Raw genomic sequence first — 144,179 nt, forward strand, 5'->3', positions numbered from 1 at the left:
CTCAGTAATAAAGCCTTTTGCTGCGGAGACGTCTGTCTGCTGATGTTCTGGAGAGCTTTCAACTATGGTTTTCTTTGTGCAAACTAGTGCAGAGGCCGTGCGTCTGCCTCGCGTGCCCAGTGTAACGGCGCGTCTGCCCGCCAGCTGGGCACTGAGGGAGACCGCCTGCCCGCACTCCCAGAGCTCCCTGCTCCCTGGTGTGTCCGAGTCCCACTCCGCGCCCCCTCCCCGACTTGTGCCTCTAGTTTTGTCATTTCAGGAGATTGGCTTTGTTCATTCACAGAATTTCTTTGAGATCCGTCTAAATCCAGTCAGTGCTTCCTTTCCTTTCATTGACTATTTCATTGTCTGGTTGTTCCCGTTCATGTAACCTAATCCCTTGAAGGCATCAGGCCATGGGGGTCTTTGGTGCTGTAACCTTAGGGACCCACATGGCTCTGGGGTAGAGCTCAGCTGTGCGGTTGCTGGGCCCAGCCAAGCGGGAGCCAGAGCTGTCTTCTCCCTCGGGACTAAGGGGGCGCCCTCCCCCAGGACAAGGCCCTTCCCGGCTGGGTCCTGTACACCTTCTGTCTCTTCCTTTTGACTCTGAGGAGACTGATGCCCACCCTTCCCTCAGGCCAGACCTCTACCTGCTCCCGGACCCAGATGTCCTCCCTGGCGGCCCTGCCTCGGGCTCCTTCCTCCCCTCTGGGCGCAGAGTGCGCGTTCTGTCGGTCGGGTGGTTAGCGACCTCCCTGCAGGCACATTCCCTTCTTTTGAGGCTGACAAGAATCTGAACTTGCAAAGGGCCTGCTGTTGTGTGAGAACCTGAACGTCTCAACTTCTTGTTGGCAGTTTCCCTCCCGTTGATGTGGGTGGAATTCTGTGGGAATCTGTCCGACTCCCTCTCCTCTCTCGAAAGCAAGTGCGTCATCACAGCAAGGGAAACAGGAAAGCCACCGTGGAGCCGAGGAGGGCGCTGGGCCCGGTGGGCACTGCAGCGCCAGTGTCGCCTGTCGGCCTGTGCCCCTGGCTAACATCGGGCGAGGAGCGTAGCCATGGAGGAGACGCCCGTTTGGACGGTTTTTCAGTGGCGGTTTTTGCTTTTGTGTGGTGCTCACGTTAGCCCCGTGTTGGCTGTGTGCCTGGGCCTCACTGGCCTTTGGCGAGGGCCATGGGTTCACGTGACAAATGTCCTTCGCTCGGCAGGGCTGTCTGACAAGAGGGGGCAGCGTGTCCAGAGGAGCCTGGGGCGGGGGCTCTGCGGGGTCTGGACGGGCCACCTCCCCAGGGGCCTCAGGGTTGGCTGTGAGTTGGGTGCAGTGAGAGCAGTGGGCACAGTGGGCGGCGTAAGGAGCAGCGCTTGGGGGGGGGGCGCCCTCTGTCGTGTGCACGGTCATGGTGAGGGCGGGGAAAGGAGTCTAAGCAGTCACGTGGATCACTGCCTTTATTGCATCTTTACTGTGAGTTTTGAAAAAATGCAGAACACAATCTAATATATAGAAAAATAAAATTTTGGCAACACAAACTGTTTAGGGAAATTAAATTGTATACTAATATTTTTCATATGTACTCAGCAGTGAAATATATTAACATTCTAAGGTGTCACTTCCGTGGTTATAAAAAATTTTAAGTTAATTTACAGTGCATATTGAAATAATACAAATTTAAATTTTTGTATTAATAAGGAAGCCCCCGTTTGCTAAAGTAGCATTAATGTCATTCACATCAGATTTTAATTTGTTATACTTGTTTGTAGTTCAGCAAATGCCCTTGATAATGAAAAATAATTAAAAAGTATTTACTTAGGACAAAAATAATGATCTATATAGAAAGGGGGGAAGGACAAAAGACTTTTTTATCTGCTTATGTAATTCAGATACATAGAATTTTCATCAATTTTCAAGGAATGGAGATATTAAGACACTAATAGGAAATCATTAGACTCATTAGTTTGAAGTCAGATGCTCACAAACTCTTCCATCCGTATGGTTTTAGGAACCAAAACTATGAGCACAAATAAAAGTGGGAAAGTTCACATTACCTTTCACATGTCCCTCAGGATCAAATTGCATCCATTTATTATGAATTAAACTTAAAGCCCATCATTTTTAAAAATAGTGCAGGCGTGCGGCTCCTTTAGTCCCACAGATCCTAGCACCTGGAGGAGTACGCACACACCTCCAGGCCGTCGCTGGGTCTGGTCAGGGGACTCGGGTAAGTGTGGTGTCACTCACACTGCGTTGTGGCGCGGTGAGCACTCTCCACTCGCGTTTAATTGGAACGGACGGACGGGCTCCAGCACCGTCTTCAGAACAGCCAGCAGCGCAGTTCACATCCTCAGATCTGGCCTCGGCCTTGGCACCTTCCTGAACCCCACACCATGCGGAGATGTCACGGGGGGGCAGAGCTGAGGAGGAGCGTCCAGACATGGGCAGGAGCTGGCGTGTCGCCGAGCAGCTCTATAAAACTAGAGCCGCTGCAGCCCGCTGACGTAGATACTCATTTCTATCATTTCTAGTAAAGTCTCTCACTTCCAAATTTAAGGGAGATCGTTTTCCTGGTCTGTCAGTTCAAGGGAACAATAAATAAAGTAGAAAAGGAAGAGTTCTTTTGCATATTCTGTGTGAGAACGGAACCATTATATTTGCGGAGGTGCGGACGCAGAGCCTCCGGCCACAGCTCCTCTATTCTTGTCCAAACCCCTCGGTCTCTTCTATGGCAAAAAGCAGCTTTTCCTTCAGTTGCTCATAACTCTTATACGGTGGCAGGTCCAAGCGATTGAAACTGGACAGAGAGAATCAGATTATTCAGTCAAGTGAGCTGAGAGTCTAGCAGTGTCCTTGAAGCACATTAGAAAAGGACAGGGTGGCCAAGTGTCCGACACGGACCTCATGCATTAACACAGACACCGTTCTGACAGCGGTCTGTTCCCTTCCAGTCCACACAGGCTGGCCCTGCAGTGGCCCTGCCTGCGTTTCCGCCCCCTTCCCCCTCTGCCCTGCTCCGCTCCCAAGTCACCTCATGTTTGCAGTTGCTTACGTCAGGGTTTGCAAACAGCCCTGTACAAAACATGTGCTTCCTGCGTCTCCACAGCCCACTGTCCATTAAACTCTGGCAAGGCCCCGCGAGGGTCCTGCCCGGCCACTGTCACCGCCTCCCTAGCACTGCTGCCTGGCTGTTGTCTGTGCGCCTTTCCCGGGAGCGGACAGGAGCGGGAGGAGCCCCTCGGCCTGTGTGTGCGCAGTGGCTGCGCGCCCGCGGGCTCAGGCAGGGCCATGCTTCCCAGGCGCTCAGCCAGAGGCCGCGCTGTGCTCTCTGCAGGGCGCTGCGTCCTGGTCTGTTCTCAAAACTGAACTCCGCCTACGCTAATGAGTCAGCAATGCTAATGGGTCTTACATGTAAAAAAGCAAAACACTGGCTTCCACCTTCCATTTAGGATTCAACTTACCACGTATGGCTTCTTGGTAACCAGGTGTCTTTCCCAACTTTTTCAATGCAAAACTTTTGAGGCCCGTTACTTCCTAAACCAGAAAAATAAGACAAAATTTATCTGGTCCTTCAAACCTTTCGGTGTTGCAACTAGTTACCTAACAGAACACGTCACGTGGTCACGCGGGTGATGGAGCAAGCGTCACATCTGCACAAAGACCAGGATCTAGGCCTGCTCCCTCCCCGCCCGCGCACGCCCTGTGACAGCCCGCAGGCGGCACTCACCCATGAGCTCGGCGAAGCCTCCCAGGGGCAGGCGGCAGGTCCCCGTGACGAACTGCAGCAGACGCATCCTCACCTCATTGTCCGTCTCCTTCACAAACTAACAGGTCAAAGTTAATGTTAATTCCACATTACCTTCAGTAATGAACGTAGTAGATCCTTAAAAATTATTCCCGAATTCCTTCCAGAAAATTAAGAGTGAACTTCAAGCCCAGCCCGGCACTCAGTGGCTGAGTGTGGACCTATAACTAGGAGGTCATGGTTTGGTTCCTGGTCAGGGCACATCCCTGATTGCAGGCCCAGTGTGGGGTGTGCAGGAGGCAGCCGATCAGTGATTCTCTCATGGATGTTCTCTCTCTCCCTCTCCCTCTCTGAAATCAATAAAAATATATTTCAAAGTATTTTTAAAAAATGAACTCCAAGAATAAGAAAATTTAACTCAAGTTGGTTCAAAAGGTAAGTGATAAAAGTGGTTGCAGCATTTACCGCTTATTAGGGCTGGCGCTGTGCTAGCAACACTAGAGACGTGGAAGGTTAGAAACGCCGTCATGGGACCCAGGTTTCCCCTCCGGAGGGGACCTGCCGCACAGCGCCATGTGCTTCTGGGGAGTGCAGCCCTCAATACTGGGAGGCGGGTCCTCCCATTAGCATCTCCACTGCACTCGCCAGACAAGGCCCAGAGGCAAAATGATGTGTCCTCCTCCAACACCAGGAAGGGCCAGGAGTAACACGGCCCTGCCGGTTCGGAACCACTTCCTCCCAACACCGATCCCCTTTGTCCTTCAGACTTGGAAACCCAGAGTGATCTAGTTCACCAACCACAGAGCAGCAAGGTACGGCCACCCCTCTGAGCTGGTCTCACCAGAGGTGGGAGCAGACAGGTGTCAATCCAGCCACTGTGTGGCCGTGCACAGCTGTGTGGCTGACATGCTCATCAGACAAGGAACCGCTGTGAGCAGCTCTGGCGTAAACCTCGCACTGTCCCCAACACCAGCCCCATCCAGGAAGCAGTCACGGGGCCTTAGGAAGCCTGGGCTCAGCTCCTCAGGCCTAGACACGACAGGCGCAAACCAACCGCTGGAATGAGCCTGAGGGATGACAGAGGCTCAGGGCAAAGGTCACGGGGCAAGGGCAGTCCCCCCTCAGCCTCAGCTGCCTGCTCCCATCCCCCAGGCTCCTCTGCAGGAGGGTCCTTTGAGTCAAACACTACCACCCTCTCCAGGGCAGAGCGCTGAGAACGGGCAAGTTAATTTGCTCAGCCCCCTCCCCACACCCTCAGGGTCACCTCTGCGGAGTGTGCCAATCACGCTGCAACAAATGCTCTGGGAGGTGCCATTGTGCACGTCAGAATGTATCTTTAAGATCAATTTCTACAAGTGTCCACGTCTGCAAAGTATTAAGCAGTAAACACGTGACCCAAGTCCTTAGGACAGTCTTTCTCTAGTAACACAAGCACGGGGACGGAGCAGGACACCAGCCCAGTCTGGGGCTCCGTGAAGTCTGTCCCGGTGCAGACGCTGTATATTTTGAAATACACACAAAACAAAAGTCTATTCAAGATCAGGACATGGGACGTGGATGCCCAGAGCCGAGGGCAGAGGGGAGAGCCCCCTGCCCTGTGGGCGCTCTAACTCCGAGCCTCAGTGTCCCCAGACTGTCTCATAACCACCTCCTGCACTCACAGAACCTGCAGGAGACTTTGAAGTCTGACGGGCTCCAGCACCGTCACAGAGACTTTGGGCCTGTGACTCACTCATTCTCACCCAGGACACAGCCAGCCAGCTGGACCGCATGGTCGCACTGGTCACGTCTGAAGCCAGCTGCAGTTAAACTAGCACCCCGAGTACCGTTTTAGAAAAATAAGCGGTCACCTGCCAAAACCAGACGATCTGCTTGCTGTTGCGGGTGTAGTGCCGGTACACGGTGTTCCTCTGCCAGTCGGACAGGTCCACCTCCTGCATGCCGCACAGCATCACCTGGGGGCGAGGCTCCGTCAGGCCACAGGGACACGCCCGCAGGTCTGCACTAGCTTAGCCATGCTTACTGAACCAGAGTAACTTCAAGAAAACAGTCAGCTATGCTGCAAGGGCACCTCCACTACTGTAAACACCCTAAATGAGGGGCCCAAGTTATTGATGAGTTTCAAACAAATTTCTGCTTTCTTAAAATTTATGCTCTTTTTTCCTTAAAAACACACTGTTATTCATTTATGCAGGCAAGAGCCGGCAGACAGGAAGCAGAGGGTGCCAGGGCTGGGGAGCGTGAGTATGGAGGTGTTTAATGGGCGTCGGTTTTTCAGGATGGAAGTTCTGGCCATCTGCTGTGTCATACTGTGAGCATGTGAACACTGACCAGTGGCTGAGATGGCAAGTTTGAGTTATGTGCTGGCAGGCTTCTAACAAGTCTAAGTGCAGCTGAGGCCGCTAGGAACTCATGACTTTAAAATCGGACCCTTGGGCCCTCCCGCAGACCTTTCTTCCCCAGCCCGAGGCCCGTCAGCGGACGGGAAGGAGAGCCGAGGCTCCGTCTGTCAGTCACTTCTGGCGAGGGCGGCTGAAAGGGTCCGCGGGTCGGAAGGTGAGGGCTGGGTGTGAGTCTCAGCTGTGTCCCTAACCCCTGCTGGGTCTTGGATGAGACATCACCACTTCGCTCCTGTGCCAAGCACTGGCCGAGATGAACTCGACACGTCTCCGCTGGTTGAGATTCAATAGTTCTTTTTTGGGGCAAGCGGGACTGTTTCCTCCTTGCTCTCGGTGCGGCCATTTAGGGAGGATCTAGAGGGGACCACGCTCGGAGATTGGCTTTGGGTAGGAGACCCGTGACTACAGGAATGAAATCACCCTCTTCAGGTACCAGGCTCCGCAATGCGGTGTCGTCCCCGAATGTAGGCGGCAGTCCCAGCAGGCTGTGCTGCTTGTTCTTTACGGCTGGGCTCATCTTGCTCAGAACTACTCTTTACACAGGGAGACGGTAAACAAACAGCTGGCCTCTGGGGTGTGCCGTGCAGAGAAAGCAGAAGGGGCGCCTCTTTCAAACGATGTGCCAGGACCAGCTCACAAAAAGGGCCTTTGGGACAGTGACTGAAGGAGGCCCGTGTCTGAGGGCAGCAGTCCAGCAACACAGAGAATACACACGGCCTCCGCCTCCTTAAGGAAGAGCAAAGAACCGTGGGAACGTACGTCACTGGAAAGTTCCTCTGACAGAAGGCTGGCACGCAGCTGATCGGAGAATGCCCACAGCCCTCGCCACTTTGGCTCAGTGGAGAGAGCGTGGGTCTGCGCACTGAAGGGTCTCGGGTTCGATTCCAGTCAAGGGCACAGGCCTGGGATGCAGGCTCCAGGCAGCCAATTAATGATTCTCTCTCATCACTGATGTTTCTAGGTATCCCTCTCCCTCTCCCTCTCTGAAACCAATAAAAATAAAATAAAATCTGATCACTCGCTGCTGCACCAGGCCTTCAGGAGGCCCCCCCCAGGCACGCGGCTGCACCGGGGAGGCCCCTTGCGCCTGGCCGCTGACTGCCCAGCCGTCTCCGCTCGGGGGAGACGGGTCCGGCCGTGCCGCAGCATCTAGACCTGGGGACGTGCTTCCGTGGAAGCCAAGCCCCTTCCCGCTCCCGCTCCCAGGACACGATCCCGGAGCCCACCTCCAGCTCCTTCTCGTCGAAGTACTGCAGCCACTGCAGGGGCACCACCTCGTTGAAGCCGTCCAGGAAGGCCTGCGTCTGCTCCTGCACGCCACGCGAGAAGCGCCACTCGGTCATCAGCCTGGAGAGACGGGTCAGACGGGCCGCAGTGTGGGGAGCGGCTTAGAACACCAGCACTTCTACAGCCTCCACACACATGTACGTGTGCAGTTTTTGAGTTAACACGTCCACTCCTTGAGGACATCAGGACCAGCACATGTGCAGCTGTAAAGGGTGCTTTTCAGGAGGCATGAGCATGGAGGGTGGGGGGTGGGATGGGGGGAATACAAGGTGTGGCCACCAGAGGGCACTCCTCCTGACTCAGCTCTCCACGGAGACAGCAGGGCACGGGCTGGGACAGACCGTGTGTCCCTGTTAGAGCCCCACGCTGATTTCCTGGAGAGCCTGGAGGTTTCCTAACATCCAGAGGAGAAAGATGGAGGAGGAACAGAGCGCCGGAGGAGACAGGCAGCTGTGAATGGTGGCAAGAGGAGGCACACTGGCCAGGGCGGGAAGCAGCACCGGGCCGGCTTCTCACCTCCCCTGCTGCTGGAGGAGGGCTGACTCGTTTCCAAGGCAACCATTCAGCTGCCTCCAAACTTCCCTTCCTCTGTGACCAGGCCCTCAACTCTGCCCAGCTGCACCCACGGGCTCCGACTGCTCTTCTCGGAGTGACGATGCTCCCAGGCCCAGCACAGGGACAGCAGTCGCCTCAGGGGACACCCGCTCAGAGGAAGTGAGGCTGTGAGTGACCTGGGACAGGCACTGGGATAGGAGGAGGGGGCACAGGACCTTAATGACCGCAGGGTGAGAAGAGAGCCCACGGCATGTCTGTTCCAGTCCTGGACCAGGAACTCCCTGGGGAACGCTCCCCTGGGGGACAGAGCGGCAGGACTGGGCTTGCGCCTATGCGCTGGCCTGCAGGGGCCCGAGCTAGACCTGATTGGAGTGACACCGAGGAATGCAGCGTGGACAACTGTGATTTCCCTCGCGGTCAGAAAGCGACGCAGCCTGGCCAGGGGCTCAGTTAGTTGAGCATCGTCCCATGCACCACAAGGCTGCGGGTTCGATCCTGGTCCGGGCACATGTGCAGGTCGTGGTTTTGATCCCATCGGGGCACATACAGGAGGCAGTCAGTCAATGTTTCTCTCTCCCTCCCCCTTTCTCTCTCAAATTAATAAAAACATTCCTCGGGTGAGGATTAAAAAAAAAAAGTGCGTGAATCCAGCTCTCCTGAGGTGGAAAAAGCAAGCTACAGAATAATGTATACTCTAGGATCCCATTTTGGAAACAATTATAAAAAGCAAAAATGGCCTGGCAGGCGTGGCTCAGTGGTCAACCTATGAACCAGGAGGTCAGGGTTTGATTCCCGGTCAGGGCACATGCCTGGGTTGTGGACTCCATCCCCAGTGGGGGGTGTGCAGAAGGCAGCTGATCCATGATTCTCTCTCATCACTGAAGTGTCTATCTCTCCCTTTCTCTTTGAAATCAATACAAATAATAATATATAAGAAGAAAAAGCAAACACAAGATCTCAAAGGAGGAGCAAGGAGGACACCGAGAACCCAAGTCTGGAGGAGGGCCCGGCCAGGACTAGAAACGGCACAGGAGGCGGTGGGAGGGCAAGTGAGAAAAGCGCTGGTCGTGGGCCAGGAGCGGTGCAGGGGCCGGGCCAACGGCCTGTGCGCTGCTTTTGTACAGTGTGTGAGCTCAACAGTCTTTACGTTTTTAATTTAAAAAATGGTGAAAATTTGAAAAGAATAATAGTCCATGATCTGAAACCCGACAAAAGCCAGCTGCTGAGCGCACTTGGCACCTCCTGCCTCCTGTCCGGCTGCTTGGGCTCCCGCGGGGCCCTGTGGCGGGCGGGCTGTGTGGGCTGAGCCTGAAGAGTCGGGGCCAGTTGTTCCCTGCAAGAGTCTGCGTTCACCTGGCTGCAAACGGAACCGTTTCTGGGGCTCAGCGAGGACTCGCACAGAACAAGGGGGGCGGGAGGTGACGCCTTGAGAGCAGCTGGAAGACAGATGCTGGGACAGAAGCTGTGGCAGGGGCACAGCCAGGGGCCATGGGGAGGGACACAGGAGGCGGGAGTGATTGCAGGGCGGGAACTTGAGTGCTGCTGGGCGCCTACCGGTGCCACGGAGAGAGGGAAGGGAAGGAAAACGCGGGGTGATCGGGTGCTCCCTGAGGAGCCGGGGGGAGCGGCGCAGACAGGTTAGTGCCAGTGCGGTCGGGTGCTGTGGGAGCCTCACCCAATGTACTCGTCCTTGTTGTCCTCGGTCACCAGGATGCTGGCCCCTCCCAGCTTCAGGTCGTGCGAGGTCACTTTTCCCAAGATCTCCATGTCCACGGAAAAGTACATTTCCAAGCCACATTCTTCAATGTTGTTGTCTCTGGTGGTAAAAACACATACACTCTGACTAACAAGACAGACAAACTGGTTTCCAGAAAAGGCCTTGAGAAGATAACCCTTCCAACCTTATCCAGATGAGGGAGTTGTAGAACTCAGGGTCAATGGACTCCAAATCCTTGATCGTCAGCTTTTTACTGAGCATGCGCTTGTAGAAGGGCAAGGAGAAGCCAGTGTCGATAAACTTTCCGTGGAAAAGCGCCTGCAGAGAAAACAAAGCATTGATTTGAAGGCTGACAAACGGCTTTCTCACTGAGAAGCACCCAGGAACTGGGATCCCGAGGCTGCACCTGCTCAGCTGCCTCCCGTCCTGCGAGAGTCAGAGGGGGACCAGGGCGCCCACCCCCACTAACGCACTTTCTAAGCCGGGGCGCCCGCACATCCTGCCTTCCCTGCTCGGCGCCCCTGCACCTGGCTGTGGCTCAGCTGTCTGGGCCCAGAGCTGCGTCTGTACCCGACCCAGGCCCTGCGGGTCCCAGCACCACGCGGGGAGCTTCCCCAGCCTGGCTCTCGGCCCTTCCAGGGACTTGAACTCAGTGAAGCGATCAGCACCTGCCAGGGCTGCTGTGGTCGTGGCTCCCGTGGTTCCTGAGCCATCTTGGTGCACCCTGCCTGCACAGGGCTCAGAATCTACGGCAGTCACAGCAGGACCTCTGCCCGGAGCCGTAAGCCCCAGAACTGCAGCCTTCTCTCACCGTAGTTAGACACCACACCTTCAAACCCCACGCCTGGGAAACCCAGCTCTCAGCCTCCAGCCTGTGGCCGGCGAGGAACAGGCCAGAGTGGTGCCGGGCCACGCACCTGGCTCCTGCCCACACCCTGTGGGCCACGCAGAGCGCCTGCCTGGAGCTGCCTCGCACGGGGCCAGCGGTGGCTCTGCTGCCCGGGATCAGCCTCAGAGGGTGCCAGGGTCCCCACAGCTCACGCCCAGCTCCGCAAGGCTCCTCTGCGCCCACGAGCCCCCTAGGTCTCTCCACGCTCTCTGCACCATCAGCAGCAGCAGAGGGATGCTGGCACCCTCATTCTCGACCCATCAGCTCTGTCACTGCCCGCCTCTCTGACCCTCGCAGCAAACTTCCTCGCCCCTGTCTGCTCTCACGGCCCTGCTCAGACCTGCCGCGCAGCCGGGGGACAGTTCCCCGCTCCCTGTTCCCTGGGCACCAGTCCTACTGGACTTGGCCCCTCCTCCTTGGCGCTTTCCTGGCTCCTTCTCAGCTTGTCTCCCTGACACAGGTCCTCGGGCTTCCCATTGGCCACACCCGCTCCCTGGATGTGCACGCAGCCTCCCCTCCTGCCCCTCCCTGCCATCGGCCTGCCGCTACCCGTCCACCCCTGGAGGTCCACCGGTGTCTGACACCCAGCAAACCAACCCGCATCTGATGCCCCAGCTCCCAGGCTTGCTCTTGCCAGGACCCAGTCCCCTGAGGAAGCCGACTGCAAGGGGACACATGGGCCTCACTCAACGCCCTCCCTCCCACCCATAGGCCACTTGGCCTTCCTGCCCCGCACTGCCCACTTCGCCTGGTGCCCCGCCCCCCCAACCATAGGCTCCCACCACACCCATACCGCTGGGTGCCAGCCAGGCCACCAGCCAGGCCACGGGGGTCAGAACTGCACTCCGCAGGCCTGCCCTGTGGCTCCCTCTGCCCCGAAGTTCCTGCTACGAGCTGTGCTCGGATGAGCAGACACACCAAGGACAGCACATGCCATTTGCCACCTCTGCAGCAGCGTTTCAGCGACGGGGTCGGCGCAGGCTCACCATGGCGATGAAGCGGCCGATGAAGCAGAAGTAGGACAGGTGGTCCGGGTTGATGGTGGACGCGGGGTTGATCTGCAGGCAGTAGTTGTTCTTGCCCGCGTACTCGAACAAGCAGTACATGGGGTTCAGGACTTCGTGGGAGAGCAAGAAAAACCATTCCCTAGGGGAGACAAGGTGAGTCCCTGCCAGCGTCCACACGCACGGGGGCTCGAAACACACCACACTTGCACAGCGCTGCCAGCCGCTGCGAGCACAGGGCCGTGCGCCACCTGCACGCTCCCTGTCTGCAGGCCGTCCAGCTCCGCCTCGGCAGAGCCCGCGTTCCCTTGGTCCCGCTCAGCAGCCTGCAGCTCTTTTCAGCAGGTGACCTGCCCCTACCAGACTGTAAGCTCCTCGCCAGGAAGGCCGCCTCCGTGACCCTCACTCACAGATGGCGGAGGGCGGGACATACTGCTGTGACACTGAGACAGCCTGGCTGCCGTGGGACACTTAGTTTACTGCCAATGCGTTAAAAATGGAACTAAAATTAAAAGGCAAAATCTTTAAATGTGATAAACATTCTCTAACTTATTACCTTCTGTTTTGCCTCATTTATAAAAGTCTAATAGGTGAAATGCAGCTACATAAAAGATTAATAACTTATATGACAAAGCAAGCTCAATTTCTTCTAAAGCAGCTCCAACCGCAGTGGCTGGTGAGTGGGCACAGGGGGCCACAACCCCCCCCCCCCCCACTGTATCCCTCATCGAAGTTTTATCAGTTTAAAGAACAATGATTGCTGGGCATATAATCAGTCCTATGACAGGCAGAGTGGGCACGGGAGTGAGTGCCCGCTATAATTCCCGCAGCACCTCTGATTCAGCCAATCGATACGTGATGACGTCAAATCGTGAGTCTAGTGCTTTTTAAAAAGAAGCCAGAAATCTTGATTCTTAAGCATAATCTAGTAATTTTCTTTAATGCTGTCAAGTAATTTTAAAAATTTAAAATAAAAATGGGGCTACCCCGATGCAGGCTAGACCCAGCCTGGCAGCCCGTTTACAAATGTTTTTAGGACAGAGAAGGAGCCCCAGACGAAATCAGCTCAGAAGTGATAGGAGCCCATTCCTGAAGCTAAATCCAGTCCCTCACCAACTGCGCCCAGCGACTTCCTGCTGCACCAGGAGGGGCCAAGCTGAGAAGGGCTCGGCCCCAGAACCGAGCAGCCAGGTCCTGGCTGCTGTGCGTCACTGTCAGCAAACACAGCTCAGAGAACAGGGCCTCCACCAGGAGGGCTGGCCCCTGGCAGCGGGCTGGCTGGACAGCAGGGAAGAGGGAGACGAGCGAGAGCGGGCATACAGCACCCCCCCCCCCCCCCCCAACAACTGAGGACAGAGGCTGAAAACCAGGAGCAGCAGACCAGCCAGCGGAGCCCGGAGAAGGAGATCACAGCAGAGGCAGCAGCAGGCAGCACTGCGAACGGCGCGGGGACAGGTGGGAACACCAAGGACATGGAAAAGGACAAGAGAAAGCGCCCGAGACCAGAGGAGACGCCACACGCCCAGGGCACAGGGACAGAAAGAAGGTTCAAACGCGTAATGGAGAAAACGTCCCTGACAGGAAGGAAGACCTGCCCGTGCTCCTGAGCCATCTTTCTCTATAAAACCGAGCCAGTGACATCACTGAACCCCAAGGACAAGGACTGAGGTTTCCGCGGAGGGCCCGCGCTGGCAGCCCTCACCTCCATGCCAGAGGACAGGAGGCACGTGCACACGACCTTCATGCAAGAAAGCCACCTCTGGCCAGGCTGCCATTTGTGTACCAGAGCAACAGAAGACACATTCTGAAAACTGCAGGAATCAACCACCCTGTGAATGCTGAATAAGCCAAAGCAGCACACCAGTCAAAACAAGGAATCAGGGAGTAAGAAAAGTATGTACAGAGGGACGGACTACACGCAGTAACGCTGTCCAAATGTAAAACTAAACCAACCGAGTTGCGGTAAAGGAGGCTCAGACACTGCCATGCAGTCGGGCCTGGTAAAAACCACCCCCATTTCATTTCTGAGCCGCGCCTTCCTTTTCCGCGTCTGAGCGTTTCTGACCTTGGGAAACACAATAGACGTAACACAGACACTTATTGTGATAGGTAGTGTTTCTTTTCCGAAAAACCTTAATGAGAAAATAGGCTAATTCAACCAAAGCTGATGCCCCCCTCTCTAACACCCCCCTCCCCCACCCGGGCCCATCTCCTGCTGTGACTGGTGGTCCTGGCCCCGTGAACCTGCGGTCAGAAAGAGAGCTGTTTTTATGAGAGCAAGTTTAATTCTTTGGAAAGACTTAATGGAAGTATTTGCTAAAAACTAAATCACTGTCAAATTAGGTGCACAAAGCAATCGAGGGGAAAACACTGACAGGATGGCTCAGTCCCAGCTTCCCAAGTGTCTACTGTTCATAGTATGTTGAGTGAATGTGGACAGCTGAATTCTCAGCAGGACTCAGACTGGATTAGCAACACAAACAACCGACTGCTACAACAGTGAACGCTATGGAACAGCCTTGCACGCTGACCTGTGAGTCACGGCACATGTGCAGGAGGGAGCGTGGGCAGGGCAGTGCCACGGGAGAGGATCGGCTCCACAGGGACGAGGAGAGATGTCCACTAGGTAAACACAGCAGACACAGGCACACATGCAGACACAACGTACACGTGTGCGGAGAAACCAAGAGGCAACGGGAGCAACAGTAGTGGTTACCGCTAGAACTGTGCACACATTTCATTTTGATTTCTAAAAATACTGGATTGCTATTAAAAACACATCTTTTCAAGAACACACCCCTTGCATAAGTGCAGACACACTATCTAAAAGCAGATGCCTTAGCTTACCTTGCTAAACCGCCATAATCAAGTCCTTCCTCTCCTCTAAATATTACATAGAGTCGCCTCCTCAGGTCATAGGGTTTTAATGCCATAATCTAAAAAGAAGCAGGGACATTTAAACACAAACATGTAGCACAAATTTCTCCTATAAACAATTCAATGTAAATTTCATCTGTATTTTCAAAATCACACCCTTGCTTATGTCACCCAGCAATGCCCTGCGCTCTGCAGACCAAGGGGATGGCTCAGAGTGCAGCTCAGCTCTCCCCTCGGGTTCCCCTCCCCCATGCGCTGAGGTGCTCTACCCGGGGTCAGCCTGACCCAGAGCGCCTGGAGGCTGGAGACCATTCCTCCCTCACATCCCGCCAGCCCCACCCAGGCCTGGAGGAGGGGCGGAGCCACAGAGGGAGAAGCTGAGCCCTGCTCCTGCCAGCGCCTACTCCATTCCCAGGAGCAGGAGGACGTGGAAGACGTGCATTCACCACGGTGAGTCTTAATCACCACCGCCAACAGCCTGCGTAACAATCTCTGGCTTACGATACAGTCCCCAGGGAACAGGCTTGCCTTCTGGGGAGCAGTGAGTTCCGTCCCACGTCAGAATCTGAGCTGTGGCTGCACGCGTGGTCAGGCCCAGCACAGGCGGGCACCGAGCCACGGCTGCACGTCACATAGGCCATGACTGCCTCAGGCGAGCCCAGAACAAGGCAGCCTGAGTGTGGAGGCACACTCCCCGAAATAAAGCTCAGACAGAGCTTGGACGGGGCCCTCTGCCACTCGTTTACCACCTGTGGCAGCTGCAGGGAGAGCCCTGCCCCACGCACAGCGGTCAGAGAGCCAGGACGAGGGCATCTGGCGCACAGGCCCCTGGGTCCTGGCGGGAGTGCTCTGTGGGGACAGGACAGACGTATGTGAGGAGCTCTCCACCTCATCACAGACAGAGAGCTGACAAGACTCTGACTTTGTCCTTACATATTCTGTGGGGGACTCGGGCGAGGAGACACGTTCCCCTCGCTTACCCGCCCACCACGTGCTTCTGCACACCTGCTATGCGCCGGCCGTTGCAGTGGCCGAGCAGCTGTTCTCCCACCCAGTGGCAGTCCCATCCACCGGGCAGAAGCCAGCGCCTCAGGAGCATGGCATTTACACCGGACTGGCCGCAGCGTTAGGAAAGGCGTATGCAAATAGCTGCGTAGCTTTACCTAGTCAATTTTAACTTGGTAGGATTACCAAGACTTTTGTTGAGTTAGGAGGTCTTAGCTAAGTGTCAAAATGTCCCAGAAGCCGTTGAGGCTTCCCTCCGCCACCTCGCCCGCGGCCGAATGGTTGTCAGCCCACACCTCGCCCGTCAGGTGGAGGGTGCGTGGGGCGAGTGAAATGCCAACACCCGGCTCAGGGCAATGGTCATTGCCAGCTGCCTTCTGCGTGGCGATGGTGTCTACAGCTCGCCGTCCCTCACAAGGGTCAGGCCCGCTGGGGCTTCTGATGGAGCCTTACCTGCTGGAAGGAATCTTCGAACAGCGTCTGCCGGGACACGTTGATCTTTACGTGACTGGGGAGTGCGTTGGACTAAAAACAAAAACAACACCGTGGCATCACGTAAGCTCGGAAGCAGCACTGTGTACGGATGGGACTACATGCTAGGACGGGAGCCCCAGTCAGCACCTCGTACCTGGCACAGGTATCGGAAGTGAGCAAGCTTCCACCGAAAGCTGCGCTCGTAGGCGATCTGCGGGCCACCTTTAGCTCTAGAGAGAGAACAGCAGGGGTCAGCTCGTGGGCCAGGGTGGGCTCTGTACGCTCAGCGAGGCGAGGAGGGACAGGACAGCACTGGCCGGGAGAGCAAGGGGGAGCTTGCTGGACCGGCAGGGGCTCGAGCAGAGAGGACCCCGACCCTGCACACGGACCGAAGCTGCACTAGGGACGCGGTGAGTGACACACCCACGTCCACTGCAGACTGTTCCAAAGGAGCCTCTGTAAACCTTAACCCTGAGGGACAGAGGCCTGGGCAGAGGGACACGGAGGCAATTCTGCATCTGAGCCCAGAGCCGAGATGAAAACAGACGTAAGCACAGCCAGACAGGAGCCTGGACGGGTGGCTCAGGGGCCAGGGAGGGGGGCCGAGTGGAGAGCAGGCGGGGGCGCGCGTGGCTCTCCAGTTGCTGAGTGAGCCTGAGACCAGCACAGAGAGCTTCCCCGCCTGCTGGAGGGGACACCTGGGACAGAGGTTTTCTCGCGCAGCCGGGTCCAAGGGGGTTCACTCGGCCCGCAGGATGAGAAGCAGGCATGCCGGCCCCTCTGGGCAGGGAGAGCGCCATGTGCTGAGCACACAGACGGGGCTGCTCTGGAGCTGACAGGTGTCTCCAGAGGGGGCAGGGCTCCCTGCGGTGTGGGAAGGGCAGGAGGCAGCGGAGCGTCTCCTGCTGAGAAACCTCTGACCAGAGACACGAGGCACAGCCGTGGGGACAGGGGAACGGGCGCCCGGGCAGAGGGCTTGTCGCGGGGACAGCTGCATGCGGCGGCCTGAGGCGGGGTCTGGGAGCAGCAAGGGCAGGAGCTGCAGGTGCCATGGGCTGAGGGCCGGGGAAGGACAGAGGACTCAGGACCCCGAGGTGCCAGCCCACACACCCCGACATGGCGCCGCCGGCAGCACCCCTGGAGGAGCAGGCGCTGCAGGAATGTCAGGAAGGGGCGACAGCAGAGATAACAGGCAGCCGCTGAGCAGAGGCAGCAAACGTGGAGAGGAAGGTGTGTGAGGCACAGGCACTTTTGAAAAGCAGGGCAGTGGGAGAGGCCACAGGAGGAGGAGTGCGGGCAGTGGAGGTCGGAGCGCGGGGCCTTGGCCGTTAGGAGGCCGGGGAGAGGAGGCCAGGGTGGCACAGGCACCCAGGATGTCCAGTCCCACCTGCTCCTGCCCGACACGTGCTGGGTCAAGTGCTCTGGGAGCCCTGAGACAGGACACAGCCCGCCCACACGGGCAGCAGGCTGCCCTCGGCAAGTACAGGAGCGGGGCGTCCCAGAGCTGGTCTAGACCGAAATGAGAAACAACACAAAGACAACTCCCGGTACTTTTCCTTGAAAGAGCAGCAATAAAAACAGATGTTTACTGAATGGAGTTGTAAGGTGAAGAGTGGATCTGGTTTGTTTTTCAACCAGGAGACGACCTAGCTGACGAGAACGTGGAGGAGATGGAAAGCTGGTGCTGTGGCACAGGAGGAGGGCACTGCGGGGCACCTGAGCGGGAGGAGGGGCGTGCCCCCCCCCCCCCCCCGCAAAGGAGCAGGGACAGGTCACTGGCAGGGTCGGGGTGGGGGCCGGGGTGGGGGGAGACAATTCCTGTGATGGTAGGAATTTGCTAAAGGCCTTTCATGGCAGCTTCTGTTCTGAGCCCTCGCCCTCGGGAGGAGGAAGGAGCGCCTGGCGCAGGCCTGTCAGACGCCTCATCTGCAGGACTCAGTCCCGACGAGCAAGGACACTGGGACAGACTGCCTGGTTCTGAAACCAGCCGGCCTGCCTGACAGCACGAGCCAGGGCTCCTGGGCCGTCTGCTCCGGAAGAGGGAGGCAGCAGCAAACCGAGCTGCGGCTGCCGTGCGGGGGGAAGGCTGTGCGAGCACAGCTGCACTGGGGCGCTCCTCAGTAGGTTTTCTTGATCCAAAGGTACAATCTGAGGCTAAGCTGGCGGCTAACCTACGTCCCGAGGAAACAGCATTCAGAGCCTGAGGCTGTCACTCACACAGACGACTTCCCGTTGCGTGGATCTTTGAATGTTGTGGTTCGGGTGTTATGGTCCACGAAGTACCGCACGCCTTCCCGCGTGTACCTGATCTCCCAGCCCTCCGGCAGGGGCTCCTCGTTCTGTAAGCTGAAAGACAGGGACCATCAGGCAAACCCTCCAGGCACTGAGGACATGGGTCAAGGGTCCCCCGATTCTAGCTACACAGGGTGCAGATGACGGAGGCCAGGTTGGGATACGACGTACCCTTGAGTTCTCGGGTCTTCCCATTGCGTGGTTTTTGTGTTGTGATTCACGAAGTAAACTCTGTCTGTTGAATCTACTCTTTTTTCTAAAAACAGAGTGAACACAGCATTTAATAACCATTCCTATACACACCTTGCAGATATTTTTACCGACAGCACGTTAGCTTACCCCAGCCTGGCGGCAAAGGCCCATACGGGTCGCTTTCTGCAGCTAACACTGAAGCCTGACGGGAGAGAAATAAGACAGCAGGTCTTAACACAGAAGCAGAGATGACCAGGCACGGGCAGAACCACGTTTCTAACCCCTTTCTGAAGCCACCATGATGGAGTGTGAATGCAGTCAGGCAGGATTCTGCGCGCTGAAAGGCCATGGCTTAGGGGCCGCTTGGCTAGACTTTCCTCCAGGTCTCGGCACTGTCACCCCCAACCCCCCACTGGCCAGAGGCACCAGAGGAGACGGCGCACCAGAGCCGTGATGTTAGGCGGGGCGGCAGGATTTGTTAAAAAGCAGAACGATTACCAGTTATCTTTAAAACAAGGTCCAGTAGACCCCAGTATCATCATTATGCAAATAAACTATGTGAACATTCGATCTTTCATACACTCGTACACATATAACGCACTGTGCTGACCCCTCATTACAGCCCAGAAATGTATCTAGAGCAAACGTAAGTAAACATTCCACCCTCAGTTTGAAAAGAAGGACAAACATGAAACCGTGACGGGAGAAGCTGTTTCCCAGCGACGGCATGTGCGCGTCCTGGTGAACACGTGGGCGCTCCGAGCAGGCGCCGCCACAGGGACTCGGCGCCCCCTCTCAGCAAGCCGCTGCTCTGTGGGGCAGCACTGAGTGGCTACAAGTTCTCCATCCCGACCCCGAGCAGCAGGGCTGGTGGGATGGCCCTTGGCCAAGGAGGGGTGGGCAGAGGCCTGTCAAGGGCCTCCCTTTCCAAGTAAAAGAGCGAGCACTTGCTAGAAAGAGCCATCTCCCTTCCACGTCACGTCCCTCTCAGTCCTGTCCTCCTTCCTCGACTGGGGAGTGAGGCCCAGGGCAGCAGTGGCACAGGATGAAGGTGAGGAGCAGGACTCCATGGGGGGCGGGGGTGGGTGGGTGGGAGAGGAGCCAGGGGTGAGAGCAGGGACTCCATGGGGAGGAGAAGCCAGGGGTGAGGAGGACTTGATAGGGGGGGGGGGGGAGCCAGGGGTGAGGAGCAGGACTTGATGGGGGGGAGCCAGGGGTAGGAGGACTTGATGGGGGCGGGGAGCCAGGGGTGAGGAGCAGGACTTGATATGGGGGGAGCCAGGGGTGAGGAGCAGGGACTCCATAAGTAATAAATAAATCACCGAATTTTCAGGTGCATTAGAGTTTGGGGACAAAAGTGTCTCCAACCCCAGGGAAATCTATCTCCGAGGGGCCAAAGAGATCCACGGGCTATTGCAGAACCGGGCACGGGGCCAGAGGACTCTCGTGGGCGAGGCTGGCCTTCAGTGAAACCAGGGGCTCTGGGCTTTTACTGAAAGCCAAACGATCATAGGAAAGGCCGAAGGCTGGGAACGTGTAAAGACAGTATTTTAGGAAGAAACTGCATTCATGAAGCTACCATTTAATAAGGACAAACGCTGAGCCTGTAAGTTATGTTAGTAAGCTGGAGTTTTTTTTTAAAATGGCTCAAAGTGGTTATAAATAGCAGAAACACTAGGTCAAAGGTCGAATCCTAAGTGCCCTCTAACTGGGCAGAACAGAACATGGTGGGAGGGAAGGCGGTAGAACGGAAGGAGGGCGGGCGGCCGGGGCTGCTCACCGAGTAGAGGTAGCGCTGGTTGAACTGCTGCAGGGCGCCTTGCAGCTGGCTGCGCTGGGACTGCCACTGCTCAAAGTCCCGCACGGACTCCAGGGTCGGCCGCTGCCACGTGGTGGTCCTGGTGTTGTGGTCCACGTAGTAGACCCGGCCCCGGTCGTCCACTCTTCTCTCCCAGCTACCGCCAGGACAGCAACAATAAAACAGACAGAGCCTCTCAGCAGAAGGCACTGGGAAGCAGTCATTTTACTTCAAGCAAATGACCGAAAGGTCAAGTCCAAGCCATGATAAAATAACTCTAGCACTGTGAGTTATATTCCTCAGAAAAACGGTTCACATGGAACTTGCTGTTTATTTTGGATAAATACCTCCGTGATTTCTAAGCACGGCCTCAAAAAGGGGCCACGGACGGACTGTCCCGGGATCCAGGCCCTTTTCTGGGAAGCGCTCACCTCCCGAGTGCTGACTGCGCACCAGGCAACCGCCCACAGCCACTGCCACATCAGGGCGTGGACGCCAGGCTTCTGAGGGCGCTCTGCCCGCCACCCTGCGCTGCAGGCAGTCATGCCACCCACCTGCCAAGTTCTCAGGTGCAGCTCAGCACGAACCCGTCCCGATTCCAGCCTCAGTGCCCGACACCCCGATGCTCCTTCCGGGGACCCACATGGAGCCACGTGCACTCCCTCCTGGCCCCTCAGAAGAGAATGCCCTTCCTCATCTCACACCTGGACACACCCGTTCCCAAGTCACCTGCAACCCGCTGTAGGCATTAATTACAGGACAATCTCGAATGCTCGCAGCAACCAGTCTCACACAAACAGCATGCCTGGCCGTGAGCTTTTGGGACCTGGGATGCGCTTTGTACTGGTGGCCAGAGCTCCCAGTGGCAAGGACGAGGAGAAGGGTAGGTTGCAGGCCGAGTGTGGACACTGAATAGTACCCGAGCTGGCTAGTGGACAGCGTGCTCACGAGATGAAGACACAAAACCAAGGACGGGGGCGTGAGTGTGAATGGCCTTTGGGGACGGGGCGACCGAAACATCTATGATGTCCACCCCACGTGATGCAGGCCACTGTGACCACCTCTGGGCCATCACTGGGAGCCACGCCTCTACCTGCCAGTAAACCCCATGAGTAACGGAGTTCAGATCACTATCTATGAGAACATTCCTTAAACAGTTAGACAGGGACTGACATCGGACCCTCAGTAACTCAAGACAGTGTTTGACAATCTCATAGGAAGCCCTTTAAGCCAACGAAAGGAAACCATTTGCAGAATGAGAGTCAAGTTCCGTCGCAGGAAGAAAACGTGAAGGCAGGTGTGTGAGAAGCAGCTGGAGACGGTAAGCTGCACCTTACCCTGGGGGTAAAGGCTGTGGCCTCTCCCACGTGGTCGTTCGAGTGTTATGATCCACGTAATAGGTTCTCCCGTGAGGGTCTTTCCTCTGTTCCCACCTTTAAAAAACACAAAAGTATAAGTAAAAGACAACAAATGAGACAATCTGAAACATGACTCCCCGTTATAACCAAGGAATTACAGGTTTCCCTTTAAAAGTCTAAATATATATCATATTGTTATTTCTTTTCTCAGTTACTAGTGCCTTTCTTAAGTTTTTCCTTTCTCATAAACCTGTAAGTATAGTCGGCAGAAGACAGAATATGTAATGTTTTTATTTTTATTATTTTTTAAGTGTATATTTTTGATTTCAGAGAGGAAGGGAGAGGGAGAGAGAGAGAGAAACATCAATGATGAGAGAGAATAATTGATTGGCTGCCTCCTGCACAGTCCCTACTGGGGATCGAGCCCGCAACCCAGGCATGTGCCCTCAATCAGAATCGAACCTGGGACCCTTCAGTCCGCAGGCCGATGCTCTATCCACTGAGCCAAACCAGCTAGGGCAGAATATGTAATGTTTTTAAAAAGACACTGATTGACAGAGTTCCAAATCATCAGAGGAGACATTTAATCAAGGGCAGAGGAACTTTCAGTCTAGCAAGCCCGAGGCACAAATGTCAGGGAAGTGACAGCCAGTTTTGCCTGCGATTTCAAAACCACGCATCTGAAAGCTGCCAGCAGGTGCCGCCTGCAGAAGCCAGGACCCCTGCTCCCTGCAGGCCTCCCTCCTGGGCACCAGGGTCGCCTCTGTGCACAGCTGTCCCGCTCTGGCCTGCAGACACCCCACTGTGTCTTCCCTGTTCCACTCGAGACTCTACTCCCCATCGCACGCTCTCCTCTGTGCTCCCTGCTTCTTCCTCTCGTCTTTCCGTAATGGTAGATAAGACACATTTTAAACATACAAAATAAAGACCTGGCATTCCCGAGTTTAACATGCTTGTTTTCAATCTGAAAGAACAGAAAGTAGTTTTCTTTGTCTAAAACACAAGGATCCAGTAAATTTGGTTTCTTTTTGATTAGGGAGGCCTTGCTGATTTCCCCATGCAAGGCCCACACTTACTGAGGCTGCTCCCTGATGAGTGCGCAGACACACACACACACACGTGCACACGCACACACTCTAACACTCGCCCTCCTCCTAGCTGCCGCACACACAGGCAGGCAGGGCCCTTCCTTACAAGACTCTGGAGACCCTCCTGGCAGCTGAGCCAGGAGTAGGCCTGCCTCCCGCCTCTCCTCCTTGTCCTCAGTAACTGTGGGGACTCGTCCACCTGGTTGTGGAGAACATGATCCTGGGGTTGCCAAGGAAGGACATGGCAGAAACTCGGTGAGCCCAGGGCTGCCTCCGTGGGGTGCTGGACAGAACTCGGGGGCCGCCTCAGCAGGGCACTGGACAGAACTCGGGGGCCGCCTCAGCGGGGCGCTGGACAGAACTCGGGGGCCGCCTCCGCGGGGCGCTGGACAGAACTCGGGGGCCGCCTCCGCGGGGCACTGGACAGAACTCGGGGGCCGCCTCCGCGGGGCGCTGGACAGAACTCGGGGGCCGCCTCCGCGGGGCACTGGACAGAACTCGGGGGCCGCCTCCGCGGGGTGCTGGACAGAACTCGGGGGCCGCCTCAGCGGGGTGCTGGACAGAACTCGGGGGCCGCCTCAGCAGGGCACTGGACAGAACTCGGGGGCCGCCTCAGCGGGGTGCTGGACAGAACTCGGGGGCCGCCTCAGCGGGGTGCTGGACAGAACTCGGGGGCCGCCTCCGCGGGGTGCTGGACAGAACTCGGGGGCCGCCTCCGCGGGGCGCTGGACAGAACTCGGGGGCCGCCTCCGCGGGGTGCTGGACAGAACTCGGGGGCCGCCTCCGCGGGGCGCTGGACAGAACTCGGGGGCCGCCTCCGCGGGGCGCTGGACAGAACTCGAGGTGCAACCCAGGCCCCGCAGCAGTGGGGGCACTGGCTGCTGCCTCCAGCTTTGTGTGTGGCCTCTGAGCGGCCGATGCCACTCGGAGCCGATGACACCTGCTTGCCCCTTTCTAATCTAACCCCTGGAAATGCTTGGGGTTTTTTCTTCAGCCCCAAATGCCCTTAAATTCTCACAAAAGCAAAGGCAGGACCTGTTCGTGTTAGTGTCTCAGAGCCAGCAGCCCTGTGAGCAGCTGTAGGACCGGGGAGGGAGACACAGGTGGAGGCAGACTCTTCCCTGCACAGTTGTGACTGTGGGAAAAGCAGGTATCAAAAACCACGGAGCAGCTGCGAGAACCGGGTCTGGAGCTGACCACCGTCAGTGCTGGGAGATCCCCCAACTCAGGATTCAGAGGAAAGGCTGCTTGTTCTCAAGCTGGGGTGCAGGGGCGGACCTCAGAGGGTGCGGAGATGAGGCCACGCTCGGTAGCCACGGTCAAGCTCAGGAAAAGGGAACTCCATGCAGAGGGGTCAGGAGGGCCTGCCAGGCGATGCAGCTGCCTCTCTGCCCTCTGTCCGTGCTTCAGGGAGGGGCTGTGTGCTCTGACCCGCCAGGCACTGGCTTTGCACAAATGAACAGCCTGAATCACACCTGCAGAGCCATCACTGGGAAGTCTGACACTCGGTCAGCATCAGGGGCCATCACATGGGGGAAGAGGAGGGGAGGGCGGGGGAGGGGAGGGGACGGGACGTACCCCGAGGGCAGGCTTTCTGGGCTGGCGTTCCTCCCAGGCTCCACACTCCCACCTGGCTGCCGCAACTTGGCTGCTTCCAAGGCCGAGCTGCTTCCAGAGGCAGAGGCTGCAGCGTCCAGGTCGCAGGTCCCGGCCCCGAGTGCGGTGCCATCAGGGGGGACGCAGCCATTGCGCTCTGAGGGCGCCGGTGCTTCTGGGCCCGGGGCCTGCTCCCCAGTGGATCCAGGGCAAGTTGAGGCCCAGGCACCATCCTCAGGGACACCCGCCTGCTCTGGGGCCGGAGCATCTTCCTGTGGTGCCCTTGCCGGTGAGGACGACTCTCCATTAGCTGCAAAGGCAACGAACAGGCCATGTGACTCGGATGACAAGGCAGAGCCCAGCGCACACAGTGGGGCCTCAGGGATGGACAAAAATAAAACAGGACAGACTCCATCTTCTGTTGCTCACATTTTAGAGATAAACATGTGAACAATAAAAATTTAAGAAAAAAAGTACTTACATACAAAAAACCTTAAGGAAAGAGAAACCAATGTTAGGATAATAAATATTTTTCCTCCAAATGATCAATTCTGAAAGTCTGCCTGGGCATCAACTTTAGGGTGACCCTCTGCTGCAGGTGCCGGGGAGGGCACACAGGGCCCGGACTCAGCCAGCGCTGCAGGGACTGCCCAGTGCCCGGGCACCCCCCCACCAGTTCCGGAGACCCAGCCCAGCACTGGGTCCATTTCAACCATAGGCACTGGAAAAGGGAGTCTAAGAAAAACTGCAGAGGACAGACTGCTGAACAAAACGATGAGAAGATCACACACCACAGCTCTGACGGGTGCCAGGCCGGCCTGCAGACAGGAGGAGTGGGGCGAGCGGGCTCCCCAGCGGTCAGACCTAAGTGCACATCGCAGGTCAGTGCGTCCTGCGCCAGGTGTGGGAGAGAATGGCTTTGGGGAAGATACAGGCAGCATAAGACAAGGAACAACCCTCACAGTCAGTGTTTCCGAGAGGATGGAGACAGGACATGCCCAGAGACACCCCTGCTCCCCCCCCGCCCCCCCTCGTGCTCTCAGGAGCCTCCTCCTCAATGTGTGCTCCTCAGCAGTGAGCCCTCATTCACACGAGAAAACGCGGCAGCATCTTCCCAGCAGAACAAGATGAAATGGGAACCAGAACAAGAACCGCCCGGGCCTGGGACCTGTGGAGCAGACAGCAGCCCTGCAAGAGCCACAGCGAGTGTGCTCAGCGTGCCACCTCCCCCGGCCGCCACTCCTGCTTAGGTTACAGCAACAGCTCCTGCCTTATCCCACCACGGCCCACTCTCCAGACGCAGACTAACCCACCTTCACTCCCTCCAGCCAGGGTCCCTTCCACACCTGTCCCATGGCCACACCTGACCGCACAGTGGTCTTTCTGCCCTCCCACCCAGGGCTGTGCCTGCACTGTGGGTCTCCCAGTCTCAGAGGACCCTGCTTCCCCGCAAGGAGAGGCCTGCTCAGTGGCGCCGTCAGGACGGCGTCTGGAGCATCTAAGTCAGCGCTGTCCCTGCTGCCCCCCCCCCCCCCGCCCCCCGGCTCCCTGTTACATGTGGGTTTCTTGGTTGTGAATATTCTATTTCTTAGTGTTTATTTATTTTTCATTAAAGTGCAAAAAATTGGTCAGATTTTCTCACTTACGTATTCCCAACAGCTACAAAGTGCATGGCACATGAAAACAAAAAGTACTTGTTGAACCAATAAATTGAAGACAAATCAAAAAAGAACTAACCATACCTCTTTCAAAACTATGCAGATAACAAAGCATTAGTAGAAATATAATTAATATTTAAAATGTAATTAGAAATAATAATTTTGAAATACTAATATAATTCATATATGAAGGATTTAATAACACAATCAATACCCCTGACCTAAATTACAGAGGTAGAGAGGTAGTTTTGAGTTTCTATTATATATATATTCCATCCAAAAACACTAAGAATTTTTGGAAAATCTGACATTTGTAAAGGCCAAAACAAAGTCCCAAATTCTACAATCAGGAGGCGACATTCTGACCATGATTCAATAAGAATAGAACGGCCGAAACTGGTTTGGCTCAGTGGATAGAGCGTCGGCCTGCGGACTGAAAGGTCCCGGGTTCGATTCCGGTCAAGGGCATGTACCTGGGTTGCGGGCACATCCCCAGTAGGAGATGTGCAGGAGGCAGCTGATCGATGTTTCTCTCTCATCGATGTTTCCAACTCTCTATCTCTCTCCCTTCCTCTCTGTAAAAAATCAATAAAATATATTAAAAAAAAAAAAAAAGAATAGAACGAAAAGAACAAAAGGCACCGCCGTGTTTCCTGGAAGCCTGGCATCGGACTTTTCATCATGCCCTCGTGCCCAGCGCTGCGCTAGTCCTGCGAGAAGCTCCATGGAGAGGTGGGGGAAGGAGTGGGAGACCTTCCTGGGCATCACTGAGACTTCCTGTGAATCGATAATTATTGCAAAACAAAACAAAATGCTAAAAACAGAAGTCCAATAAACTTGTGAAACCAGTTAGTCATGCCTAAAACTTACCATGCTGAACTATGGTCTGTTTTAGTAATAAAACAATCTCTCTATATAAAAGCCCAATATGCAAAGTGTCCTCTCAGGAATTTAACCGACCGGGAGTTTGATCACTCACTATGACATGCGCTAACCACCAGGGGGCAGTGTGGAACAAAGGAAGGCCCCAGCCAGCAGTCGGCAACCGCGAGGGACCCTACCCATGCACGAATTTTGTGCAGTGGGCCTCTAGTCCTATCTAATAAAAGAGAAACATGGTAATTAGCGTACATCCGCTACCCTTCCCATTGGCTAATCAGGGAGATATGCAAATTAACTGCTAGCCAATATGGCGGCCGGCAGCCAGGCAGCTTGAAGCTAACATGAGACTTGCTTGCTTCAGTGACGGAGGAAACCAACGTTCCCTGCCGGCCTCTGAGCCTGCAGTTTGAAACATTGTTACAAATATAGAAGCTAAACAAAACCCCAGAAACCTGCTTTCAGCCAGCCGGAATCTCAGAGCTGGAGTTGATACAGTGTTTCGATTATAGAACCCAAACAAACCAGATACCTGCTTTCAGCAGGTATAAAAGCCTCAGAGCTGGAGCCAGAGCTAGAGCTGGCCCAGAATAAAAAAGAAAAAAGAAAAAAAGGAGCAGTTGGGAGCTTCAGTCACCCGACAGCCTGAAAACAGTCCTCAGCCCCTCACCCAGACTGGCCAGGCACCCCAGTGGGGACCCCCACCCTGAAGGGTGTGTGACCAACTGCAAACAGCCATCATCCCCTCACCCAGGCTGGCCAGGCACCCCAGTGGGGACCCCCACCCTGATCCAGGACACCCTTCAGGGCAAACCAGCCGGCCCCCACCTGTGCACCAGGCCTCTATCCTATATAGTAAATAAAAGGGTAATATGCCTCCCAGCACCCGGATCAGCGGAGCCGCAAGGCCTCCCGGCACTGGGATCAGCGTGACAGGGGGCAGCGCCCAAACCCCCTGATTGCCCTGCGGCTTTGTGTGTGATAGGGGGCGGGGCCACAACCTCCCTATCCGCCCTGCTCTGTTTGTGACAGGGGAAGGCGCCCCAACACCCTGATCGCCCTGCGGCTCTGTGTGTGACAGGGTGCGGCGCCCCACCGCCCTCCCCCCACCCCCACCACGGGCCCTGCTCTGTGTGTGACGGGGTAGAGCCATAACCTCCCCATCGGCCCTGCCCTGAGTGTGACAGTGGTGGCGCCCCAACCCTCTGATCAGCCCTGCTCTGTGGGTGATAGAGGGCGGCACCCCAACTCCCCTATCTGCCCTACTCTGTGTGTGACAGGGGGGAGCTCCCCAACCCCCTGATTGGCCCTGCTCTGTGCATGACAGGGTACGGAGCCCCAATCCCCCTGATGGGCCCTGCTCTGTGCGTGACGGGGTGGCGCCGCAACTTCCCCATCGACCCTGCCTTGAGTGTGACAGGGGGCGGTGCCCCAACGCCCCAATTGGCCCTCCTCTGAGCCCGACCAGGGGCTGCACCTAGGGATTGGGCCTGCCCTCTGCCACCCGGGAGCAGGCCTAAGTCAGCAGGTCATTATCTCCTGAAGGGTCCCAGACTGCGAGAGGGCACAGGCCGGGCTGAGGTCCCTCCCCTCCCCCCCGAGTGCACAAATTTTTGTGCACCGGGCCTCTAGTCTATATAATAAAAGCCTAAGCGACAGGCTGACTGGCTAACTGTCCGGTAACTATAATGCAACTGACCACCAGGGGGCAGATGCTCAATGCAGGAGCTGGTGAGTGACAGCAACTTTGCAGAGCGCCCTCTCGAACTCCAGGACCCCTCAGGGGATGTCGGACTGCCGGTTTCGGCCTGATCCCCGCAGGCCAGGCCGAGGGATTCCACTGGGTCTCTAGTAATTCTATATTAGAAAAAGTGATCTGCCACTACAGGCTAGGGACAGAGGGAAGAAGTAGAAAACAGTATTTTTCTTAAAGTCTCCCACTGTCCAAGGACTATGGGAGAGGTTTTAGACTGCGTTTGAAGAAATCCTGTAAGCAGTGACTTGAGTGTACCCTCTTTCAGAAACGGAGGCGCTAAATTTTGGGAAGTTAATTTGTCCACAGTCACACACACACTGGTCACTGTGTTAAGCGGCAGAGCTGGGATCTGACCCTCGTCCTGTGAGAAGCCAGGTCTAATCTTCACCACATCATGACTCCTACCATTTAGCTTAAAACAATGACCAATGTTCACAGCAGCTAAACGTATTGCACGATCGCTCACTCAAGGTGCAGAGCCAAAGCGGGAGCCGGCATGCACCTTCTGTCTGGGAAACCCTTTGTCTCGAGCTCCTTCTTAGCACAGGCCAGTCCCTTGGTGTCCACGCCTCACACCTCTGTGGACTCCGGATGGTGACATGACCCACGCACACCACACTCACACCAAGCACACCTGGGGCCCACACTGCCACAAAACACAGGGTACTCATCCTAAGCACGGCAAACTCAGAACATGCTCCAACCAGTGCTAGCCATTCTGCCAGCAAATGAGCTTGTGAAAACACACACCTTTTGGCTTTAAAGGTTTAAGGACTGTGGTTGTTGCAGGTAAGGGATTAAAACCTGTCATGTGATGGACACAGAACATGCACACTCCTGCGCCCACTCCAGTAGTGAAACTGATTTTCCAAGTCCTTCCTTCAAGAGGAATACAAGTTTTGCACTAATACCTTAAAAGAGATGATCATTCCCTGAAAAAATACCTGAATCCATCCTCCCACGAAGCATAACAGACAGTAGGAAAGACATGGGCAGTGGAGGTCACCACAGAGCAGGTTCCGGAAGCTTTGCAGACTGGCCAATGGAACGACGCAGTGCACTGTTCCGTCAGATGTCACCAACAATAATCAGAGGTGAGACCGTCACTGCGACGGTTGGAGGAAAGTTGTTTGAGGCCATCAAGGCATAGAAAACAAACCGCACAACTCTGCGGTGAGGGACCTGAGGACAGGTGGAGGCAGAGCTGGGGGCTACCCTGCACCCCTCCCTAGCCGTGCCCTCTTCCAGCACTGGTATCCCCTGCAGCGACAGTGCCGGTTCTGTGGGGAAACGGGGCACACGTCCAGAACAGGCACCTCGGATGGCCTTGGGCTCCTCTTTATTGAATGTCCCGGGAATGGGTCACTGAAGTTAGAGCCTTCATTCCAGTTCTCACATGTGTGTCTGAGTTTCACCTTGGGGTTTCCCACAAGGACAATCAAGGGGAATTATTCCCAATGGGAAGATCTCTAAAGTAGACGACGAGCTGTGGGTGTAAAGAAGAGACTCCCCCTTTGGCACCCACACCTGAATGCACCCACACAACACGTGCCAGTGCCGAGGCCAGTGGTCCCTGCAGCGCTGTGCTCAGGCCAAGTGCAGCAGCAGGAAGCACGGTGCTGCCACACTCAGCACCAGGTGAGGGCAAGGCAGGCCTTCCCAGCGAGCGCTCACATCCTCCTCCCTTCAGGACGCAGGCGTGGTCCTGCCATCCAATTACTCCCGGAAACAATGGGTGGACCTACACAGGCATTACTGTCATTTTTTACAGCCTCTTTGGAGAGTTTGCAAGGGAGTTACATTGTTTAAGATAGAATTTTTAATGGGTGGGTAGCTAGGTGTTTTTCATCATGGTTTTTAGTATGGATACCTAACTCAAAAACCCCTCTAGCCACAAAGCCCTGGATTCATGCTTTACTGTGAAGGACTCTGGTACTCAGATAAACCATTTTTCCATGTGCTGATAATTTTCAAAAACAAAATTTTGGTCCTTCCTATAGCTATGTCCTCAGGCAATTTTAAAAACAGTAATATTTGCCCTAGCTGGTGTGTGTCGGCCTGCACACCAGGGTTGCAGGTTTGATTCTGGGTCAAGGGCTTGTAGTTGAGTTGTAGGTCCGATCTCCATGTTTCTATCTCTCTCTCTCTCTCTCTCTCTCTCTCTCTCTCTCTCTCTCCCTCCCTCCCTCCCTCCCTCCCTCCCTATCTCCTTCCCACTCTCTCTAAAAAATAATGGAAAAAATATCCTCGGGTTAGAATTAACAAAATAAAACAAAACAGAACCTGCACTATTTGAATCAGGGTAGATAACACAGGGTGGAGTCTAGGAGGCTTTCTGCTGCACTTACTCTTGGAATTAGCGAGGGTGCTGCTCACCCTGGTGTCTTCACTCAGGTCTACAGCTGGAATCACAGGAACAGCTGTTTAACTGAACTGTTCTTCACTTACAGACAATTCTGGATAATCTAAGATGACGTTTCCTTTCCTCCTCTGCTAGCAGAAACCCGAGACAAATGTTTTTACTATGTAGTTTGCCAGAATCAGAAAATGAATGCGTCTGCTCACTGCCTTTACCCTGGGTATATATATTGTCTCTTCATTTTCCAGCCGCCTGAAATTAATGACTAAAAAGTTCTACCTATTTTGGTACCTAGGATCTTTAAGTCCATTCATTCATACAGATATTTTAAATGCTCACCTGAGGATGTTTTTATTGATTTTAGAGAGAGAGGAAGGGGAGAGGGGGGAGAGAGAGAGAAACATCGGTGTGGGAGAGAAACATCGATCCGTTGCCTCCTGTACTGGGCCCGACCAGATTGAACCTGAAACCTTTTGGTGCACGGGAGGACGCTCCAACAGACTGAGCCACTGACAGGACAAGTTTATATATTTTTAAGGGAGAAGCATTCATAGGCCAATTAAGTTTTTAAAAATTCATGTTTACAAAAACTTTCAGGATAACACATGGTGAGTACCCCCGAACCTTGAGTGTAAATGCAGACTGTCTCATCTATCAAGCTACCTGTTTTCATTTAATCATTGAGTGGCTTCTCTACGTGCTTCTACTTTTGAATAACTTGCCATAAACAGAAATCACAGGGGAGAACATAGGCTCTGGGACCAAGAGACCCGACTCCAGCCCAGCACACAATAGCCACCTAAGCAAGTCCTAAAATGTTCGCGTTTTAAGAGATTTGTCTGAAAGAGTTAATGTATAAAGATAATAATAAAAAAAAGAATTCATGGAATTTACAGCTGATTCCACTGAAAAACAGGATCAGAGAAATCTTCCTTCTAAAACATAACACTTACTCTTGAAAAATATAAAACTCTCTGACAGCACATTTTCCTACTAGTTTACATGCCAAGAAATAAATATTTGTAGACTATAGTTACAGGAACCATTCATTACTGACAGGTCCATAAAGTCACTTAGGTTCTTTTGAAATATATTTCGTATTATGAATTACATTGTATTTTTATAAAGTCTAAAAATCTAGCTATCACATAGAACCTGCTTAGTGAAATGTGCTGTGATTGCTAAATTAATATACTTTTGGCGTATTTCCCTAAGTAATCTAGAAAATTCAAAATTATTATCAAAAAGCTCAGGCCTTGTAATCTGAATTGCTACCGTGGAGCTGAGGACAGGAAAGACTGCAACAAGGGAGAGCGGGCACAGGCAGTGTCCCAGAGTCTCCACACACACGCGCCCATTCACAAGCTTACCAGTGTCACTGGTGGGCTCAGCTGTGCGCGGTCTGGGAGCTGGTGTGTTTCCTGGTCTGGCAGCAGCCGGAGATGGAGCTGGAGCTGGAGCTGGAGAGGAAGGTGCGCTGCCTCCATTCACCACACGGGAATAGCAGTTCTGCACCACAGCGTGGGTGGGTGCTCGGCTGTCTGCTCCACCTGCACCTTCAGCAGCCAACCTTTAGAAGTAAGATGCCTGACTTCAATGAGCTCAGTACAATTCAACAACTTCTCCTCAAAATGTTCATAAGAAACAGCTACCAAGTTCTTCACATTCAAAGAAAATGACAGAGAGAGCAATGAACAAATACAGGCATGCTTTCTTACGTAAAGATTTAAATTACTTTTGGTTCTAAGCATATCCCATACTACCAGACAAATCTATACTGAAAAATACAACTATACTAAATCAAAATAAGTTCTGTCCCTCAAAATAATGTTCAAATTGTACATTTTAAATACTTAAGCCTAAGAATACAAATCTTTATTTTAAACTAGTGGCCCAGTGCACAAATTTGTGCACACTGAAAGGAAATTAATTAGAAGAAATATTTTAATATCACTATTTGCCCTTTCTCTATAATAGAAGTGTCAACCAAATTCATGATCGACAATGACAGATGGAAACACATGTGTGCTATTGGCGCCAGCGAGAGGTTTACATATATAGATAAACTCGCTTAATTAGACCTGCTTTCTGATGTAGCAAAACTTTTTGCAGCCCAGGGAAGCACCCCAACTTCTCTTTCAGGTAATTGTCAGCAACACAGCAGTAAATATCAACATGAAGCAGATTATTATTGTAGATCACACAGGGAGAACAAAGGATGAAATATTTAACAGCAGCAGTGTTTGATTGTATTCTGTGCAGTAAGAAAACCTGAAGTCATTTTCAAGGTCCACCATTTCTTACTTCTTTTCAGTTGGGTCAAGTTTCTAAGCTTTCTAAATCTCTGTTTTCCAGCTAATGAAAAGAAAATAGGATTCCACTGAGTCTCCTATCTACCCACTCCAGGACTTCTGTGAGGATCAAATGAGGTATGGGAAAATGCTTCACAGATACTTGGTTACAGTGTGAAATGTTTCCACTTGGCTATAAAGCAAGTCATGTTCCTGGGCTGAAGAAACTGCAAGGAGGCTAGTTGCTAGGGAGAGGAAGCTGGGTGTTGCTACATGACATCATTACCCAGATGGACACTTAGCATATTAGCCATATATATATATATATATATATATATATATATATATATATATATATATAGAGAGAGAGAGAGAGAGAGAGAGAGAGAGAGACAGACAGAGAAATGCTCTGAAATATCTTCAAAATGCTTGTGGAAAAAAGTCAATTTCAAACTATTGTTAATTCTATTGATCAGAAGAAGCTCATAATTGTAGTGCTTAGTAATAATAATTTACAATCCACATTTGAAAACTGCAAATAAACAGAAACTAGAAACAAACATAAACCACACCCACGAAAGCAGATACTGAGACCCTCCCTGGTAGTGGCCAGTGGCCGGCCTGGGTGACACTGTGAGTCCTGGAGGGAGAGCAGTCCCACCACACCTCCCCTCTGTCTGCTCCCACAGAGCAGCCTGGCTGCTATCCCAGGGCAGGAGGACAGGGACACTGAGGCAGGAAAGTTAAAACAGGGCCAGACAGGGGAGGCAATGGGCAGCCAGCCTATAACTAACAAGCCATTATCCCCCCAGCCAAGGACACAGCAAGTGGTTAAAAACCTCCCTGAGGGGAGGATGCAGAGGGAGGGGAGGGGAAAGGAAAAGGGGCCATTTTACCCCTAGGCAGAGAAGCCTGCAGCCTCAGGCTTGACAAGATAAGGCTGCCAGGGGCTTCTCATGAATTCTGGGAAGGCCACATAAAGTAAAAGTAAAAGGGACCTTGAGAATTCATCTGCACCCAAAGAGTCAGCAGGAGTTTTATAGACAGGAGGGTGTATAACGCCTCGAACCCGCACCCCACCTGCTCTTCAGATGAGCTGAGAGCCCATCTGTGCTTCCTAAGCCAGACACATAGGTTTTGCTTTTTCAATAAAGGCACATGTCTAACTGCTTTAACAATAGGCTTTCACAGTGCAGTCAAGGTCTCTGTATAAATCCATTTACATGAGAAGACAAAGATGAGGTTGGGGCAGCTCTCCCGCTGGCTCAGGGGGCGCTCCTGTCTGGTATCACCTCTCTGGTGTCCCTGAGAGGTGCCTCTAACAGCCTCGGCTAGGTTTTCTTTTTAAATGTAAGTCAGATCCCACCCCTCCCCTTAAAAGCCATTGTACCAGGAGTGAGATCTAGACTTCTCACCATAACCACACAAATACATTTTAATGAACCTAACTGTGGTGCTCTTTCAGTCCTTAATTTTGTCCAAGTAAATTATAACATGGACACTAAATACATTTACTTAAGCCAGCTCTCTCTGCTCAGGGCCCTGCAGGAGCAGGGAGAGCTGTGACAGCGACTAGTGAGGTGACCCCGTGCTGGAACGTGCCTCTCACCTAGCAGGCCCATTCACAGCAATCAGTCTACCTTCAGGTGTGCTGGTTGTTCCATTATATTTCACTTATTACATGCTTTTATTCCTATTTGATGACTGCACACCGAAAGCCTCTCTTAATTCCCATCTAACGTAAAGGCAGGCGAGGATGAGAAATGGCAGGCTGGTTTCTGGGGAAAGACCACGTGTTTTCTTCCATGGTCCACAGGGAGCTGCGGTTCCCATAGCAGGAAGGTCCCCAGTCACCGCCCAGCCAGCCTGCTTCCTGATGACTCGGTCTACAGGCAGGCGGTAAAAGCCCACTTGCAGTAAGAAAGAATGAAGCTCCGACACGCTACAACACGGGTGAGCCAGACACCGAGGGTCCCATGCTGTACGTCCACACAGGACAACCCTGGGGACGCGAAGCAGACCAGAGGCTGCCAGGCCGGGTGGAGACGCGCGCTCCCTGTGGGTGATGTGCGCTGTGAAATCAGACTGACGGACGGACGGACGGACGGACGGACGGCCCCAGCTCTGCGGCCCACTGCTGGTGTCCCCTGAGGGCTATTGGGGGATGTGCATTATACCTCAATACAGCGGGTTTTCAAACTGCTTTCTCAGGAAGTCAATCAACATGACGTTCTAAGTTCTAAGGCAAATGCTCAGCTGAGGCTCCAGGAAGCCTGCAGGCAGGGGGACGGCCCAGTACTTTACCGCGAGCGTGAAGACGCTTTCTACCTGCTCGTCCTGGCGGAAGGCTCTCCGTTCTCACGTACGGCATCACCATTCTGCTGTATTTCTACTGAACAATGAGAAAGAGAGAAATTGGATTTGATACCTCCTGCTGATGGTTCCCTGAATTTTGCAGACACACAGGAGCTTACTGGTTGGGGCCGAGCTGCAGCTCGTCAGGTTTTCTGGCTCAATCGCCAATCCGTCCAGCACCACCGTTAATTCGCCAGTTTGCACTACGCCGTTCTTGTTCTCCAAGGAAAGTTTTAATTGTTCTTTCACTCTTTCCACTAGAAAAAGAAAACCCTAATTTGAAAGCTTTTGCTGTATACAAAAACGTTTCAGAAACCAGAGCTGCACGTGCAGCATGACTGACGGCCCCTGGCTGCGCGGGGAGGGTCCTTTGCGTCCGGCCCTCCACCCAGGCCGCTCCCTCCCGCCTGCTCGCCCCACCACAGGCTTCCACAGCACGTCAGCGCCCTTTGCTCAGCATGAACCTCAGAGACATGTGGACGACAGGCCCAGCCTCGCCCGGACAGGCTCCTGGCCCAGGCCGCTCAGACCTGTGCCCGCAGCACATCCCTGCCAAGTCGGACAGTGTGCCTGATTCAGCTGTGTACCCAGCTGGGTGGTGAGTGAGCAATTAGGCCGCTTCGAGTCTCAGTCTCCTCCAGGCAAAATGGAGATAGTAAGAGCATCACACCAAAGGGACTGTCACAGGTCCAAATGCAAGGGCACACAACACACGTGGCCCACGCCTGACACAGACGCGCTCAGTGAGTGGTCCCTCTGTGACAACACTTCTCCTCTAAACAAGGCCGACTGTGTCCTTCCTGCATGAGGGTACCTAGTTCTTCCTGAACCCAAGGTCATTTCGCTGCACCTTCTTCTATCCCACAGAATATGTAAACCTCAGGATCAAAGAAAATCTTGCAGAAAACCCACCCCAAACATCTGTACCAACATAGATCTCATTTCCACTCCACATCACAAACAACAACAAACATGACTCAAGAAACCTGAGAAAACACAAAAGCTAAAACACACACCTAAGAAGCCTACAAAGCAGGCATCCGGCTCTACCTAGGCTAACGGTACAGACCTGAAGAACCCAGGCTGGCTCCATTCTACTTCACTCACCCTCTCTCCACTCAAAGTACCTGCAGTTTGGTGATTTAGCTTCTTGTCCTAACACACTTAGCCGTTTGCACCGCCGCGCGAGGCATAGCCTCGGAGTCCCTGCAGGCAGCGCTCAGTGCAGGCCTCTGTGCGGGTCTGCGCGTGTGTTTGCCGGCCCATCCCCAGACTCGCCGGCCTGCAGTTCACACTGCCACCGCACCTCCCAGCATGAAGGTGTTCCCCACCGTCTGCTCCTGGCACAGCCAGTTCCGAATTCTAGCCAATACGCCTCTGCAGATGCCTTTTCCTCTGGAGCCGCCTCTGCCTTTGGTGTCATGCTCGTCCCTGCACGTGGCCAGGCACCTCTCTCGGCCACACGGCCTGGGACAGTCAGGGCCCGCAGAGTCACGTTTCCACCAGCGCTCACTCCCTGGCCGCCATCTCCTCAGCTGTCTCCTCGGCTCCACCCTCCACTCCATGGCTCACCACTGCCTGTGAGCGGCCAGCCACACTCACTCCTCTCCACCCGCCCGGGCAGAGCCGCATGGGAGCAGCAGGCTCTTGGCTTCCCAGGAAGGCTGCCACCCTGCTGGCCCGGCTGGTGCCTGGACCACCATCCCCGGTGGCGAGTGCATGCTGGCCATCACCTAGGCGTGCTCGTCTGGCTGTGAGGGCAGCCCGGACCCAGCTCAGTGCCCTGAAGCTGCTACCAGCATCGTTCGCGGCTCTCCCTCGGTGTGTAAGCTTTGCGTTGCCCTTTGCTTTTTAACATGTGTATTTTATTGTTGACAGTATTACAGATGTCCTCCCCCAATCTTCTCCCCTTTACCCTCCCCCTCCAAGCCTTCACCGCACTACTGTCTGTGTCCATGGTCTATGCATATAAGCAGGTAAGTCCTTTGGTTAATCTCTTCTCACCCCCCTCCGAGATCTGTCCATCTGTTCCATGCCTGGGGTCTTATGTTGTTGGTTGATTCATTTTGTTCATTAGTTTCCACATACATGTGATACTTGTCCCTATCTGACTGGCTTATTTCACTTAGCATGATGCTCTCCAGGTCCCTCCGTGCTGTCTCATAGGGTAAGAGGTCCTTCTTTTTCACAGCTGCTTAGCATTCCATTGTCTTTGGCCCCCTTTTTAAAGAAAGGGGGCCTTGGAAATCACCTGGCCTCCGCAAATATCACCACTGCTACACACACCTGTCGGTCCAGGACCTGACTGCTCTGCCGGGTTGATGTGGTGTGGTGTGTGTGTGTAAGTGTGTATGCATGTGTGTTACATGATCTGCTCTCTCACACTCTGAACATGGAACACTGGGCTCTACCATTTTTGAATCATACAATTGGGGCAATCACATGACAATTCTCATCTACACTGTATGTGTGGGGGGAATCTACTACAGTGCAATCCGCCAGCTCAGATCTCTCCATCCATGGACAGCAAGCTCCTGTATGTGCAGGGGCTGTGGGAGCAGATGCGCTGGCCGCCTGGCATGGTCTCCGCCTTTCACTCCCACTCATCCCTCCCTCCCTGCATTGACACAAGCCCTGGGGGGGATGTGGGCTCCCCCTTTCACTCCCACTCATCCCTCCCGCCCTGCACTGAACACCAGCCCTGGGGGGGATGTGGGCTCCCCCTTTCACTCCCACTCATCCCTCCCGCCCTGCACTGACACAAGCCCTGGGGGGATGTGGGCTCCCCCTTTCACTCCCACTCATCCCTCCCGCCCTGCACTGACACCAGCCCTGGGGGGGATGTGGGCTCCCCCTTTCACTCCCACTCATCCCTCCCGCCCTGCACTGAACACCAGCCCTAGGGGCCACGGGCAGGGGCTCTGCCTGGGGGTGCAGGTCCTACCCTCTCAACTACATAGCAGCCCCCAGGACAGCACAGAGACCCTGTCTTCGCCATCAATGGCGCATCGCAGACTCTGACACAGATAGGTGCTTGATGAAGAAGGCAGTGCTGTCCTCAGGGAACGGGGAGCTACTCTCCGACCTCCCAGAAACCCCTCCTCAGTGTTCACAGAACAGAACAGTCGAGGTCTCTGAGAGCCGGGCACAGACCAGGGCAGTATCCCGGAATCCTGGAGTTGTTGAAAACACACACTCTGTCCCCACAGAAGACAAAAGGTCTTCAAAAATCGTTTTTAAGGCATTTCACCCTTCAAATTTAGCTCAGAGTCACATCTGAACCTATTTTTAAAAATGCTTGCACACTGTATTACTTAGTGCTAAGTATTACATTATCCTAAAATACAGTCACTGAAAATAACACTGCCGCCTCTTATTGCTCAGTTTCTGTGCTCAGGGGCTGGGGAGGGCGGTGGGTGCTGCAGGGACAGCCTCTCCGGCTTCACAGCGCCTGTGAGGAGCCGGAGACCCAGGCAGAAGCTGCACTGTCGTCCAGGCCAGCCCCAGGGGGCTCCGTGCCTCGCGGCGGCCACATTCCACTCATCACCCAGACCACACACAGGAGGGACACCGAAGCAGGAGGCTGGCCGACACACGTAAATGTGAGGGCAACGGATGCACACCCAGAATGAGCGAGGCGGTGGGCAGGGCCCAAGAACAAAGCGGGCTGTGACTCCAGGCCCTGCCAGCACAGACCTAGCCAGTGCGCCCCAACTCACAGCCCGTCGGGCTCCCTGCCCATCAGGTACCAAGATAAATCTCAGAATCTATAAAAGACCTTACAGAAAAAACAAAGTAATGAGTGTGCAAGAGGAAAACAGAGAACTATCAAATACAGGATTAGAAGGGTTCTCTGAGCATAAACATAATGGAAGATGAATTAACTTTTATGATCAAAATATTAAACTTCTATAAATTAAAACAGGATAAAAAAAGAGGCAAATGATTAACTGGGAAGTAAAAAGTAAGAGTTCTTCTAAGTTAGTGAATGAAAAGCAGCAAACCAACAGAAAAATGTGCAAAGAGTAAGACAGTCATGCACGATGAAAGAGAAATGACCAACAAGGACCTGGATTCAGTGACGCTGAGCAGGGCTGAGGAGAAAGCTCTTCCGTGTGTCGGTCAGGGTGCACACACTCGTGGGGGCCTCCCGCCCATGCAAGGTGAGGACGGCCTGGCAGGAAGGACAAGCCACAGCCTGAGCCTGACAACCGCCCGTCCCCCTGACCTAATCATTTCAATCCTATGAATCTAACACAGAAATGCACTCATATCACCAGATATAAAACACTGTCTGTTCTATACCTCAGCTTTAAAGTATCTTCGTTTGTGTTGACACTAAGTAAATTTCTAAAAAGAGAACTTAAGACTTAGTAACCTAAACAAATAACTAGTATCAGCTGGTAAAGAAGGCTAAAAGCAAAATCTTTTAAAAATATATTTTTATTGATTTCAGAGAGGAAGGTAGAGAGAGAGAGTAGAGAGAGAGAGAGGAACATCAATGATGAGAGAGAATCATTGACCAGCTGCTTCCTGCACCCCGCCCCCCCCCCCCCCGACCTCACTGAACCACACTCCTCCCTCGCTCCCTCGTTCCCTCTGAAGGCAGCACATCTGTGTGCACGGCAGGCAGGTAGGCTGGCCCTGCCTGTGCAGTGCAGTGCTGATGGGAACCTCCCTCTGGCTCTGGTCATCGCTGACAACAGAGGCATTTTCCTTCACAATTTAAGAACCGGTGGGGCTGAGAGGGAGAAATCGCCTCAGACATAGGTGTCTAATCCTGATGACACAGAGAAAAGAAAGCTACACCACGTGTATCCGCAGAGCCAGTGAAAAACGTCCATCATTCAGCCTGGTGTTCACGTGATCTGCACACGCAACTGAAGGTTAATTGGGGCAAAAACGAGGCTTAGACCATAAGCGTTCCGTGTCTGAGAGGGCAGTTTGGGCCACGGCCTTGGACACGCCGCCCAGGCTCCTCCTGGAGCCGGGAGGCCTGGGCCCGGAGCCCCTGGGGTTCAGGTGAAGCTGCAGGGACCCTCGTGGGACACACAGATCCTGACGCTGGCTTGGCTGTGCGCTTCAGGAAGGCTGTGGGTGGCTGTGTTCACACTACACCATGAAGGCTGAAGAGGTGAACGTCCTCAAAAGCAGGAGATGACCTGCTCAAATCAATCCATCCTCCTCCCCTCCCCCAAATACACCAGGAGAAAGGATATGTGGAAATAGAAATGTTTGAGAACAAAATGTCAGGGCCTCGAGGACAGGAAGGAACTCGCCTCATAAACCTAAAGTGGGCGATGACCTTGACAAGGACAAACACATCCTGATGTGGAGACTGCTGGCTCACATCACAGCGGGGGGGGGGGGTGTCAGAAACAGTGTACTCCGTTTGTTCTATGTTTCTCCCTTACATTCAATAAATGCTTATTTAACAAAGGAAAGTCCTAGATCTAAGAAAGTAAGAATATAATTAATTTATGGGTTTCTAACTTTCCTCAAGTTATCAGAGCCCACAGGTAGAATATGCCACTTCTGGGAAGATGGAAAGCTTTGCACCAAGCATATCAAGAACATCAAAACAACACAAGCAGTTTTATTTTTAAAAATCACAAATAACTAGGAATAGGAGGATAAGCAGCTAGTGAATGGAAAAATAAAGAGCAACTAAGGTCTGATTTAAAAGATTGCAGAGGTCAAAAGAATAAATCCTTAAGTTGTATGGAATATTTCTAAGATCTAAAGTAAAGGCAATAAGACGCATTGATTCACATATGCTATGAGGAAAGCTAGAAACATAATGGTAAACATCAAACGTAAAAAACAACATTGGAGGCAGCAAAGCAGGAGTTACCAACAGAAGGGAGGCCACGCGAGCAGAATCGAGATGACGCCCACAGGAATACGGGGCAGCGAATGGCAGGGATCCCAATGTGAGAGGAACTTAGAAGCAGCTACATTTGGGAATTTTCCTAAAGCAAAACACAGATTTCAGACGAGCACTTAAGAAGATGAATTAAGAAGCTTCCAGAATCGACCCTTACAAGAAAGCCAATCTGATGCCGACTCTGAAAAATTAAAACTACAAAAGAAACACGCAAACAAACAAAAATAAAGGAAAGCTATTTTTAAAAAACAAACAGGAATGGACTCTGGTTTTGAAACACAACATAATAAAAACAGTGCGGGCCGCGGCCCACAGGGCAGGCAGGAGCGGCCCATGGGCTGCAGACACTGACGTGAAGTAAATGAGGTGGAATGCAGAGCCGGCTCCTCAGCTGCACCAGCCTCGCTCCGTGCTCACTGCGGCCCGTGCCTCGGGCCGCCCCCTGCGCAGCACAGACCCGGCAGGGCATGACCACAGGCCACAACAGCTTCCGGAGAGCCGTGTGAGCAAGCGAGGCGGACTCTGCACTCTGAAGCCAGGAGGGAATGACATACTCCCCCCAGCAGACCAGCGTGGCCACAACCCGGCCCTGGGAGCGGAGACGAGAAGCGTGGGCTCTGCTCAGGACAGGGGCAACGGGAAGTGCAACCTGTTATCACCCGCTCCCTCTGCTCCTCCTCTGCCTTCTCTGAGAGAGTCTTTGTAGTTCATCCTTTTTTAGGGGATTCTACTATAAATATCTGTCCAAGGAAAGACAAAGAGCTAACAGACAGCATCATTACTAATGAAAGAATGAGATAAGGAGAGTCATTTCAGCTCCATACAACACACATAAAAATAGTTCAGGATGAGAGAGGTGGACCATGATCTACAGAGAACGGGTCATCCCTACACCAGAATGACAGTCGAGTCTCTTCAGTTACAGGGGTTACTACACTTTATGTTTTTATTTGGGAATTGTGTGTTACGCCCTGTACCAAAAAGGCTTTAGGGCATGTTTAAATAAATTTATGTTGAAAGATAAGGGTAGTTTAGAAAAAGTTACATTCCAATAGCATTTAGACAAAAATACTGAGTCCACCCCACAGCCTGCTTCATTGTCAAGACTAGGGGGCACTGCTGAGTAAGTGGAACAGCCACACTCATCCATGATCAGAAATTCAGTGCCATGAAACACCGGGGAGCACAGGGGATATGAACTCAGATGTGTAAGAAACAGGTTCCCCAGCGGTTAAGTCGGGAGCTGCCGGGGACAAGGGCATGAGTGAGCCTGTGTGCTCACGTGTCCAGTGCTGCTCCAGCTTCACGTGTAGCCAGGCTGCATGTGAGGCTCTACTGAACTCTGACCTTTGGCTGTGGACAGTGGAAAGCAGTGAAAACCCAGATGAACAGAGAGGCCTTTCAAGCTGCTTACAAATCCTATTAAGTTTGTGATTTACAGTTTTATAAATGTCATCTCCAATCGCTCTCACAATACTCCTCACGAGGACATACCGTGTCCCTCTGTCCCTAAAATGACTCTAGAACAGCGGTTCTCAACCTTCCTAATGCCGCGGCCCTTTAATACCGTTCCTCATGTGGTGGTGACCCCAACCATAAAATTATTTTCGTTGCTACTTCCTAACTGTAATTTTGCTACTGTTATGAATCGTAATGTAAATATCTGATATGCAGGGTGTATTTTCATTGTTACACATTGAACGTAATTAAAGCATAGTGATTAATCACAAAAACAATATGTAATTATGTGTTTTCCGATGGTCTTAGGCGACCCTGTGAAAGGGTCGTTCGACCAAAGGGGTCGCGACCCACAGGTTGAGAGCCGCTGCTCTAGACCATCTGGGCCCACAGTGCTCCCTCTGGTTCCAGTGACCACCTCCGCACGGCAGCCTGCCTCCAGGACCGTGTCCCGGCTACCCCTCGCTCACACCGGTTTCCAGGGTCCTGCCGGAAGCCCCGGGGCTCTGCAGACACGTGGGCCCAGGGCTCCTCCGTGGGTGGCCGGGGCCAGTCTGTTCTCTGCTCCTTCTCTCAGCTCCCTCCCCTCCGACCGCGCCCTGAACACCTGTTCTCTGTGGCAAGTGAGAGCAGTGCCGCACAGCCCTGCACCTGAGCCTTGGGACATGCAGACTCCACTCACACAGGTGCCAATCATCAAACACTTTCTGGATGTAACACACCTCCAAAACATAATACCCTTTGATTAATAACCTGTTCCCCTAGGCCAGTGAGTGAATTCTCGTTTGACTGTGGTGACAGGAGTATATTTGTTGGATTATTTGATTCATAAGCAGTTTTTGTTAGTTTTCTTTTTAAAAATAAGTCTGTCCGGCCAGCATGGCTCAGTGGTTGAGCATCAACCTACAAACCAGGAAGTCATGGTTCAATTCCCTGTCAGGGCACATGCCCAGGCTCTGGGCTCGATACCCAGTATGGGGCGTGTAGGAGGCAGCCAAACAATGATTCTTTCTCATTGTTTCTCTCTCTCCCTTTCCCTTCCTCTCTGAAATCAATAAAAATATGTCTAAAGATGATAATAAAAATTAATCCCACAATACCCCCCAAATTGAACCAGAGCTCACTCAACTGATGCCTATCAAAACCCAAGCCACGTGCTAAGCCAAGAGGCTGAATACAAGGCAGCCAAGAATGTACTCGACCATAAGTGCATTTTTAAAATTCGTCAGGTTGTCTAGGGTCCTATTAATTTCCTATGACTTCTAATCAAAATCAAGCCCCTTGGACTCAGAGGCTGTGCTGCAGTCACAGCTCCGCAGGCCCCCGTGCCCGAGCAGGCCAGCACCCACACACCTGTGACCTGGGGGCAGCATTTCCCGGGTCAGCGACACCACTCCCAGGCATGACGACTTCTCCCTCAGAAACACAAGCTACCTGTTAGCCTTTGGGTTCCAAGATATGTTCAAAGTGTCTAAGAGAGACTTTACGGAAGCAAATGTTAGAACAAACTTACACTTTCGGTTGTGTGTTAACAGAGCCTGCCTCAGGTCCACAGATGCTCTTCCTAACAGAGCATCCGTCCGCAGGGTGTGATGGCTCCACACCCGGAACTCCACCGTGCTCTGTGCGCTCACACTCCTGCGGGATGAGCAAAGCAAGGACATGCATCACTCAAGTGTCCATGGCTATTACATCACTTACCTCAATTACTTTTTAAAGCCAGGATTCAGTTTGAGGAAAAAATACTGTATGAAACAGTAAACTACTTGAATTACAAAAACAATACTTACTTTCAAGTACATCAGCACTTTAAAAGCTAAATAAGAATTTTTGTACTTAGCGAACCAAAATACCACCTGTACATCAAGAGTCTGAGGCTTGCCCTAGCTGGTTTGGCTCAGTGGACAGAGCATCGGCCTGCAGATTGAGGATTCCCAGGTTCAATTCTAGTCAAGGGCACATGCCTGGGTTGCGGGCTCGATCCCCAATAGGGGACGTGCAGAAGGCAGCCAATCAATAATTCTCTCTCATCATTGATGTTTCTGTCTCTCTTTCTGTCTCCCTTCCTCTCTGAAATCAATACAAATATATTTTTTTTAAAAAGAGTCTGAGGCTTCACAATAACTATTTCTATTTGAACAAATTTCTCAACATTTAAGACAATTGATGGCACTGGTTCTAATACACAAATTTATAACATTGTACTTCAGAAATGCCAAAATTAAGAATAATTGATTTCTGCTCTATTTCTTTTTGCAAGACAGGAAGAGAAAATATGGCTACATGAAAATACTTTACTTTATGAAGCTAAAGCAAGGATTATTTCGCCTCTTCTGTAAAGGAAAGGAAATTAACCCACAATTTTTTCACTTTGAATTGACTATTCATACTGGAACACAGCAGTCATTACCATGAAGCTTTCCTACGAGATCCTAATTTTTAAGATTCCAAGCAGCACACTTCCCTCTGAAGGCCACGTCCCCTCTGCGGTACTCACATGGTCAGCTGCTCGTCCCACTTGGGATTAGAAGAACTGTTGGATTTTGCTGTTTTCTTAATTTCTCCATCTACAACTACTTCTGTATAGATTGCTGTTCCAAACCAGTTCTTTTTTCTTTTTAGTTTGGCACTAGAAACTAACAGAAACATGACAATCACTGTGAATATATGTAGCCAGAAAGCAGTATTTATACTAATAAATCAATAAAAATGAAACGGTGCTACTTGTGCAACTCAAACTCTTTTCATTGACAGAATGAAAAATCCCACTACAACAAGAATATGATGGCCCTAGCCGGTTTGGCTCAGTGGATAGAGCGTCGGCCTGAGGACTGAAGGGTCCTGGGTTTGATTCCGGTCAAGGACAACATGCCTGGGTGGTGGGCTCAATCCCCAGTAGGTGGTACGCAGGAGGCAGCCAATCAATGATTCACTCTCATCATTGATGTTTCTCTCTCTCTCTCCCTCTCCCTTCCTCTCTGAGATCAATAAAAATATATTAAAAAAAGAATCAACCAATTATACAAAAATAAGTAAAACAATAAAAACTGATGTCTCTGTCTCTCTCTATCTCTTAAAAACAAACAAACAACAACCCAGTTATACTTGGATTTTTAGCTACTTAGATTGGCGCCCCTAACCCTCAAATTGTTCAAGAGTCAACTGTAGTAACCTACTTTCTTTTTAAAAAATAATTTATTTTCAGTTACAGTTTACACACAATATATTAGTTTCAGGTGTACAACATAGTGATTACACTATGTGATCACCCGATCTGACACCAGACATAGTTATTACAATATTATTGACATATTTCCTATATTTTACATCCCCATGACTTTTTATAACTGGCAATTTGCACATCTTAATTCCTTCCCCCTTTTCATCCAGCCCCCAATGAGCCTGAATTCCGGCAACCATCAAAATACTACCTGTGTCTGAGTTTGTTTGTTCATTTTGTTTTTTAGATTCCATACATAAGTGAAATTACATGGCTTTTACCTTTCTGTGTCTGACCCATTTCACTCAGCATAATATCCTCTAGATCAGTGGTTCTCAACCTTCCTAATGCCGCGACCCTTTAATACAGTTCCTCATGTTGTGGTGACCCCCAATTTCATTGTTACAAATTAAACATAATTAAAGCATAGTGATTAATCACAAAAACAATATGTAATTATATATGTGTTTTCCGATGGTCTTAGGCGACCCCTGTGAAAGGGTCTTTCGACCCCGAAAGGGGTCGCGACTCACAGGTTGAGAACCGCTGCTCTAGATCCATCCATGTTGTTACAGATGCAAAATTTCATTCTTTATAGCTGAGTCACATTCCATTGTATACATGTGGCACCTGTTCCTTATCCATTCATCTATTGATGGGCACTTACGTGGCTGCCATATCTTGGCTACTGTCAATGCTGCAATGAACACAGGGGTGCATAGGTCTTTTGAGTTTGTGTTTTGGGTTTCCTCGGATAAATACCCAGAAGTGGAAGTGCTGGGTCCTTCTTGCCCCATAGCCTTTGTTTTCCAGTCTCTTTTGTCTGACAGAAGTACTGCTACCTCAAGTTTGTTTTTTTTCTCATTCCATTTACATGAAATACCTTTTTCCATCTCTTTACTTTCAGTCTGTGTGTGTCTGGATCTGGAGTGGGTCTCTTGCAGGCAGCATAGATAAGGGTCTTGTTCTCTTATCCCTTCAGCCACGGTATGTTTTTTTGACTGGGGCATTCATTCTATTTACATTTAAGTAATTGTTGATAGGTGTGTAGCTTCACCATTTTACTATTCACATTTTTTATCTTTCTTCTTCTTCCCCTTCCTCCCTTCACCCCTCCTTCTTTTTTTTTTTTTAAATATATTTTATTGATTTTTTACAGAGAGGAAGGGAGAGAGATAGTTAGAAACATCGATGAGAGAGAAACATCGATCAGCTGCCTCCTGCACACTCCCCACTGGGGATGTGCCCGCAACCCAGGTACATGCCCTTGACCGGAATCGAACCTGGGACCTTTCAGTCCGCAGGCCGACGCTCTATCCACTGAGCCAAACCGGCTTCGGCAACCCCCTCCTTCTTTTTCAAGACTTTAACACTTCTTATACTTGTTTGGTGGTGGTGAACTCCTTTAGCTTTTCTTGTCTGGGAAGCTATGTATCTGTCCTTTGATTGTAAATGACAGCCTTGCTGAGTAGAGTAGTCTTGGTTGTAAGCCCTGGCTAGCTATTCATCAGTTTGAATATGTCTTGCCACTCGCTTCTGGCCTGCAAGGTTCTGCTGAGAAATCAGCTGAGTCTTATGGGAGCTCCTTTGTAGGTAATTAACTGCTTTTTTTCTTGCTGCTTTTAAGATTCTTTCTTTGTTTTTAATCTTTGGAATTTTATCATTATGTATCTAGGTCTCTTTGGGTTCACCCTGTTTAGGAGTCTCTGCACTTCCTTTTTCCTTTACCAGGTGGTAGAATTTTTCAGTCATTATTTCTTCAAATAAGTTCTCAAGTCCTTGCTCTCTCTCTTCTCCTTCTGTTGCAGATGTAGTTATGCCTGAGGTTGTCCCAGAGGCTCCTTGAACTGTCCTCATTTTCTTAGATTCTTATTTTTTCCCCTGTTCTGATTGGGTGTTTTCTGCTACCTTGATATCAGCACAAACTCAGGATTTGTGCTTTGCTTTCTAAGACAAGAAGCATTCCTTACCTGTTCATTTTAAACTAGAAACGACTGTCCTCACAGTAATGAGTGCCATGGGAACCACAGGGCATCTCCTTCTTACCCTGCCTGACTCCCACCCTCCTGAGGCAAATCTTCTAGTGGTCGAGGCATAGAGCTGCATACACACCCACTCCTGTTTTACATCCATGTGGTAGCTCATTACACACTATTCCATGCCCTGCTCTTTCAATTAACAATATTCTCTTAGAACATGGCTCCTACTGGTACACATACTCATTTCTTTCATTTCATTGTCTACATAGAATTCCACTGAGTGTGTACGTGTGTATATATATACACACACACATTTATAATAATTTATATATATATATATAATTATATAACACATACTAAAAATTCTACACATATTTATATATAACACGTATATTACAAACCATATATACATTACTCATAGGAAATTACCTTGCAGAACTTTATATTATTTATATAAACAAATATAAATATACTTAATTACATAAATTATACATTATTTATACTTATGAAAATTATATAATACTTTCTAAATCATAAACTAATGTTTATAATTATGTAAGCAATATCAATTCTCCAAAATAAATTTCTAGAAGTAAAACTGTTGGCTTAAGGACCATTCTTCCTTGGATCATGTATTCCAACTAACAAGAATGAATTATCTGAAGTCCCCTAACCAAGGCTCTTCCATGCTCTTGCAAATGCTGTTCCCTCTAATGCTCTCTCCTGCCAACCTAATTGGAGATGAACTCTGATTACTCCTGCACAAATTCAAGTGTTACCCTCTGTGAGTCCTTCTCTTATACATTCTGTATGTCCATAGGCCCCTGCAATCCCAAGCGGACCTAAGACACCTTCTTCTAGGTCCTCACTGCATGCAGTTAACGACCACTCTGCATGGTAACTGTCCCACCACAAATCCCTGGAGAACTAGGGCTTATGTTTCCACATGTGTAACTCTACTTAACAAATATTTGCCCAATGACTGAATGGATGGCTAAATGGATCAAAAAGGCATTCAGCTTCCTTCTCTATCCAAATAATCATTTAAGGGCCAACTTGATGATGCTAGTTGCAGTACCCAAATTCTCCTACCAAAGAGGACCTATCTTCTCCACACCCAGCACAGGTCCCATAAATACTTACTGGACAAATAAAACACCTTTAGAGGGTGTCTACCATGGAGGCCTGTTGCAACAAATACACTATAGCATGAATCTAAAGGAAGAGATCCTTATGGAATAAATCTGCTGAATTCAGATGGAAAGAAAGATTTACCTGGGAACCACTATTTTACACTATTACGGCAGTAACTTACCAGTTACCTGTAACTGCAACCTTCCACTGTGGTTATTACTAGTGTCAGACCTTGGGGAAGCAGTGGCCATGTCCCAAAATTCAGCTTAAACCTATAAAAAATTCAATTCATTCATGTGTTAAACAAGAGATTGTCATTTTCCATATGATTAAAACTAGTCAATCGATTAAGAAAACACACTGATACAATACTGTCAACCCATCACATGCTGATACAGTCAGCTGTCCACCATTTAGAACTGAGACTTAGTACTATAAGGATTATAGGTGAGTATGGCCATGAGCCATGTCTGAATCACTGTGAGAGAGGATCCAGGGTCACGTGTTCATTTGCCCATTTATGACATATTCTACTATTTATGCATGTATGTATTCCTGAACCACCTCAGTAGTTTGCTCGATACCCTTTAATATTTAGTGTGCATTTCCTAAGAATAAAAATATTCTCTCAAATAACGATAGGGCAATGATCAAATTCAGGAATGTAACTAGTATGTTATTATTACCTAATATATATTGTATTGCATCAACCGTCCCAACAATGCCATGTTGTTTGTTTGTTTTAATATATTTTATTGATTTTTTACAGAGAGGAAGGGAAAGGGATAGAGAGTTAGAAACATAGATGAGAGAGAAACATCGATCAGCTGCCTCCTGCACACCCACCACCGGGAATGTGCCCGCAACCAAGGTACATGCCCTTGACCGGAATCGAACCTGGGACCCTTCAGTCCGCAGGCCAACTCTCTATCCACTGAGCCAAACTGGTTAGGGCAATGCCATTTATTGTAATTTTCAAACACAGGGTTGAGTTCAAGTCTATATGCTGCATTAATTGTCATGTCCCCAGTCAATCTTGCATCTTTCTTTTTTAAAAAAAAAATATGTTTTTATTGATTTTAGAGAGGAAGGGAGAGGGAGAGAGAGAGACATCATTTGCCTCCTACATGCACCCTGCCCGGGGATGGAACCTGAAACCTAAGCATGCGCTCTGACTAGAACTGAACTGGTGACCTTGGGTGTACAGGACTACGCTCAGCCACTGAGCCACACCAGCCAGGGCTTGCATGTTTCTTTTTGTAGATACTCTTCTGCAAGTTCTACTTCACTCCTCCATCCCAATTTTTATTTTTTAAATAAATACAAAGCAGAGCTACCTCATCTTTCTTCCGCGTGACAAATGTTTTTAACACATTTATTTTATTTTTTTTTGGTCATTAGTATATTTTCTTATAGTTGATAGTATTACAGATGTCTCCCATTTTCCCCCCTTTACCCCTCTCCTCCCAGCCCCTTGGTGCCCCCACCCCCACATCTTCACTAACATGGATGGACCTGGAAAAATATGCTAAGTGAAATAAGACAATCTGAGAAAGACAAATATCACAGCTCTCACTTATTTGTGGAATCTAATGAACAAAATGAAGTGACAAGCAAAATAAGACTTGAAGCATGGAGCAGACTGACATACCTTGATATGGGGTTGGCAGGACAAGAAGAGATAAACCAAAGAACTTATATACTTACTAGTGACCCAGCGTGCGAAATCATGTGGTCCCGCCCACCCGCCTTGACACCCTAACATCTCCATCCAGAGCTCAAGCGCATCTGGCCCTGCCCCCAATCCCTCTGGCCTTCTCTGGGTGCTTCAAACCCCACCCTCAGTCCCGTGAGTCGCCTTGGGCTGGTCCCGCCTCCTTCGGGCGCCTCCCCGCTTCCACCCCGTCTCCAGAGCAACGTGGCGGCTCCGCCCAGCTGCGCACACAGCCTCCTGCTGAACGGTTGTTACAGTGTGAGGGTGTCACGACCATTAGCATATTAGCTCTTTATTATGTACGATATGCATAGTGCATGACAAATATTTTAAGGCTAACCTTTTATCTACTCTTAACTACTAAAGATAAAGTGGAAGGTACTGGGCAAGATTGAGAAATATTAATGTCTATCTTGTTTTTCCGTTTGTAGCTTTTTCCATGCTCCATTTATAGCCTTCTCCAAATTCAAGGAGACAACACTCTAAAATCATTATACTCTCTTCACTCATTCAAAGTACCACATGTTATGTGATCTGCGTATGTGCACATGCATGCTTGTGTGTGTAAAAGGATAAGAGAAACAGCTGCTCACTATTTGAGAAACTGATTTAAATAAGAGTTGCAGTTCTGGAGCCCCATCAGGCCCACTCCTCCTGCAGCTGAGCCAATGGGCTCCAGGATGACACCTCCTGCAGGTGCACCAGCTGCACGTTCACGGGAGAACGGAACCCCAAGGGGAGGCCATGAACATGAGGAAAGAATGGACAGTGAAGGTTTCCATTTCCAGCAGTCTGGTAGATAGATATTTTGAAAGGTCTTTCTGCTTTAATGCAATCAATCCTGGATAAATTAAAACCAATGCACTTTTCTAACACTGTTATGTTCTCAAGAAATTATCAAGCCTGCTCTCACCCATATTATAGTAGCCAATAAAAAAAAACAAAAAACCCCCAAACTTCTTAAAAGTGAGTTGAAGTAACAGAGGAAATGGTGAGCACTGAGCAAAAAATGTTTAAATCAGAGCGTTGGCCTGCATGTGTACGCTGACAGGAGCACTGGGATGGGAGACAGAGCCCGGGGCATGCCATGGGGTGAGGGCTGAGCCCCAAGAAGCCAGCCAGGTCCACTGGAACTCCACATACAGCAGCGGCTCAGGCACATGCTTGCAGGAAGGCACCCCAGTAAGCCACTGGTATCGCCCACAATGAAGAAAACCAATTATGATCCTACTAGAGGCCCGGTGCAAGGGTTTGTGCACCGGTGGGGTCCCTCAGCCTGGCCTGTGCCTTCTTGCAATATGGGACCCCCCCAGGGGATGTTGGACTGCCAATTTTGGCCCAATCCCCACAGGCCTGTGGGGATTGGGTTGAATCCGGCTGTCCGACATCTCCTGAGGGATGTAGTAGTGCGCGAAGCAGCAGGCAGCCGGGGAGGAGCCCGAGCCTGGGCTGAGTGTCAGGCCGCTCCCACACATCATGGCCCCACTGTGCCTGCTGCTGTTGCAGCTCAGTGGCATGCTGCCACGGAGGTGGGAGAGGCTCGTGCCTCCGCAGCTGCGCTCACTAGCCATGAGCCCGGTGTCTGGCACCCGTCAGTCAGCTGAGCAGCGCTTCCACTGTGGGAGCACACTGACCACCAGGGGGCAGCTCCTGGGTTGAGCATCTGCCCCCCGGTGGTCACTGCATGTCATAGCAACCAAACAGTTCGGTTGCTTAGGCTTTTATATATATATATATATATATATATATATATATATATATATATATATATATATATATATACTACAGGCCTGGAGCACAAAATTCGTGTGCGGGGGGGGGGGGGTGTCCCTCAGCCTGGCCTGCACCCTCTCCAATCCGGGACCCCTCTCGTAATCCAGGACCACTGGCTCCTAACCACTCACCTGCCTGCCTGTCTATTGCCCCCAACTGTCCTCCCCTGCCAGTCTGGTCGCCCCCAACTGCCCTCCCCTGCTGGCCTCGTTGCCCCCAACTGTCCTCCCCTGCCAGCCTGGTCGCCCCCAACTGCCCTCCCCTGCCAGCCTGATTGCCCCTAACTGCCATGGCTTTGTCCAGAAGGAAGTTGGACGTCCAGAAGATGGCCAGTCAACCCAGTCTAATTAGCATGTTACCCTTTTATTAGTATAGATAGATTATATAGGATAGGATTGCTTAAATGGGGGGGGGGGGCTTTTTCAGCAGGAGGAGATGCTCTTGGCAGACAAAACTACATAATCCCTATATCTAGACCAGCCTTGAGCAAACTACGGCCCGCGGCGTTTGAAATGAATAAAACTAAAAAAAAAAAGAGACCGTACCCTTTTATGTAATGATGTTTACTTTGAATTTATATTAGTTCACACAAACACTCCATCCATGCTTTTGTTCCGGCCCTCCGGTCCAGTTTAAGAACCCATTGTGGCCCTCTAGTCAAAAAGTTTGCCCACCCCTGATCTAGACTGATAGCCAGCCATATACACTATACTGCCAAACTGGTTATTAAAAAATTGAACTGCTTTCTTACACCTTACACCAAACAGCTGTTGCCCTTAAAACCCCTCCTCAGCCCACCCCCCACCTTAGGTTCTGCCTTTGCAGTTCATCCAGATTTGGTTCTGACTGGTTGGTTTCTATGCCAGTCAGCATCAAAAGCTCCACCTCTTAGGCAGCCATTGGCTCCTCGCAGTTCACCCAGATTTGGTTCTGATTGGTTGGTTTCTATGCCAGTCAGCATCAAAGGCTCCACCTCCTAGGCTGCCAATGGCTCCTCTGGGAAATCCAGAATGGCCTGCCTTCACATCAGCACCAGCCCTTCAGTCATGCCCCCAGTCCACTACTGGGTGTATCTCTGGCCGCTCTTAGAAGCAGCACCTTAGGTCTGTGCTGGTGGCAATTTTGAATTCTCATCCCTGATTTAACCTTCTTACAGTGCAAGCTCCATGAAGACAAGCATTTGTCTTGTTCATTCTTAGTTCACTCATAGACTTTACGTGTGTCTATGCATCTATGCTAGCACCACATGGTGACCATCGAACAGCCGTCACAGTCGTCATGGTCACTGCCTTTTTATATATATAGACTAGTAGCCTGGTGCACGAAATTCGTGCACTGGGGTTGGGGGGGGGGAGGAAGGGCCCCTCAGTCTGGCCTTCACCCTCTCCAATCTGAGACCCCTCAGGGAATGTCCAACTACCTGTTTGTGTCCACACTTTTAACAGATAACTGCTCCATTGTTGTTTCTTTCTTATGCTTAAAACCATTGGAATTAGTAGGTATTCAAAGTGTGTATACATTTTGGGGGGACACCCTATATATCTCTAGTCAGTGGTAAAAGAAACCAACAGCAGATTTGGAACCCCCAGAAAGGGAACCTCGCTCACTCCCCACATGTCTCCTCACTTCACTTTCCACCTTCGTGGGCAGCAGGAGAATCAACGTTTTCTCTCATTAATTTGGAAAAGCATGTCCTGTCACCCGCTGCCCGGCAGGAGTGCGCTAGGCCCCAAACAAGTGAGGCTCAGTAAGGGCAGCCTTCGCTCATGGGTGCTGGCACCCAAAGTGCACATTCCTCCTCTACAGTTGCCCCGACTATCCCACTGTTTCACTGAGAGGACGGAATTCCTCTCCGCCTCTGGGTTCTTGATCTTGAAGGCTAACCGAAGGCACTTCAGCGAGGGCCGCCCGCACCCACCAGGTGTGTCTGTCTGCATTTGCTCCCGTCTCAGCACCTGAATTAACCCCGTAGAGGTGATCTCATAGCTGCACTGGCATCCGTGGGAACAGGGCATCACCACTCCTCTCACTGTCATCTCTCAGGCGCCCACCCTCAGCACCCAGAACACCCAGACACTCTCCAAAGGACGTGAGCACATCAGAGGGGATGTGTGCACATCCTGTGGGGGTGTTAGGCATGCTGGGTTGATGGAAGTGTGGTGGAGAGGCGGGGGGAACTTGTGCACGCCTTGGTTTGCAACTGTTGCAGGCGCGGGAGGGTGACAGTGTGCTGGGGGATGTTCGCACGCCAGGGGGGATGTGCACACTGGAGGCCTCTGGCTTTGCAGATCCGCAAACCCTCATGGTGCAGCCAGGAGGACGTCAGTCTGGCCCGCCACGGTGGCTGTCCCTGCGATCCTGCACCTTCTGGGCCAGGAGGCGGATCTTGTGCAGCCACTCCTGGGCGCTGATGGCCTGCAGGCGCTACTGCAGCTCAGCCTGCAGGCTCCGCTTGGCTTGCTCACAGCTGTCACCACCGCCATGTGGGGAGTACAGGCCGCCCTCCGCCGGCCTGCCTCCCCTGTCCAGAGGCTCCCTGCTTTGCTCACCTGCCCAGAGTGACTGGGGCTGGGTGGAAGCCAGGCGTCCTACCCTGCCCAACCCCGGCCAATCCGCCCCTGTGTGAGCTGCCACCCCGCCAGGAAGGGTCACGGATCCGGGTCCGGGGACCGCAGACAGCCTCAAGCACTGCCCCCCGCCCGGCAGGGTCACAGATCCAGGTTCCGGGACCGTGGACAGCCTCAAGCACTGCCCCCCGCCCACCAGGGTCATGGATCCGGGTCCTGGGACCACGGACAGCCTCAAGCACTGCCCCCTGCCCAGCAGGGTCACAGATCCGTGTCTTGGTCCTGCGGACAGCCTCAAGCACTGCCCCCCGCCTACCAGGTCACGGATCCGGGTCCCGGGACCGCGGACAGCCTCAAGCGCTGCCCCTGCCCGCCAGATCATGGATCCGGGTCCCAGACCGCGGACAGCCTTGCCCGCTGCTGCCCACCTTCAGTATGCAAATTAACCGCCATCTTGTTGCTTCAGGGTGGGTGTCCCCACTGGGGTGCCTGGCCAGCCTGGATGAGGGGATGATGGCTGTTTGCATCAGGTTACACCCCCTTCAGGGTGGGTCCCCACTGGGGTGCCTGGCCAGTCTGGGTGAGGGGCTGAGGGCCGTTTTCAGGCTGGCGGGCGACTGAAGCTCCCAACCTCTCCTTTTTTCTTTTTTTTTTTTATTCTGGGATTTATTTACCTTCTATGGCTGTCACTGGAGCTGAGAGCCGGCTTTAGCTCCGAGGCCTGGCTGCAGCTCTGAGACCTCGGCTGCTGAAAGCAGGGATCTGGGTTTGTTTAGGTTCTATAATTGTAACACTGTTGCAGTCCTGCTGGCTGAAAGCAGGTTTCTGGGGATGGTTTAGCTTCTATAATTGCAACATAGTTGCTTAGAGTGCAAGCTGAGAGGCCAGCAGCAGCAAGCGGGGAACCTTGGCTTCCTCCTTCACTGGAGCAAGCAAGCCTCCTGTTCGCTTGTGCTGCCTGGCTGCCGGCCGCCATCTTGGTTGGCAGTTAATTTGCAAATTGCCCTGATTAGCCAATGAGAAGCGTGTTGGAGCTACGGTTAATTACCATGTTTGTCTATTATTAGATAGGATGATTTAGAAAATCAAGCTTGAAGGAAAGAAGCCACCATGAGTGAGTCAACAGAAACAAAAAAAATAAGTTTCCAACCCTGCAAGGACTTTAAGTATTATGATTACCAAACATAAATTTTTAAAATTAGTTTTAGCAATAAAAGAGCAACTAAAACATGGTTAAGCATAAAGAGATTATGAATAATGGCACTGCATTATTTGAAAAAGAACCAGATAGAATTTACTTGTTATTTATTTATTATTATTATTTTTCTTAATCCTCACCAGAGAATATTTTTTTCCATTGATTTTTAGAGAGAGTGGTAGGGAGGGGGAGAGAAACATGGGTGTGAGAGAGACACATCGATTGGTTGCCTTCTGCAGGTGCCCCAACTGGGGTCGAGGATCAAACCTGTAACCAGGTACGTGAACCTTGGCCAGGAATTGAACTTTGGTGTGAGGGCTAACGCTCTAACCCAGGGGTGGGCAAACTTTTTGACTCGAGGGCCACAATGGGTTCTTAAACTGGACCAGAGGGCCGGAACAATAGCATGGATGGAGTGTTTGTGTGAACTAATATAAATTCAAAGTAAACATCATTACATAAAAGGGTACGGTCTTTTTTTTTTTTTTTTTTTAGTTTTATTCATTTCAAATGGGTCGGATCCGGCCTGTGGGCCGTAGTTTGCCCACGGCTGCTCTAACCATTGAGCACACCATCCAGAGCTATTAGATTTTAGAATAGTTCCAGATTTACAGAAAAATTGTGAAGATAGCAGACTCCTCATAGGGCCAATTCCTACTTCCCCATATTATCACATCTTTCAGTAGTATGCAACATTTGTTTTCATTAATGAGTCAATATCAACATATCATTAATAACTAAAATCCATAGTTTATTCAGATTATAAAAACATAAGATAATCAATTAACTTGAATATAAATCTGAAAAAAATCATTTAGAAGGAGTGCTAAAATAAACAAATGGCAAGTACCAAAGATTGTAAAAGATAGGTAGAAAAAAATGAGATCTGACATATATTGTCTACTCATAGTCCCAAAAAATGAAGAAAAAGGAGGTCATACTAAGAGAGAAAAATAACTTAGTTTTCCAGAACTAATGATGGACATTTATGCACAATTCTAAGAAGCACAACATATAAAAGAGGCTGGAGCCCAGCTAGTGTGACTCAGTGTCAATCCATGAACCAAGAGGTTTCTGGTTCGATTCCTGGATGCTCAGGTTGTGGGCTTGATCCACCAGTAGGGGGCATTCAGGAGGCAGCCGATTAATGTTTCCATCTCTTTCCCTTTCCCTTCCTCTCTCTTTAAAAAAATCAATAATAACGTATTTTTTTTTAAAAAAAGAAGAGGCTAGAGAAACAAATCCACACCTGGGACACAGTGCTGAAACTGCAGGACAGCAGAACAGAGACCGTGCAAAAGCAGTGAGGAGGAGTGATGTGACAGCAGTCTCGCAGGGACAGCAGGAGGAGCACGGGCGGCAGGACATGCACTTACAGGGGCAAAGCTGCATCACCAAACTCCTTGGACTTTGCAAGGGGAGCCAAAAGCCAAGACCTTTACTCAAGACGATCTAAGACGGACCATCCCAGAGTAAAACTTCCACAGGAGATGATCTGAGATACAGGGGGGACAGACAGTGAAGAAACTCGTAGCACAAAAGAAAATCTAAATAAACATTGTGGGAATCAAGCAACTGCAACATCTTATCACAATGTTTAAACAAAGAGTTTACACCATCAAAACGTGGAACAGGAACAGAAGCACACAGAGGAAGCCAGGCGAGGGCGGAAGCTGGGTGTGGACCCGGCACTGCTCAGCGGGTGGACAGGGTCTAACTTGACACTGTGCAAGCACAAAAGATGGCAATAAGAGGGGAACACCTTCAAACAAGCAGCAAAGGAGAGAGTACAAGAAACCAACTCGATCCATCAAAATAGGGTGGGGAAAAACAGGAATAAATACATAGCCAGGACCATCAGAAAGCACAAGGTAAGGGTCCAAATATAGAACCACCAGAACCAGGCACAGGGACTAATTCAGGAGATAGGAGACGCCTACAAAATAAAGATACTGATAGAATGAAAGCAAAAATATGAAAAGGGACAAACCAGGCAGATATAAACAGAAAAAGAACTGGGATTAGTTACAACAGCAAATAGCATTACTAAGGAGAACAAGGGAAATGATACAAGGTTCAATTCAGGAAGCAGACAACACTCCCCATTTGCAGGCTTAAAGACAGCCTCCTTTTGCGCTCCACCCGCCCCCCTGCTCCAACAGACTACAGACGCCGGTCTTCCCCACAGACTGGCTGATGGTCGCACTTGTGAGGAAAAGAAGCGTCTATGTCCCGACCAGTCACAGGAAGGTGTTTCAACTGCCTGGCACAGAACGATGACACCCAGCATAAGGCAGCTCCCTGCCCACTGCCCGCTGCTCCCCAGGCTGCTTGGGAACCCAGTATCCACCAGGGCCATCTTCCCAAACGGCCACCCTGCATGACTCTTCTAGGAACCCTGCCTGCAGCATGACAGTCTGCCCAGGGGGCTCTTCGGAGGACGAGCTATCAGTATGGCGTGATCACCAGTGAAGAGTAGTGGTCGCCAACCTTTTGGACCTCGCGGACCACCAGTTGGCAACTGCTGCTTCAGAGAACCTGAAAGGTTCCAATGACGCTGAGTTTGAGAACCTGGACCCCCGCTCAGCACCGTGAGCAGCGCCCTGAGCCTCATGCGGAGTCTCCAGGTAACAGAACCGTGTGGATATGGCTGAGTAAAGACAGCAAGAAAGAAACCAGGATTCCGATCAAACACAGGCGGAGGCAGCGCCCTGCCGCAGACAGCTCTAACGAGTATGCAACTGGGAGAGGGGACGGCACCTTTGACGCAAGCAGGGAGGTGGTTATGGAGGCCAAGACTATTTTTTTAAAAATATCTTTTTATTGGTTTTTAGAAAGAGAGGAAGGGAGAGGGATAGAGAGAGAGAAATATCAATGATGAGAGAGGAACATCATCGATCGGCTGCTTCTTGCACGCCCCTAGGGATGGAGCCCGCAACCCAGGCATGTGCCCTGACCAGGAAATGAACCGGCAACCTCCTGGCTCCAGGGTCCTTGCTCAACCACTAAGCCACACAACAGGGTGCCAAGACTACTCTGAGCAGTGAGGCTGCAGAGGCTGTGGCAGACGCGATGACTTAGGACACACGGTGGCAGACAGGCTGTGCAGGGGACCACAGGGGTGATGACGACCGAGAAAGCCGATGGTAGAGAGACCAACACGACAGGTGGGACGTTTAGTCGAGTAGCTCCAAAGATGACTACTCTCAGATGCTCGCAGGCTGATGACAGAGGCCCCCCACACCCTGAGTTTAAGCAGAGCCTCAGAGCTCTCCTGGAAGAGGACTGTTCCTCCGGTGCCTCTGGTCTGGCTGCTCATCTGTGGAGGACGGAGTCTGCAGACCCGCTCGGGGAGGATGGGAAGTATATGAGCAGCGGCAGAGGCCCAGGAAGAATCGCAGCCTCGGCTGGATGAACAAAACCAGCACGCCAGCCTCGGCACCACAGCCTGCAGAGTGAAGACACTCGGGCTCAGGAGCGGCCTGGACACCAGTGAGTCATCTCAGACCGGGACCTCAGCCCCATCTGTCAGAGGTCAGACCAGAGGGCTCGAAGGACAGAGTGAGCTGTCCACAGAAGGTGAATCCTCAGGAAAGCAGAAGACGGGCCTCTCCACCCCTGAGCCTTCCAGACCTGACTGGCTGCTCACAGTAAGGCTGGCCCTCCAGCAAGGGGGGTGGATGGGGGTGGGTGGGTCATGTGTGCATCCTGCCTGAGGCCAGAGGAGAGATCCACCGAGTGGTGGGGAGTGGTGGGGAAGTGGCTCCGGCTCAACCATCTCAGGAAGGACCAACCTGGGAAGATGAAAATCAAGTAGGTGGGGGCGTATCCCCAAAGTGGGAACTCCTGCAGGTCCCAGAGGGGGGATAAGGACTATGGAGGAGTCTGAAAGGAAATGTGGCAGAGGATCAGGACTCCAAACCTGCACCTGAGCCAATGACACCTGAAAAATGCAGCCCTCAAGGTCAGGGCTGTAAGTGTGCTGCCCGCCAAGCTGACCAGGAAGACCAACACGAGGGGAAGAGATTTTCCTATGTATTCTTTTATGATGTTTGAATGTGTTTTTTTAAATTTTATAAACATTTGTAAATTATACTGTCCTCCATAATAAAATACTATTTGTGCAAGTTTTAAAAAGCCTATAAACAAAAATTATAAAACTCGAAACAAAGAAACATATTTGTGGGGACACTATTATAAAAAGAGGAGATTTAAGGAAACAGTTCAGAACAGCAGTCACTTCGGGGCTGGGGGAGACAGGCTCGCGGGGTCACAGCAGCACTCACGGCAACTCTAACTGTGCGGGACTCACCTCACTCTTAAGGGGAGTGGTTAGTTCCCAAATGTTCGCTTTCATTACTAACTTCCATATATTACATATAAACCAGAATGCTCAAATTACGAACTTTAAAAATCTGAAGAATGACAGAAGGCGAGGATGGTGCAGGCGAGGGCGGGTCAGTACCCTTGGGGGGTGGGAGGTCAGCAAGGAGAGAAAGGCACAGCTTTCGTGGAGGCGTGCACTCAGTCTGCCAAGGAAAAGACACGCCTTCCTGCGCAGGACTGAGGACCCACGGCCAGGTGAAGACATTCATCTGCGTGGAAGGAGATCAGAAGAAAACCGAGGGACATGATTAGTGAATTAGACAGAAGGGTACTTGTAGAGAATAGAGACAAACATGCACAGGGTCAGTTCTTCAAGAAGAACTGTGATGTCTAAAACACTGCAGGCCCTAGCCTGTTTGGCTCAGTGGAGAGAGCATCGGCCTACGGACTGAAGGGTCTGGGTTTGATTCCAGTTAGGAGCAAACCTTGGTTGCAGGTTTGATCCCCGGCAACCAATCGTTGTGTCTCTCACATCACTGCTTCTCTCTCTGTCTTTCCCCCTCCCTTCCACTCTCTCTAAAAACCAATGGAAAAATATCCTCGGGTGAGGATTAACAAAAAATAAGAAAACACTGTGCAGACTGGGAATCTGGGCCAGCGAGTGAAGGACCGTTCCCTCTACTGCTGGGTCCCCAGCTCCCGCCCAGGCTGCTGCTGCCTTCACTTGGCCCCCAAGACCCCCCACTCCGAGTGCATGCCTCGATGACCAGGAGCTGTCGTCTTAAACTGCGAGACACGACAGACATGGTTCAGAAACGGCACTGTCTTCCTTGAAAGGGGATAGACACCACAACTAAAATGGTTAATGTCAACACAGTTCCCACACCTCATTCACAACACGAAGGAGTGTGGCCCTTCGACAGCGGCTGCTGTAGACATTCTGGGATCTGAACGCGATGACAGCGCCCTGTGAGAGGGGTGCGGCTCTGTCTCACCCAGGGCGACCCCAAGCACAGAAGCAGTGCAAGTCTACAGCCCCGTTTTCCACGATGACGTCATTGCTGGGCCCACACAGGCATAGTCAGTCATCAATACGTATGGAGTCTGACGGTTAAACATGGTATCAGTTTAAAGAGCTGCTACTCACTCACTCTGCACCGGGAACTGCACGGGATGCTGGGGACCTAGAGATGAGTACGACCCGACTCCTCCTGCCAAGGGGCTCATAGTCTAGTGCAGAGATGAACCTGCAAACAAAGAAAGAGCTTTCAGGTGACCGTTACTGAAACAGAGAGAACAGGAAGGAGCACATGGGGGTGCCTGGGGAAGTGGGTAATCCAACCTTCAGGAATGAGAAGAGAGAACGCAGTCCAGGGACACGGACATGCAGGGAGCTTGGGAGCCTGAAAGCTCTAGGGAACTTGAAAAGCCTGAAATCAAGCCCATACCAGTATGTCTATTGAAAATAAGTATAGCCCAGCTGGTGTGGCTCAGTGGTTGAGCATCGACCTATGAACTAGTCAGGGCACATGCCCAGGTTGTGGGCTCGATCCCCAGTGTGGGGCGTGCAGGAAGCAGCCGATTAATGATTCTCTTTAATCACTGATGTTTCTCTCTCCCTTCCTCTCTGAAATCAATAAAAAGATATTTAATATCCTATCTAAGAGGGAATATGCTAATTGACCCTCACGCTGTCCCAAAGGTGGCAGAACCCACAGCCAATAAGGAGGGAATATGCTAATTGACTGCCCCGCCCTCAAAGATGGCGGCGCCCAGTCCCCTCAGCCCGGCCCCGGTGCCTGCCTCCAGAGTCCCCCAGTCCCCTCAGCCCCCCAGCCGCCCGAAGCTCAGGTAACCAGGGCCGGCGAGGCTTGCGCTGCCAGCAGTGGCAGCAGCAGAGGTGTGATGGAGCGTCGCCTTCCCCTGATCACCGGGTCGCCTCCTGCCCCTCAGGGCTCCCAGACTGTGAGAGGGGGCAGGCTGGGCTGAGGGACCCCCCTCCAGTGCATGAATTTCCATGCACTGGGCCTCTAGTGTATGTATAAAATAAGCCCCCCAAAATGAGCTCTTTAATTATAGGTGACCCATCTATTATTTATACCAAATAATTTACATCTTCTGTTGGACTTCACGGCTGGTGTGCTTGTAGTAAAACATTCATACGTGTGCAAGCCCTCCTATCTCCCCAGCCTGAAAGGACAGCATGTGGGCTGAGGTCCTGTTCGCAGAGAAAGGCGCTGCAGGCAGCTGCCACGTGTGGGCGCACTCCCGCCGCTCACCTGAAGCTCCAGAATCAGCTGTCCCCCTCCACATCCCAGGTCCCCAAACCCACTGCCTGATGGACCCTTGGGCACTCATCAGCACCCCCTCCTCAAATTCTTCTTCAGTGATTTTGCCTTTTTTACACTTCTTCAGTAGCCGTGTGTTATTCAGAAGTTCCTCCATGTCCTCATCCTCAGATTCAGAACCCACCTCCTTTTTCCTTTTTTTAGTAATTTTCTTTTCCCTTTTGGCCTTCTGCTTCGACCAAGCTTTATTTTTTACGAATTTTCTCCTCCCTTCATTGTCTGTTTTCTTTTCTCTGCTGCCAGCTGTTTCAGCCTCTGCTTTTCTCTGGTTTTATCTTTAAATGGAATGGCGTCTGTGTTGACATCCACAGGCATGAAGTCTGGAAACTGCTTTCCTCTCAGTTCCAGCATCTTTGGCATCTTCAGCAGGGCACCAGCAGCAACTCCCAGAACCCCTCTGCCACATGCTCCATAGTGCGCCCCACTGCTGCTGCCCTTAAAATTCTAATACTCCTGTTCTTTTAACAGTTCTAAATCTTGGTCCATTTCTAGATTCCTTTTTTACTGCCAATTTTCAACCATTTCCAAACTATGTGAATTCCTTGCTCTCAAGATTACTCTATAGCCCAAGATTACTCTACTCTATCAGTGATATAATGAATACAAATTCCTTGCCCTCATGAGATCAACAAACATCTGCATTATTATCGTGTGCTCTTCACTGCAGTAATTAAAAGACTTGCTGAATTCAACTTTATGCCACCTTAAATAACCCATGGCTTGTACCACCTTCGTCACTGCTGCCCACTAACTTCCTAAAGCTAACTTCCTCACTGCTCCTCAACACAACTTCTCATTAGCCTTTGACATTCAGCTCAAGTGTCATCTCTCCCTGTCCAGTTTTTCACTCCTTAGTGGCTCTGTTTCACAGCACTGAAACCCTGCTTATTTCTCTATCTCCCTATTACACTGTACATTTTTTATTGTGACTCATCTTTTAATAATTTTCCAACTTTTAGATTACAGTTGACATACAATATTATATTAGTTGCAGGTGTATGACATCATGATTATACATTTATATAACTTATAAAGTGATCACCGATAAGTTTAGTACTCATCTGACACCATACATAGTTATTACAATATTGTTGACTAAATTCCCTATGCTATATTTTACATACCCATGACTGTTTTGTAAGCACCAATTTGTACCCCTTAATCCCTTCACCTTTTCCACCCAGTTCCCCTAACCCTCTCCCATCTGGCAATCATCCAAACGCTCTCTGTATCTGTAAGTTTGTTGTTTTGTTTGTTCGTTTGTTTTGTTCTTTAGATTCCATATATAAGGAAAATCACATGGCTTTTCTTTCTCTGACCCACTTCACCCAGCATAATACTCTCTAGGTCCATCCATGTTATTGCAGATGGCAAGATTTCACTCCTTTTTATGGCTGAGTCATATTCCATATCTTCTTTATCGATGAATGCCTGGATTGCTTCCATATCTTGGCTACTGTAAATGTTGCAATGAACATAGGGGTACACAGGACTTTATGAATTGGTGTTTTGGGTTTCTTTTTTTAAAAAATATATTTTATTGATTTTTTTACAGAGAGGAAGGGAAAGGGATAGAGAGTGAGAAACATCGATGAGAGAGAAACATCGATCAGCTGCCTCCTGCACATCTCCTACTGGGGATGTGCCCGCAACCAAGGTACATACCCTTGACCGGAATCGAACCTGGGACCCTTAAGTCTGCAGTCCAATGCTCTATCCACTGAGCCAAACCAGTTAGGGCTTTTTGGGTTTCTTTAAATGCCCCAAAGTGAACTTGCTGGGTCCTTCTTTGTCTCATGTCATAGCCTTTGTTTTAAAGTCTATTTTGTCTGATATAAGTATTGCTACTCCTCCTTTTTTTTTCCATTTCCATTTGCATAAAATGTCTTTTTCCATCTACTTACTTTCAGTCTGTACATGTCTTTTGATATGAAGTGGGTCTTATAGGCAGCATACGTAAGGGTTTTCTTATTCATTCAGCCATGTCTTTTGATTGCAACATTTAATACATTTACATTTAAAATAATTGTTTCTATGTAGTTGCCATTTTATTATTCACTAGGGGCCCGGTGCACGAAATTCGTGCACTGGGTGTGTGTGTGTGGCGGGGGGGGGGGGAGTGTCCCTCAGCCCAGCCTGCCCCCTCTCACATACTGGGAGCCCTCAGACGTTGACCCCCATTACCCTCCAATCGCAGGATCGGCCCCTTGCCCAGGCCTGACGCCTCTGGCCTAGGCGTCCGGCCTGGGCAGCGGGGACCTGCAGTGGCAGCGGGGGGGTGCCGCGATCGCGCGGGCTCTGCCCCTGCCCCTGCAGGACGCCTCTGGCCTAGGCGTCCGGCCCGGGCAGCGGGGACCCGCAGCTGAAGCGGCCCCATGATCGTGGGCTTCGCTTTAGGCCCAGGCAAGGGACCCCTAGCTCCTGGGACTGCCAGCTTCGACCGTGCCCAGTTCCCATCGCTGGCTCCACCCCTACTTCCTGCTATCACTGGCCAGGGCGGAAAAGGCGCCTGATTCTCCGATCATGGCTGGGGGGCAGGGCAAAGGCGGCCCCAGGGCCACCTTTGCCCTGCCCCTCCAGCTCTTAGCTCCCCCCTGGGTTTCCGATCACTGTCAGTGGCAGGGGGCTTCTTCCTGCTTTCCCTTTTGCCTCCCTGCATTGTGCCTACATATGCAAATTAACCGCCATCTTGTTGGCAGTTAACTGCCAATCTTAGTTGGCAGTTAACTGCCAATCTTAGTTGGCAGTTAATTTGCATATAGCCCTAATTAGCCAATGAAAAGGGTAGCTCGTACGCCAATTACCATTTTTCTCTTTTATTAGTGTTGATATTTTTGATCTTTTTTTCTTCTTAAAAGAACACCTTTTAACATTTCTTGTAATACTAGTTTGGTGGTGATGAACTCCTTAACCTTTTCTTGTCTGGGAAGCTCTTTATCTCACCTTCAATTCTAAATGATAACCATGCTGGATAGAGTAATCTTGGTAGTAAGTTTCTGTTTTTCATCGCTTTGAATATTTCTTGCCACTCTCTTCTGCCTGCAAAGTTTCTGTTGAGAAATCAACGGACAGTCTCAGGTAACTAACTGGTTTTCTCTTGTTTTTAAGGTTCTTTGTTTATAACCTTTGCTGTTTTCATTATGTACCCTGGTGTGGGCTCTTTAGGTTCACCTTGTTTGGGGCTCTCTGCACTTCCTATTCTTGTATATCTTTTCCCTTCGTCAGTTTAGGGAAGTTTTCTGCCATTATTTCTTCAAATCGGTTCTCAATCCCTTGTGCTCTCTCTTCTCCTTCTGACACCCCCATGATGTAAATGTTGTTAGGCTTCATGTTGTCTTAGAGGCCCCTTAAACTATCTTTTTTTTTTTTTAAATATATTTTATTGATTTTTTACAGAGAGGAAGGGAGGGGGATAGAGAGTTAGAAACATTGATGAGAGAGAAACATCGATCAGCTGCTTTCTACACACTCCCCACTGGGTATGTGCCTGCAACTAAGGTACATGCCCTTGACTGGAATCGAACCTGGGACCTTTCAGTAGTCCGCAGGCCGACGCTCTATCCACTGAGCCAAACCAGCCAGGGCCTCTTTTTTTTTTTTTTTAAATTCTTTTTTCTTTTTGCTGTTCTGACTGGGTGTTTTCTCTACCTCGTCTTCCAAATTGCAGATATGATCCTCTCCTTTATGTAATATACTGTTGATTTCCTCTTAATGTATTCTTCACTTCAATAATTATTGTCTTCATTTCTGACTGGTTCATTTTTTTTTTTTTTAATATATTTTATTGACTTTTCACAGAGAGGAAGGGAGAGAGATAGAGAGCTAGAAACATCGATGAGAGAGAAACATCGATCAGCTGCCCCCTGCACATCCCCCACTGGGGATGTGCCCGCAACCCAGGTACATGCCCTTGACCGGAATCGAACCTGGGACCCCCCAGTCCGCAGTCCGACGCTCCATCCACTGAGCCAAACCGGTTCCGGCGTGACTGGTTCATTTTTATGTTTTCTATCTCCATTTGTATATTTCCTATCTCTTTGTTGAAGTTTTCACTGAGATCATTGAGCATCCTTATAGCCAGTGTTTTGAACTCTGCATCTGGTAGATTGCTTGTCTCCATTTTGTTTAGTTCTTTTTCTGGAATTTTGTTTTGTTCTTTCATTTGGGACATGTTTGTCTCCTCATTTTGGGGGACTCTTGGGTTTGTTTCTATGTATTAGGAAGATGCGCTACATCTCCCAGTCTTGGCAGTGTGCCCTTATGTAGTAAGTGTCCTGGGGGGGGGTCAGTGGTAGTCTGCCTGTCAACTGAGTTAGTGCTCCAAGTGTGTGCCCTGTGTGGGTTGTGTGTGCCCTCCTGTTGTAGCTGAGCCATGATTACTGCTGGCACCTCAATGAAAGGGACGGCCCCTCAGGCTGACTGGCTGTGAGGGATGGCTGTGACTATAGCAGAGGAGCTGCTGTGCAGAGGCTGATGCCAGGGAGCAGGATTCTCTGTGTTGGGGCTCTGGTGCCTGCTGAATCCACCTTTGGGTATAGAAGTCATCTTTATCATTCCAGCCCCTAGCTTAGTTTTCAGTTTTTACTAACTATTCAATAAAGGTATTAAAAGAAGATTCACAATTAATAAAACAATTAACCCAGTAAAATTAGGGTGATTTAAAAAAATGTATATATAAAGCATAGAACTAAAACTTTAATAAAATTAAAATAGTATAAACAAAATCCTGCACAAGTGAGACTATAAACCACCTATACCCTTTCCCATCTTTGCCCTGCTGATTCTGAGCTCCAAGTCCATAGTCACCTCACGAATGCGATCTCATATCCACAACCCAAAATAAATGCTCAATAAAAATATGTCCAGTAGATGGATTGATGGATTCTAGGAAGAGAACCAAGATGGTAGCATAGGTAAACACTGGTACTCGCCACCTCCAAAACCACAGCAAAATTACAACTAAAATACAGAGCAGCCATCATGCAGAACCACCTGAAAGCTGGCTGAATGGATGTTCTACCACTAGAGAAGTAAAGAAGAAAACACACTGAGACTCGTAGGAGGGGCAGAAGCATGGAATGGGCTGGGCTGGCACCCACGTATGGGAGATAGTCTCTGTAGAGGCTGCCCGTGAGGAGCAAGGGGTATAGCCCCTCACCAGACACTCCCCAGGGTTCCAGAGCTGGGAAGAGAAGTTCCCGCAACTATAGGCTGTAAAACCAGTGTGGATTGTGGAGGCTGCTGGAATCTCAAGTGTTCCTCTTAAAGGGCCCGCGCACAAACTTACACGGTCCTGCTTCTTTCAAGCTCCAGCTTCGGAGGGGGGGGGGGGGCCCAGAAACATTCAGGGAGGAACTGGATTGTCTGGCATCAGGGCAGGAACACGGGGGCGGCTTTCTCCCAAACTGGGGTGCTCCCAGGGATCATTGATCCTGTGCTTTGACCTCCCCTGTTGCAGGGCTGATAGCCATATCTGAGACTTCATCAGCCTGGAATATACTGTTTGCTCAACCCTGGGGACTCCCTGAGACCCCACCCTATCCAATCTGCAGCCCCACCCAAGCTGTTTCCAGATGCTTTTCCATATGAATGGCCTGTCCTGGCTCAGGTTTCAGACTTTGCTAAAATCTCTCAAACAAGCTGCAGCTGGTGACAGCATGACCCAAACCTATCAATAAAAGTCCCACGACCCAGCACTAGCAGCAGCCTGCCTTGCTTCATAGCTGGGCCTCTCCTGGGCACTTCCAAGCCCAAAACAAATAGCAAATAGCAGCCGTCTACAGATCCCTCTGTAGCTCCTGCTGGGTGGCCCCAGGCAGTGGCTGACGTTGCACTTCCCTGGAGGACCTAGACAGTGATGGTGAACCTTTTGAGCTCGGCATGTCAGCATTTTGAAAAACCCTAACTTAACTCTGGTGCTGTGTCACATATAGAATTTTTTTGATATTTGCAACCATAGTAAAACAAAGACTTATATTTTTGATATTTATTTTATATATTTAAATGCCATTTAACAAAGAAAAATCAACCAAAAAAATGAGTTCGCGTGTTACCTCTGACACATGTGTCATACGTTCGCCATCACTGCCCTAGAGCCAGTGGACCCAGTGGATAGCTTCAGACCACAGCAGATTACAACTCTACACATCCATAAATGACACACTCAGTGAGCACCAAAGCCCCACTAAAGCAAGTCCTGCTCTACAGGGGTGTTTCCTGCACAGCAGCTGTAGTCACAGCTGGTCCTCACAGCAATTGGCTTGGAGGTCAATCAACTCCTCCCAGTGATGCCAACAGCAATCAAGACTGTGCATATAGCCCACACAGGGGCGCACCTAGAGTGCCCAGCTCAGGTGACTTACAAAAATATGAAGATAGTGTAAGGAGCCTCTGGGACAACTCCAAGTGTATCAACATTCCCATTATGGAGGTACCAGACACCTATAGGACACCTACTACACAAGGCCACTCTACCAATTCCAGGAGATATAGCAGTTCTGCCTAATACATAGAAACAAACACAGAAAAGCAGCCAACCTGTGGAGATAAAGAAACATGTCACAAATGAAAGAAATGGAAGCAAGCAAACTCTGGATACAGAGTTCAAAACCACAGTTATAAGGTTACCAAGGATCTTCATGAGACTTTCAAGGATCTTAGTAAGAATACCAAAGACATGAAAAAGGCCAGTCAGAAATTAAGCATACACTAAATAAAGAATAGTTTACAGGGATCCAACAGTAGAGTAGATGATTCCGAGAATCAAATCAATGGTTTGTAATATGAGGAAGCAAAAAACACCCATTCAGAAGAGCAAAAAGAAAAAAGAATACAAAAATATGAAGATGTGTAAGGAGCCTCTGGGAAAACGTCAAGTATACCAACATTCACATTATGGAGGTACCAGAAGGAGAAGAGAGAGAGCAAGATATTGAAAATCTATATGAAGAAATAATGACAGAAAACCTCTTCTATCTGGTGAAAGAAATAGACTTACAAGTCCAGGAGATACAGAGAGTCCCAAACAAGAGGAACCTAAAGAGACCCACACCACAATATATCATAATTAAAAGGCCAAGGGCTAAAGACAAAGAAAGAATCTTAAAAGCAGCAAGAAGAAAGCAGTTAGTTACTTACAAGGAAGTGCCATATGACTGTCAGCTGATTTGTCAACAGAAACTTTGCAGATCAGAAGGGAGTGGCAAGAAATATTCAAAGTGATGAATAGCAAAGACCTACAACCAAGATTACTCTACCCAGCAAAGCTATCATCATTTAGAATTGAGGGTCAGATAAAGAGCTTCACAGACAAGAAAAAGCTAAAGGACTTCATTACCACTAAACCAGTACTACATGAAATGTTGAAGGATATTCTTTAAAAAGAGGAAGACAAGGAAGAGGAAGAAAAAGAGGTAAAAGAAGAGATAAAAAATATGAACAATAAAATGGCAACAAATACATATCTATCAACAATTGAATCTAAATATCAAAATAAATGAACAAGAAATCTAATGAACAAAATAAAATGGTGAATAAAGGCATGGAAGCATGGAAAAGACTGACAAATCTAAGAGGGAAGGGGGTGGGGGGAGGTGGGAAGAGATTAACCAAAGATCTCACCTATGGACACAGAGAGTAGGGTGGTGAAGGAATTGGGTGGAGGGTGCAGTGGTGGGAAAAACAGGGGACATCTGTAATACTCTAAACAAGTAAGATTTAAAAATTTAAAACAAATAAACAAACAAAAATGTCCAGTAAAAAAGTAAAAGATAAATGTTATATAAAATGCTTGTTTGACTTATTAAATACTCAAATGGCCAAAAGTACATAAACAAGAGAAAAGTTCATTAGACATGAGACATTCTCTAGCGCTAATTATTCAAAATAATTCAGAAGTCATATACTAATCCCCAAATTTTATATCAACTGGACTTTTCTAAAAGTCTTGGGGAACTATGGCTGCTTAGAACACAGTACAAATGATCCCATAGAAACATTGTAAACGCTGGTGAGTTAGCAAAGCCTGCCAGACCCATACCAGCTGAACCACTTGTATGGTACAAAGAAACCTACTGTTCCACAGCGATGTTTCAGGGCTGCCACAAATACTATTTATGTGCATATGCACTGTTCCCGCAAAAATCAAGCAAAATTCCAAAAGAAATTTATGATAAAGAAAAAGCACTTGGCACGGTGCCTGACACATACCTATTTTTACCCAGAATCCCCGATCCCACTTTCGTGTTCATCACTGCATACTACTTGTAAATTCCGAAAGTATAGCACAAATCCTCACCACTGCATCCACATACCTGGTGCCCACCCACTGCATCCACATGCCTGGTGCCCACGAGGGTCTGCTAATGAAGGACCCCTAGTGCCAATCGAAACGCAAAACAACAAGCAGGCTTTAAGCCAAAGAGCCTCATTTAGTTTTAGGTGGTTTGTTCAATGAACTACCATACTTCTCAAATTGACTTTTTTTAAAAAAATTGTCATTAAGATGGGAAAAAGGTACAGATACCCACATAGAAAATACTCCTCCAAAAGCCACCAGCTTAGATAACACTGCCAGGCAAAAGCAGCCTTGTTAACTGGCTGGTGAGATAAGGCATCTGAATTCTCGGGCCTGGATAACCTTATTAAGGAATGAATGGAGCCCTAGCCGGCTTGGCTCAGTGGATAGAGCATCAGCCTGAGGACTGAAGGGTCCCAGGTTCAATTCTGGTCAAGGGCACATACCCAGGTTGCAAACTCGATCCCCAGTAGGGGGCATGCAGGAGGTAGCTGATCAATGATTCTCATCATTGATGTTTCTATCTCTCTCTCCCTCTCCCTTCCTCTCTGAAATCAATAAAGAAATATATATTTTTTAAAATGAATAAATGGAGCACAAAGTACATGGTACTTTCTACTTTAGGATTAGCTGACTAAAATCACTGCATGTTTCATGAAAACATGAAATAGTGGCAATCATCCATAATCACACAACCTAACTCACAACTGTTTTCATTTTATACTATGATTTTCCTCAATACACATTTTTTCTTACAAAGTTGCAACCCTAGTGTACAATAATTTTATTTTCTACTCCCTACTCTCCATTTACAGTAAGAACTGCCCATTATGAACTTGATTGATCCCTTGGCCAACATCAGAGCAATTTAGGCTTACAGTTGTAAAACACAGGTTTGGCAACAATATTCTAGAAAGCCACAAGATGGTGATGTTGCTCAAAAAATGCAGCTCTAAAAAAATATAATTAAATACATCGTACCAACTTTCCAAAAAAACAAGTTTTCCTTCACTCTAAGTAAGGGTTGTCAAAAATGTCTGTACTTTACTAGAAAGCATTAGTGAGGAGGGAAATACGTTAATCAAATTTAGCAGCAACTACTCTAATTTTAAAGGTAAAGAGTAATGGTCCCTAAATACAAAACAAAAACACAGGACTTGACACTATTATTGTCTTTTATCATACTAATTTCTCCTTCATTCCCTGTTCCATCACCTTCCTCCTCAGATCATAATAAAAAAAATGAAATATGTTTTTACTTGTCATGCATTGGACTATTATTCATAATTATTGTTAATTTAGGGAGATGATTTCTATTTGTTTCAAAAGGATACTATAATTTTTTTACATCAACAAAGGAGAATGCCAAAATGATATCAGCAATGAGAATCAGATCATTTCATTCTAATTTGCTATTATTTCCTCAATTTCTTATAATATGCAGCATTATGTTTACAATGGCAAAATACCAAAACTTTCCAAGCAAATACTGTAATTTTCGCCAAGCCTTAGTGATGATCAGTAGACAACAGGTTTCCCACTCTTGTGCTGCATGACAATTAAGAAGTTTCAAGTAACACTGAGCATCTTAAAACTTGGGTTTCAAACATACGGAATCCACTGGAGTTAATATGTAGGAGAGCTGTGTGATTCCTCCCAGACGCCGGAGCCCACCTATTTGAGACCACCTGCACTCACAGGGTGTCTAAGTGACGCAGAAACACAGCCAGTCTTAAACCTGGAATCCGAGTCAGGTCTCTGACTCCAAAAACAGCAAGAACAACAGAGAGCACTTACTGGGTGCCTACTGTACAAAAGAAACAACCTCTAATGTCAACCGCTACCCTCAGAGTCGTTAGTGTTCTACTGACAGAGGAAAACTGGGCTTCAGGAACTGGATGAGCCCAGGGCCACAAAACTAGTGACACAGGATTCTGAACCCAGAATTCTTGGGCTCTAAGCCAACACCCTTTTCACTGCATGGCACTGCAAAACAGACTATAAAACAAGAAATGCTGAGCTAAACCCATGCCTTAAACTGAACTGTTGGCCACATCAGTCACATGTGACTATTCTCTTATTTTTTCCACTTAAGGATTCACAGTAGGGTGGTTTTGTGGGGCTTTTTGACCTAGCTATTGGAAACGCTTTTTCTTATGGCTGAGGGAGAAAGAACAAGTAGTCTTAAAAAGATAATGTGCCCAAGTGTGGAGCATGAGCAGGCAGAGGTCAGCGGCAGGGACTGTTTAAGACCATGTCCATGTGTTCTGGGAAAAACATGGGGGCAACATAACATTCTTACTTTGCAAAGATCAAACTTCACATAATTACATCAGTACTATCTCATATTTCAAAATGACACAAACATTTCCATAAGTAATTGGCCATTTGTTTCAAAGTTTGGTATTTTAAGAACATAATACTTGCTTACCAGACTTTTTCCCTTCAAACTCCAAGTTTTTAGTGTTTTGATATTCTTCAGACACCGCCCCGATGGCAGCCGGCAGCCGCACAGCCGGGCTGACGCTGCGAGGGGGCCACCTGCGCAGGGACAGGAGCGCTCGCGTCAGGCCTGCGGGCCAGTCGCTGTCCTCCGCACGGCACTGGCCACCCCAACACTTCCTGGCGTTTGCAAATACATTAAGAATTCTAATCTGCCAGCATTAAGTAGCCATGGAGACCTGCTACCCCTCCAATTCCTCGCCCTGGAAGAGCAGAGCGCGCTGCGTGAGGTGCCGGAGACAGCTGTCAGAGGCCTCGGCCCTGGGTCCAGGCCCCGCCTCCAGCAGCTGAGTGCACACCACACTGTGTGCAGCACGAGGATGCTGACACGCGGGGAAACCAGCACTGCTTCCAGCACCGGGACCAGCGAATCCCCTGGCTCAGGCACCGCTCTGGCCCGAGCTCCACCACGGCCCTGCCACGCTCACACAGGCCACCCGCACAGGGCGGCAGTCCCGCCACGCTGCCGGCCCCACCTCTGCAGCAGAGTCAGGTCCAAGCTACACTAGCACCTGAGAGGAATACCCTACTGCTGAAGTTTTTGTTATAAATACATAATTTCAAGGTATTTTAAAGCTTTTCAAGTAGCAGACATACAGTGTTAATTTATTATTTACAAATACTCTTCCTAAGAACTTTAAAGCATGCTACTAAGTATAAACTTTCATCTTAGAGGCAAATTTATAATTCAAAAAACAAACTTTCCAAAATGAGAAAATCAATTAAATGGCTAAAATTTTACTCCTAGAATACAACATTTCTTCTCAAGTTTAAAATACAGTAGAGCCCAGCCAGCATGGCTCAATGGTTGAGCGTCGACCTATGAACCAGGAGGTCACCGTTTGATTCCCGGTCAGGGTACATGCCAGTCTTGCAGGCTCCATCCCCAGTGCGGGGCGTGCAGGAGGCAGCCGATCAAAGATTTTCTCTCATCACTGATGTTTCTCTCTCTCTCTCTCCCTCTCCCTTCCTCTCTGAAATCAATAAAAATATATATTAAAAAAATAAAGTCGAAATACAAGAACACAAGCCTTTATCCATAAATCCAACAAAATCCCCAAAGCTATAAAAACTCAAGTTCCTTCATAACTTATTTGGCGGCAAACTCTGAGCAGACAGGTGGTTATTCTGTGTCCTATTTACACTTGAACATTTGCCAAGGAAAGCGCAGGATGCTGCCGCGACTTCCCTGGGTGCTGAGTCACATAGCACATGGAGTGTGTTACCTTTCTGACACTGGGAAATAATGATCCTGAAACATGCCTGCCATCAACGACAAGCTATTATGAACCCATCCGAGTGGATATTTACTGACTACTGAGCGCCAGGTTTAAGGCACACAGCAGATGACTATTACTACCACTGTACATGTGAATACTATCTACAAAAGCTAAAACGAGGGCTTTTCCTAAAGTGCACTTGACTGAGCTCGCTAAGCTGAGGGCCAGAATTCACAGCTGGGTTTGTCTACTTTAAAGCCTAAGTGCTTTTATTTATTTTTTAATATGTTTTTGTTGACTTTTTTAGAGGCAGGAAGAGAGAAACCTAGGTATGTGCCCTGATCAGGAATGGAACTGGCAACCTTTCGGTGCATGGGATGATGTAAAACCTAAGCTCTTTTGATAGCCAACACTTTAAAGGAAAATTGATCACAAAGAAAGTTTTTAAAAAGTTATAATTACCAAAACTTTTACCCTAGGAAAATGAAATTCCTGAGCACCACGTACACTTTCCATTCTGGGTATTCACATTTAAATATCAAACGTTTCACCGCTCATAGGGCAAAGAGAGAGGAGTTTATTATATAGTTTTCCCCTCAAAGTACTGGCCACAAAGTCAGCGTACACACACAAAACAATAGGCTCCTCAAACAAATGCCAACTAATCCTTTCCACTCACGTTGAGACAGAGTCAGGGGTTGGCATGTTTTTGGTTGCTGTTTTTTACCACAAAATGTACTAACACCATAAAAATATGGTTGCTATAAACGGAGGTTAAGTTTTTCCACCAACAGCCCCAGCTGAAAGATCTGCCATAACAATGACAGCTGTGATCACGGGACTGAAAAGGGTTTAAGTGACACCAACACAGACTGTCCTAAGCAAGACTTAGAGAAAACAGTTTCAAGTTGTGGGGTTCCTTCATTAATGGGTATAGAATTGAGACTTTCTCATGACTTTTTTCCCAGGCCGAGGCCCTCCGCTATGCAGTGGTGTTTCCCCCAGCAGACGGAGCATGGCATCCCACCTCTACCACCTGAAGACCACATTCTAATCAGGCACACTTCACTCAGAGTCTCCATTTTTGAGGAGCTTATCTTAGCAAAGATAAAAGCAGATGATCTGATATCTAATCCCAATATCTAACTTAGCTGTTTCCATAGGCATTTTTAAAAGTGAATGTCAGCATTCCAAGGAGTGTCTTCTCCTGCAGGGGCACCGTCGGGAGCAGGGCCGCCTGCCAGCTTCTTACTGAAACCGCCCTGCATCGGTCTGGAGTCTCTTCGGATAGGTCCTGGCACTTACCTTAAGCCCCTTTAAACATCTGGAAGGTTTAGGTGTTAAGATCTCTTTCTATCTACATGTCACACGTGTGCTTCATGGGCTATAGCTTAGAAAGTGTCTCAGGGAGCACCAGAATCCCCGCTAACACTCAGTTTCTAACAGCACTTCTCAAACGAACGTGCACCTGAGCTACTTGTTAAACGTGAAATTCTTGAGCCCTGCTGTCAAGGACCAGCCCGCAGACCTCGCAGGGAAATCAGCCATCCCCACGCTTGCACACACCCAGAAGACTGTGATGATGGGGTCCACAGTGCCTCCTTCCCAGACTGCACAGCCCCCCACCCCACCCCTCTTCTGCCACGTGGGGTTTCTTTCTCAGATTCACTTCAGCAACTTCCTTCTTAGGAGGTGAGATTTAATATGCAGCTCTGCTCATGCCAAAACAACGGCATGAGAAATGAGTGAATCCCAGAAAAGTGGACTTATTTTAATTTCACCTTATCCTATCTAATAATAGACAAACATGGTAATTTACCATAATTTTGCTACACCTCCCATAGGCTAATCAGTAAGATATGCAAATTAACCACCAACAAAGATGGCGGTTAATTTGCATACGTAGGCACGAAGAGGCAGAGAGTAGACTAAAGGTGGCTCCAGCCAGAGCGAAGGCTTGGGTCCGGGGTGCTGGAGGAAAACCGGTGCCGGCAGCCAGGGGAAGGGAAGGCCTGTTGCACGAATCTTTTCGTGCAACAGGCCTCTAGTTTATAATAAGGAGTTATAAGTAACAGAAATGGTCTATGGGCTGCTTACTTTCTGCTTTCCAACATTATTTCAATTAACCCTTAGAAAGACCCAGCAGGAAAGATGTTCTTGACATTTTCCAGAAGATGAAAGTGAGGCCACCGGCCAGGAGGCCGCGCTGAGGGCTCAGCACACCTTACGATCAAGCCACCACTCTCAGCCCACAAGACAGCCGGCTCTCATTCTTCAACTGTAAGAGTAGGGTCAATTAGTTTATCTACTTTTAGGGAAAGTATGTTCTAATGTATAAAGTAAGTTCACTGAACTACCCCTTCCTCCCCACACTAACCAAATGCAGAGAGAGAGAGCAGGGCTTGCTGGCACGTGGGGCTGCTACATAGCCAGCACACGTCTCCAGCCAGGACTCACCAGTGTGCCCCCGCCAGCCTCTTTACTCATGACCATGGGAGACCAAACAGCTCTCAGAAGACTTGTATTCCTTAGAGAAGTAAAAGCTTCCCGCCCGGGACTGTCAGTGCGAGGACGTTTTTAAACTGCGGAGTAACTTAAAGCAGAGGAGAGCCCTCCAGAACTGCGTCCGGTAACTCTATCTGCCCCTCCTCTGCACCCAGCCCTTCCTATTTACAAGGTCATGTTTCTCAGTCCTTCAGGCAGCAGACTCCTCCCACAGCAGCCCGGGTGCTCGTTTCAGAATGTGCAGATCTGCAGAGTGGGCATGACGCGCTTCCAAAGGGCCCTGAAGCTGCACCTGTGTTCTGTACATGACACCTGTGTTCTGTACATGACACCTGTGTTCTGTACATGACACCTGTGTTCTGTACATGAGGTATGTAGCTTCATTACTGCACTCAGGAGTGATGATGTGACAACAACAAAACACTCATTCCCTTCATGCCAGTTAGCCCTAACATTACTTAAAAAACCTGAACTAAAAAAAAGCTGCTGAGACTAAAATAAAGGGATAGTCACATAAAGACAAGTGATGGAGATGAGGGAGAAAACCCAGCAGGCAGAACGGGACGGGCATCACCTATTCGTCGGGTTCCCTAAGGAGGGCCAGGTGCAAAGCACTAGAAGTACCAGGCAGCTCAGGTCTTGCTCCCCGGAATTTCCCAGCAGCCCCATTACGTAATACAGAATACAGCTGTCTGGTGCAATCCTGGATGCACACTCTTATCTGGTCCTGTCCCCTGGACCTGTGCTGACCTGTGACTTGCTGTAGCCAACAGAACGTGGCAGAAATGATGCTGTGCTGGTCCCAGCCTATGGCGTAAGGAGTTCTGGTTACTTTTGCTTCTGCACTCTTGTGAGCCCTAAGCAACCAAGGAAGGCCAGCAATCCTTCTGCAAAGGCAGGGGCCCTGAGACAACAAGACCATATGGGACAAGCCTCGTCCCGTGCACTGAAAGGTCACTGTTTATGTCCCGGTCAGGGCACATGCCTGGGCTGCAGGCTCAATCCCTCATAGGGACGTGCAGGAGGTAGCTGGTGGATGTTCCACTCTCACATCCATATAGAGAGTGTCTCTCTCTCTCTCCCCCTTCCAATCTCTAAAAATCAATAAAAAATCTTTTTTAAAAAGACTATATGGTACAAGAGGAAGAGAAACAGACAGACAGAGAGACTGGCACCCGGCTGAGCTGCCAGCTGAATGTGTCCATCAGAGCGACCACAGCAGAACTGTTTAAATGAGCCCAGCCTGGCAGCCCGGATAGCAGAGCTGTGAGCAAAATGCAAAACAAACAAAACAAACAAACGCCGTCTAAAGTCATTGAGTTTTTGCTAGACAGCAATAAAGAGCCAAAACAGTGCTCGCTGGGTTTCCTGTGTTTTTGCATAATTTTCTCAAAACCCAGAGAAAAGGAGTGTAGTTACAGACACACTTCGCTTCATTGCGCTTCACAGGTGTTGTTTCTGCTGAAAACAAGACCCTCGACCAGCAAAAAGATTATAACTCACTTTACTGTGGTGTCTGGGACCAAACCCACAGCATCTCCGAGCTGTACTGTCTCTGTAATTCCAAACAGTCACACAATCCCAGAAGATCAAGTCTGTCCCTCTGTCCTTCCTGACAGTGGCTCCACTAGCCCGAGCCCCAGGACAGGCCCCGCGTGCCTGCCGCTGGGCCCGCACCGGGCAGTGCTGGGAACTAATAGGTCTTAGGAGTGTTGAGACAAAGGCTCGTCTTCCTTACACACGAGGAACTATTTAACATATGGTTTTACATAATTTATTCCCCCAAAAGTTGTTTAAACACGAATTTGGAGTGTATACTAACAGGGTTTTTTTTTTTAATTTTATTTTTAATATATTTTTTATTGTTGATAATATTACAGATGTAGCCTATCCCCCCCCCCTTAACCCCTGCTAACAGTGTTTTAATGGCAAATCATTTTTTTTAATGATTAAGCTTTTTATGTAATGGCAAAAATCATGAAATACCATGATATAGACTTCTGGAAATCAGATCCTGATTTATTTGCTCCAAAACTACAATTTTTCAGGCCTTTATAAAAGAACAAACTTCACCTGTAGCAACTGCATTAAAATCCATAAGTTTTCAAAAGGAAACTAAAACCTACTTTTCACCAGTATATATTTTCAGATGAGAGGTCAACTTTTGCTTTTTCCTTGACAGGATGATAACTATTTTGTGATAAATTCTTACAAATTTCAAAATTACCTACCAAAAGCCACTGCAATGAGATTACCATTTTAACACGAAGGAGGAAACAGACAAGTTCAGATCCACACAGTACAAAAGTGTAACAGATTCCAAACAGGCAACTTTACACTCCTGGCCCACAGCCTTCAGTTACCGCTGCACTGAGTCAGTGGGAAAAGAATACTGACCTGGGAACAAAAGCATAGGTTATAATGCCAGTTCTAGTTTAGCACCGACTAGCCAATACCCTGGAATTTAACCTTTTTAACTTATTTGAGCCTCAGTGTCTTCTAAAAAGCAATGACTACCTCCTGCCACACCTACTGCTCCGTGGTCATGAGAACCAAACAATAGTGTGTGTATCGCTCTGATGCCAGCAGAGCAGAGAATCATGTAGGTAGTGCTTTCTCAGATACTCTTCCTCCTTTAAGTTTTATACCAGTTACTTCAGAATACATACCACTATCAACACCAATTTATTGTTTTTTCTAATGCTTGTTATAATTACATATTTTTACAGAAAGAGTAAAAAAGACCCCTGTCTTTCTAATAATAATGGAATCAAAATTTCTAGAGCTAAAAAAGATACTAATAACATTTTCTGATTCTACCAAGAAGACATTCCTATAGATGCAGAAAAGTCAACTGTTTACTAATCAAATTATGCTGTAACCATACTGGGGAGTGTTAATGACATCATCCGGTGAGAAAACGCACTATGTCCCAGCCCTCCGTTTATTTTGTCAAGTTTACATTTTTAGTTGGTAAAGGCTTTCTCCTGAATGGAGGAAGGAGTGATGTAGGACATACCTTAATAGAGAAAATAAAGGTTCTAAAAGTTTCTAATTTCACTTATGTCCCTCCCCACCCCGACTCCCGAGTCCAGACAGGGATACAAAGGAAATAAGGAAATGACTGGCCTGATACCTGCTCTCCACGCACCCAATTCATCCCTCAGCCTCACCAGCGCTGCGGCACCTGGAACCGAGACGGGTCCGCAGACAGTCCAAGGAAAACCTAAGAGCCAAGAGTCACAAACTGTTAGCAACTGGAAGGAACTCCCAGGCCTGCCTAGTTCTCACTGAGGAGGTCACTAAAGGCAGTAACTACACCCAGTGATGGTGACTCAGTTGCAAACATCTTTATACGAGAAGGAAATCAACCCCTCATTCCATTTTACCCACTTGCTAACTGAAATACTTAGAACAATCATTTAACCTCTTGGGCTAGTTTGTTCTATAATATAGTAGCAACTAACATAAGTTAGTCAAAATTCACTGTAAACCACAACAGACGTGTCCCTGAGTGGATACAGAGCCTGTGTCGACAGCAGGGCTTCCTAGCAGTGAATGGAAGAATCTGAAGGTTCTATTGTAAAGCCCCCAGTGATTCTGAGAGCTGCTTCCAGGCCAACCCCCTGGCCCATGGGTTCCATGGATAAGCGTCAGGTAGCCCACAGATTCTCCAAAATTACAACCAGAAAACACAGGTGCATATGGAAATTTTCCAGGCAGACTTCTTTAAATTCACCAAGGTTTACTCAGCTCTAAAAGATTGAGAACTTCACTGCAAAGTAACACGCATGCCGAAGATAAAGCTTCTATGGACGTGCTCCAACCGGTACCACTAGTCTCCCAAACAGCCTGGATCGGAACCTCAGTTATTTTTACTCTCTTCATTTTCTCTCATCATCAATTCTGTCTAATCCACTTCCTTCCTCCTTTCCTTTCCTATAATTATGGCCACAGCTCAGCCCCTCACTACCTATTACCACAGCAACCAGAAGGTCTTTCTGCCTCCAAGTTCTCTCTACTTCAATCCACACTGCACAGCTGCCAGATTAACCCCTGAAAACAGCTTTAATCATTACATTCCCAACTCAAAGTCACCATCTACCGAAGCCAAAGGCACTGGCCTGCATTCAAAACAATCACAAACTGGTCCGTTTTTACTTAGAGCTTTATCATCCTCGCTACGGGTACAAATACTTGATGTTCCATCCAATTACTTGTGTCTCCCCCAATGTATGAACTCTGTGCTCCTCGTCCCCTCTCTCTGCTTGGATGGCCTTTCCCAGCCTGTCAAGATTCTTAGTCATCCTCAAAACAAAGATTCCAGAAGCCAGGAAACCCACCTCCCAAGTGAGATGTGAGCTCTACCGCCTGTGAATTCGAATTCTGCAGTCCCGTAACTGTCTGTTAGAACCAATGAGGCATGGGTGTACAGTCTTACCCACCCACCTAGTCCATGAAGGCCGGGCCCACCCTCATCCTTATCTTTACCCAAACACCCCACACAGTCATGCAGTAGGTGCTCAATAACTGCACAGCAGTAAAAGAAATGTCAGACTTCCGGGGAGTGAACAGCAGAGACTGTGCCTGGGACTTTATCCTCTATCGCGCCAGGCTTACGACACAGAGCCCTTACTCTCTGCTAAACCCGGGAAGAACTCCCTGAAAATGTCAGTGAGCTCCACCTGAAAGAACGGCCGCAACCACTCTGGCAGCTCCAACACTCGGGCACTGCGGTGTCAATTGGAAGAAACATTACCTACTCATGAAAAGTGGTCATTTCCAGTGACAGCTAATTTACTGCTCGATGGCTAAAAACAAGTCACACACAACAGAATGCCTTTTTTTTTTTTTTTTTTTAAAGTGCATTTTGCTTGTGTAACACACACAGAGACTCAGTGCCACAGACAAGGTGGATTTACACACGAGTGTGAACTCTTGCGAAAACCTGCATGCAAACTGCTCCCTGGGTGTTTCAGGCAAAAACACCAAGGGGGAGAGACAACTTTAGACCTCTCTCCCCCACCACTCCCACCAAGAGCAGGTTACAGCACGCACTCAAGTCCGCTGCACATCAGGCTGCACGAGGACACAGCACTCACCCAACAGAGCAAGCCAGCCCGTCAAGCCCCGAAGAGTAAAATGTCCACAGGACAGACCGCGGGCTCGTCTGGTCCCCACGGGACGAAGGCAGGTCCACTCCCGGCCCACGGGGTAAAGGCTGGACCGAACGGACCGGCACACGCGGTTCCCTCCACGGTGGCAAAACGATGTGCCAACCACGAAATTAACGTCTAGGAAAGGGCGGCAGACGGTCCGGGGCGGAGATGAGGATCAGCGAAAACTGCAAGGTCACTGGGACCTGGCGGGTCACGGGTGGAGTGGGGTGCGCGGGGGCTGCAGAGCCAGTGGGACGGGTGACACCCGCGGCGCCCGGCACCCCCTCCCCCGGGACGCGCTGTGGGGGGGTGGGGGCGGGCGCGGGCAGGAAGTGCACCCGGCTTCTCCGGGGGCAGGGGGCAAGGTGAGCAGCCGGATGGCCGCGCTGCGGAGTCACCGGGACACTCCGCTCGGCCTGTGCCAAGGCCACCCAGCGGCCCCGCGCCCCGCCCGCAGAGGTCCGCCCGGGCCGAGCGCGCGGCCTCGGAGTCCCGCCCGCGCCCCGCCGTCCTCACCGGCTCCCGGCCTCGCAGCGGCGCGTCCCCGCGGCGCTCAGCCCTCCGCGCCCAGGACCGCCATCTCGCCGCAGGCGCCGTCCCGCAGCCAGGCCGCCCGCAGCCGCTCGGAAGCGCTGCGGCCGCCGGTTCCTCCCCGTCCCGCCCCGCCGGCCGCACCCCCTCCGGGAGCGCGCCGCCCACCCGCCGCTCGCTAGCGGACCCGATGCCCGAGCATGCGCACCAGGGCTCGCGACGCCGCCGGGGAGTCCGCTCCTCGGGTCTTCGGGGCGCTCGGTGGACGCGGACCGCCAGCCAATGGGACGTGGGGGCGTGGCCCGGCCCGTGGAGGGGCGTGGCCTGGGCGTGGTGGGTGTGGTCTTGGTCGTGGGCGGGGCCAGAGCCGCGGAGGGCGGAAACTGGGAGAGGCTCCGCAGGCCGGAGGTGCGCGCCGCTGACGTGACTTTCCGGCAGGGGCGGGACAGTGCGTCACCTCCAGGGAGGACCTGGCCTGGCGCTCCCCTGGACGCTCCACAGCACAGGTAGAGGCTCCCAGTAAACACCCCGTGACCCGCGGGGCTTGAGGACACATCGCCAGAGTAAGTGACGGCATCAGCGGAGCACCACCCGCCAGCTGTCGCTAGGCACCAAGCCTTGCACCGCCCGCATGAGTAGGATGACAAACCCTGAGCAAGGGCGCGGGTCAGCCCTGGGGGCAGGGCCTGGCATCCCCACCTGCACACAACACAGGTGCTGTAGGTTCCGTGTTGCTTTTAGACATAGGCCACCCTGCAGTGAAGTCTGTGGAGACCACGTTACTCACCAGTTGACCTTGTCAACAGAAGGTCTCTCCACCCAGCAAGTGCCAACAAAAGTCCCCAGTCTGGGGTGCAGTACAAGGAGAGACTTTATTCAGGTGAACAGTTTGCCAACTGAGGAGACACAGCCGCTGAAGGAAACCAAAGGTGTGCTCCTCCAGACCAAGGCGACACCCCTTATCTAAAGTTCCTGCCCGGCCTCTGAATGGTCCACTTTTATGCAAATGAAGAATCCAAATTTGCTCAATTTGATTGGTTCAAATATCAGAATCATGTGTTCTCATTGGTTGTTATGGATATACTCTGATTGGTTGGTAAAAATGCAAACGAGGATGTAGCTGTGCAGCTCCCATTGGACAGGAATACAATACCAGGAGTTCTTTATTAGGGTGGGCTCAGATGGCAGGAGTCCAGTGCAGGAGTCTGGTGGGCCCAGCTTGGCGGGTACCCTGATATGGAGCATGTGTGAGAGGTCTCTGTTAGCAATGGTTGCAAGACTCTGGAATATCTACAAGGAGTCCTTCTGCAGGGCCACACCCTGGTCTTCTACTTTAGAGACCTAATAAAGGCCATCAGCATGGATTTCTACAATTTTTGCCCAATCATGTCACCCAAACCCCACAAATTACCTACATCCACACCCAAGCTCACTAGTTCCTTCTTTCTCCAGCCTGCGCAGCCCTGCTCTTCCCCAAAGTGACACTCTTCACTGTCTGCTCTCTCCTGTGGCCCCTCCTTGGCATATCGTTAACCCCACCTTTTCTATTGGCTACAATTCCTTGGCACAATGGCTGTTTCAATATTTTCTATCTTAAATTTTCCCTTGACTTTAAAATCTCTTTCTAGTTCTCTCTCTTCTTCCATCATAACTAAACTTGTGAAAGAATCATGAACCAAGAATGGCATTGACACTCCCTGAGTTTCTGTAGGATTCAGTAGACATCTCTTGATTGAATGAACACACATTCTCTCCCTAATCATTGCAGCCTTGTCATTGCTGAATGTGAGGCACACTGAACCTAAGATGATTATTCTGAAATATTCATCTGAACGTGTCACTCCACTGCTTAAAATCTTTCATTGGCTCTTCAGAGCTTTCAAGACAAAGAGTAACATGATATTCAGGCCTCTATGCTTGAATGTCCAGTCACACCATTATAAAAATGCTTTAGGGCCCCCTGATGGTGCTCACTGATCTCTGCTTTTCCAGTACTGTTTCCTTTAATCTTTCCCTCACCTGTCCAGTCCCTTTAAAAATAAGTTGAAGGACATGCTTACAGGTGCCCTCCCAGCCATTGCATGCACATGCCCAATAGAGGGCTGCAGTCCATCTCCTGGGTGCATACAGGTTTCCTGCCACTCCCTGCTCTACTCACCCTCGCTCAGCTCTCCCAAGGCCACAGTTTCCCCCTTTACTCAGCTCCATTAAGAAGCTCCTAGTACTCACGTAGGCCCCTAAGTCAGCAATTAAAATTGAACCAGCCTTTTGTTATTACATATTTCTTTGGTTTCAAAAGAACATTACTATAAATAAATGTATTTTCATAAATCACTGTCCATAGTTATTGTCATAGTTTAAATCCTTAAAAAATAATCAAAGATGTGAACAATTTTTGTCAAGTTGCCTTCCAGAAAGGACATAGGCTTAGATATCCCATTGCCTGGGATCCAAACGCAAATATGCCACAAAGGGCCACATTCAGGTTTTCATGGACCCTGGATGCTATTACCTTTGTGGGCCTCTTCCTCATAAAATAATGTTAAAAATTATATTTATAACTGCATTGAGATGAAGATGAACATTTTAGTATTACATATGAAACAAGGTTTTCTTCAACCTAAACTTTAACTTCCCATTTTAAAAGAAACAAAAACAGCTTCTATGGGCTCCTAAAAGTACGGTAACAATGATTTGAGGTAACTCCTGATGAAAGCGAAAGAAGGAAGTACCAAAGCAGAACTGCATTTGAACATCAAAAAGACAAAACATCATGACTACAGAAGAAATACCCAACTTTTATATAAACAGTGAAGACACCAAATTGTTAAGATTTTGCTGACCTTGGCTGACTCATCAATTCCAGTGGAGACTCAGCCAAGAAATCCAGAGAAGGCTGAGACTCAAGAGGGCAGCAACGGAAGAATCAGGAAAGATCACTGAGAGCATGGATGTGTCATTAGAGACCAAGCTAAGATCATCCACATCCTCGTCTTCCCAACTACTAAGTACGAATATGAAAGTTGAATAGTGAAGAAGGGTGAAAGGGGAAAATGGATTCCTTGTCATGTGGTGTTGGAGAGAGCTTTATGAAAACCTTGGATCACCAGGAAGATGAACAAACTGGTCCTAGAACAAATCAAGTCTGAAATATCACTGGAGGCAAAAATGATAAAACTGAAGCTGTCCTTCTTTGGAGACATCTTGAGAAGGTAGGGTTGTCTGGAAAAGACAACAGTGCTGGGAAAAATAGAAGGCAGCAAGATAAGAGGAAGAGCAAATATGAGATGGATTGACTCCATGGAAGAAACCATAGGCATGAGTCCACAGGAGCTGAGTAGGGCTGTTGAGAACAGGACATTGTGGGCATTATTCATAGGGTTGCCAGGAGTCGGAGACAACTCAACAGCACAGAACACACAAAAGTATATGCGTCCAAGGCACTGTGCCTACTGTGACAGTTGGATAAGTCAACCCTGCTGCTTCCTACAAGCTATGAGATTTGGCCAAATTCTTTACCTTGACTGTGCCTTCCCAGAAAACTAGTATGATGACACCATATGATGTGGTAGTAAAAAGTAAATACTTAGAATCATATGGCACATAATAAATTAGTGTTGCTCTATTATTGTTATGAATTCCCCTAGCACTCTATGAGAGTATATGATTGTCCTTCACTGTGCCAAGGTTGTCGAACAAACTCAGAAGGAATCTGGAGGCTGTGCTAGAAATAAGTGATGGAGATTTATTCAAGGGTCTTGGAGTTTGCAACCTGGAAACAAAGCGAGGCAAAAACCCAGAAGTGTTCCAAAGATGAAAAAGTAGTGAAAATTTCTTACAGCAAAAAGCACTTTGTTGAGAACTGTCAGTCCTGCGTGTGTAGCCCTAGGGTTGGTCCAGGACAGTGATCAGTCAGATGGCAGGAGGCAGGGTGATGGGTGCCAGGAGCTCTGGTCAGTCTCCGTGGTCTGAATAATGGATGTGGGGTGGATGTGAATGTGAGTCTTTCAGGGGATCAGGTGGCCTGTAAAGGTGAGCCCTTCAGGGGGTAGTTAGTGGGCTACCTGGAGGTCCAGGTATGTCCAGGCATTGACATAGGACTGGAAAGTTCAAAAAAGTTTGTTTCCAGGTCAGTTAGAACAAGAATGGTCTCTCCTCATGCCTCAACCTTCCTCCTGTTAGTTGTAGCAGCTTGGTTAAAGTGACTCCATTGTATATACTCCCTGTCTTCATTCCTAACTCAAAGTCATCATTGTATATTTCTTATGGGCAAGTATGCAATCCTGTTGTTGGTTCATTGTCCATTTTCTTACTGGGATATTCACACAAGGCAATTTATATATAATGTAGATATTGATCCTAGATATAACTATTGGTCTTTTCCATTCTGTTTTCTTCTATTTTACTTTGTGCTGGGGTCCAACCCCAGCAGGTCCATGGGTCCCCAAAGGTGTGGATGGAGTCGGCGAAGAAGGAATGACACAGAGGCAGCGTTCAGTTGATCAGCAGCCTAGCCAGTATCTCTAGCCAAGTTCTGGTCAGGATCTCCCGCAAAGTTCTGGTTAAGATCTCCAGCCAGGTTCTGTGTCCATGTTCTCTTGCTAGGTTCTGTCTCTAGGTTCTGTCCAGGTTCTCCAGCCAGGTTCAGTCACCAGGTTCTAGTCAGGTTCTCTTGCCATGTTCTATCCAGGTTCTGTAGCCAGGTTCTGTCTCTAGGTTCTTTTGCCATGTTCTCTCTCTAGGTTCTGTCTCTAGGTTCTGTCTCCAGTTTCTGTCCAGGATCTTTTGCCATGTTCTCTCCAGCAAAGTTCTGTCTCTAGGTTCTGTGTAGGTTCTGTCTCTAGGTTCTGTTTCCTGTTGTCTTGTTACATCTGTATTTATACCAGTTGATTCCAATCCTATCAATCTCTATTCCAAAGGTTAGGGCGTTTCTTATCTCCATTCCAGGGAGTAAAGATTATGTAGCGTAAGCATGATTGTTCGTAGTTAAAGTGATTAATTACCCGCCTGGCACTTAGTTAAGGGGTTTTATTCCCTCCCTAACTTCAGGGGAAAATCCCTACCTGGGGAAACAACCTTTCTCAGAGAGGTGACCTTGGTTAAAACACATAGTGCCAAGAAGGTGAGCAAACATATTAAGAACAGTATGCCATATATGCCAGGTCCCTTGAAACAGCAAGGATGGACCGGCTCCCGGCAACTTTGCAAGTCCTTTCCTATCTGAGATCAAATCCTTTATCTGCCTTATTTTTTCCTACTGTTTGACAACTTTACTTTTTTTATTAAATAATTTAATCCTTTTGGGGCAGTCTCCATTTTGTGGGTCCCAAAATATGAATTAATTGTATCATGACCAACATTTATAGCAAGGGTTGACAGTGGTGTTAGGACTTAACATGATGTCACAAGGAAGGAAGCCAGGGCGTTGAGATTACAAGAGGATACCTCCTCCCATTCCTTCCTTGTGAGGCTTTGCAGGTTACCGGGGCTGCCTTGAGTTTTAACTAAGCTAACCTTCATGAAATGGACGACTTAAAAAAATCCCCACAAAGAAATAGCAGATGAAATTAATAACACAAGCACGATTGGACAAAAAAGATTAAGTCTGAGCTGTGACACTTGTCTTTGTGAGCAAGCTTTTCAGCAGCCACATTGTTAAACAAGGTCTAATCAGAGCTAATAAAAAGTCCCATCCTCCCAGATTTAAAGCTATATGAGCACTGGCCACGTGGCTCAGTTGGTGGGAGCATTGCCTAGTACCTTAAGGTTGCGGGTTCGATACAGGTACCGGAGGCAACCAATGGATGTTTGTCTCTTTCGCTCCTCCTTCCTCTCTCTCTAAAATCAATAAGCATGTCCTTAGTGAGGAATAAAAAAATTATGATGAAACTATTTGAAATGTGAGTTTTGTGTTATTGTTAATGGAGAACCTCAGCTGCACCTACTAGTAATTATGACCAGGAAGACATTAACAGCTACCCATCCAAACAGAAGGACAGTCGTTTACAGTTTTTTCAGAAGTTTTTGAAGTCAAAAATTACTCAACCTGGCATCTAATGAAATTTCGCTAAAGTTAATAACATGTTTAGAAGTTTAGTTACTAATAAAAGTCCCCTTAAAGGAAAAGTGCTTTTCCTTCCAGCATGACTAAGACTGAATGAATACGGGAGGCTGTTGGGGGCAGCGGGAACAGCACCAGGTGTCTGACCGGTGGGGTCAGACCGGACTGGGTTCAGCAACCTCGGTACTTGGGTTCTGGCTAGGAAAGAATTCAGAGCCAAGACTCAAACTGTAAGAGAACATTTATTGGGTAAACCACTGAGGTAGAAGAAGTAATTCATAAAAGAAATGGGCTTAGTAAGCAAGTTATAGAGGCAAAGAAAGGGCCCTTGCAGCTTAGAAATGAGGAAGGTAAAGGTGACCCACATGGGGAGTGAGAGCCAAGGGAATTGGGAGGAAAGGCTGAGCATGCTCCCAGGAGGGAGCTCACTGGGCCCTCCATCCTATGGGCTTTAAGGGTGGAGACTTTAGGGGACGTCCCAGGGAAGATCTCAGTAGAATATTCAGCAGCTTTCCCGGTGTGTTCTTTCCTGGGTCTTGGTCTCCATGGATTGATTGGTCGGGGGTCGTTATCCAGTGCTGCCGGTCCTGAGGTCAGCTGTAGGGTCACTGGCCTGGTACCCTGTACCCTCACTGGTCTGGTTTTGCTGCTTTTCTGAGCTTGGAGCTGAAACACAACTGAGGCCTAGCTGTTATCCCTAGAGAGGAAAGGTGTGTGTGTGTGTGTGGGGGGGGGTGTCCAAACCAAGTCACCAGCCATATGCTAAGGGAGGTGAGGTCCCACCCTACAATTGTCCTTTGGAATGTACCTGGGGCTTTTCACCGAGTGACCTTCTGTATCTGGCCCATTTGTATCCCTTTGTCACCAGTGTGGGAAGGTGCATAGAAAACATTGCTGAAGACTGAGAAACAAGGATTGGAGCATTAGGTCATGTTAAAAGTTATGTAGGGTCAGAAGTGGGTGGCTAAGCCAGCACTTCTGTCATAGGTGGCAAGAATGGCCCCAGGTGTCTGACCGGTGGGGTCAGACCAGACTGGTTTCAGCAACCTTGGTACTGGGTTCTGGCTGGGAAAGAATTCAGATCAAGACCCAAACTGTACGAAAACATTTATTGGGTAAATCACAGAGGTAGAAAAAGTAATTTATGGAAGACATGGGCTTAGGAAGCAAGTTATGAAGGTAAAAGGAGACCCTTGGAGCTTGGGAGTGAGGAAGCTGATGGTAATGTGCCTGGAGGCAGGGGGAGGGGGAGAGGGAGGGAGAGGGGGAAGGGAGGGGGCGGGAAAGGCGTGGGCGTTCTCCTGGGTGGGAGAGCTCACTGGGCCCTCCATCCTATGGGCTTTAAGGGTGGAGACCTTAGGGGACGTCCCAGGGAAGATCTCAGTAGAATATTCAGCAGCTTTCCCAGGGTGTCCTTTCAGGGCTCTGGTCTCCATGATGGATTGGCCGGCACCTGGGCAGGGGGTCACTGTCCAATGCAGCTGGTCCTGATGTTAGCTGTGGCTGGTTTTGCTGCTTCTCTGGGTCTGGAGCTGAGATACAACTGAGGCCTAGATGTTGTCTCTACGGAGGGAAGGTCAGGGGTCCAAACCGCATGACCTGCCATATGCTAGGGGAGGAAAGGTCACCCTGGGGGTGAGATCCCCCTATAATTGATTGTCCATTGGTAGTAACCGGGGGCTTACAACCCTGGTGACCTTCTTACCTGGCCCATCGTCCTTGCTCTGCTCACGTCTGTCTAATTACCTACAACACTTCTACCATCTCAGATTATTTTTGCTAGATTGTGTTTCTTTTTTTTTTCAATAGCATGTTGTTTATTGAATCTTTACTGTGTAAAACAAATAACAGTGGTAAAAATCAGTATTTTCCATGGACTTTGAAGAACGGTAGAAAAGAAGTCGAGCACTTGTAAATAGCATGCCGTACTTGGATGATTATGACTGATATCCCTTTAATTTTCACATGAACTTCAGGTGGTTATGACACAAACATTCAGGCCATTCATTATTTTTCTCATTCGTGGCACGCGCTCTCACTGGTCTGGGCATAGATTGTGTTTCAAAACGTAAATTCTTAGCAGTAAGAAAATCCTACCTGAATTTCCTTTTAAAACTGTTTTATGGGAAATATATGTGGTGATGGCTCTATCGATTTGCCTGGAATTAAAAATCAGAGGTACTAGGTAATGTTTTTTTATGTGAACTTTCTTACCTGCATCATTGATGGGCAGGTTTTGCTTCGAGAAATTGAAGACAAGACTTGCATCAAAATTGATATTTTTCATTTCCTAAAAACAACCCTTTCAAATATTGTCAAATATTCACTTGACTTTGTAATGAGATAGGAAATAACAATGATGATAACCACCACAGAGTTCACAGGTTACTTCATTGAAAAGTACTTAAAAGAGTTATTGGGTTTAAAGACAAAGTAAAAATTTCATTTACAAAAAGTTAAGCACTTAAAATTTGCTGACCTTGTCACTGATAACAAAAGGCTCTTAAGAGTGTTACTTAGCCCTGCCAGCCTGGCTCAGTGATTGAGTGGTGACCATGAACCAGGAGGTCACAGTTTGATTCCTGATCAGGCACATGCCCGGGTTGTGGTCTCAATCCCCAGTGTGGGGCATGCAGGAGGCAGCTGATCAGTGAGTCTCTCTCTTCATTGATGTTTCTATCTCTCCCTCTCCCTTCCTCTCTGAAATCAATAATATATATATATATATTTAAAGGAGTGGTACTTAGCAGATATTTTAAAACAAGTACACTTATCCTTTAGTTATTATTAAATTAAAGGGAATTTTAAACAGTGAATATGAAAGTAAATGATTTGGGAGAAATTAGTATTATGGAGAACGTATTTGGCAAACAGATATTTGGAAATATTTCCATTAATATGTGATACTGTGGCTGAAAAATTATACAAGTGTGTCAACATAAGAATGCTTATACATGCAAACTTTAAAACGTTTGAAATAGAATTTTCTATCCCATATAAACACCTTCCAAATGAAGAGTTTTGAATCCTTTTTTTTTTTTTTGCTACATCAAAGTGAATTGAATTTCAACAAAAAGTTTGGCATTGCCCTAACCTGTTTGACTCAGTGGATAGAGCATCGGACTGTGGACTCAAGGGTCCCAGGTTCGATTCCGGTCAAGGGCATGTACCTTAGTTGCGGGCATATCCCCAGTAGGGGGTGTGCAGGAGGCAGCTGATCGATGTTTCTCTCTCATCGATGTTTCTGACTCTCTGTCCCTCTCCTTTCCTCTCTGTAAAAAATCAATAAAATATATTTTTAAAAAAAGTTTGGCATAATTGGTGTCTAGGAAAGAAAATGAGGATTATATTTTAATAACAAAAGACAAAGATAGAAAAGAAAACCAAGATGGCGGCATAGGTAAACACCAGAGTTAGCTGCCTCGAACAACCACTTCACAAATACAACTAAAAGACGGAACGGACATCGCCCAGAACCACAGGAAGACTGGCTGAGGGGAAATTCTTCAACTAGAAGGAAAGAGAACAGCATACGAGACTCAGAGGAGGCGCAGTGCGGAAAATACAAAGGCGTGGAGGTATGCGCGGAGCGGGCTGGTAGCTGAGGGCGAGGTTGTTGTTTTCAATTGGGAGGGAGTCTCAGATTCTGAGCTCCAGTTCTGGGCAAGTCTCTAGGGACCCAGACTCAAATGGGAGAAGCGGGACTGTCTGGCATTGGTTGGAATTCGAGGGCAGCTTTCTCTCCGAGGTTTGCAGCAGTTGCTGGGACTCTGAGAGGCAGAGCCTCTGGGGACGGGACTGAGAGCAGCCATAACTGTTCCCTCCACCCGCTCTGTTGATCCCATGCGACCCGCCCTGCCCAAGCCCTGCGCAGAGCCATTTGCCAGATAGCCTCAGGCAAAGGCTAGATTAGCACCTCCCCAGAGGACACAAGTTTTCCCACTGCAGACACAGCTGATTCTCACAGCCAGTTGGCCTGGAGGTCAAATCCCCCTAGTATTAACTACAACAATCAAGGCTTAACTACAACAAGACTGCGCACAAAGACCACTAGGGGGTGCACCAAGAAAGCATAAAAAATGCGGAGACAAAGAAACAGGACAAAACTGTCAATGGAGGATATTGAGTTCAGAACCACACTTTTAAGGTGTCTCAAGAACTGTCTAGAAGCCGCCGATAAAGTTATTGAGATCCTCAAGAAATCTAATGAGACCCTCGATGTTATGATAAAGAACCAACTAGAAATTAAGCATACACAGACTGAAATAATGAATATTATACAGACTCCCAACAGCAGACCAGAGGAGCGCAAGAATCAAGGCAAAGATTTGAAATGCGAAGAAGCAAAAACACCCAACCAGAAAAGCAAAATGAAAAAAGAATCCGAAAATACGAAGATAGTGTAAGGAGCCTCTGGGACAGCTTCAAGTGTACCAACATCAGAATTATAGGGGTGCCAGAAGAAGAGAGAGACCAAGATATTGAAAACCTATTTGAAGAAATAATGACAGAAAACTTCCCCTACCTGGTGAAAGAAATAGACTTACAGGTGCAGGAAGCGCAGAGAACCCCAAACAAAAGGAATCCAAAGAGGACCACACCAAGACACATCATAATTAAAATGCCAAGAGCAAAAGACAAAGAGAGAATCTTAAAAGCAGCAAGAGAAAGAAACTCAGTTACCTACAAGGGAATACCCATACGACTGTCAGCTGATTTCTCAACAGAAACTTTGCAGGCCAGAAGGGAGTGGCAAGAAATATTCAAAATGATGAATAGCAAGAACCTACAACCAAGATTACTTTACCCAGCAAAGCTATCATTCAGAATTGAAGGTCAGATAAAGAGCTTCACAGATAAGGAAAAGCTAAAGGAGTTCATTACCACCAAACCAGTATTATATGAAATGCTGAAAGGTATCCTTTAAGAAGAGGAAGAAGAAGAAAAAGGTAAAGATACTAATTATGAACAACAAATATGCATCTATCAACAAGTGAATCTAAGAATCAAGTGAATAAATAATCTGATGAACAAAATGAACTGGTGATTATAATAGAATCAGGGACATAGAAAGGGAATGGACTGACTATTCTTGGGGGGGAAAGGGGTGTGGGAGATGCGGGAAGAGACTGGACAAAAATTGTGCACCTATGGATGAGGACAGTGGGTGGGGGGTAAGGGCAGAGGATGGGCTGGGAACTGGGTGGAGGGGAGCTATGGGGGGAAAAAAAGAGGAACAAATGTAATAATCTGAACAATAAAGATTTACTAAAATAAAAAAAAAGAAACATAAAAAAAGACAAAGATATACCTTGTCCACTTGTATAGACATATTTTTGACGTGTCTTTTTCATCTATGATAGCCATTAAAATTAAGTACTGAATCAATTCAACTTAGAACTCAAGCACTCAAAATATTATGCTGCTATTATACCAAGATTAAAATAAGATGACTTCACAAAGAGGAAAATAATTTATATTATTAATAAGCATAATAAAATAGCGCTTTAGTTTAAAATATTTATTTGTGTATAAAATATCAGTACAGTAATACATCTATGTAATCTATATAATAAAAGCCTAAGTGACCATTATGGGGGAATGACCAGAATGACCAGTCACTATGATGAGCACTGACCACCAGGAGCCAGATGCTCAACACAAGAGCTGCTCCCCAGTGGTCAGTGTGCTCCCACAGGGGGAGTGCTGCTCAGCTAGGAGCCAGGCTCACGATTGGCGAGTGCAGCAGCAGTGGCGGGAGCCTCTCCCGCCTCCACGGCAGTGCTAGGGAGCAGCGAGCAGGCGGGTGGTAAGGAGAGAGGGCTCCTGGACTGCAAGAGGGCATAGGCTGGGCTGAGGGACATCCCTCCCAGTGCATGAATTTTGTACACCGGGCCTCTAGTTTATAAATAATTGTGTATAAATGTGTACACAAATTTATTCTCCCTCATGCAGTGGAGTTGTGGGTTCAAGTATTTTCTACTGATCAAGATATGGGACCAAAACATTTGAAAATATTTGGGTTGTAAAGGGGATGGAGAGGGCTTTCTAGAGATAGTAACAGGATACAATTGGAGGAGGACAAAAAGAAGCAATATAAACAATGTTAATATTATAAAATAGAAAAAATGCAAATAACTTAGTGTAGAGACCAACAGTTCTACATATTTCAAAACCTTCTCACAGTATTATATGTGCATTTCGTTCAATCGTTGTTGGACACCTGCTGTGCTCTGCTTGGCCCTGCCAGTGAAAAGCTGATTAAGACGTGGCCTCCTGTCCTGAGGCCCCACTGGGGGAACCAGAGCATGTGTGACCAGGTGAATGAACAGATAATTTCTGTAACATATTTTAAGCTCTATACAAGGGGGTTCTGTGAATAATATAAGAGGGTGTCTGATGGGATAGGCTTAGGTAGGGAAGGCTTCCTGGTGGAGGTGGTCCCCAAACTAAGCTTTCTTGAGAACAGTGTCATTGATACAAAATGCGAATTTGAATACATTAGGAAGTACTCATTACAGTCGTTTCATTTTGTTCAATGAGGCAGAAAAATCCGTAAGATGATTTGTAAAGGTTTCTGTCTTCATAATCTTCATAAAGCACCTTAAAAAGTTTTGATTGCTGAAGGGGTAAACTTCAATTGCCTGGAACATTCCTCAGTCTACACTAGTGCCAAATCAACAATATACTTTCTTTTCCTCTCCCTCATTCTGTCAGCACTTCTTGAGCGCCAACTCCTCAGAGGGACTTTCTAGAAGTTCATGCAGGTCTTGACGAACAAATAAGACTTTGCTAAGAAGAGGGTCAATGGGAAACAAACAAACAAACGGGACATTTGTAATACTTTTCACAATCTATAATAATCTATAATAATAAAAGCATGATATGCTAATTAGACCGGATGTCCTTCCAGACGAAGCTGGGGCTGTGAAGGAAGCCTGGGTCCCAGGTGCCAGAGGGAAGCCGGTGCTGGCAGCTGGGGGAAGGAAGGCCTACTCTTGCATGAATTTTGTGCATCAGGCCTCTAGTAAAGAAATAATATAATAAAAAAGACTTCCAAGAAGGTGATGGAGAGAGAAGGAATAGCAAATGCAAGTACAGGAAGCCTGTGCACCATTTTTAGCCTCTTGTAAACCATTTTTTCTTCACATTCCTGTTTTATCACTCCACACATTTTACTAATTCTGTTAAATCAAGGTTTACCAAGCGTCTGTTTGAAGCATGTGCACTGTCTGACTTGCCTTTGGAGAGAGGACAGATTTAGAACTTGACCCCTGGTGGTCAGGCCCAGCTCTCACACAGGTCCCAGGCTTTAGAACCTTCTTGGTGATTGACTTGGACCGAGTTATTGGTATATGGGTGGTCGTGGGTGGTGACTGGACTTCATGGCTTCCCTGGACCAGATGCCAATCATCACCTCCCTCCCGCTGTCCTCACCTAAGGAATCTCCCCCCTGACCACACCCAGGGCCACTGTGTCTATAGCACAGGATCCTGAGATCCTCACACCCCAGGCGCTTGCCACTGCTGACTACAGAGATAACCCAGAGAACAACCAAAGCCCAGTTGGGCCCATCGGATTCTTTCTGAGGATCTGAGGTGAAGATGTTCTGAACCCTTGGTGGTAAAGTGCCCGCTAGTTGGCAGAGAGGAAGTCCACCCATCAGTGCCCAAAGTGGCAGTTGTCTGAGAGGCATACCTATGGGCTTAGGTGGAGGACATACAGGCACCACGGGATCACCTGCCAGAGACCTAACAGGCCAGGGGGCTGGTCTCTCCAGCAGAGTTTGAGGAACCCCGGAATAGCTATGTAGCTTTCGCACCAAAGTCACTTACTTGTGGAGCAGAGAAGGGCTTTCCAATAGACCATGTGTAAAGGGGTAAAGGGAGTCTCACAGGGTCCCCTGCAGACGCAACCGGGGGCCCCAGAAACACTGACTCATCTGCAGATAAGAAGCTTGCCCTTCTTTTCCTCCGGCAGCAGCATCTCCCTTCCCTGCGCCTCTCCATCTCACCTCCATTCCCTCCTCCTCCTCCTCCTTCTCCTTCAGCACCTCCCTTCCCTGCGCCTCTCCATCTCACCTCCATTCCCTCCTCCTCCTCCTCCTTCTCCTTCAGCACCTCCCTTCCCTGTGCCTCTCCATCTCACCTCCACCCCTCTTCCTCCTCCTCCTCCTGCAGCACCTCCCTTCCCTGCACCTCTCCATCAGCCCTCATCCCTCCTCCTCCTCCTTCAGCACCTCCCTTCCCTGCACCTCTCCATCTCACCTCCATTCCCTCCTCCTCCTCCTCCTGCAGCACCTCCCTTCCCTGCACCTCTTCATCTCACCTCCATTCCCTCCTCCTCCTGCAGCACCTCCCTTCCCTGCGCCTCTCCATCTCACCTCCATTCCCTCCTCCTCCTCCTCCTCCTCCTGCAGCATCTCACTTCCCTGTGCCTCTCCATCTCACCTCCATTCCCTCCCCTTTGCAGCCAGTCTTCTTTCATAAGAGCCTCTGCAGGCTCAGATTAGTTCTAGCTCAGTGACCATCCTGCTGTAAGTCGGCTCTTCTGTCCTGAGTTCCAATCTTGTTCCCCCAGGGGTGCCTATTAAAAGGCAACATTCTGGGTTCCGAGGGACAGAGCTCCTCTCTGCCCCCAGCATGCCAGGAGCTGAGGTGTCTAATTTAGAATCCAACAAGAGTCCAAAGCATGACGTCTTAACCTCGGTAAAATGTCCCAGACAGTACAGTTGCTGGAGCGTCTGCAAGAGCAGGCACATGCTGGTGCGGGCGAGGGAAGAGGGACTCTGCCAGGACATGGTCACTGAGGGGCATGGCCACAGCGCGTGGCAGCCTCGTTACAACTGGCCAGAGGCAGGCAATGTGGGACCGAGCAGCTCACCTTGGTGCAGCAGTGAGTGGCATCGCGCAGGTGGGATGGCAGAGAAAGGAGGTGAGTGAGGCTCAGGTTCAATGGTATTGAATCAGCACGTTAAGGCAACCAAGCAAATAAGCCGGCCATAAATCAGGGCATCGGGCCGGGCAGTTATTTTAGTCCAGGAGCATCTGCTAGAAGTGTCTCGAACTTCAGAGCAGCTGAAGTGCCTGGGCACCAGCCCTGCTCTGGGTCAGGAAGAGCCTCCTGGAGCCAGCGCGGTCTGGGACAGCAGGGTGCCTTCAGGGCTGCTGCCAGGTGGAGATAATGGTGCCTCCATCTCCTGCAGCACCGCAGACTGGGATTTGAATGGCCCATGATTCATTGGGGCTCTGATGGGTCAGACCCCACTGGAGCCAGTCTGGGACCTTGGAGGGGATTTCATGCTCACGCTCTATCGCCCAAGTTTAGTTTCACCGCCTGAAGATCTTATTTATTTGCTTACTGTCTGTCTCCCCAGTGAAAGGTAAATTCCCTCAGAGCAGAGACTTTAATCTGATTTCCCCCCATTGCTGTGTTTTATTAACACCTTGAATAATGCTTGGTACTTAGTATGTTTTCAGTAAATATTTGTTGAATATATAAGCAGAGTCCATGAACTCGGGAACATGGTCATGGGCCACGGCCTGGACAAGTCCAAGTCCTGGAGACCCGGCACCCCTTGATTCACAGGCACAAGCTTTGCCGGAGACAGTGGCAGCCATGGCACCACTGTGAGGGCCTGCACCCCTGGCCAAAGTCCCGGGACTTGGAGGAGGGCAGCCCCGCAGCAGGGTCACCCACACCCAGCTGGCTACACCTTTCCTTTCTTCCTTTTAAAAAAAAGTATATATATATATATATATATATATATATATATATATATATATATATATATATATATAATTGATTTCAGAGAGGAAGGGGGAGGAAGAGAGAGGTAGAAACATCGATGAGAATCCTCAATTGGCTGCTCCTGCACGCCCTCTACTGGGGATCGAACCTGCCACTCGGCATGTTCCCTGACCCGGAATTGAACCATGACCTCTTGATTCATAGGTGGAGGCTCAACCACAAGGGTGGGGCAAGGCTACAGCTTTTCGTCACTTGCTGGCTGCATGATGAAGAGCAATGAGAAGGTCGGTGAGGGAAACGGTCCCATTTACCATCAGATGCCAGAGCTGCTGTAACCCGTGAGGTCTCAGCATCAATCCACGCTCTGCCACAGTATGCATCCCGCGTGTGGGGCCTGAATCCCGCGTGTGGGATCTGTTTCACTTAAGAACTCACCCAGGAGCTATCCAGAAGGAAGATGTGCCAACTACTGAAAAAGACAAGTTCAAATGTATCCAGGTGTCACTGTCTTGGCCACAGTGGTCTCCCTGGGTATGTGCAGTCCACCTACTGCCTGACCACTGCCAAAATGAAGTAGGAGTGGTGGTGGCCCACAGCAAGTCAGGTGTCCCTAAGACCCACACTGAAGAATTTGGAGAGTGGCCGAGGACAGCACGAATTCTTGCCCACCTAGGAAGGCACCTGCTACCCTGTGGAGGGGTGAGCTGTTCCCAAGAGCATAGGATGAAAGTAACAGTGAGAGGCAGTGGTCACATGCACATCCCGGGCCAGCTAGCAGCTGCACTGGAAAGCCTGCTAGGACCAGCTCTGTGGCGGAGCGTGTTTCTTGTGAACCTTCAGGGATTTCCTTCTCTTGAGTGATACGAGGCTCCACAAATTGTATCCTGTTGGAAAGAGCCTATTCCTTCTGGAGTCTTATAAATTTACTAAAGGCCTGGTGCACAAAATTTGTGCACTGGGGTGGGGGGGTGTCCCTTAGCCCAGCCTGCACCCTACCCTCTCCAACCTGGGACCCCTCTCCAATCTGGGACCCCTCGGGGGATGTCCCACAGGGATCCGGCCTAAACTGCAGTTAGACATCCCTCTCACAATCCAGGACTGCTGGCTCCCAACTACTCGCCTGCCTGATTGCCCCTAACCGCTTCTGCCTGTAGCCTGATCACCCCCCTAACCACTCCCCTGCCAGCCTAATGACACCTAACTTTCCCTGCTGGCCTGATCGCCCCCAATTGCCCTCCCCTTCCGGCTCAATTGCCCCCAACTGCCTTCCCCTGCTGGCCTGGTCACCCACAACTGCCATCCCCTGCTGGCCATCTTGTGGTTGTGGGCACCGCCATCTTTGAGGGCATGGCAGTCAATTAGCATATTCCCTCCTTATTGGCTGTGGGCACCACCATCTTTGCAACAGCATGAGGGTCAGTTAGCATATTCCCTCTTTATTAGATAGGATTTTTACTGTGACAAAACATATTTATTGAAAAGAACATTAAAATAAAATAAAATAATATGTTTGTTTAAACATTCCTTGAAAACTTACCTGGGTGTCATCAGCTGTCACTGGCCTTCCCCCATCCAAACCGAAATTCTGTCAGCTCTGATTCTGCAAATGCAGATTTAAAGTGGGACTGTGCCCCCTGGACAGAGGACGATGTATCTACTTGCTTCTGTGGAACAAGTCCTCAGCCATGACTGTTTCCTCTTTGCCAGCCTGCCTCTGTGATGCCGCCCAGTGCCTGCCCGCCGCCCAGTGCTCACGGGAACTAACATCCCTCAGGGAAGGGGAAGTGAGCACAGTTCAGGAAATGGCTGAATTTTCTCCAGCAGGGGAGCAGTTAGGCATCGATCAGACTGGCAGGCAGAAGAGCGGTTAGGGGCAATCAGGCAGGCGAGCGGTTGAGAGCCAGCAGTCCCGGATTGTGAGAGGGATGTCTAACTGCTGGTTTAGGCCCGATCCCTGTGGGAATGTGCTTTGCTGTTTTGAAAAGCAGCCATGTGGCTCAGTATGTGGAGAGCACAAGTTTACTAATTAACACACAGCCCGCACTGAGTCAGCCTCTGGCTCCCTTTCTCTTCTATCCTTAGAAACCAGTTTGAATGAGTGCAGACTTGGCACAACACTCCTGGGCATGCTGTGTGGTGCCATTTCTTAGCGTGAGCACCATCATGCTCACCACGCGTGTTTCTTGGACGGGTCGTCAGAGTGGAAACAGCATCCTCTGAACAACAGTGAGCTGGGGAGACACTAGGGGGATGCGTCCACTTTTGTGATGACTTTGCACACAGTGTCCTTCAAAAGCAAGAAGTCGGAGTGAATTTTATTAAGATGCAGATGACACCATCAGCTTTACAATCCAGCAGTGATCTTTGCTTAAGGCAGTGGTTCCCAACCTTGGCTGCACATTAGAATCACCTGGGAATCTTTTTAAAATCCTGATTTCTGCGCCTCATCCTCTGGAAATTCTGTTTCTTTGTTATGGGGTGGGGCCACAACATTAGTAACAAAGAAACAGAATTTCTAGAGGATGAGGCCCAGAAATCAGGATTTTAAAAAGGTTCCCAGGTGATTCTAATGTGCAGCCAAGGTTGAGAGCCACTGGCTTAAGGTTAAGTCCATCACCAGGCACTTACTGAGCACCTGTGATAGAAAATGATCTGAGAGGCAATCGATGTGCTACAAGGCAACGTAAGTTCTAGGTGTGCAAGATCTCTTTGGTAAGATCGGCTGTTTGTTCGTTTTTTAAAAAGCAGGCAAACTATTAAACAGGGCTCAGAGGAAGGAAAGATGACTTTTCATAAGTGCTCGCTCAGGGGTTGGGAGGGCAGACAGGGTTTAGGGACAGGCTTTGGAGGTGAGGTAACAGGAAATTGTAGTGGGGCTTTTAGGTGATTCTGGGAAACGTGTTATCAATGACTGAAACTCAGAAGATTGTAGTGTGAGTTGGGAAGGTTATTTTGTGATTGAAGATCCTTTAAAAATTGTCATGTCATGAACGTTTCTCATCTTTTCTCTCTGGATATGTAATTCCTTGCTGTGACGTTTCAGTGCTGTTTACTCACTGCACTCGGCAGCTCGGAACTACCGCTTCATTCGGCCTCAGCCTCTGACGCTGTGGGCCAGACACTGGAGCAGCACTGAGCAGTCACGCGGGTCGGGCACACCTGGAGCTTCAGATGCAGGGACGCCCAGGCCCAGACTGCCCTGGAGGCTGGGAGCAGAATCAACAGAGACTCGCTCATACTGTGGCCGGCTGGCTGGCGGCTGAGGCTGGCTTGGCTGGAACTTGAGCTGGAATTGTTGGTCAGGACACTTGTCAAGGCTTCTCCCTATGGCAAGCATGGCAAACTCACGGCTTGTGGGCCGCATGTGGCCCACAACAAATATTTTTGTGGCCCAGTTAATATAATGGTATGTAAGAAACATTTTAATAAAAAGTTCATAACTTAATTTTTACGATATCCTGTTATACATAATCTTTATATATAAAAGCCTAATATGCAAAGTGTCCCCTCGGGAGTTCGACCAACCGGCAGTTCGACTGCTCACTATGATGTGTGCTGATCACCAGGGGGTGGCGAGGAACAAAGGGAGGCCCCAGCCAGCAGCCAGCAGCCGCTAGGGACCCTACCCATGCACGAATTTTGTGCACCAGGCCTCTAGTTATTAATAATGAACTACAACGTTCGTTGATGACTGATTACTATAATTGTGTTGCATTCATTTCCCTTATGTGCCTTACGTTCAGGCGCACCATTTCTCTCCACTAACACTAGCAGCGAATATTTTAGCGGCCGATGGCCACGTCATTAGTCTTGGGCTGACTTGTTTGGTGTGCGCAACAGGAAATATTTTGCTTTCAGAGAACAAGAAAAATAGGCTTAATAATTTGTGCAGTTATTCAGTTTTTGGTAAGTTAATGTTCAAGAAAAAATATTTTTATTAAAATGTTCTATTATTTTATGTGAACGATGACTCATTTATTTCAGCCCTTTGTATTCAGCATGTCTCTATTGAAATAAACCTACGTTTCTATGAAAATCGAAGTTTTTGTCTTTTTGTGGCCACATACACTTACATCTTGTTCATACGGCCCATGTTAGCCTTGAGTTTGACATGCTTGCCCCGTGGCCTGGGTTTCCTCACATCCCAACAGCCCTGCTTCCAGGCTCTTCTCACAACACCCTGACATCGCCCTGATGCCCTTGAACTCTGACCATCACTCTGACGAATCTTTCCGCACTAATTAGTGTGTACACTCCGTGAGCCTGTCCTGCACGCGTGGCCAGCCCTCCTGGCCTCGTCCTTGTCCCTGGTTTTTCTTCATGGCATGCACTATTTTCTCCTTCCATCTCCTTTACCTGAGCCCCTCTTTTTCAGCCACTTGGGTGTTGATGGCCTCAGGGCTTTCCTTCTTTTTTCCCTGTAAGCCTTTTAAAACTTCAACTCTCTTCTTCCTAGACCAGGGGTGGGCAAACTTTTTGACTCGAGGGCCACAATGAGTTCTTAAACTGGACCGGAGGGCCGGAACAAAAGCATGGATGGAGTGTTTGTGTGAACTAATATAAATTCAAAGTAAAAATCATTACATAAAAGGGTACGGTCTTTTATTTTTTTAGTTTTATTCATTTCAAACGGGCCAGATCCGGCCCGCGGGCCGTAGTTTGCCCACGGCTGTCCTAGACCCCTTTCCTGACACGTTGGTTTCCTGTATTTACCACCATTACAGATTAGTCTTAACTTAAAACTGTATGTGAAACCCAGGTTCGTATTCCCAACTGCCAAGATACGTTCGCCGAGTCCTGCAGGCACCTCTAACTCCACGTGTCAAAACCGGAACCCACCAGCCTCTGCCTGCGCCCCAAACCTGTGCATTGTCTCCAATTCTGTCTCAGGGACCCATCCCGACACCCTGTGAAACCCAGAGTTCACTGCCAGCCCCTCTCCTGTCTGCATGCTCCCGCAGAGCAATAAACCCGTGTTTCCTCTTCTCCTGCGTAGCTCTGGAATCTGTTGGTTTCTTCCTATGCCGACTGTCGAAGGCCAGGCTTGTGGTATTTACCAACAGCTTCCTAACTGCTCTCCTCACTTTAACTTCTCCAACTATCCTGGCTGCAGAGTGAGCTTTCTGTACACAACTCTGACCGCAGCCCTCGCCCTCCGCAGGGTCAAACACTTAAATGCCTCCTCTTCGTGGAGTGGGATCAATGCTGTCGTCAAGTCTAGCTAGCAAGGGTCTCCATGCTCAGGAGTGCTCTTGGATGTGATGTGCTTATGAGTGGATTCATTGAGGCCGGAAGAGGACGTGGTAAGCTATGCAAGAAGGCGATTACATCCTGATCTTATTGCCATAGACTGATTGCACAGTGGCCTCAGTTTCCCCACTCTTCCCCGTATCCACACCCTTTACAGTTTGAGGCATGAGAGTCGATATCTCTACTTCTTGAGTCGGGGCTGGCCTGTGGTGGGCTTTGGCCAGTAGGATGGCAGAAGTGACCATATGTAAATTCTGAGTCTGGGTCCCAAGAGGACATACAGGGGTCTCTGAGACTGTCTCTTGGATCTTTGTCGCTGCCTGAGAACAAATGTAGGCTAGCTCGCTGGGGGACCAAAGATGTCTTTTCAGCTGGGGTCATCCTGAGCCCGCCAGCCCCACACCTGCCTGCAGGTGACTGCAGACAGTGTGAGCAAGCCCAGCCCTGATCAGCCAGGCCCGCCCAGGGCAGCAGAGCCGTGGGACTCACCCATGGTTCTGAGACATAAACACTAGGGTTGTTTTGGCCACTAAGGTGTGGGCTGGTTTGTTAGGCATAATTATGTGGTAATAGCAACTTTTCGTTCCTGCAATGCTTGGCATCACCATGCACTTGACCTTTACCAACATTTGATCTCAAACACGTGACTTTTCAACCTCCCACTTGCCTTAGGTTAATAAAGCCCCACTATATGGGTCTCTGATCCAAGGCCTCTAAACCACAGTTACACTACTTCGTTCTTACCCATCCGTCCCCTCCCATATCCTCTCAGGGACATGCTTAGATTTTATGACCCACCATTAAAACATCCCCTGAGTCCAAACTTATCCATCCCCTTCTCTCCCTATGGTAACTGCCTGGCAAAACCACAGCCCAAGCCCAACCCGGCTATTCCTGTTCTCTTTGTCTGTGACTGAATGGCAGAAGATGGCAGAAGAAAGTCACACAACTGCCTGACTTCACCTCAGTTCAGAACACACGTGGCCCGAGGGACCCGGAGTCAGCATCCCCCTGCACTGCTGTGGGTGGCTGCTCCCTCTCCTCTCGGGTAACTATCATATGCCTACTCTGCTGCCCCTCAACTAGTGACCTTCCTCAGGCTTCACTGAGGAAACACATCCTCACTTCTGCTCTATGGATTCTAAGTCCCTTCTGCATTTTCTTCTTTCCTGGGTCACGATGGAGAAACGGCGCTCTCCCACCGAAGGCCACCGGTGAGCAGAGCCTCACATGTCCTTTCTGACTCAAAGGCTTTGCCCTTCAGTATGCCCTCTCTCTCCTGCGTTATCATTCTCTCTGTCTACGCTGCTGGCCTCAGCAGGGTACTAATACAGGCACGCCTCCAGTAACAACATCTCAGTCAAGGACAGACCGCATGGACAACGGAGGTCCCTTAGGTTACAATGCTGCTAATGACATCATAGGTTTGTATGGTGCACCATGACCTTTGCTGGCTCCTTTTTCTCTGTCTTATCTCTAAAGGCTGGAATTTTCTACAATCTAATCTGGAAATGTAACCTCTTAGCTACCTACATGCTCTCCCCTAGGTGACCTCAACTCCTTACACTGACCATGATTCATTTCTCTATATTTCCCCTCTAATATCCAGTTTTATGCATCCCAGTCCCTTTTTAACATCTTTACTTGAGTACCTCATGTTCATCCCAAACACAAGTGCAGGACTGAACTGCTCTCATCCTTATTAGGGTCTTTCTTAGTGTTCCTTATTTCAATACCTGCTTCAAAGTCTAGTAGGAAAAGTAGAGGAAAACTACTTTTATGCAACACTCTTAGTGTGTTAATAGAGTTAGGCACATGCTATTCTATATATTTAAAGAGATGTTATTTATGGAACTAAATGCAATGGGACCTAGAATTCAATAAATGTGAGCAGCAGTGAGTTATGTCAGTTCTGAACAGAACCACGAAGAGTCATTCTATGAGTCCACTCTTACACTTTTCCCTCTACCGCCGCTGCCCTGTCCCAGACAAGGGCAGCGTGTGAGTGCGTGTCCTGGAGTGAAGATGACCTGGTGCAGAGTCAATGCTGAACTGCAGAGAGCATGTGTTGTGAGCAAGAAGTGAGCCTGTTGTGTAAAGCCAGTGCTGGCTGTGTGAAATGATTGTACTTCTCCCAATTCTGCATGAGGCGATACCACCTTAGTAGCTTAGAACTGGCCGAGGCGGGGTGTTTACAGCCGGTGGTAGATATGAATGGGCCCAAACAGAAAGACATTGCAGTAAGCCCTCCATTACGGTAAGAGCAGGACTTTATGCGGGTTAAGAACTGTGAAGGGTCTGAGATTTTGAGCAGAGTCAGCAGAGACAACTGACTTTATTACACACAGACAAAAGGCAGCACAGGCTTCATGCTCGCCCCCAAGGCCACAGAGGGAGTGGAGTGGCCCAGGTAACGGCTGCACATCCATGAATTTGTGCTGCTGCTAGAACTTCAAGCTTAGAGCCCCCGAGTCTTTCTTAATGCGCCGTGAGCAGAATTCCACAATGTCTGCCCTGGAGAAAGTCGTTATCTTCATTATACAGTGAGCAAACCTGCCTTCTCAGAGGCCCCCTCTCTACCTTCCAAAGCTGTTTCCATACAAACACCCTTGGAGAGCAGTGCAGAGCATCAGTGCTCTGCTCACAGTGAAGAAATTCGAGCGACCCCTATAGGGTCGTCTCCCCAAATGGACATAGCCCTGGAGCAGCCCCAACCGCGACAGGAAAGCTCCCTGGCTCCCGCTTCACCATCTCCCCAGAGTCTCTCCTGAACACCGGTAGAGGGCTTTCCTCCCCCTCTTTTCTTAGGTTTCTGTGTCCTGGATCTTGGCACTTAGCCCACTATGGAACTTGATGAAATAAGAACGGAGGAGTGAACAGTGACGGTGTAAATGGAGTGGGAGCTGAGGGTCTGCAGTCCGTCCTCCTCGAGAGCCGTCCCAGGCCTTGACCCTAGCCCTTAGCCTTGGACGAGTCACAGAAGATGACGCGTGTGCAGGGGAAGCAGACACATTCTTCATTCCTGGGATTTCGGTGCTTGTCCTGGGCTTCCACCCTCAGAATCGATGTGGAGGTGGAGGACTCCGCCTAGAATGAGAGATATCGCTTATCTTTAAGTTCCCAAAGGAAAGTTAACGTCTCTAAGAGATTCCCTGACCGCATGCCTGACGACCAGCTAGAACCGTGCTGAGCAGTGGGGCAGGTATTGGGGGACCATCCTTCTCTCACCTCCACCCCACATCCCCCCACACCCCCTCTCACCTGAAGACAAGATGAGATCAAGGGGGGAGGTTGAAAGTTTGTACCAACTGAGATTCAATTCTGAATTGACTTCTCTTAAAGTGCCAGAAACCCCTTTGGGTAAGTTTATATGTCCCCTCAGTTAGTGGACAGAAGTATGAACTTATTTGTGTTCAGCTCCAGAGAAACGAGGGCGGCTTTGGAGCCGGCGCAGAGCCTTCTGCGAGTTTAGCACACCGACCCAGGATGCTTTCAACTGGCGTTACCGTGGTTACCAACAGTGTCATGTGCAAACCTTTACGAAGGCACCTGTAAGGCTTGAAACCTGCCAGGGGGGTACCTGCTTAGTTCTTTCCTCCTTTTATGTTCTTTCAGATCTCTCACTCCCGTATTTAGTAACCAATTCTTTCTAAAGTGTTAATTGATAGGTTTGCTGTTCCCAGGAATATTTTCAGTTGCAGAAGACAGCCAAGCACAAAAGCCCTTCAAGACCCAGATGAGGAGCTCTCCCTGTGGTGCTGCCGCCGCCGCTGGAGTTGGCTCTTCTGCTCGCACTGCTGCTGCAGCACAAACGTGACTTCCAACATTTATTTATCTTTGCCTTTTCTTCTCCAAGATGTAACTACAGATCAGACACTAAGGACCTTCACGTTTCGCTGATGTAGTTTTTGGAGGAAAAGGGGGGGCAGTGAAGGGCGTCGGTTTCTTTGTGTGTGTGTGTGTGTGTGTGTGTGTGTGTTCCGGGGGAAATTTTCCATTATGGGTGTTTTACTAAAGTGAATTTTGTTTTGTTTTGTTTGTTTGCTTCGTTCGTCTTTGGCTCTTTTTTTTTTCCTTCCCAATTTCGGATTTATTTAAAGACGAATCGGGCTTTGGGGGAAGAGGAAGAAAAGTCGGATTACAAGAACAACCACCACCAACAACAATAAAAACCACCAGGATATTTTTTTGGAAATTTCTGACGGCTTTAAATTCATGAAGCAATTGTCCCCCTTTGCAATCAGCATTTGGATCTCAGAATGAGCAAGGAAAGACCCAAGAGGAATATCATTCAGAAGAAATACGACGACAGTGATGGGATTCCATGGTCAGAAGAAAGGGTGGTACGTAAAGTCCTTTACTTGTCTCTGAAGGAGTTCAAGAATGCTCAGAAGAGACAGCATTGTGAAGGCATTGCTGGGAGCCTGAAAACAGTAAATGTTTGGCTGTGAAATTGCTGTGAATATGCCTTTTTCTAGTTCCTGTTGGTGTTTGTGCAGGGCTCCTTGGTAATGGCCAGTCTAAGGGATTAGGACCAGCATCAGAACAGTCAGAGAATGAGAAGGATGATGCATCCCAAGTGTCCTCTACTAGCAACGATGTTAGTGCTTCAGATTTTGAAGAAGCGCCGTCGAGGAAAAGGCCCAGGCTGCAAGCACAAAGGAAGTTTGCTCAATCTCAGCCGAATAGTCCCAGCACAACTCCAGTAAAGATAGTGGAGCCATTGCTACCCCCTCCAGCTACTCAAATTCCTGACCTCTCTAAAAGGAAGCCTAAGACAGAAGATTTTCTTACCTTTCTCTGCCTTCGAGGTTCTTCTGCGATGCCCAACAGCATGGTTTATTTCGGAAGCTCTCAGGATGAGGAGGACGTCGAGGAGGAAGATGATGAGACAGAAGACGTCAAGACAGCCACCAACAATGCTTCATCTTCATGCCAGTCAACCCCCAGGAAAGGAAAAACCCACAAGCACGTCCACAATGGGCACGTTTTCAACGGTTCCAGCAGGTCATCACGAGAGAAAGAACCTGTTCAAAAACACAAGAGCAAGGAGGCCACTCCCGGCAAGGAGAAGCACAGTGATCACCGGGCCGACAGCCGGAGGGAGCAGGCTCCAGCCAACCAACCCCCCACGGCCCCCGCCTCAGGCTCCTCGGCCAAGGGGCCCACTGCTAACCACCACCACCCCCCTCTGCATCGGTCGGCTCAGGCCTTACGGAATCAGGTTTCGAAGGTAAATGGAGTCACTCGAATGTCATCTCTGGGTACAAGTGCAACCAGTGCCAAAAAGATGCGCGAAGTCAGACCTTCACCGTCCAAAACTGTGAAGTACACTGCAACCGTGACTAAGGGGACTGTCACTTACACCAAAGCCGAGAGAGAACTGGTCAAGGAAGCCAAACCCAATCGCCACACGCCCAGTTCAGCTGTCAGCCACGCAATCTCAGGGAAAACTGAAAGCAGCAATGCAAAAACCCGCCAACAGGTGCTGTCCCCCGGGGGTGTCCAAGTCCGCCGGGCCTGCCGTCAACGGCCTCAAGGTCAGTGGCCGGTTGAACCCAAAGTCATGCACTAAGGAGGTGGGGGGCGGCAGCTGCGGGAGGGGCTGCGGAATTCCAAGAGGAGACTGGAAGAGGCACACCAGGCCGAGAAGCTGCAGTCGCCCCCTAAGAAGATGAAAGGGGCTGCCGGCTCTGCCGAAGCCCCTGGCAGGAAGGCAGCGGCGGCTCAGCCCCGGCTCAGGCCCCAGCGGAGAAAGCTCTGCTGAATGGACACGTGAAGAAGGAGGTGCCCGAGCGGAGCTTGGAGAGGAACCGGCCGAAGCGGGCTGCAGCCGGGAGGAGCACGCTGGGCAGACAAGCGCATGGCAAGGCGGACGGCGCCTCCTGTGAAAATCGTTCTACCTCGCAATCGGAGCCCTTGCACAAGCCGCAGGAGGCGGCGGCCAAGCCCGAGAAGGGGTCCGGCCGGGTTGGGTGGGCGGCCATGGACAAGATCCCCGTGCTCAGGCCGTCAGCCAAGGAGTTCCACGACCCACTCGTCTACATCGAGTCGGTGCGCGCTCAGGTGGAGAAGTATGGCATGTGCAGGGTCATCCCCCCTCCGGACTGGCGGCCCGAGTGCAAGCTCAACGACGAGATGCGGTTCGTCACGCAGATTCAGCACATCCACAAGCTGGGCCGGCGCTGGGGCCCCAACGTGCAGCGGCTGGCCTGCATCAAGAAGCACCTCAGATCTCAGGGCATCACCATGGACGAGCTCCCGCTCACAGGAGGCTGCGAGCTTGACCTGGCCTGCTTTTTCCGGCTTATTAACGAGATGGGTGGCATGTAGCAAGTGACTGATCTCAAAAAATGGAACAAACTCGCAGACATGCTGCGCATCCCCAAGACTGCCCAGGACCGGCTGGCCAAGCTCCAGGCCTACTGCCAGTACTTGCTGTCCTACGACTCCCTGTCCCCCGAGGAGCACCGCCGGCTGGAGAAGGAGGCGCTGATGGAGAAGGAGATCCTGGAGAAGCGGAAGGGGCCCTGGAGGGCCACACGGAGCAGGACTACAACAAGTTCCACCCCCTGCCCCGCTTTGAGCCCAAGAACGGGCTCATTCATCAATGGCGTGGCCCACAGGAACGGCTTTCGGAGCAAGCTCAAGGAGGTGGGCCAGGCCCAGCTCAAGACAGGCCGGCGGCGACTCTTTGCTCAGGAAAAGGAAGTGGTGAAAGAAGAGGGAGAGGACAAAAGCGTCCTCAGTGACTTCCACAAGTGTATATATAAGGGAAGGTCTGTTTCTTTAACAACCTTTTATCGAACAGCAAGAAACATCATGAACATGTGCGTCAGCAAGGAGCCTGCGCCAGCTGAAATTGAGCGAGAGTACTGGAGGCTCTGGAGGAGAAGGACTGCCATGTGGCGGTGCACTGCGGCAAGGTGGACACCAACACGCACGGCAGCGGGTTCCCGGTGGGGAAGTCAGAACCGTTTTCAAGGCATGGATGGAACCTCACCGTCCTCCCCAATAACACAGGGTCCATCCTGCGCCACCTCGGTACTGTGCCCGGAGTGACAATTCCCTGGCTAAATATTGGCATGGTCTTTTCTACCTCATGCTGGTCTCAAGACCAAAACCACCTTCCCTACATCGACTACTTACACACTGGTGCTGACTGCATTTGGTATTGCATTCCTGCTGAGGAGGAGAGCAAGCTCGAGGACGTGGTGCACACCCTGCTGCAAGCCAACGGCACCCCAGGGCTGCAGATGCTGGAGAGCAATGTCATGATCTCCCCGGAGGTGCTGTGCAAAGAGGGCATCAAGGTGCACAGGACCGTGCAGCAGAGCGGCCAGTTCGTCGTCTGCTTCCCAGGATCCTTTGTGTCTAAAGTGTGCTGCGGCTACAGCGTCTCCCAGACCGTGCACTTTGCCACCACCCAGTGGACAAGCATGGGCTTCGAGACGGCCAAGGAAATGAAGCGCCGCCATATAGCGAAGCCATTTTCCATGGAGAAGTTACTCTACCAGATTGCACAGGCGGAAGCAAAAAAGGAGAACGGCCCCACTCTCAGTACCATCTCGGCCCTTCTGGACGAGCTCAGGGATACGGAGCGGTGGCAGCGCAGGCACCTGTTCGAGGCCGGCCTGCACTCCTCCGCCCGCTACGGCAGCCACGACAGCACAGCAGCAGCGCTGTGGTGGATGGGAAGAAAAAGCCTCGAAAGTGGCTGCAGTTGGAGACCTCAGAGAGGAGGTGTCAGATCTGCCAACATCTGTGCTGCCTGTCCATGGTGGTTCAGGAGAACGAGAACGTGGTCTTCTGCCTGGAGTGTGCCCTGCGCCACGTGGAGAAGCAGAAGTCCCGCCGAGGGCTGAAGCTGATGTACCGCTACGACGAGGAACCGATCATCAGCCTGGTCAAGCAGATCGGAGGCGAGGTCTCTGGTGAGAACGGCAGCATGGAGAACTGTCTCAGTAAACCGACACCAAAAAGGGGGCCCCGCCAGAGAGCAACGGTGGACGCGCCACCCTCCCGGCGGGCGTCCTCCAGCTCCTCCCGGAGCGCAGCGCGCTCGTCCTGAAGCTGCCCACACCGCGGCTGATTGAGATCTATTTTTGTAATTATTATATTCTAGTTTGGAGTACTTGCTGTAGGATACAAGCTGTCTTTGCACTAGCTCTAAAGAAGATTTTCTTCTGGTTTTAGAGAACTAATTTTGTTTTAGCATTAAACTCTTGAACTTTTTTTTTGTACTTAGAATACCTAGATACTGCAGTCAGATTTTTGAAACTGCCGTATACTCACTGTTTTAAACCCTTGAGGGGCTGTATTAACTTGTATCACCCCTGTGGCTGACAAAAGCCTTTTTGTTTGATTTTTTTTTTTTGTAACTGTTGGGGAAAAAAGGACTTTTTAAACCCATTTTTGAAGAGGGTGAAGTTTGGAGAACAAATTTTAAAACTTTCAGTCATGTGAGATTTTTCTAGAGAGAAAGGGGGTAGGACACACACACACACACACACACACACACACACACACGAAACTTGAAAAGAAATGGCTTTACTTTGGCTGTCTTTTCTTCAGTCATGTGCAAGATGAGCTTGTAACTTTTAAAATCGGAGAACCCCATTTTGTTTCTCTGGGCGGTTGTGGCAGCTGAAGGCGGACATTGTTTCCTAACCATAGACAAAATGAGGAGATTTGAGTGACGAGGTTCTCCTTACCAGCACATCACTATGCATCTAAGGAAAAAAGAAGAGAGAGGAGAAAAAGACTGCCTGTCTCGGAGGGGTCCCGTGCGGAAACCTGTGCCTGATTTCATTAGGAAATCCATTCTGTTATTTTTTGGTGCTGTTGGCTACTTTATCAAAAAACCCTTCAATGGCACCCTTAAGGGAAGAAAAAGAGAAAAAAGGGATTGAAGCCGTAAGTGCTTCTTTGTCATAGGCGTGCAATCTTTCTGACATTCCATCTCATCTCACTGCTTGTTTCACACCTCACAAGTTGGCATTAATCTTCTTGTTAAATTTGTTTCGTTTAGGATCATACTTAGAGCCACTAGGAGGTCTGCAGTTCTTTTTGAATGTGAAAATGCATTTGTGCTCATCTTGTCTATTTTTCTCTTCATGTTGTAACAAAAAGAAAAGAAAAAGAATCCCATCCTGCCGGGAGCCGGTCCATCCTTGCTGTTTCAAGGGACCTGGCATATATGGCATACTGTTCTTAATATGTTTGCTCACCTTCTTGGCGCTGTGTTTTAACCAAGGTCACCTCTCCGAGAAAGGTTGAATCCCCAGGTAGGGATTTTCCCCTGAAGTTAGGGAGGGAATAAAACCCCTCAACTAAGTGCCAGGCGGGTAATTAATCACTTTAACTATGAACAATCATGCTTAAGCTACATAATCTTTACTCCCTGGAATGGAGATAAGAAACGCCCTAACCTTTGTAATAGAGATTGATAGGATTGAATCAACTGGTATAAATACAGATGTAACAAGACAGCAAGAGACAGAACTCAGAAGAGAACCAAGAGAGACAGAACTCAGAACACAGAACCTACAAAGAACGTTCTCTAGAGACAGAAGAACTTCGCTGGAGAGAACATGGCAAAAGATCCTGGACAGAAACTGGCCTCAGAACCTAGAGACAGAACCTAGTGAGAGAACATGGCAAAAGATCCTGGACTGAACCTGACTACAGAAATTGACAAGAGAACCTGACTAGAATCTGACTACTGAACCTGGCTAGAGGAACCTGGCTATGATGATCACCCGAAGGCTGCCTCCGTGTCATTCCTTCTTCGCCGACTCCGTCCACACCTTTGGGGACCCCTGGACCTGCTGGGGTTGGACCCCGGCACCATCCTTGTGTACATATGCCTGTAAATTGTTTTAAATACTTGAGCCTTTTTCTCAGTGGGCGTGGGGAGGGGGGTGAGAAGACAAGATGAAGAAAAGCCTTACATTTCAGTTTCTTCATCAGTTGGATTGGATGCTTACAGGGTTTTTCTTGTAACATTTATAAGTGCTGCTTACATCACTGAACAACAACACAAAAATAATAATGGAGTAGCTGTTGCCCTTCTCCAGTTGTGTGTACAGTATGTGTGGAATAAAGAAGGGAAACTGTTTTCACAAGCTGTTCTTTGTTTCATAATTGGATTCATTGATCCCGTAGCTACCCATACTGCACTGAGCTTGCCAGTGGGACTGTCAGGAACGTCCTGTGATCCACTTTGTTGGTTGTTGTTGCAGAGATTGAACTGTTTTGGAATATTTAACAGTTACATAAACGGAGTCAAGTGTTTTCCAATGTGGTTGTCCGGTTTTTATGGCCTTGCTGTGTACTTTCCCTCTTTTTGACAGTAAACTTCTGCCTATGGCTTACAGTTTGACATTTAATTTATTAGCGCTGCTCTGCACTCCTCCCTTGGGAAGGAAGACTTCATGTTGTTTATTGACAGTTTTTTGTTTACTTTTCAGGTTTGTACTACAAGGTTTAATAATAAAAACAAAGTTTTTTTGACAAAAAAAAAAAAAAAGACCCAGATGAAATACACTCTAATTACGGGGTGCAAAATCCGAGACCAGCTGTGAAGATATTTGGGGTGGAGGTGAGGGCTTGCCTCTCTCAAATTATAAGTCCGAAGCATCTGCCGACTTAATTTTTTCCCAAGCTGCACAGTTTAGTGCCAGATTCTCAGAGCGCGAAATCAAAAGAGAGTGTAATAGCGGATATGCATGCATCTCCTGGCAGACTTTAAGGAGGATTATTTTGGCCAAGTTTTCAAATTCTCTCTCTTTTTTGGTGTTGATCTTTTCCCATTGTGACTAACAATAGACACAAAGATCTCACTTGTATGTTTTACTAGTATGATTGGTGTGTTTCTGTCCTGAGATTCATTTGATAAGACACACGCCAATGCTAATGTTGGCTGCACAGGGAACCCTATACACGATTCATTCTACTATGCTGGTCAGCAGAATGCTCAGCCTACGCCACCACCCCTAGGCACACTACTCAGTCCATCTGGTTAAATGTCAACTTTTAGACCATAACTCTAAAAATATAACCTGCAATATCTCTGAAAATCATTCTTAGCTAAGAATTAATATTAGCTCAGTTTTCCCCATTAACTCATCTGTTGTTTCTTATATCTTTTTTTAAAATATATTTTATTGATTTTTACAGAGAGGAAGGGAGAGGGATAGAGAGTTAGAAACATCGATGAGAGAGAAACATCAATCAGCTGCCTCCTGCACACCCCTTACTGGGGATGTGCCCGCAACCAAGGTACATGCCCTTAACCGGAATCGAACCTGGGACCTTTCAGTCTGCAAGCCGATGCTCTATCTACTGAGCCAAACCAGTTAGGGCATGGTTCCTGTATCTTTACAGGAAGATATATAAACACATAGCTGAATATTTAGGGGTAGCATTTAAAAATGTTTTTATTGTATTGGCCAGAAAGATTTAATTTCTGCTAAACTTTGATCTCAATGATCAAGCCTCCACAGATACATTTAATAAATGTTTTTCTCCTTTCTCTAGAGCAGTGGTTCTCAACCTTCCTAATGCCACTACCCTTTAATACAGTTCCTCATGTTGTGGTGACCCACAACCATGAAATTATTTTCGTTGCTACTTCATAACTGTAATTTTGCTACTGTTATGAATCATAATGTAAGTATCTGATATGCAGGATGTATTTTCATTGTTACAAATTGAACATAATTAAAGCATAGTGATTAATCACAAAAACAATATGTAATTATATATGTGTTTTCCGATGGTCTTAGGCGACCCCTGTGAAAGGGTCGTTCAACCCTCAAAGCGGTCGCGACCCACAGGTTGAAAACCGCTGCTCTAGAGGAATTTTTATGATAATGAACTTGAATGTGCTTTAATTTTATTCCATTTAGTTTGAAATAATCACTGAATATTTAAAATTACCATTGTACACTTTCCTCTCTGAAGTGCCTATAAATAGATTTTCTAAATTCTACATAAAACAAACCTTGGTAAACCATCGGTGTAAAAGTTGTATACACCTTTTTTGTTTTGTAAAGAGTGAGATCATATATCTACATTTACAGTGTCTAGATAGGATATGGTAGGCAACAGGTTCATTTTAAAAGCTGCACATAATTTATACTTAAAAGCACTTTCTTTTTGCTCTGATTTATCAGTGTGGCCAGTTTTCTTTACTCTGTACACTACTAAGGCTGTCATGCCCGCGAAGGAATGCCGTCCGACAGAGGCGGGAGTGTGCAGAACTGCATCTTTCCAAGTCTAGATAATAATTGTTTTGACTCAACGTATGCATTTGTCCATGGATTTCACAAATCTTTTATAACAACTAGAGCATGATCATTACACAGATTGTAAATAAGGACTCCCAGGGAACATATTCTTCCAGAAAAGTAAAAAATAATTAGAGCCCAGCTGGAGTGGCTCAGTGGTTGAACATTGACCCATGAACCAAGAGGTCATTGGTTCAGTTCCCAGTCAGGGCACATGCCAGGGTTGCAGGTGCAATCCCCAGTAGGGGGCATGCAGGAGGCAGCCAATCCGTGATGTTTCTCTCTCATCGATGTTTCTATCTCTCTATCCCTCTTCCTTTTCCCTCTCTCTCTATCAAAATCAATAAAAACCTTAAAAAAAAGGAAATGGTGTCAGCAGAAATAGAAAATCTGTCTTGGAGGGAAGTAAAATGTCTTTGAACCATGAATTGTGTTTTAAAATATGACCTGATAGAAAATGTGTTCAGTGACTTTGAGTCTTCAGCTTCCGTGTGTACAGACCCCGAGCGCTCCTGCTTGTCCTGGGGGCCATGGTGATGTTGAGTGGCGTGAGGTTTGGAGCCAGCGTTTTGAAATGTGTATGCCCTGGAGGACCAACGGGAAGAGATTTAATTGCTGTACTGTCCGAAATGGGGCTAGCCGCATTTCCAGCGAGGCCCATATTTGTTGTGTACATTATTGCGCTCATGTGTGCACCCCACTTAGGAGATAAAATGTAACAGACACCCTGACTCTGGGGTGAAGCCCTGAGCGGCACTTTAATGATGGGCTTGTCGACATGTGATCAACAGCAGAGGTGTGTCTCCCCGTTCCAAACAGCCCCAGGAGCAGATCTGGGTTCTCCACGTTTTTCTTTTTTTAAATAGTCTTCAGTCATTTATTTCCAGTATATATTGTACTTAAACTTTTTTTCACATCATATTGGAACACATAGCATAAATCCAAAGACTGTACCTAGAAGGACAATAGACCTTTTTTTTATCATAAACTGAATAATTCCAGTCTTTGTGTCATCTGTATCTAATTGATGCCCGTGCCATATGACTAATATTCGCATTTTTATGTACGCTCATTTCCATTGGTGTCTATGAAATAATGAAACAAAGACAAGAAAACAGCTGTATTCAAACTTAAAAAACACAACTTTTTCTTTAACACAATCTTATCTGGACTCTCCAAATGGAACTGCTACGAGAAGCCCTGGGGTGAGGCCAAGAGAGCTGACAGGTCTGCGGAGCAGCCACATCTTTATCTCCGTGGGGGTGGCACCACTCGTCAGCCAGCAGTTTGGTCTTTCCTGACTGAACTGTGGTGTTGGTGCGCTTATTTGAGCGTTTTATTACAGTCGTTTCTAATCTGTGTTCCCAGATACCCTGGCCTAGAGCGATGGTTCTCAAAGCCCAGCAGGGCCAGCCCATTTGGAAGGCTTATGTAAACAGATTGCTGGCTCCACTCCCCTCCAGCCCCCATATTTCTGATTCAGTGAGGACAGAGAATTTTCATTTCCACATTTTTCAATTAAATTTGTGGCCCTAGCTGGTTTTGCTCAGTGGATAGAGCATCGGCCTGCGGACTGAGGGTCCCAGGCTCGATTCCGGCCAAGGTCACATGCCCGGGTTGTGGGCTCCATCCCCAGTAGGGTGTGTGTGGGAGGTGTCCAATTAATGATTCACATCATTGATGTTTCTATCTCTCCCTCTCCCTTCCAATCTGAAATCAATAAAAGTATATTTTTAAAAAATGGTGGTGAGGGGTCCCTGGTGTGGCTGACGCTGGCGCCCGCAGGCAGGAACTCACAGGCAAAGACTCAGACAGTAAAGGAGTGTGATTAGACACTGAACTTGTTAGTTAGCATGCTCTGCTCGCACTCAGCAGGAGTTCACCCAGCTAACACAGCAGTCAGCCTACTGGGAAGGGGAGGGACATTATTCTAAGGGCCTGGGCTGGAGGATGGGTGAGAACTGAAGGGGCTGGGACACACCACAGCGGGCTCATGGCAGGCCCTGTCTGGCCAGGGTGCGAGGGGCCCAGCGGGATGCAGGCTACTCATCTTCAGGGTCTCTGATCCTCTGGTCAAGGTGGTTTGGTTCAGCTTGTTCATGGGAAGGTGGGGCCCTGGCTACCGTCCTCTGCATCACTGGTTCTTGGGCTTTTGATCTCAAGGACTCTACACTCTGAGTGATTTCTGAGGACTCCCAAGGGCTTGCACTAATGTCCCTTTACCCTTACGCATTATGTGCTAAAAGTGAGACATTAAACATCCATTTATTTTAAAATATCAATAAAAGACTTATCATATGTTAACATAGATGGTATACTGTTATGAAAAGTAACTATTTTTCAAAAACAAAAAATAGTGCGAGGAGAACAAGAGGCGTTGTTGCACATCCACGCCGGCTTGGCAGCAGAGAGATGAACTCGCATGTGCGTCTGCGCTTGGTCCTTTGCAGACTGTTTCAGGGGAAGTCCCGGAAGGACATTTGGTTTCCGACATCGACAGAGAACAGAGGAGTAGCTGAGAGCCTCTGTCACAGTTGTGCTAGGCTGTGTCTTAGAGGCAACAATCTGAAAGTGTGAAGAAAGTGTGAGTGACGGGCGCCCAGTGGAGGCCTCCGGGGCCAGGGCGGTGGTGGCAGGGACCTTCTCCTCACCCAGGAAGCTGTGGGAAGGCCCTTCCCCAACGGCAACTTCTCCCCCATTGCTGGGGATGGCGGGACAGCCAGGGGAACGGAGAGTCTTGCACGGGCTGAGGTGAAATTCTGGATTTACTTTCTTTAAAGGCAGAAGGGTCTGGATAGAACGCAGTCAGGTTCGGGTCCTCCCTGAGCAGGGCCAGCGCCCCTCTGGTCTGGTTATGATCTAATCTGACCCTAACTCTGTGTCTGCAGCCAGGGAGGCGGGCGGGCCCCAGGGAGACAGGGGTCCTCTGGACCTCCCCTTGGGCTTCCCGTAGGAGGAAGTGGGTGAATTCCCTGCCCAGAGGGTGGGGGGCCTGGGGTTCCAGCATCCACCCCACTGCCCCATCCCAATCCGAGTCCTGCTCCTTCCCCATCAGAACCCACTTCCCTCAAGGGCTTGTCAGCCAGGATGTAGCTTTTTCCGCAGGTTCCAAGCCAACGGAGTGTCTACAGGCAGCGAGGGTCCTCATGGGTCACAGAGTCCTCGGCCACGCTTTGCTTTACGCTGTTTGGGGAAAACCTGAAAAGGTGTTTTCTCGGCAACCCATCGGGGCGCTCAGCAGCCCCTTCCACTCTGCGTTTCTCAAACGCCCAGCGCTGGTGGCAGCTTCCGTGGGACCTTACAGGTCTTCACAGTGGCCCGGGCAACTGCACAGGCACAGCCACAGTCACAGCCACAGCCACAACCACAGGCACAGGCACAGGCACAGGCAGAGCCACAGCCACAGGCACAGCCACAGCCACAGCCACAGGCACAGCCACAGGCACAGGCACAGGCACAGCCACAGCCACAGGCACAGCCACAGGCACAGCCACAGCCACAGGCACAGCCACAGGCACAGCCACAGCCACAGGCACAGCCACAGCCACAGCCACAGGCACAGCCACAGCCACAGCCACAGCCACAGCCACAGGCACAGGCACAGGCACAGGCACAGCCACAGGCACAGCCACAGCCACAGCCACAACCACAGGCACAGGCACAGCCACAGGCACAGGCACAGGCACAACAGGCACAGCCACAGGCACAGGCACAGGCACAGCCACAGGCACAGCCACAGCCACGGGCACAGGCACAGGCACAGGCACAGGCACAGGCACAGCCACAGCCACAGGCACGGGCACAGGCACAGGCACAGCCACAGGCACAGGCACAGGCACAACAGGCACAGCCACAGGCACAGGCACAGGCACAGCCACAGGCACAGCCACAGCCACAGCCACAGCCACAGGCACAGGCACAGCCACAGCCACAGGCACAGCCACAGCCACAGCCACAGCCACAGGCACAGGCACAGCCACAGGCACAGCCACAGCCACAGGCACGGGCACAGGCACAGGCACAGCCACAGGCACAGGCACAGGCACAACAGGTACAGCCACAGGCACAGGCACAGGCACAGCCACAGGCACAGCCACAGCCACAGGCACAGGCACAGGCACAGCCACAGCCACAGGCACAGGCACAGCCACAGCCACAGCCACAGGCACAGGCACAGGCACAGCCACAGGCACAGCCACAGCCACAGCCACAGCCATAGCCACAGTGATGGCCCCGCGTGTCCCAGGAGCGTCCTGCTCAGCCAGCCGAGTTGTCTCCCAGCCTAGAGGCCTCCCACACTCTAAGCAGAGCCTGGGAACCGGGTGATCCCGCAGGGACGTGGGGCGGGGGGGGGGGGGGGGGAAGGCCGGGAGGAAGTGGAGCCAGCGAGGCTGCAGGGTGACTGCAGGCAGCCTGGCTCCCCAACGGACATGGACATCGGAGGAGCAGCTGTCTGGGCTGGGCTGGTGTCTGGCGGGGCGGCCGTGTGCTCCATCTGCGGGAGGAGGAGAACCGCTGTTGGTGAGGCGTGGAGGGCGCTTGGAGGCAGCAGGCCGGAGCTGAGGAGAGGAGCCGCCTCTCTTCTGCGGACCGTCATTGGGAAAGGCCCTGACCGGAGAGCTCCCTCCTGCTGCCTGTCCCTTCCCCTGCACAAGGGATCACAGGCCCGCAGGGAGGCTCGAGGGCTGAGCGTGGACCTGTGAGCCAGGAGGGCAGGTTGGATTCCAGCCACCAGCAAAGGCCCGGGTTGTGGGCTCCATCCCCAGTACGGGGCGTCCAGGCGGCAGCCGATCAAGGATCCTCTCTCATCATTGATGTTTCTCCCTTCCTCTCTGAAGTCAATAAAAATATATATAAAAACACACAAAACCTGACCACACTGAGCGCCACTTTCCAAACATTCACAGCACTCAAAACACATCGGCAGGTTTCTGAACACATGGCTATCAGCCCTTGTGAACCTCCCACTTGGGAAGTCTCGTGGGCTTTTATCAGGACATCACAGGAGGAAGAAGCCTGACTGAGCAGTCTTGCTGGCTCTCCCTCCCTAGCCTGCTGCCTTCCTCCTCCTCCTCCCACAGGCATAGGCACAGCCACAGCCACAGCCACAGCCACAGCCATGGGCTTCCTTCCCTGCTCTCTCTTCTTCCTTCTCTTCCTCCCTTCCTCCCTCTTTCCTTTCCCTCCACACCCCTCCCCTCCCCTCCGCTCCCCTCCCCTCCCCTTCCTTCATCCCTCCCTCTCTCCCTCCCTCCCTTCTTCTGTCCCTATGTGTAACTTTCAGTCTCCCTTTGGCTTGGTGCATTGTATGTTTCCTTGGGGGCTGTTTTCCATATCTATGGGTTTTGGGCGGTTCCTGCACCTTCTGTCCCTGTCCCTGCACCAGATGGGATTTCTCTCCTGAACCACAGATTTCCGTAACACTCGCGGGAGCATACTCCATAGCGCGGCCTGCCCCACGGCCAGCTTTCTCTGACTCTCTCCTGGACAAGAAGAATTCTTTTTGGAGCAGGTGTTGGCTGCTACAATTGTAAATTTTTAGTCTGAATCAAAAGGAAGGGAAAAGAAAAAGTAAGACAGCTCACTTTGATCATGTAGAAATTTTTTTCTGTCATTGAATAACACCTGTACCTTGTATTTTAATGCTATGGTACTATACCAGTTTGCTAGGGCTGCCAAAACAAAGTTCCATGGACTGGGGGTTTAAGCAACACAAATTTATTTTCTCTCAGCCTGGAGGCCGGAGTCCAAGATCGAGGTGTTGGCAGACTGGTTCCTCCGGAGGCCCCTCTCCTCAGCTTGTAGGCAGCGGTCTTCCCCCTCCCTGTGCTCTCATCTGATGGAGCCTGATCAGCTCCGGGTGGCAAGAGACCTCCTGTGGTCCTTGCCTGGTCTCCGAGCCCTTACTCTGATCCACTCTGGGAAGAGAGACATTGCTCTGCTTCCATCAGTTTTAAATGCAGGGCATTCTCAGGTGTCTGTGGTTGCACAGACAAGGAGCATGGTGTGAAGCTCTTGTCCATGGGTTGTGCACACCTGTTAATACAGTACATAGAGTGTCTCTGTTGATTGCTGTTTTGTGTCTTTGCTGTTTGGTTTAATTTGTTTAAAAGATGGGGCACATCCCACTTTGCTAGGGGCCCCAACTGCTTGCGGCAGGCTGAACCCATGGCAGGGATTGCAGGAACTTCCCAGTAGCTGCCGAGAATTCTTAATCTTGGGGACCCTTCCTGCTCTCCCTCTCAAGGCATCAGCCGCTGGAAACTCTTAGCTAGTGAAAGTTCTTGTCTGTCTGTGATATAACTTGGTTACTGATGTTCTTTGCTTGCTTTCTTATCTTTGGGAGACTTAGTTTGCTCTTCGCCGTTTTATGAACATAAGGAATCCTTTCTCGGCTGTCTGGGCTTTGTGCCCCTCAGAACCCATTTGCTGTGCTGGGTTAGAGTGAGATAAGATTCTAAGGCTAATGTCCCAGTCCACCCTTTTGAGAGTACTCATTCATTTACTGTAGGGGTTTTTCTGTTTCTGTTTTTGAGATGTTCTTATATGCAAGATTTCATATTGTTAGTCTACTCAGAAAGAAAAAACATGGGAAATAAAACCTTCTAAACCCTCAAGTCTTTTTCCTAGGAGGACCTACAGAAGTTCCCTTCAACAGGCTGCAGAAATAGCAGTGAGGGGCCACTCCCATTTTTGTAAGGAAAAATAAAATAAGATAAAATAAAATAGTACTTTCACATTAAAACCATTGGAGGCCAGTGAGTTATCCCTGTTACAAAATTTGCCAAGAAAATGCCTTGGGTAATAATAATTGGCTTTAAAATCTCAAAGTTGTAAAGGCAAAATAAATATAACTAAAATGAAAGCTTTTTCAGTGATAATTATATATGCCTAAACATAGTTTTCCAAAGTCATTGGTAACTTAAAACTTTGGAGGAGTTTGCTAGATTAAATAGTAAAAATTATTAAATATCTAGATATTTTAAAATAGCAGGATACTGAAATATTAACCCGAGTTTGCTTCATATGGAGAATCTATAGGATAGATTTGAATCTGTTAATGAATAATAACATATATTTCAAATATATTTGTATTTGAAGTATATCTTAAAATGTGAATGTATTGCTAACCTGAAGCATGTTAATTACTTACATGTTACCTAAAAAATTAAGGTTTCTAAGGGTTAATAATTCTAACTAATTAGAAAGAAATTATGGTTTTGGTATAATAGAAGGCATGAGGCATGGAGATGCATTTTGAAGGGAAAAGAAAGTGGGTTCTAAAGCTGGTTATTTCAGAAAGTTGTAAGGTTTCTGAAGAAAGATTTGTGAAAGTTGTAGAATGCTTGTAAAGAGAAATGTTGAAAGAAGGTTGTATAAATGGCACAGGACAGTAAGCCAGGAGTAGTATAATAGGGAAATTGAAATGGTTAAACAGCAATTTGGAACCATCTAGTAAATCCTATATTCCCTAAACCAAGGACACTTAAGAGTAAATAATTTGCCTTTTGCCTCCCTAACCAGAGGATAAATAGCTTATAGCAACATAATCAGGGTGACAGACAGCAGAAATCCAATTAGTATCATTTGCTGACCACACCCAAGGACAAATGAAGTTAGAGATTAAACCTTATTTTGGTTAGTCCTTTTCTAGTCTGGTAAAAGATTTTCCTGTTTTTCTACCCAGAAAGCAAAAGTTCTATAAATTATTAACATGGTCATACGTTATATTAATCAGGAATGTTTTTTTAAAAAGCCATCTTTTAATCGTGGGAACTGAAGTTTGCTAGCCTATGTTTGTGTCTAATACACTTTGATATAGGATCTTTTGGTAAAATAAGTTTGCTAATCCTTCCAGGGTTTGAATTTTAAGAAAGTTTTTCTTGACCTGAACTGGCGTTAGCTCATTCCAATAGGCTCTGGAACGCCTCAAGTGTTTGCTTTCTCTCTCATAAGGAAACTTTCTGCTTAAGGTACAGGGGAAGCTTCGTCAAATAATAGTAACCGCATTATGCTTTTATTTATAGCCCTAATTGCTATTCTGTAACATGTGTTTTGCAGAAAGGACAAGATTCCATGTCATTTGAATTACTCTATAAAGTATCTGGATTTATAGAAGTACTGTCAGGAAAAATCAGGAGAAAAAAATTTTATTATGGGGCTGAATGAATGGAAAATAATGATATAGTTTTTGTAACTTTTGTTGAAAGTATTGATGGTTTTTAAATTTTTTGTTTTTCAGATATAAGGAAGCATTTTTAAAGCAATTTGGTAAATTATATATTTTTCTCTCTACCTGTCCCTCCAGAATTTGACAATTCTTAATAAGTGGCAATATCTTTCTTTGCATGAATTCAATAAGACCTGTTTACAATTGTGGCTATATTAACCAAGATTTTGACTGGAATGTTATGTCTGAGAGAGCATGCCCAGACTCTGGATGTCACCGGAAAGCTTTAAGGAATGAAAGTTGACTTTAGAGCCAATATGAGCACCTTGGAGAAATAGCCTGGCACCGTGCTCGGTCACATGGTTCATGGCAGTCTTTCCAGGTAAGGAACGAAGGTTGCTTTCCTAAGAGATGGCAAGGAAGGAACCTCAGTACATCATTGGGATCTCAACTTGAGGAATTCACCCGTCTAGAGGTATTGCAGGCAAACCTGATGGCAGCTAGGTGGCTCAGCTTATTTGCCCTGCAGGGCTAATTAAAGCATGATCATGAGATTCCAGCAAAGCGTATTTTAAAAAAATAGCCTATGTGATCAACTGTTATTCTTATTGTGTTCATGCAAACAATCAGGCCAAATTGTCCTTAATAAAAGTGGGGGTGATTTTAGGGAGAAAAATTATATTTCAATAGGAAATTACTATAACTGAAATGTCTTTTCCCTTCCACCAGACCATTTGTCATAATTCTTGCTGTTCTAACTTTTACCCCAATCATACTAAAATGTATAACACAGTTTGTCTCCACCAAGTTACAAGCCCTACTAAGAATCAGAGAATACCACCTCTAGGCACCATTGCCACCTCCTTCTGTGCCCAGGCCTCATCGTCCTTCTGACAGAGAGCAAGGATCTCTTGGCTCTGAAAGAAAATTTCATCCCTCCTCAGCATGAAGCAGTTACAGAAGAGACCCTGTGCCCTTTTTCTCTGAGAGAATTCAGAGCCAAGGTCCTTAAGGGGGGATGTGGTAGGCAGTTAGACAGACCTGAGCAGAGCAAGGACGATGAGCCAACCAGAGGAGAAATGGACGAAACCCTGAGACATGCTTCTCACCACTCCCACTGCTCTGAAGCCTGCAGTGGAGGAATCTGTGTAGAACTGACCTTTACATTTTGCTGAGTAGGAGTTGGGGCACCTATTGCTAACATAGAGAATTATTCCATTCATTTTGGAAAGCAAGTCATAGATGGGGACCTTTTATATGTTTCCCACTGTCTGGGAAAAGGATGCAGGGATGTCTTCTCTAAAGGTTGCTGAAGTAGTTCCCTGTGGCAAATGTCTGACTGTTACTGAGTGTTCTAGTTGTTGTTTTTCAGTGTCTAATAACTACAACATGAATTGTTCTGATAATTTCACCTCCCCCCCCCCCCTTATAGTAATGGACATACTGAGCTGCTGGCTGGTTGGTTTCTGGTATGTGGGGTAACTATCCCTGCTAACAGCACCAGGGGTGGGGTAAGGGTGGGGGAGAGGCTGTTCCTTAAGATGACTGACTGTTTTTATGCCTGAGAACATCACAGGGTCTGAACTAAAAGAGACTTTCTCAAGGTCATGGCACCGGACTGCAATGATGATCTTCACCTGTGGATCCCTGCTGATTTGTAGCATGAAAGGGCATTCTGACCTGGCTGGGAGTTGTATGCCCCCGGGACCTGGGAGTCAACCTTGGACCTGGGAATCAACCTTGGAACTGGGAGTCAACCTTGGAATGTGGTCCATTCTCATGGAAAGATTAACAAACAATGTTGCCCAAACAATGGAGTCCCACCCAGCCTCCTACTTCCCCATGCCTGTAATCCCTACTTCCCCACACCTATAATCCATATTTCCCCGTGTCATCTTTGTCTTACCCCATATGAGCAGCTGGCTTATGGGGGGCTGCAGAGCAGATTTTTGTGGATCACCTGCTGCTCTTCCATACTGCTGGCAGTATTGGAATAAATGCTCACACACGATAAAACAACAACAACGTGGTATAGACGTTCAATGTGATATATTTTAGTCTTAACAAAGAAGGAAATCCCTCCCTTTATGGCAACACAGGAAAAACTGGAGGGCATTATGCTATGTGAAATAAGTCAGTCAGAGAAAGACAAATACCACGTGGTATCACTCCTGTGGAATCTTAAACAAAACAAACAAACAAAAAAACCACAACCCTTGTAGGAACAAAGAGTAGAATGGGGGTTGCAGGGCTGGAGGTGGGAGAAGTGGGGAGGGGTTGGTAAAGGTACACAGGTTTAGTTGTAAGTGGAAGAAGGTCTGAGGGTCTGATGTATGACGTGGTGAGCATAGCTGATAAGACTGTGTGTGTAGTGGAATGTACTCAAATAGTGGAACCTGTGTTCTCTACCAATGGAAATGTGGAAAAGATTGCTATGGGCTTGCATGGAAAAGAATGTTCACTCCCGTTTGGAGGCTTCATGGAGAAGGTGGCAATTTGAGCTGAATCTTGAAAAACAGTCTTTAAAGAGCCCATTTTAGCCACAGCAAGAGCAGAAGTAGGGCTCCAGAGAGAGCAAAGGACTGGGGTCTGAATGGGCACTAGCCCCACGGCGTCCATAATGCCATGGAAACGGCTGGAATCACTGGAAAGTGTGTGATGGAGATAAAAGGAGAGATGAAGGGGTGAGGGGACAAGTGACAGAGGAGGATCTGCTCAGGGCACCAGGAGGTCATATTTAGAGAGCACCCATCTAGTTCCACAGAGGAAGGGCTGGCCAGCGACTCGCGTGCCACGCAGAAATTACAGGTTCACAAGGGAGGAGGACATTTGTGGGCTGTTTTGAGGTTACTGGTGATGAATGAGAAGGAAGCCACATGGCATGGATGAGGTGATGGGAAGAGGGAGTTATTTTTGTGACCTTTGTGATGAAAGAGGCATGGTCCAATGGTAATATGAGAGAGAGAAGAATGAAGAGAACTGGGCAATGACAGTGCATCTCCCTGGCCCTAATCAGAGCCAGCGTCCTCTGTTCCTCTGGGGATGGGGTGGGGTAACCTCCCGTCTTCCCCCCATTGCTGGGACCTCAGAAGGAGTGACTCTGACCCAGCACAGCAGTTGGAAAACGTCGGTGTTCGCTGGGACCTGCGTGGCATTTTTAGCTTGAACTAAAATGTTCCCGGTACAAGGATCATTTTCCAGGCAGTTTGAATTGAGATCCATAAAGAGCATTCATTCTGTTGTCCCTTATGTTGAAGGGTAGATGATAAGGGTATTTTATAATCTTTACTGACACCCATGCTAAGCCTTATTTTTTCTTGCAAGTTTAAGTGCGTGAATTCAACAAAGTTATTAGGAAGGAGCAGATAGTCCAAACAGGTGTCCTTCTTGCTACCAGGTCCTCATACTATTATCCTATCTAATAATAGACAAAGATGGTAATTGACCATACCTTTGCTATGCCTCCCATTGGCTAATCAGTGCGATATGCAAACTAGCTGTCAACAAAGATGGTGGCTTATTTGCATACTGCAGGCAGGGTGGGACAGCGTGAGCCGCCATCTGGGCCCCTTGTGAAGCCCCACCCCCAGCCGGGACCCCTGTGTGCCGCCTAAGCCCCGCCACCAGCCGGGACCCCATGGCAATCTGAGAGCAGGAAAGTGCTGTCCCCAGTCGCCATGGCAATCCAGCGATCGGTGAGCAGGAAAGTGTGGCCTGTAGGCAGCACCCAGCAAGGCCTGCTCCTGGGTCACTGTGGGGATCCCAGAGCAGGAAAGTGCAGAGGGCAGACAGCACCCAAGTGGGCCTGCTCCTGGGTTGGATGGTGATCCCAGAGCAGGAAAGTGCGGCCGACAGGCAGCCCCCAGGTGGGTCTGCTCCTGGGGCCATGGCGATCACAGAGCACGAAAGTGCGGCTGCAGGCAGCACCCAGGAGGGCTTGCCCCCAGGTCTCTGTGGCGATCTGGCGATCCGTGAGCAGGAAAGCGCAGCCTGCAGGCAGCACCCTACCCTGGCCACAGCTCAAGGGAGAATACGACACGCAGTGGAGGCCAGGAGCCTGATAGATTAACACAGAGGGGCACCTGATCCAAGCCTCCACGGTGTGGCTGGGCAGGCCCCAGCAGACACACACACACACACACACACACACACACACACACACACACACACACGGGACGCCTGCTCTGAGTCTCTGCTGCCAGACTGTGGCCGTCAGTAGGACATCCACTGAGGGCTCCTGGACTGTGAGAGGGGCAGGCTGGGCTGAGGGACCCCCCCCTCTAGTTAATAGTAATAATAATTTATTAATACCTATTCTTCTCCAGGGACTCAGTTATACCCTATCTAATCCTCATAACAACTGTCAGGTATCACACCCATTTCATGTTAAGGACACTGAGGCTTGGAGAGTTAGATTACATCGCTGAGTTCACTTTGCTGGTAAAATAGAGACCAGAATCTCCAGTTCCCATTGTCTCTATTGACCATATATATCCTCAGGCAAGGATATGTTTTATTTATTTATTTTTAGGGAGAGGGGGAGAGAGAGAGAGAGAAACATCGAATAGTTGCCTCCCTCACAAGCCCTGACTGGAGATGGAACCCACAGCCAAGGTATGTGCCCTGGCTGGGAACTGAACACAGTCTTTCTGTGTATGGGACAATGCTCCAACCCATTGAGCCACCCGGTCAGGCTCTATTGACTGTTTTTAAAACCAAGAATTGGGACCCAGAGGGTGACTACAGGATGTAATATTTGAAAACTGGATTTCAGTTTTCATAAAATTTGCAATATTATAAAAAAAATCTGTGCTATGTCTGTCACATTATTATTTCCTTTACACTGCAAAGTATATTTTTTCCAGAAATCATAAATAATAAACAATACTTATTTTTTCATGATGTTATTCTTTTGTTATTTAGGGAAACTAGAATTCCAGATCATTCCAGAATATGTAATGAATGCAGGTCCCCCAGTGACTATGCTTCCTTCTCTGGCTTGTTTCCCACCCTCCAGCGAGTCCTCTCTTTATATTTGATAGCAAATAACTGAGAGAGACATGGGCTTCTCTCTCTCCTTCATTGAGCGCTGAAGTGCCCCTGAATTGCTGAGGAATGTTGTCTGTTGTAGACGATAGCTGAATTATACAATTTATACCATTATAGTTCCATATAGATATGGATTTAGCTATTAGGAAAGAAAGCCTTTTATTCTTAAATATGATTATGTACTTTTTGATATATGGAAATTCATTTCAGATACTATCATTGAAATTGCACAGAAAAGATTTGACAGAACTTTTGGGCTTTTCATAACCCATCTTCCCACGTGTCAGAAGAACAGTGCTATCTCCTGTCGAGCCTGGGGAGGACTCGTGTTCTCAGTTCTTACACAGAATAAAGAGTGCTCTCTCTTACTTGTTTAACCATTGTTGCTACTATTTTTTAAGTTGTGGTCACGTATATATAACTCAAAGCTTTAAACCCTGACCATGTCTCAGTGCACAGCTCAGCACGTTTACCTGGCTGTGCAGCCGTCACCACCACCCTCTTTAGAACTTTTCATCTTCCCAACTGACCTCTATTCATTAAGGTAACTTCCCCTGCCCTCCCTGACCCCAGTGCCCCATCCTACCCCATGTCTCCTTGAGCTTGCCTGCTCCAGGGCCCTCGTATAAGTGGAATCATACAATGTGTGTCCTTTAGTGTAATGGCGTCTAGACTCATCCATGTAGTAGTAGCTGTTAGAATTTTCTTCCTTTTTAAAACTGAAAAAAATCCTCCGTTGTTTCTATACACCCCATTTGTTTATCCATTCGTATTGTCAGTGAGCATGGGGTCACCACCTTTGAGCTAGTGTGGTAGTGCTGCTGTGAACCTGGGTGAGTTCGAGACCTTGCTGCACTTCTTTTGGGTATATGCCCACAAATAAAACTGATGCATAATATAACCATTTTTTTGTTTAATTTTTGAGAATGCTCCATACCGTTTTCCAAAGTTTTACATTTACACCATTTTATATTTACTCAGGTTCCAATTTTTCCATATCTTCATGAACACTGATTATGAGCTGTATTTTTAAAAATAATAATCCTCCTCATAAAACACTGATTTCTTTTAAAAGAGTATGTACTGATGATGAAAAGAAACATTAAAACCCCCAAGAACTCATAATATTCTTGTTTATTTTTTTAATTTTTCTTAAATCTTTATTGTTCAGATTATTACAGTTGTTCCTCTTTTTCCCCCCATAGCTTCCCTCCACCTGGTTCCCACCCCACCTTCCTCCCTTACCCCCCCCCCCAACTGTGCTCATCCATAGGTGTAGAATTTTTGTCCAGTCTCTTCCCGCAGCCCTACACTCCTTTCCTCCCCTGAAAATATTCAGTCCACTCCCTTTCTATGCCCCTGATTCTATTATGTTCACCAGTTTATTCTGTTCATTCGATTATTTATTCACTTGATTCTTAGATTCACTTGCTGATAGATGTGTATTTGTTGTTCATAATTTGTATCTTTACCTTTTTCTTCTTCCTCTTCTTAAAGGATACCTTTCAGTATTTCATATAATACTGGTTTGGTGGTGATGAACTCCTTGAGCTTTTTCTTATCTGTGAAGCTCTTTATCTGACCTTCAATTCTGAATGATAGCTTTGCTGGGTAAAGTAATCTTGGTTGTAGGTTCTTGCTATTCATCACTTTGAATATTTCTTGCCAGTCCCTTCTGGCCTGCATAGTTTCTGTTGAGAAATCAGTTGACAATCGTATGGGTACTCCCTTGTAGGTATCTAGCTGTTTTTCCTCTTGCTGCTTTTAAGATTCTCTCGATGTCTTTTGCCCTTGGCATTTTAATTATGATGTGTCTTGGTGTGGTCCTCTTTGGATTCCTTTTGTTTGGGGTTCCCTGCGTTTCCTGGACTTGTAAGTCTATTTCTTACACCAGGTAGGGGAAGTTTTCTGTCATTATTTCTTCAAATAGGTTTTCAATATCTTTCTCTCTCTCTTCTCCTGGCACCCCTATAATTCTGATGTTGGTACGCTTGAAATTGTCCCAGAGGCTCCTTACACTATCATCATATTTTTGGATTCTTTTTTCTTTTTGCTTTTCCGGTTGGGTATTTTTTGCTTCTTCATATTTCAAATCTTTGTCTTGATTTTTGGGATCCTCTTGTCTGCTGTTGGATCTCTGTATATTATTCTTTATTTCAATCTGTGTATGCTTAATTTTTAGTTGGTCCTTTTTCATATCCTCGAGGGTCTCACTAAATTTATCCACGGTTTCTAGAAAATTCTTGAAAAACCTTATGTGTGGTTTTGAACTCTATATCCAGTCATTTGTTTTCCTCCATTTCTGTCATTTGTGATCTGTTTCTTTGTCTCCACATTCTGGCTGCTTCCCTGTGTTGGTAGAGTGGCTTTGTGTGCTTGGTGTCCTATAGGGCCCAGTGGTTCAGCCTCCCCAATTACCCGGAGTGGACACTCTTGGTGCACCCCTTTGTGGGCTGTGTGGACAGTCTTGTTGTAGTTAAGCCTTGATTGTTGTTGGTATCACTGGGAGGAATTGACCTCCAGGCCAATTGTCTGTGAGAATCAGCTGTGTCTACAGTGGGAGAACTTCTGTGCTGAAGACACCCTTCTGGGGCAAGACTTGCTTCAGTGGGGCTTTGGTGCTCACTGAGTCTGCCCCCTGAGTGTGTCCCTTATGGATCTGAGGAGTTGTAATCTGGATGGTCCCACTCTGACCACTAGGTACACAGGCTCTTGGATCTCTAAGGAGGTGCTAATTTAACCTCTGCCTGAGGCTACCCAGCAGTAGCTATGGAGAGATCTGCAGATTTCTCTTCCTTGTTTGGGGTTTGGAGATGCTTAGATGAGGCCCAGCTGTGAAGCAATGCAAGCTGGTGTGGGGTCTTGAACCTTCTTTTGGATATTCTGGGTCTCTCTGACCCAGCTGCAGTTTGTTAGGTAATTTTAGATCTCAAAGGGCCAGCCCATTAATATGCAAAAGCTTGGGTGGGGCGGGGTCTTAGGGAATCAACAGGGTGGAGAAAACAGCTATGGCTGATTCTCAGTCCTGCCTTAAGAGGTCCCCGAGTCTCAGTGTCCCGGTAATCACTGCAAGCACCTCTGAGAAAGCTCCCCTCAAATTCCACCCACTGCCAGACATTCCAGTTTCTCCCCGTATGAGTCTGGGTCCCCAGAGACTCACCCTCGGGAGTCAGGGCCATCGGGAGCTTGAGACTCCCTTCCGATTGAAAAAGACAACCACGTCCTCTGTTGCCAGCCCTTTCAGCGTGCTTTTGATTCTACCTCTAGATGTGCATCAATTAATTCATAATCTTTAAAAAAAATTGATCTTAGAAAGAGGAAGGGAGGGAGAGGGAGAGAGCAACATTGATGTGAGAGAGAAACATCAGTTGGCTGCCTCCTGCACGTGCTCTCACCAGGGATTGAACTCTCCACCTTTTGGAGTATGGTATGGGATGATGCTCCAGCCTACTGAGCTACCCAGCCAGGACAATTCATAATCTTCATTGAGTGCCTGCTGTATGGAGACACTTTTCTAGACACTGGAGATCTCTAAATGAAAAAAAAGGTTAAAATTTTTGTTTTAATAGAACTTACATTTTAGCAGAGGGAGAGAGTTAATATATAGTGAATATAACAAATAAATAAATTATTTAGGCTATTAGAGAAGGAAATTCAGGCAGAGGGAACAGCCAGGGCAAAGTCCCAAACCAAATATGGTAAAAAAAACAAAACAAAAAAAACCCAAACTGCTGAAGAATTGAAGAATGCAAGGACAGGAGGACAAAATGGAGACGGAATAGACAGACATGTCCCGAGCCTTGACCCGGAGCAGATAGAATGAGCAGCTGAAACGAATAACACCTGCTCAGAATTGGTGAAGGAGACTCAGCTGGTGAGACAATTTGCAGCCAGGAAGGGCAGAGGGCCCCTGCAGAAAGGTAAAATCAAGGATCGGGTAAGAGAGATCTGCCAGACCTCTGATCCCAGAGGGTCAGAGGGAAACTTCACAGCACTGAGCTGCGTCCCTTGGGACAGGTACAGTGTCTGACTATGGAAAGAAGGTCCACAGAACTGCTGGTGGCAGGGGATTCTAGATCTGGGTCCAGTTACAAAAGACTGAGCCCAGAGAGGGTAGCCTGAAGGGCTGACCAGAACATTCAGTACTGGTAGGAGAGGAGCTTGCAGAGGTGCAGTCTTTCCCATCTTTGTGGCTTGTGCTTTTCTTCACTGAGCCTGGTTCATAGGACCTTTCAGATACAGACACTCACCCATGGCTGGGGTGCAGGAGAAAGTGCGGACTTGTGGAGTCTGGGGAAAGGATGGGGAGAGGAAAGGGTCCAAAAGAAGTGGCAGTGAGTCTGGTACTGAGTCATGCCTAAACCCAGCCATTTTCTCTGGAAGAGATAGCCCCTCCCTCCAGTCTCCCCGGCAACCAATACAGCCACACCCAGAATACATCCTATTTGGTACAAAAGATTTAAAAAAAAATCTGAATAGTCCCTGAGAGTCCAAATGGACTGGCCTAAAGAGAGGCCTTCAGTCCCAGCAACAGGAAACAGAAACCGCAGACAGTACAGAAGACTTGGATCTTAAGCCAGCCAAAGGAACAATACTCCACTTCTTCATTTTTATTTTTATTTTATTTTATTATTTTTTATCTCTCTTTTTTCTTTTTTTATTTTCCTTTGTTTCTTGCTTTATTTTCTGTTTCTTTTTACATTATTTTTCCATCATTCAATTTTATTTTATTTTATTTGCTATTTTTTATTTTTCATACCATTTTAAATCAATTTTTATGTAAATTTATTATTACTATCATTTTCTTTTCTTTCTTCTTATCCACTCATCCCCTTTCTACTTCCTCTATACTGAACTGAAGTCCTCCCCGTATTTATCCAATTCTTAACCTTATTTTTTGTATATAAGCTCAGCCTCTACAGATTCTGCCCCCATCCTCTTTGATGGGTGTTTGGTGTTTGCTTTTTTTTGGTTTATCTGTTTGTTTTGTGGTGTTTTCTCCATTTTTCTTCCTTTTTCTATTCTCTTTTATCTTTTTTCCTCTCTTTGATATCATTTGTGCTCTCTTTTCTCTCCTCTAATTCTCTTTTCTCAGATGGTCACTTATATTGGGGTTATCAGTGTCATGAGTACATTCGTGTTTTGTTCCCTTTGTGTCGTGTCTTTTCGAGGAGAATTTTATCCTGTCTGGCCAATGTGCTAGAGAGTGAGCCAATTAAGCAGACACCTGGAGAGGAAACTCCATCCATGAATGGGTCAATAACACCCCAGACCCAACTACAGAGGCAGAAGAAGGCAGCAGTGAGGGAGGGAGTGTGAGTGAGTGAAGGAGAAAAAGAGGAGTGTGTGGTCATGTGGTGTGTGTGTGGGGCCGGGGGGGGGGGGGTGAGTGAGGCACAGTTAGATCCCGCAGGACCTTCGGGGGCAGGCTAACTGGGCTCGCCTAACTAGGAAGCCTCTGCTACTGTTGCAAACAGTACCGGGAGGCCAGCTCTTTCTCAGAGGCCTTGGATTTTTGAAGGGGAGAGCTGTTGTAAATGGGAGCCCAGCCTCACCTCCACCCAGCATGCCCTCCGATAACACCTGGGACTCTACAGCCACCCCTGCCAGGGATCTGCTACCTTGTCTGTGGTCCCATGGTCACTGAGTCTCCAGCCACCCTGGGAACAGGCTCCTGTGAGTTCTGAAGCATGTTCCCCTCTGACCAGGCCAATGCTTTAGCCCAGGGCGCTGCAACAACATGAGCAGCAGACACATGAGCAGCCCGCTCCTGTCTAAGAAAGTATCAGCCCTGCGAGCAGCTGGCTCCCGGCTGAAAAGCAGCAGCCTCACATGGCCTGCCCCTGTCCAAGGAGCAGCAGCTGTGTATTCAGCCTGCTTCCCTGTTTGAGGAGCAGCAGCCACACAAGCAGCCCTCCCACAACTGAGGAGTGGCAGCCCCACACAGCCCGCCCTGTCCAAGGAGAAGCAGCTGCATGCAGACAGCCTTCAGCACTCATCTGAGGAGGAGAAGCTGCATGAGTTTCCTGCCCCCATCCGAGGAGCAGAAGCTGTGTGAGCAGCTCGCCCCTGTCCGAGGAGCAGCAGCTCCATGAGCAGCCTGCCCCCATGCGAGGAGCAGCAGACAACCGAGCAGCCCGACCTGGTCTGAGCAGCAGCAGCCACATGAGCAGACCGCCCATGTCCAAGGAACAGCACCCCTGCACAGCCTGCACTGGTCCAAGGAGCAGCAGTCACATGCAGCCCGCACCCATCCAATGAGCAGAAGCTGGGTGAGCGGCCTGCCCCCATGCAAGGAACAGCAGCCACATGTGCAGCTCACTTCCATCCAAGAAGCAGCAGCCACGCAAGCAGCCCATACCCCTTCTGAGGAGCAGCAGCCATGTGAGCAGCCCACCGCCGTATGAGGAGCAGCGGCCCTGCGAGCAACCTGTCCCTGTCTAAGGAGCAGCCCACCCCATCAGAGGAGCAGCTGTGCACAGCCAGCTCTGATCCAAGGAGCAGCAGCTATGTGAGCAGTCCGCCCCCATCCAAGGAGTAGCAGCCACACGAGCAGCCAACCCCTATCTGAGGAGCAGCAGCCTCATGATCAACCCACCCCCATCCGAGGAGCAGCAGCTGTGCGAGCAGCCTCCCCAACACCAGCCAGAGGCGCCACCACTACTGCGAACAGCACCCACCAGAGGAGCCCCTGCCAACTGAGGAGCAGCCACTGCCGCGACCACCCGAGGAGCAACTGCAGTCAGAGGAACCACTGCCACCCAAGGAGTAGCCCCCGGCACGACTCAACATCTAGATTCCTCAGTGAGATAAAAAAATGGGTAGAAAAAAAAAACCCCAAAGGAAAGAAAAGGATGACTAGCCAGAAAAGTGGATAAGTGAAACAGAGGCATGCAATATGTCAGAAAAAGTATTCAGAATAAGGGTCATGCAGTTCATAAACTGGATGGATGAAAAAATCAACAACTTATTTAAGAATCAAGAAGAAATGAGGAGTGATATAGCTTCAATAAAAAACACCATGGAAAGTTTCAATAGTAGACTAGGAGAAGAGGAGCACCGAATTAGCGAATTAGAAGACAGGGAAGCAAAACACACCCGAACTGAACTGCAATTGGAGAAAATACGTAAAATACACGAGCATAGCCTAAGGGAGCTATGGGACAATGTGAAATGAAGCAACATACGAATAATAAGGGTGCCAGAACAATAGGAGGAGGAACAAGGGTTAGAAAACCTATTTGAAGAAAAAATGTCAGAAAACTTCCCTGATGTGAGGAAGAAAAACATCACACAAGCACAGAGAGTCCCAAACAAGATGAACCCAAAAAGACCCACACCAAAACATATCATAATTATGATGGCAAATGTTCAAGACAAAGAGAGAATCTTAAAGGCTGCAAGAGAGGGAAGAAAGTTACGTACAAGGGATCTCCCATTAGATTATCAAATGATTTCGCAGCAGAAACACATCAGGCCAGAAAAGAATGGATGGAAATTTACAAAGTGATGCAAAGCAAGGGACTGATTCCAAGAATACTCTATCCAGCAAGGCTATCATTCAAAATTAAAGGGGAAATAAGGAGCTTCACAGACAAAAAATGGCTAAGGCAGTTTATCACTACCAAGCCAGCAATGCAAGAAATGCTAAAGGGACTGGTGTAAAAAGAAGAAATAAAAAGGTAAGAAGGAACACAGGCACAAAAAATAAAATAGCTACAAACAAGGACCTATCAATAATAACTTTAAACATAAATGAACTAAATGCTCCAATCAGAAGACATCGAGTGGCTGAATGGATATAAAAATGACCCATATATATGCTGTCTACAAGAGACGCACCTCAGAACAAGGGACTTACACAGACTGAAAGTGAAGGGATGGAAAAATATCTTTCAGGCATATGGAAATGAAAAAAAAAGCTGGGGTAGCAATACTTATATCTGACAAAATAGACCTCAAAGTGAAGACCATACAAGAGATAAGGAAGGCCTCTTCATAATACTAAAGGGATCGATACAACAAGAGGATATAACCCTGATAAACATATATTCACCCAATGCAGGAGCACCCAATAGATAAAAAAACTCCTGGAAGATATCAAAGGAGAGATTGACAACAATACAATCATAGTAGGGGACTTTAATACACCACTGACATCACTGGATAAATCCTCTAGACCAGGGGTGGGCAAACTTTTTGACTCGAGGGCCACAATGGGTTCTTAAACTGGACCGGAGGGCCGGAACAAAAGCATGGATGGAGTGTTTGTGTGAACTAATATAAATTCAAAGTAAACATCATTACATAAAAAGGGTACGGCCTTTTTTTTTTTTTTTTTTTTTTTTTTTTTTTTTTTTAGTTTTATTTATTTCAAATGGGCCGGATCCAGCCTGCGGGCCGTAGTTTGCCCACGGCTGCTCTAGACAAATAATCAGCAAAGAAACAGCAATCCTAAATGACTCACTAGATCAGATGGAGTTAATTGACATCTTCAGAACATTTCACCCCAAAGCCACAGAACATATGTTCTTCTCAAGTGTACATGGGACATTTTCAAAAATAGACCACATATTGGGTCACAAGCAAAGTCTCCCCAAATTCAAGAAGATTGGAATCATATCAAGCATTTTCTCAGACCATAATGACATAATATTAGAAATAAACGACAATAAAAGCAATCCAAAAAATTCAAACACTTGGAAGCTGAATAGCATGCTATTAAACAATGATTGGGTTACCAAAGAGATCAAAGAAGAAATTAAAAACATCTGGGAAACTAATGACAATAAAAAAACAACAATCCAAAATCTATCTGACACAGTGAAAGCAGTCCTGAGAGGGTAGTTTATAGCTCTACAGGCCTACCTCAAAAAAAAACAAAACAAAACAAAACAAAAAAAACACCAAGAAAAAATGGTAGTAAATCATCTAACTCTACAACTTAAATAATTAGAAAGATTGCAACAAGAAAAGTCTAGGGTGGGCAGAAGGAAGGAGATAATAAAGATGAGAGCAGAAATAAATGACATAGAGACCAAAAAAAACCCAACCCCAAACCAACCAACCAAACAAACAAAGATAACACTAAAAAACAAAAGTTCAATGAAACCAAGAGCTGGTTCTTTGAAAGGATAAACAAGATTTATGAACCTCTAGCCAGGGTCACTAAGAAGCAAAGAGAGAGGACCCAAATAAACCAAATCTGAAATGAAAGAGGTGAAATAACTGCAGACCCCACAGAAATACAAAGGATTGTTAAAAAATACTATGAACAACTGTATTTCAACAAACTAGACAACATGGAGGAAATAGACATATTCTTAGAAAAATACAACCACCCAAAACTCAATTAGCATCTAAAAATTTCAATAGGTCGATAACTATGGAAGAAATTGAAGCAGTAATCAAAAAGCTTCCAGCAAACAAAAGACCAGGGCCAGACAGCTTCACAGGGGAGTTTTACTAAACATTCAAGGAAGAACAAAACCTATCCTCCTCAGACTACTACAAAAAATTCAAGAGGAAGGAATACTTCCAAGCTCATTCTATGAAGCCAGCATCACCCTAATACCAAAACCAGGGAAAGACAACACAATGAAAGAGAATTACAGGCCAATATGCCTCATGAACATAGATGCCAAAATCCTCAACAAAACCCTAGCAAATCAGGTCCAGCAGTACATCAGAAAGATCATATACCATGACCAAGTAGGATTTATCCCAGGGATGCAAGGATGGTACAATATCCATAAATCAATAAACATGATACATTACATAAACAAATTTCACAGACCTTGAACGAATTTTCCAAAAATTCATCTGAAATAAAAAAAGACCCCACAACAATCCTGAGAAAGAAGAACAAAGTATATGGGATTTCAATACCAGATATCCAGGTGTATTACAAAGATAAATATCACATAGTCACATCAGTTGATGCAGAAAAAGCATTTGACAAAATTCAATTCCCATTTTTTATAAAAACTCTCAGCAAGGTGGGAACAGATGGATCATACCTCAACATATTAAAGCCATATATGACAAACTCACAGCCAACATCATACTCAATGGGCAAAAACTAAAACCATTTCCCCTAAGGACAGGAACAAGACAAGGATACCCACTTTCACCACTCCTGTTCGACACAGTACTGGAAGTACTAGCCATTGTGATTAGACAAGAACAAGAAATAAAAGGCATCCAAATTGGAAAAGAAGAAGTAAAACTGTTCTTATTTGCAGATGACATGATACTGTACATAGAAAACCCTAAAGACTCCCATCAAAAAATTATAGACATAATAAATGAATTTGGCAATGTAGCAGGATACAAAATTAATGCCAAGAAATCTATGGCATTTCTATATACCAATAGTGAACTTACAGAAAGAGAGACTAAAAAAAGCATTCCCGTTTATCATTGTACCAAAAATATTAAGATAGCTAGGAATAAACTTAACCAAGGAGGTAAAAGACCTACACGTGGAAAACTACAGGACACTGAAAAAAGAGATAGAGGAAAACATAAACAGATGAAAGAACATACCGTGTTCATTGATTGGTAGAATCAATATCATTAAAATGTCCATACTACCCAAAGCAATCTATAGATTCAATGCACTCCCCATTAAAATACCAATGGCATATTTCACAGACCTTGAACGAACTTTCCAAAAATTCATCTGGAATAAAAAAAGACCCCACAGCAATCCTGAGAAAGAAGAACAAATTATATGGGATTTAAATACCAGATATCAAGGTGTATTACAAAGCCACTGTTCTCAAAACAGCCTGGTACTGGCACAAGAATAGACATATAGACCAATGGAACAGAACAGAGAACCCAGAAATTGACCCAAACTACCATGTTCAATTAATATTTGACAAAGGAGGCATGAACATAGAATGGAGTCAAGGCAGTCTCTTCAATAAATGGTGTTGGGAAAATTGGACAGATACATGCAAAAAGATGAAACTAGACTACCAACTCACACCATACACAAAAATAAACTCAAAATGGATAAAGGACTTAAACATAAGATGGGAAACCATAAAAATACTAGAGGAATCCACAGGCAGCAAAATCTCAGACATATGCTGAAGCAATTTTTTCACTGATACAGCTCCTAGGGCAATTGAAACTAATGAGAAAATAAAAAAATGGGACTACATCAAAATAAAAAGTTTTTGCACAGCAAAATAAACCATCAACAAAACAACAAGAAAGCCCACTGCATGGGAGAACATATTTCCCAATGTTGTCACCTATAAGGGTTTAATCTCCAACATTTATAGGGAAATCATACAACTTAACAATAGGAAGATAAACAACCCAATCAAAAAATGGGCAACGGACCTAAATAGATACTTTTCGAAAGAGGACATAAGGAAGGCTAAGAGACATATGAAAACATGCTCAAAGTCACTAATCATCTGGGAGATGCAAATCAAAACGACAATGCTGTACCATCTCACACATGTCAGAATGGCTATCATCAACAAATCAACAAATGACAAGTGCTGGTGAGGATGTGGAGAAAAAGGAACCCTCGTGCACTGCTGGTGGGAATGCAGACTGGTGCAGCCACTGTGGAGAACAGTATGTAGTTTCCTCAAAAAACTAAAAATGGAACTCCCATTTGACCCAGTCGTCCCACTTCTGGGAATATATCCCAAGAAACTAGAAACACCAATCAGAAAGGATATATGCACCCCTATGTTCATAGTAGCACAATTTACAATAGCTAAGATTTGGAAACAGCCTAAGTGCCCATCAGCCGATGAGTGGATTAAAAACTGTGGTACATCTACACAATGGAATATTACGCTGCGGTAAAAAAGAAGGAATTCTTACCCTTTGCAACAGCATGGATGGAACTGGAGACCATTATGCTAAGCCAGTGGTTGGCAAACTGCGGCTCATGAGCCACATGCGGCTCTTTGGCCCCTTGAGTGTGTCTCTTCCACAAAATACCACGTGCGGGCACGCATGTACAGTGTGATTGAAACTTTGTGGCCCATGCACAGAAGTCGGTATTTTGTGGAAGATTCACACTCAAGGGGCCAAAGAGATGCATGTGGTTTGTGAGCCACAGTTTGGCGACCACTGTGCTAAGCAAAATAAGCCAGTCAGAGAAAGATAAATATCACATGATCTCGCTGACTTATGGAATATAATGAACAACATAAACTGATGAACAAAAACAGATCCAGAGACAGAGAAGCATCGATCAGACCGTCAACCCTCAGAGGGCAGGTAGGGGAGGCTGGGGGTAAGGGGGAGAGATCAACCAAAGGACTTGTATGCATGCATATAAACCTAACCAATGGACACGGACAACAAGGGGGTGAGGGCATGATTGGGGGTGGGGTGGGGGGGCAATGGGGGGGTAAGAACACATATGTAATACCTTAATCAATAAAGAAATCAAAACATAAATAAATAAATAAATAAAAAGGTTTATACTAGCATAACGCCCCCCCCGCCACCCCCCCCCCCCCCCACACACACAAAAGCAATCCAAAAACAAAACAAAACTGCTGCAGGCTCTACTCGGGTAGAGAGCTGATCCAAATGGTCCATTGACTATAAACCAACCAGCTTTGCTGAGAGCATGCTGTTTGGTTGTGTAAAATACTTTGATATTTCAACAGTGAGTAGAGCTAACCCCAACACCCAAAAATACACAGGCTAAGGAGTGCAAGGAAAATTTTTTGTTCTAACATTATTTGTGTTTTACTAACATAGAATCATTCTAAAGAAGTGAAATAATATTTAAAAAGTAAAAAAGTTTAAAAAGTTACTACTAATCCCACTATATATAAATAACTTTAGTCAGATACCTTTTTACAGATGGGAGCAAGGGTGTATAAACTGGTAGAAGTAGTGTTTTTAATTAGATCATAGTCTAAATAAAAAATGGTAAATCTAAATTTGAATTTAAGATAAATAAAATCGATGGGATATTCTACCATAAATGATTTCTCCAAGCTTATGAAAAGAGAAATAAGATGTTGGATTCATTCTTAAAAATTAGCTATTTCCATGGTAAACAGTATCTTTGGGGAATGAGGGTGTCGGGAACAGCCAGCCTGCTTTGAGTGCAGAGCTGGGCCCAGAGCCCCGGCCTTCTGCCCGCTGCTTCCCTTCACACTGGCTCCTGCGTGCCCATGGGAGTGGGACATCTTGTGGGCTGTGAAATTGTGCACCACACCCTGTCTCATATGCCTTTGTTTTGACCACACTGGCTTAGTACATATTCCACATCTCGGTGGCTTTCATCAGGCCCGTGTTCTCATACATGGGTTTTCCATCTCAGCCTTTTGTTTTTGTGTTGTTGTTTCTCCTGCAATTCTCTCCGATTTTGGAGGTCTATCTGATGTTCTGACATCTTGGCTGAGCTCTATGCTTTTTCCCATTAGAAGTCTTCATCTATTTCCCCACTGGGGTTTGTCTTGGGTCGTACTGTCCCTCAATGTTTTTTCCCTTTTCAGGGGATCTTTTTTGCTTGATGCTTTCAGAATTTCTTCTTTTCCTGACCTTGCCTTTCCTAGTCCCTGTCTTTCTCTCCCCCTCTCTTTCTTCTGTTGGTTTTCTTATCTTGTTGTGAGCACTTGTTTTATTTATTAACATAGTAAGTGGATTGTCTTCTGATCCCTTTCCCCTTACTCTTGTTTGGGTAGTGTTGTTTAGAATTTATCTTTGCTCTAATATATTTAATTTCTGATTCTCTTTGCCTGGTGTCTACAAAAAAGAGAGGAGTTGCCTTTCTTTTCTGTGATACAACTTAGAGATGTCTTCTGTAGCACAAAGCAAGACAGGAGGAGGGGACCGCTGGGAGGACTTGGGGTCTAGTGTGTGTAACAATTCCTAGGCTCTCCTGTTGTAGCTGAAGTCCTCTTTGTTAGGGCTGATCAAATAATTGGATGAATAACCCCTCCTGAGAACTGACCTTTAGGCCACTTCACAACTGACATTCCATTTCGCTTAGACCACATTCCACTTGCTAGGACCATTATCCTTCCCCTCCAGGCCTTCCCAGGATCCAGGCCAGCCCAGCCCAGAGAATTCTCTGCCCAGAAAATGCCAGCCTACAGTGCTTTAAAACCTCTGCCTCCCGATCCCTGGGGGCTGGCGCCATTTGGGGGCTCAGCCCATCTGGTAGCCAGATGACCTAATCCTATATAATAAATGTCTAATATGCTAAGTGTCCAGTCATCTGTTCAACTAATCAAAGCATAATA

General features: G+C 48.5%; 1 protein-coding gene and 1 pseudogene across 15 annotated transcripts; one reads left to right on the plus strand and one right to left on the minus strand.

Moving 5' to 3' along the window:
• Window positions 1–1,408: 1,408 nt before the first annotated feature.
• WWP1 (WW domain containing E3 ubiquitin protein ligase 1) lies at window positions 1,409–83,595 on the minus strand. Of its 15 annotated transcripts, XM_059672061.1 has the most exons (27): window positions 83,346–83,511; window positions 82,773–82,964; window positions 80,807–80,896; window positions 61,951–62,046; window positions 49,403–49,493; window positions 45,386–45,524; window positions 44,402–44,526; window positions 35,663–35,800; window positions 35,517–35,580; window positions 32,268–32,467; window positions 24,228–24,555; window positions 21,541–21,636; window positions 20,186–20,360; window positions 18,553–18,607; window positions 18,385–18,469; window positions 18,139–18,267; window positions 16,076–16,151; window positions 15,901–15,972; window positions 14,413–14,501; window positions 11,548–11,707; window positions 9,857–9,990; window positions 9,631–9,771; window positions 7,340–7,460; window positions 5,565–5,669; window positions 3,697–3,793; window positions 3,431–3,503; window positions 1,409–2,766 (listed from the first exon to the last, which is right to left on the minus strand). In XM_059672061.1, the coding sequence occupies exons 5-27, from the start codon at window positions 49,470–49,472 to the stop codon at window positions 2,667–2,669; spliced, it is 2,772 nt and encodes a 923-aa protein (XP_059528044.1). In that variant the 5' UTR covers window positions 49,473–49,493; window positions 61,951–62,046; window positions 80,807–80,896; window positions 82,773–82,964; window positions 83,346–83,511; the 3' UTR covers window positions 1,409–2,666. The 15 variants fall into 15 exon arrangements, with proteins under 15 accessions (XP_059528044.1, XP_059528046.1, XP_059528048.1 ...); XM_059672063.1 differs by lacking the exons at window positions 82,773–82,964; window positions 83,346–83,511 and adding an exon at window positions 83,569–83,595; XM_059672065.1 differs by lacking the exon at window positions 82,773–82,964 and having other exon boundaries at window positions 80,844–80,896.
• Window positions 83,596–108,925: 25,330 nt separating this feature from the next.
• On the plus strand, window positions 108,926–113,564 carry LOC132219613 (protein Jumonji-like; annotated as a pseudogene).
• The last annotated feature ends 30,615 nt before the right edge of the window (window positions 113,565–144,179 follow it).

Source organism: Myotis daubentonii, chromosome 17 (assembly GCF_963259705.1).
Source record: "Myotis daubentonii chromosome 17, mMyoDau2.1, whole genome shotgun sequence".
Classification (NCBI taxonomy): Eukaryota; Metazoa; Chordata; class Mammalia; order Chiroptera; family Vespertilionidae; genus Myotis; species Myotis daubentonii.

What these genes read in the sequence shown, in the direction of transcription:
- WWP1 (XM_059672063.1), bottom strand. Translation starts at nt 49,472, where the DNA reads ATGGCCACTGCTTCCCCAAGGTCTGACACTAGTAATAACCACAGTGGA. An exon ending in GTTAACACACAACCGAAAGT is followed by an intron (nt 35,801 to 44,401) that starts GTAAGTTTGTTC and finishes TTCTTTTTCTAG; the next exon opens with TGGAAAGAGTGAAAGAACAA. An exon ending in TCGAAGATTCCTTCCAGCAG is followed by an intron (nt 14,502 to 15,900) that starts GTAAGGCTCCAT and finishes GCTTCTTTTTAG; the next exon opens with ATTATGGCATTAAAACCCTA.